This window comes from Ceratotherium simum, chromosome 34, assembly GCF_057802395.1.
Source record: "Ceratotherium simum simum isolate JZ-2026a chromosome 34, ASM5780239v1, whole genome shotgun sequence".
Lineage (NCBI taxonomy): Eukaryota > Metazoa > Chordata > Mammalia > Perissodactyla > Rhinocerotidae > Ceratotherium > Ceratotherium simum.
This window is the reverse complement of record NC_141933.1, coordinates 1,786,624-1,893,622: the sequence shown is the minus strand read 5'-3', so window position 1 is coordinate 1,893,622 and position 106,999 is coordinate 1,786,624. Positions and strand designations below refer to the sequence as shown.

General features: G+C 53.7%; 3 protein-coding genes, 1 long non-coding RNA gene and 1 other non-coding gene across 9 annotated transcripts; 1 reads left to right on the top strand and 4 right to left on the bottom strand.

Moving 5' to 3' along the window:
• The first annotated feature begins 1,996 nt into the window (after window positions 1–1,996).
• On the top strand, window positions 1,997–32,286 carry SLC67A1 (solute carrier family 67 member 1). 2 transcript variants are annotated; one of them, XM_087422471.1, is made up of 10 exons: window positions 1,997–2,300; window positions 11,903–12,000; window positions 12,945–13,105; window positions 13,759–13,891; window positions 22,184–22,302; window positions 23,927–24,034; window positions 25,167–25,267; window positions 29,625–29,726; window positions 29,941–30,061; window positions 32,052–32,286. In XM_087422471.1, exons 1-10 carry the CDS (start codon window positions 2,157–2,159, stop codon window positions 32,237–32,239), a joined length of 1,275 nt encoding a protein of 424 aa, XP_087278597.1. In that variant the 5' UTR covers window positions 1,997–2,156; the 3' UTR covers window positions 32,240–32,286. The 2 variants fall into 2 exon arrangements, with proteins under 2 accessions (XP_087278597.1, XP_087278596.1); XM_087422470.1 differs by lacking the exon at window positions 29,625–29,726 and having other exon boundaries at window positions 2,093–2,300.
• LOC147912516 (uncharacterized) lies at window positions 3,449–14,083 on the bottom strand. 2 transcript variants are annotated; one of them, XR_015549689.1, is made up of 5 exons: window positions 13,782–14,083; window positions 11,906–12,005; window positions 8,501–8,720; window positions 5,644–5,735; window positions 3,449–5,474 (listed from the first exon to the last, which is right to left on the bottom strand). It is a non-coding gene; the product is annotated as an uncharacterized LOC147912516 (long non-coding RNA). The 2 variants fall into 2 exon arrangements; XR_015549690.1 differs by lacking the exon at window positions 13,782–14,083 and adding an exon at window positions 12,981–13,384.
• Window positions 32,287–34,489: 2,203 nt separating the features above from the next.
• On the bottom strand, window positions 34,490–36,048 carry PHLDA2 (pleckstrin homology like domain family A member 2). The gene is made up of 2 exons (XM_087422472.1): window positions 35,584–36,048; window positions 34,490–34,813 (listed from the first exon to the last, which is right to left on the bottom strand). The coding sequence occupies exon 1, from the start codon at window positions 35,987–35,989 to the stop codon at window positions 35,594–35,596; it is 396 nt and encodes a 131-aa protein (XP_087278598.1). The 5' UTR covers window positions 35,990–36,048; the 3' UTR covers window positions 34,490–34,813; window positions 35,584–35,593.
• Window positions 36,049–47,818: 11,770 nt separating this feature from the next.
• On the bottom strand, window positions 47,819–97,188 carry NAP1L4 (nucleosome assembly protein 1 like 4). Of its 3 annotated transcripts, XM_087422469.1 has the most exons (16): window positions 97,129–97,188; window positions 78,380–78,410; window positions 77,420–77,478; window positions 74,244–74,343; window positions 71,779–71,920; window positions 71,453–71,539; window positions 69,817–69,948; window positions 66,820–66,891; window positions 63,452–63,591; window positions 61,793–61,938; window positions 58,812–58,834; window positions 58,268–58,387; window positions 55,359–55,388; window positions 54,834–54,890; window positions 52,964–53,001; window positions 47,819–49,012 (listed from the first exon to the last, which is right to left on the bottom strand). In XM_087422469.1, exons 2-15 carry the CDS (start codon window positions 78,391–78,393, stop codon window positions 52,996–52,998), a joined length of 1,128 nt encoding a protein of 375 aa, XP_087278595.1. In that variant the 5' UTR covers window positions 78,394–78,410; window positions 97,129–97,188; the 3' UTR covers window positions 47,819–49,012; window positions 52,964–52,995. The 3 variants fall into 3 exon arrangements, with proteins under 3 accessions (XP_087278595.1, XP_087278593.1, XP_087278594.1); XM_087422467.1 differs by lacking the exon at window positions 52,964–53,001; XM_087422468.1 differs by lacking the exons at window positions 52,964–53,001; window positions 97,129–97,188 and adding an exon at window positions 81,167–81,361.
• On the bottom strand, window positions 65,998–66,120 carry LOC147912514 (small nucleolar RNA SNORA54). The gene has a single exon (XR_015549814.1). It is a non-coding gene; the product is annotated as a small nucleolar RNA SNORA54 (small nucleolar RNA).
• Window positions 97,189–106,999: the final 9,811 nt, after the last annotated feature.

Here is a 106,999-nt window from a genome sequence, read left to right as displayed (position 1 = left end):
GCGGGCCCGGGCTCCCTGGCTCTGCCCTTAACTGCTGGGCTTTGTCCCCCGCCCCTAGCCCTCCCTGGGCACCGCAGGAGGGATGGGCTCCACCGCTGTCTGCCCACTGTCTCGGGCTCCTCATCTCGGGCAGCTTTCTGCTCCGCTGAGCTATAGTCAACACAGGGCAGAGGAGCCTTTGGGTCTGTGGCCTGACTCCGGGCAGCTGGGCAGGGGGTGAGGCAGTGGAGTCCTGAATGAGCATCTGTTTCCTTATCTGGGGAATTGTGCTTGGCCTCAAGGGGGACTGGCTGTAAGCAGGGCCAGGCCAGCCCCGCGGAGGGACAGCTTGAAGCCATGTGTACTTGCACACCTGGCGAAGGGGGTCGGGGGAGGCAGCAATGTGAAATGGGGAAAACTGGCACTTTAGCAATTGCCAGCAGCCTCTTGGTCTGTGGGGGGAGGCGGGGAGGGGGCCCAGGAGCTGTTCCCAGAGATTTTCCTGTCTCCCTGCCCCTCCTCTGGGTCTCTGTGCAGACCCTAGGCCAGGGACCAGCCAGCCAATGCCCCCTCGTCTCCCCTTCTCTTCTTCTTCTCCCTCCCCAACACCCCTCTCCCCTCTATCCTTCTTCCCAGCCCCTGTCCCCCATCCCTCCGCCTCTTCCCCTCTCCATCCTGGACACCTAGTGCTGCGCCACACGTCAGAGTTCCTGCCTCCCCCGCCGACCTAGGAGAAAAGCAGGAGGCTGCCAGTCGGGGCAAAGCCGGGCAAGGCAGGGAGGAGGCGGCTGGGGTCCGGAGGTCGGGGGGGGGGGGGGGGCGGGGCCGCGGGGGGCGTGTCGGCTCAGCCAATGAGAACGCGGAGGCCGCCCAGACGGGGCGGGGCTTCCCGAGTCAGCCCGGGGGCGGGGCTGGAACTCACCCCGGACGGTGGGTGTCTCGGGTCCCCTGGGAGAGCTGGAGTCCCAGGTCACCCCGGGAGGCCGGTGTCCCAGATCAGCCCAGGAAGGCGGGAGTCCCAGGTCACCCTGAGAGGCAGGGTGCCGAGCCCAGGCAGGGCCAGGCGGGAGATCACCCTGGGAGGGCTCCCCCAACCTGGACCGGCGCCATGGCTGCCCCGGTGAAGGCAGGTGCAGGAGCTCACTCCAGGAGCGCAGCCCCTGGCCCGCTCCTCACTCAGTGTGCACCCCCGCCCAGCCAGGGGTCCCTGAACTGCTGCTCTCAGCCTCTGCCCTACTTCCCCCAATTTCCCCTCACACCCCTGGGGGGGGGGGCAGCTTGGCACAGCCCTGGGTACCCTCCTTGCTGTCACCTCACCCGCCTCCTGGGCCCAGGACGCTGAAGGCGACCTTTGGGCTCAACTGTACAGTCAGATGTTAGTTTGGCAAAACTTTGTGGAGGCCTTGGTGGAGCTGAGAAACCTGGTTCCTGCCAGGTGGGGCGTGGGGAGCACACAGGGCCCAGCTGCAGCAGACTAGGTAGAGAGCCCTGCCCAGAGGGCCTGGAAGGCTGAGCTGTGGCCCCCACCCCACCCCCAGACCACTCCAGACGCCCCCTCGGGCTCTGGCTGGAGGACTAGGGGAAAGTAGGCCTTCCCCTGAGAGCTTCTCCGTAATGGTGGGGGGAGGATTCACTGTGGGCCCACAGAGCCCACCCCTCCGCCCACCTTCCCCCCCCAGCCCCCCACCCCCGGCACAGAGACCCAAACCAGCCCCACACCCCAAGAGGTGCCTACCTAGCTTCAGTCAATAACCACCCTGGGCCTGTTTCCCTCTAAAAACGGGGTGCTGGTGCCTTCCCATGCAAGGCACATGGGGCACTGAGCCTGGCCCCTGCACGCTCGGGGGAGGGTCCCTGTCTCCCGGTCCATGAGGGCTCTGTGCCCAGAGCCCCAGACTTGTCCGTCATGGAGGGGGAGGGCCACCTGCCGTGTCCTCCAAGGGTGAAACTGGCCCAAGGTCACACAGCAGGTGGCTGGAGAGCCGGGTTGGGGTCCTGCGGTGAGCGATGTCCTCTCCTGCAGGCCTTCTCCTCAGGGTGAGGCCAGGCGGGGCGCCGTCCGCCTCCTGCCCCGTGACTCAGCACCCTCGCCCAGCACAACAGGACTTTTGCCCCCTGCCTGCTCCACCAGCCTCCTGCTCAGATCCCTCCAGGGTGTCCCACAGCGCCTGTCCAGGATGCAGGAAGCCGGGGACCCCAGGGGTCGGGGCCAGTCTTCAGGTGGGATGCGCGCTCTGGGCCGGCCCTGGGTCATCCTACTCACCTACGTTCTGACTGCCATGGAGCTCACCTGCCTCTTCATGCAGTTCTCCATCATCCCAGTGAGTACCTCCCCTGGGCAGCCCGGCCGCCAGCATGTCCTCACTGTCCCTGTCGTCTTGCATCTGTGCAATGGCAGGGGCTGGGGGTGGGGGCGTGATGCTGCCCAGGCCCCTCTCACTGCGGCCCCTGCCATGCTGAACCCAAGTTAAGGGACCCGGGGACTGTGCCTCTTGACCCCTCATCAGCATGCCCTGTGCCCTGGCTGTACCGCCAGCCCTGGAGAGGGGCCGTGGGGAGCCATCCCCACTGCCACACAGCCCTGCTTGTGGCAGTGCCCCTCCTGGTGGCTGTCCTAGCTCTGTTCCTCCCCCCACCCAAGGGCCTTTGCCCTATGGATCCCTGGCCCCAGCGCCTGCTTGGCTCACGTCGTCACTGCACTCAGGGCTCTGCTCGGGTCTCCTCTGTGAAGGGCCCTCCTCCAACACCTGCCTGGTACCTAGAACCACTTCCCCTCCATCCCCGGTCCTGGTTGGTCAGTGCTTTGGCAGATGCCCATACCCTATATCCCATTCCATGATGTCAGACTACTTCTGTCTCCCTCACCAGGACGTGAGGGTGGGGCTCCATCCATCTCACTCTCTGCTGACTCAACTCCCCCAGTCTGGAATTCTACCTGGCATAGTAGGCAGTTGATTAAGTGACTATTGTTGGCTGCCCAGTTCCCACACACCCACCATCCATTCATTCCCCCTGTGCACTCTAGCTCATTCATTCAACAGACCCCTATGGAGCTGGCCCACAGGTCCCACCCTACTGGTTCCACAGCACCCGGGAGCTTTGGAAGCACCCAGAGCCCCAAAGGTCCTTTTCTATCTGATCTGGGTGGGGCTGTGACACCAGCCACTGGGCACTTTAAAAGCTCCCCAGGAGAGTCTCATGAGCGGCCAGGACTGGGGATCAGGGGGGAGGGGGTATCACCCTTGTGACCATTCTAGGCACGGCAGGGGGCACGGTTGAGCCCAACCCCCTCCCCCCTGCCTCCCAAGCCTAGCTCACTTTCACAGAATGACCTGGCCCAAGCCCAGATGTCCCTCCCTGGCACCAGGTGGCCTGGGCAGGCACCTTGGTGTTGTAGGGGAGGAAGACTGTCCTCTACCCTCTGGGTCCTTTCTGGCTGGGCTACAAATTAAAGTGACAGGAGACAGAATAACAGAAGAAAATCAGAAAAAGCTTTACAATATGTATACATGGGAGAGACCCGGAAAAACTGGGTAACTCTACAAAATGGCAGAGGTTCTCCTCTTAAATACTATCTTCAGCTAAAGACAAAGGAGGATGTTGGGGCTGGGGGGACTCAGTTATGGGAGATTACCAGAAAAGCACAGTAAACAAGAGTAAGGTTATTATGCAGATTTAAGGCCTTGCCTTCTGCATTGATAAGTTTCTAGAGATGAGGTCATCTCCCCTTCTTCCCAGTACAGAAAAAGAGATACCTTTACAAATGGAGATTTCCCTTACAAATGTAAATGTTTGGTAACCAGAACTTTGATAAGAATGGGCTTAGCAAGGACCCTCCCAGTCTATCCATATCCAGAGTTATCTATGGTGATGGCCTGTCCTGGGGATAGGCCTTATATCTTAAATCCTTTTAGGCAGTTAGTGGTGGGGGAGGGTGGTCAAAGTTTCTTTCAGAGTCTTCTGAGGCTTTAGTGTCTTCAGCTGTAAATAATCCACATATCAGAGTAGCACATCTTGGGGCGGCCTGCCCTGAACCCCATCAGTGTCCTCCTCTGAAACTTCCCTGGAAGTTTCAAAGCCCTTTTGAAACTTAAAGAAGTTTCATAATCCAGAAGCTGAATGGTAGATTGTTCCATCTCACTGAAGGCATTTCTTAGTCCTGATAATAGATCAGTCCAATTAAGTTCATTTTAGAAGGCAGTGATGCAGGTGGGCTCCCAAAGTTAGGCTTATATTGTGGAAGCTGGCAATCAGGTATTTAATAAGAAGTATTTCTACGGAAACAAAAGAAAAACAAGGTTAATGGTTGTAGCAAATTATAAACCAGTTTCTGAGTTCAGAGGACAGCCAGTTAAGAAGATTTCTAGACGTCAGCATCAAAGAAGTATCTTTTGTCGCTTAAAATGTCTCTGATGATGTCATTGAGTGTTCAGGTACCCTTTCGAGTGGCTTACACAGCAACAGGCCTGCTATCGTGCTGATCTCTCTTCAGTTTATATCAAGTTGTCCCACTTCAGTTTGCAGAGCTTCAGGAAAAATGTGGGTTCAGTTCTCAATGATTCCAAATGAAAAGGATGGGAAAATTAAAAACATTAGTTCAGAGATTTGTAGCCAGATATTTCAGGAGATCAGAAGAATTCAGGATATAGTCCAGTTTACAGGTAGAAAACAAAAACCTCAAAGACAATCAACAAAACTGGGATTTAATATCCACAAATGTGTACTAGAGTTTTTACTGAAATAATTTGTCTCTCTAAAAGTACCCTCATTTTTACCAAAGATAGCCAAACTAAGACTAACTAGTTTGTAAAATAAGTCTAGTTTCAATAAATTTGGCCCAATTATTTACATAAGTACAGCAAGAATAGCAACTGATCATATAGGCTCTTTTAAATCTGCTTTGCTGGAACTTTTTATAAGGAACCTTAGATTGAACTTCAAAGGCCTCTCGAGACCAGGAAAGCCAAGCCAAGGATTTGTCATCAGATTTTGCCTGCAATACTTACAGATTTGGGTGGATTCCTCTCTTCTCGAAGTCCCCCAAAATATTTCGAGGTTCTTTGCACCTGCCAGATAAGTGACCTTCCTTACTTAACCAGGTAAGATTGCTTGGAACTTCTGTAAACAAGGTATCAGGCCAATATTTCCAAGTGGCTTTATTCCAGAAAGGCAATCTTTATTCCTCAAAAGCTGTCTTGTCATATCTGAGTCTGTATGTTTCTCTCAAAATATGACATTCCAGTCAAAGCCTTCGTAATATAACCAAAGTTTCCAATTGTGTCCTGTTATAAGGAGAACAGATTCTTACTGAACTTATGCAAATAACTATATTGCCATGAAATAAGAATGTTCACTTACTAAGAGTTTCCAAATCTGGAGGGATCAGGTAGAGAGAAAAAGATAAATGTTTCAATTCTGCTCACGAAGGTATAATTTACCAAATTGCTATAAGTCATAGTTAGCTTGAAAGAGAAGAGAAAAAGTTTTCCTTAAATCTGAAAAAACAAAACATTTTTTTAAATCAACAATATTTCAAGCAAAAGTTATAAAAATTATAATCATCCTCGATCAGTTCATTCAGTCCTATGTAATTGATTCTTGATCTTAATCTTGTTAGCAGTTTCGTGAATTCAGTTTCTCCATTAGAGTTCTGTAATTTCTTACCCAGTTCAGTTTTGCCATCTGAAAGTTTGTCGGAAACCTATATTCCAGAGCACATATCCAGAGTACATACAGAGTCCTTTTCATGAATCTCTCTGAAGATGAAAACATTTGCAAAAACATCAGAGTAAAGCAAGAGCTGTCTCTAAACGCCAAAAGACTTAAAAATGACAATTGACAAAGAAACTTGGTTAATTTTGTGACATACAAACCTTTAAAATAACAACCAGAATTATGACTGATAACCAGGACAGATCATAATTCTTGGAATGTTATATAATTTTTAAAACACTTATATCAATAACATTTACCCACCTAATGCCACCCAAGAAGGTATATCATCACTTATTTGACAATGCTTCCCATGTAATTTAACATACTAAATAAACCTAATAAGTCTAGCATCTTCCTGCTTATAGGAAGAGAGCAAATTTCTTTGAGAAGTCCCAGGGGCTCTCTGAAAATTCTCAAAGGAAAAAAAATTTTTTTTCCTTCTTTTTCCAGGTCAAAAGAAAGACTTCATTCAAGATTTGAATAATTTTGGGGGGGAGGGGACTTGTCAAAAATATCAAAAGAGGGGCCGGCCTGGTGGTGCAGCAGTTAAGTGCACACACTCCGCTTTGGCAGCCCGGGGTTTACAGGTTCAGATCCCGGCTCAACGCACTGCTTGTCGAGCCATGTTGTGGCAGCATCCCATATAAAGTAGAGGAAGATGGGCACAGCTGTTATCCCAGGGCCAGTCTTCCTCAGCAAAAAGAGGAGAATTGGCATCGGGTGTTAGCTCAGGGCTGATCTTCCTCACAAAAAAAAATATATATGTATCAAAATGTTTTAAAACACTTGATCGAGTAGGAAACAATGCTCACTGTGAAACAATGCTCAGTTATCCCTTCAATCAAAGTGACAACAGAAACAGTCAAGGGCAAAAAGAGAGTTAAAACAGTCTAAAAAATCTTAATAGAGAGACCTCAGTCTTTTTTAACATGGGAAATTATTTTTAAAAAATACAGTTTTTCTGTCTTTTAGGTAGACTTACTCAAAGGTAAGGAAAAACCTTTTGTCTCTTTACCAAGAGCAAATGAAAAGTTCAAGAAAATTATCCTTTTAAGAGAAAGAAGACCAAATTTTAATTTTGCACCAGCTTACTTCTGACATTAAAACTCATTCACTTAATTGGATTTAATTTAATCTTAGCCAACTTGATCATGCATAAAACTCCTCAGGGTTTTACTTTCACAAACTTTCTGTCACTTATTTTTTTATGTTCAGAATTTGTCCGTTTTTTTCCCTTCTAGTACTTTAGGACAAATGTATCTTTCTTAACAAAACAAACAAAAATATTTCCATTATTTATACCGTCTTTACTGAAAGCATATATCTTACTTTCCTTGAATACAAAGATGTTTTCCTCATTAATTTTTTAGTATCTTTAATCACAAATTAGAATTTTTAACTCTTAGAAACCTTAATTGTTTTAAGTAAAATCTAAGTAAGCAAGCAATTATGAACTGTCTTTTACATCAGCATTCTAAACACTTTTCATAATTTTTAGAAACATGTTACTTTATAGTACAATCTTTTAACAAAACACAAGACATGTTTACCAATAGACCCAAAACACCTTTTAGTTTTTCTGTCATAAGAAGCCAAAAGTAGATAATCTTATATTTAGTAATTAATATCTAATATCTTATCTCATTTGAAAGTGATCTAAATACTCAATGAATTTTTATCATTAACCTAGCAAAACTTCAAAGTTTCAAGTTACCAAACAGATTTCGGAAGTTACTTTAAGTACACATGTCACAAACACTTTTACGTTTTCTCAATTTAATTGTAACCTGAGTCAGGGTCTTAAGGCTAGTCATTTTTTTCCCCTTTTTTTTAATTTGGCCTTTTCATAGGTAACAATAAAACAATTATGATGACAGCTCTCACAAAAAATTTTTTCCCCAATTTAGAAGTTTTCCCAATTTAAATGATCCATCATCTGACCACATTGACGAATAGGATCTTAACAGCGACTCATACCAAAGCTTTAACTGTGGATGCAAGAGGCATCCCCAAAAGAGATCCAGAGAATTCACTCCCAACAATAAGAAAGCACAACAAGCAACAAAGGTTGAGATGACAAAGGCCCTTATGAAAGCAAATGGGCCCCTTTATGACAAACCCCTAAGAGCAGACACAGCCAGACAAAGAGAGTGTCCCGGAACCCCAGTCTACTCAACTGGCCACCAAGATGCACACTGGGTACGTACATCCTCTGGATGGCAGAGACCAGAAAGGTCACAAAGCCAAGCTCTCAAGACACAGAACAAGACAAAAGCCCCAGAACCCCAAACTACTGGACTGGCAACCAAGATGCATGCTGGTACATGTATCCTGCAGATGGCAGAGACCAACGGGGTCACAAAGCCAAGCCTCAGTCAACAGGCTTATAGAGATGCCTGTGTCTTATCACAAACAACAAAAAAAAGACAGAGACAAGGAAAAATACTATCTCTGGGAGGAAAAGGATCTACTTAACCAACGAGCACTCAACCAAATCCTAGAGTCGCTGAGTCCAAGAAGCTAGCTTCACCAATATTTTCTCCTGCTAATCTAAATTTAGAAAAGAAAGGGCCGGCCCTGTGGCTTGGTGGTTAAGTGCGCGCGCTGCGATGCTGGCGGCCCGGGTTTGGATCCTGGGTGCGCATCGAGGCACCACTTCTCTGTCCATCCTGAGGCCGAGTCTCACATGCAGCAACTAGAAGGGTGTGCAGCTGTGACATACAACTATCTACTGGGGCTTTGGGGGCAAAAAAAATAAAAAAAATAAAAAAATAAAAAAAAAAGAAAAGAAAAGAAAAAAACTCACCACTCTCGCTTCCAGTGGACCCTGCAGGCATAGATCTGGGAGACTGACGTGGTAAGACCTCTTACCTCCTGCCAGCTCTTGTCAGGGGTCCAGGACCTCTCAGCTGCTGTAGTCCAGGAGCGAAGAATGTCCAGCCAGTGAATTTTTTATCCCGTCCAAGTTGCCAAACTGTAGGGGAGGAAGAGTATCCTCTACCCACTCTGGGTCCTTTCTGGCTGGGCTACAAATTAAATTGACAGGAGACAGAATAACAGGAGAAAATCAGAAAAAGCTTTACAATATGTATACATGGGAGAGACCCGGAAAAACTGGGTAACTCTACAAAATGGCAGAGGTTCTCCTCTTAAATACTACCTTCAGCTAAAGACAAAGGAGGATGTTGGGGCTGGGGGGACTCAGTTATGGGAGATTACCAGAAAAGCACAGTAAACAAGAGTAAGGTTATTATGCAGATTTAAGGCTTTGCCTTCTGCATTGACAAGTTTCTAGAGATGAGGTCATTTCCCCTTCTTCCCGGTACAGAAAAAGAGATACCTTTACAAATGGAGATTTCCCTTACAAACGTAAATGTTTGGTAACCAGAACTTTGATAAGAATGGGCTTAGCAAGGACCGTCCTAGTCTATCTATCGATACCCAAAATTATCTATGGTGATGGCCTGTCCTGGGGATAGGCCTTCTATCTTAAATCTTTTTAGGCAGTTGCAGGGGGGCGGGGGTGGTTTGGTCAAAGTTTCTTTCAGAGTCTTCTGAGGCTTTATTGTCTTCAGCTCTAAATAATCCACATATCAGAGCGGCACATCTTGGGATGGCCTGCCCTGAACCCCATCAGTGTCCTCATCACAAAATGGGTCCCAGCCGTCCCTCCCTTGGAGGGTTGGTGTGGGAGAGATGAGGGGGCGGTTAACACCCTTGGAATGCCAGGCACAGAGCAGGGAGGACCCTCCTCGGGAGGGGCATGTGTTTGTTCAATGGATGTGTGCTGAGCACCTACTCTGTGTACCCTGTTCTCAGAACTCGGGGTGCAGCAGAGCAATCATGGGCTGAACCGTCCGTCCTTCGCAGCTGGCGGTTGACTCCACTGGTGTGAGTGGCAGGGATGGTGACAACTGCCACACTGCCAACAGTAAACAGTGTGCAGTCAGGGTGTGCTGTGTGTTAGAAGAAAGCTGGCTGAGGAGAGGGTTTGTGGTGAGGAAGGCCTCCTTAAGAAGGTGACATTGAGCAAAGGCTTAAAGGAGACAAAGGAGTGAGCCCAGCCTGTGCAAAGGCCCTGGGGCAGTCATGAGACCAGGGCACTGGAGAGGGGTAGCAGAGGGCAGGAGCTGAGGCCAGAGAGGGGCTGCAAGGACTCCAGGAGGGTGGTGGCAGTGGGAGGCAAGAGGCGGCTAGAATCGGTGTCTGTGGTGAAGGCTGAGCCCAAGAGTTGCTGACAGATTGGATGCACATGTGCCAGGAAGAGGAGGTCAGGGATAACACTGAGGATTTGGACCTGAACCTTTGAAGAGTGGAGGCATCAGCGATGGAGCAGGGGAGCTGGGCTTGGGGGAGACCAGGAGCCAGTTCTGGACATGCTGAGTTCAGGATGGTTTTGGACGGGCGTGGAGAGCCAGGGGCAGTTCAGGAGCATCCTGGGAGACAGTGACCTCCTCAGGGCTCCCGGGGCGAGCAGAGGTGGAGGTCAGGGAGCAGGAGCTTCCAGGATGGTCCGGAGCAGGAGGAGGGAGGAACAGCTGGCGCAGGAGTGCTGCAGGGGGCAGGGGAGGCGGGTGGCCTCCAGGAAGGCGGATGGGGGCACCCGTTGGGGGTGGGGTGAGAGAGGGACGAGGGACGGGAAGGCAGGCAGCAACGGCTTTTGCTGCAAAGGGAGTGAAGCTTTGGGGCAGTTGCTGGAGGGGAGGGATGAGGAGACAGTAGGAGACATAACAGCAGGTGTGCGTCCTCTAATGAGAGACGGAGCAGGGGGAGGAGAGCTCGGAGCCCTGCCCTTGAGGAGGCGAGAGGCCGGATGTGATGCCCAGGGGGACGCTGACTCAGGTAGGTGAGGACAGTGGACAGGTGGGCAGGATTCTGCTTCCTCACAGCAGCAGGGAGGGGGAGGGGAGGGGCGGAGGAGGCAGGGTTTGAGGGGGAGGAGAAGGGGGATCTAGTGGGATGGGGGAGAATGGATTCACTGGGCAGTGTGCAGTGACTGTCCAGTCAAGTCCACAACAGAGGAGAGACCCACAGACAGCGGGCTCCGGCTTCCAGCCCGCTCAGCTGCCCTGTGCAGGGAGGGGGAGAGGCAGTCTTGCCCATCGCCCTGGGACTTCGGCTGCACGGGGGAGGGGTGGTGCCCAGAAGGCAGAGGGATGCCCAAGACTGAGCTTAGGGACAGTACACGGTGTGGGGTTGGGGGGCACGGTGTATTCGTGTCCTGGAGCTGTCACGACAGAGCACCAAAAACTGGATGGCTTAGAGCTACAGAGGTTTGTCGTCTCCCAGCTCTGGAGGTCAGAAGTCCAAATCCAGGTGTCGCAGGGCCGCCCTCCCTCTGAAGCCTGGAGGGGAGGATCCTTCCTGCCTCTCCTAGCGTCTGGGGGCTGCAGACATTCCCTGGCCAGTGGCCACACATCCCTGTCTCTGCCTCTGTCTCTTCACATCGCCCTCCCTCTGTACGCGTCCGTGTCCAAAACTCCCCTCACACACGGCCATCAGCCACACAGGATCAGGGCCACCCTCAGGACCTCACTGTAACTGGATCACCTCCGTAAAGACTATTTCCAAATGAGGTCACATTCTGAGGTCCTGAGGGTTAGGACTTCAACATATTTTGGGGAGGGGACACAATTCAATCCATAATACCTGGGGTCACTGGAGGGAGGGGTCAGGAACTCAGGGGTCAGGGTCAGGAGTACTGAGGTCACGGACAGGAGACCAGGGGTCCCCAAGACTCCTCGGGTTCTCTGGAGGGACACTGGTCACTGCCCTTTACCTCTGCAGGTGGGCGTCCTCACAGAGGGCACTGGGAGGGGCTGGGAAATGGGCCACTTGCTCAAGGTCATCAGAGCACTTTGGGACAATGTCTCTCTGGCCCAGAGACACTGGTATTCACCACCTAGCTTTGAGAGAATGAAGCCAAAATGGTGGGGGTGGGCGCCCCCGCTCGCCCGTTTGAGGCCTGCCTTGCAGGGGGGCAGGAGGGCCAGCAGCCGCCTTCACTGAGCACTGCGTCCCTGGAGCCTGGACCCAGAGGCCCCGACAAAAGAAGCCAGGTCCCAGGGCGAAGGGGCCCTCCCAGGCCCACTGCGGGGCGGTCAGAACCAGACCCTCAGCTCCCTCCCACCCCTGCCCACCGAGGACCCTGGATTCGGGATCCTGGGGTCCTTCCAGACCTCTGCCATGGACCCCTCCTGTCTTTCAGTACCTGTCCCGGAGCCTGGGCCTGGACTCCGTGGCCTTCGGCTACCAGCAGACCATCTTCGGTGTGCTCCAGCTGCTGGGCGGGCCCCTGTTCGGCAGGTACCCTGGGGAGCGGAAGTTTGAGGGGCCCTCAACCCATGAGGACCCGGGCCCGCCCCTTGGAGGTCGTGGGTCACCCCTCGGAGGTCATGGCTGGGTCATGCCGGGTTCCCAGACCTTACACTGGGCCCCATGGGGGTGATGGCTGCCCCGGTTTCCCAGGTGGGCAGACTGAGGCACAGAAGAGCTTTGGGCCCCTTGGGGGCTGGGTGGAGCCCCTGCTCGCAGGGTGTCCCGCGCCCATGACTGCCACTAATTGCAGTTTGTGGCCAGAGAGAGGATTTAACTGGTGAGACTCTCATGGCCATAAACACCCAGCCCCGCTGAGCTGGGGGCCCACCGGCAACTTTGATGGAAAAGGCAGTTCTGGAGATTGGGGCCTTCCCGGACCCAGGCGGGAGCTCTGGGGACTGTGGGGCCCCCAGGCCCCACTGATCTCAGTGCTGCAGGGGTGCTGAGCTCAGGGACATGACGCAGACATCCTCCTGCAAACCCACAGTGGCAGGAGTCAGATCTCTAGAGTAATGTCCGCAGAAAAGAAGGACCCCAGACGTGAAATGGGACACAGCAGGGGCTCAGGGGGTCAGCTGCCTAGAGACAGCGGAGGACAGCTGGGGCTGGGAAACGTTCTGTGAACCGCGCACACCCTCTCGGTCAATTTGGGTCCCACAAATTATTTTCACAGGGAGTAGGAATGCCACCCCGAGGTCACAGAAAGCTGCCCTATTGGAGGGATGGGGAAACTGAGGCCCTGAGAGGAGGGAGGCCTGCCCCAGGAGGCGGGGCAGCCCAGCAGGGGCCCAGGACAGGACCCCAGCCTCCCCGGTCAGCCCTGTGGGGAGAGTTGTGGCCTGGCTCCCCGGGAGCCCAGGGGGTGAGCGCGGGGGGCAGAGGAGGGGGTGCCCCGCCTGATACCCGGAGGGTCACAAGTGTGGGGCCCCCAGGTTCGCAGACCAGCGCGGGGCGCGGGCTGCGCTCACTCTCTCCTTCGTGGCGGCCTCGGCCCTCTTCCTGCTCCTGGCGGCCGCCTGCAGCCCGGCCCTGCCCGGCGTGGCCTTGCTCTTCGCCTCCCGCCTGCCCGCCGTGCTCATGCACACGCTGCCAGGTAAGGCCAGCCAGGGCCAGCTAGGGCCCGGTGGGAACAGGGAGGACCAAGTAGGGGCCTTCCGGCCTGCGGGAGGCCTGGGGGTGGGGATGGGAGCAAGCCCCGGTAGGCGGGACCCGAGGGAGGTGGGAGGTAGATGTGGGGCGTGGCCTGGGCCAGAGGGCGGGGCGCAGGTCACCTCCAGGGCGCTAGTCTAGGCCGGAGAGCAGGACAGGGGTGGGGGGAGGATGTGAGGGCGTGGCCTGGGGGCAGGGAGTAAGGTAGGGGCGTGGCCTGGTGGGGGGCAGGTGTGCAGCGGGTGATGTGGGAGCGTGGCCCCAGGGAGGGGGCAGGTCAGAGGGGAGAAGTGGTGGGGCCTGGCCTGTGTGGGGGGGGGCAGGGTGGAGGGGTCATGTGGGGGCGTGGCCCAGGGGAAGGAGCAGGTCAGAGGGGAGGAGTGAGGGGGCGTGGCCTGTGCCGGGTTGAGGCAGGGGTGCAGGGGTGGTGTGGGCCGTGGCACGTGCGGGTGGGGGGTGGTGTAGGGGGAGGGCAGGGGGGAGGGGCTGATGTGGGTCTGGGGTCCAGGGGGCGTGTGAGCAGGCGGGGCCTGGGCCCGCGGGCAGCACGGGGTCACCTAGGGTGGCCGCGCCGCTCAGCCCCGCCCCGCCCCCCAGCCGCCCAGATGGTCATCACCGACCTGTCTGCGCCCGAGGAGCGGTCCGCGGCCCTGAGCCAGCTCGGCCTGTGCTTCGGCATCGGCAGCATCGTCGGCTCGCTGCTCGGCGGGACCCTGAGCGCCGCGTACGGGTGAGTGGCCGGGGCGCCGACGCGGTGGGGGACGGGCCGGCGGGTCGGAGTGGGGGGCAACCTGGTTAGGACGACCGAGGCTGGGTCGGTCCGGCGCTTCGGACGCTCGGCCCAGCCCCACCACCTCCTGGGCCTCGGTTTCCCCATCTGCACGCTGAGCAGGTTGGGTCGGGCGGAGGGGTGACCCGCTGGACCTACCCGGTGCGCGTGGCCGGATGGTGGGCGTGGTCGGAGGGAGGAGCCTTGATGGGCGGGGCCCTTGGGCGGGGGCGCGGTCGCCCCGGGCTTCACCGGCTCAGGGCCGCCTCCGGTTGCTGTCCCTGGGCGGTCCCATGCTAAGGAGATCAGGCTGGCCCTAAAGGAAACCGAACGGCAGCCCCTGGGGCGGGGTCCCGGGATGATGCGGTCCTGCGATGGGGACCCTGCGGGCCGCCGGACCCCAAGCCTCTGGAGGGGGCGAGGGCGGCTTGCGGGGGTTTAACAACTAGTGTGTGTGAAGTAAAGGCCTCTGTGGCCCCTGCCCCAGCTTGGCACACCCAGAGGTCCAGGGTCTTCCCAGCCCCCAGTCCTGCAGGACTCAGCTCCTGCCCAGCGCGGTGAAACCCCCCGGGCCAGCAGCTCCCACACGTGGTCTGCAGGGTGGACCCCATTCCAGGGCTCCTGATCCTGAGTGGGGCTGGACAGAGTGTCTGTACCAGCGGTCCTGGCGTGCCTCCTGGGAGAAGAGCTTACCCTTGGACCCAGGACACCCAGCCCTGGAGAGACACACACACACACACACACACACACACACACACTCACCCCCCCCCCGCCGTGCCACCCCACTCGCATCCCTCCCTGTCCAGAAGCTCCCCAACACCCACTCGAAATTGGCTCCTTCGTAGGAGTGGCCTCTGCCCATCTCCAGCCAGGCTCAAGCCTTTGGTCTTGGTCTGGGGGGAGAGTGGCCTGCCCAGCTATGGGTGGAGGCCCCTTTCTGCTCCCTGACCGGAAGCCCTATGCCAGCTGGTGACCCACTGGCCCCTTGTAGGCCTGGGGGAACTGCCCTGGGACTCCATTCAGAGGAAGGGCCTTCCTGGTGACATTATGCTAGCCCCTGGGCCTCTGGGGCCCCTGAGTGCTCACAGACCAGCCCCAACAGTGATGGAGGAAGCTGGGTGATGGCTGAGCCCTAGGGGCTGGGGGACAGGAGGCCACAGTGGCCTTGTCACAGCACCTTCCTCTCTGGAGGGAGGTCTCTGCTGAAGGACCCCCCCCCAACCCCTCCCCAGCATTTTCATCAAAGCCTGGGTGGGGACAGCCGTCTCTGCTGAGCGCCGCCATGAGCAGGAGGCTTGGAGGGCAGGGCAGGACTCCCTCATCCGTTTGTTTCCTCCCCGACTTTATTGAACGCCTGCTAAGTGCCCCTGGGATTCCAGGTTTTGGGATACAGTGGGGAACAAGACAGGCCGAGCCCTCGGATGAAAAGGGTGTGATACATATTCCTGTAACTTCGTGGTGTAAAAAGTAACACAGCAGGCCCGGGGGCCAGATAGACAGGTGGTCACAGGGCCTCCCCTGAAAGAGGTGAGGGGGAGGCGGGGAGACATCTGGGGAGACAGAGGCAGCAAGTGCAAAGGCCCTGAGTGGGGGGAAGTGAGGAGGCCCGTGTGGCTGGAGTGGAGAGCAGGGAGGAGATGGAGGAGGGATTTGCAAGGGGCCGGGCCATGGAGCCCCGGGCCAGTGTGAGCAGGGGTGAGGTGTGACCCTACTGCTGTGTTGAGAATGTGGGGGCTAGGGCCACCACGGGGAGACCAGTGAGGTGGCTACTGCACCAGTCCTGGCGGGAGAGGACGGCGGCTGGACCAGGGGTGGCCGTGGGGGGCAAGAGCAGAGGCCAAGTTCTGGCTTGGTTTTGCTGATGGGTGGGATGTGGGTGTGAACTCAAGCCTGTGCCCTGACTCTGGGGCTGGCCTTGGGGGAGCCGTGGGCCTTGCTGAGATCTGAGCAGCCGGGGGCTCCTGCAGGAGTTGGGTGTCCGTCGGGTTGAGTCTGGGGCCCATCAGGAGCACGAGGGGGCTCTGGAGCGGGCAGCTGGGTAAGGGAGTCTGAGCTGAGTGGGAGAGCAGGACTGATCCTCACAGGGGTGGTGTCTGAGCCCTGAGAACTGGTTCGGATGGAGGCTAGAGCTGAGCACTTCATGTGAGGGGCCGGAGGTCCAGGAGGAGGCACAGTAAGAAGAGAAGGAGGTGCCAAGGATGGGAGGGACCCGCCGCGCCGTGACTGGATTCCGCCTGGATGACAGCTGCCTCCGTTTGTGTGCAGCGGGGCGGGAGCCTGACTCAGTGGATGGATCAGGGTCAAGAGAAAGAGGGCCTCTGTCTCCCCAGGGAGAGAGAAAGAGAGTCAGGGGCCATGGTGAGGAGGAGGTGTCAGGGCGTGAGGAGGGTGCAGGCAGGCAGAAAGGAGTCCCCCCCCCCCGCCACTCTGCCCCGCACTGGGACCCTCAGCCTCCCAAGCAGGTGGTTCACCTCCCAGCCCAGCACCCGCTACCGTGGGCCACCGGGCACTTTTCTCCACCTTGCCAGGTACTCTCACTTGTGAAATGGGCCCTCAGCCCTCACTCACTCCCAGGGGTGCTGTGGGGTGAGTGAGGGTGTGAGGACCGGGCCCTGCCTCCAGGACACACACACACACACACACACGCACACAAGTATACACACACACACACACACACACACACTGGCCTCCCCTCACCAGCCCTGCCCCATGTCACCTCTTCGCACCATTTGCCTTTTTCTCCATCCCAGCTGCTGACCCAGAAGACACCACTCACTTCCCTCTGCCTCCCAGCAGCCCCCAAGATCGCCTGCACCCCTGCCCTCACCTTCCAGAACATTCCATTAGCTTCCCTGTCTTCTTTCATCCCAAGATCTAAGGCACTTTATAACCTTGACACTTCCTTTGATGAGTGGGGACACTGAGGCCCCAGAGAGGGTGAGGCTTCCCAGTGGAGCTCCGGGTCCCCGTGCAAGGCCCAGGCTGCCGGGCCCAGGGGAGGCGGGCTCCAGGACCCCGAGGCCCCATGCCAAGGCCCTGCACCCTCTCTCCCTTGTCCCGCCTCCCTGCTGACCTGCGGCCTGCTCAGCCTCCTGGCACAGCCTGTGACAAGAGCCGGCAAGGTGTGAAGGCCACATTCCCACCTTCCTTCCCTTCCTTGATGGAAACCGAGGCACCATGTGAGGTCTGCCTGGCTGCACCTTCCCTGCCCATCCCCCCGCCCCTGTGTCCAGTCCCCCCTCCAAGGCCCAGCCATGCCCCACCCCCACTGCCAGGAGCAGGTGAAGGGAGGAAGTGGCCTTGGCAGCCAGGCTGTGGGCCTGCCAGTGGAATAACTGGTTTGGGCCCATCCCGGAGCTCAGGGCTGGGAGGCGGGCTCCCGCGGAGGGCCAGACCTGTGCCCTGAGTCCCTTAGCAGGTGGAGAATGGCTCTCTGACTCACGGCCCTGAGCCCAGCACCTCACCGCCTGGGGAGGCCTCCATCACACCTCCCCCGAGTGAGCCCTGTGCCTCGAGCGTGGGCAGCACCAGCCTGCTGAGCCCACCAGAGTCGGGTCCCAGGGATGAGGTCCCAAGGAGCGGGGTCCGGGAGTCGAGGAAAGACAAAGTGGGCCACCTGTCAAAGGCTGCTGATGGTGGAATCAGGCGAGACCCCAGGCCTGCTGGTCGGACTTCACGTGGGGGTCTTTGGCAGGACCGCTGCTCCTCTGAGCACTGAGGGGCTGCCCCACACCATGAGTTGCAGGTACAGCTGGGCCCACAGTCCAGGACCTGCGGGCTCAGTGCCCCCGGAAGTGGCCCAGCAAGGTGGCCACTCATTTAGGCCTGGGAGAATCTGAGAGCACTGAGCTGGGGGAGCGTCCAGCCACAGAACCTGGAGGTCAGGCAGAGCTGGGTCCCAGTGTCACCTGTCGGCCTCCTGGGCATTAACTGCAGCGAGTGGCCGCACTCTGCCCCCAGCACCGAGCTGCGCCCAGTGGGCCCTCGGTGACTCAGCAGGCACTTACTGGGCTCCGTAACCCAAGGCCTGGGCGCGCCGGCCTCCTTGAGGACCCTTATCTCGGCCCTGCGGTCGGGGCGGGGGAACGGGGAGCCCTTATCCTGAGGTTCCGCACCAGTGGCACTCCAGCTTCCCCTGGAAGTTAATGAGTAGACATTCGAGGCCGCCCTGAACGGCTCTGGGACGGGAGTGACTCACGGGTCAGCCAGGCCGCCTGCCCCACTTGTGCTCACCAGGGCTCACCGAGACTGTGCAGGGCCAGCCAGGTCACCCCAGGGATGGGACAGACCCTTCAGAGAGGATCAGGGGGTTCCGGGTGCTGGGGAGTACACAGACAGGGCACGTGGCCAGGAGGAACGGGCCCTGGAACAGCCAGGGATAGCCCCTGAGAGACGAGAAGTTGGCCGTTGAAGGAGGGGCTGGGACGGACAGTGTTCCGGGCAGAGGGACAGCCTGGGCAAAGGTCCTGGGGCAGGAAGGAGCTTGGGGTGTGCTTGGAGGCCTGTGTGGCTGGGAGTGGAGGGATCAGGTGCTTGGGGACACAGAGGGCTGGAAGAGTTAGGCTGGACATGGTTTTAGGGCCTTTTTCTGGGACCTGGAAGCCAGAGGGAGGCTGAGTCAGGAGTGTCCCATGGGACTTCCATTTTCAGACATCCTTCTAGCCGCAATGTCTCGAGGCATGGCTTGGGCAGAGCAGGGTGACTTCTCTGCCCCGAGCCCCAGGCTGGACATCCAGTGACTCTCGAGGGCATCCTCACGGCCAGGCATCGTGTGAAGCCGGGTCCCAGCTGACCCCAGCCTGTCCTGCAGGCTGGACAGAGAGGGGTGTGCAGCCCAGAAGGCCATGAGCCCCCACTGCAGCCAGGCCAGGGGCACCTTGGCCGGGTACGGTCCCCTCTCGGGGCCTTGGAGCGGGTGGGGAGGGCAGCTCCAGCTTCAGGTGGAATCCTCACCCTGGAGCCGGGCAGGAGCCTGGACGGGGTCGAGTGGAAAAGCCGACAAAAGGCAGAGTCCGCCCGGAGTGGGCAGACGGCCAGGCAGCCGCCCTCCTGATAATGTCGTGTGGCAAACTCCGCCCCTTGAGATGAGGATGAAAGGCAGCATCGCGGCCACTGCTGTTGGACCAGCACCGCCGACCAGCCTTGAGGAACCACGGTTCCAAAGGCCTCCCTGGGCGGGACACAGGGTGGGCTGGGCTCTAGGACAGCCAGGCAGCCCCCAGTGATTGGTGCAGCCTTGGAGGTGGGGACAGGGTGTCCCAGAAAGGTGGCACTTGTGAGTCCAGCCCTCATTTGCATCTGAGGAAAGGAGGTCACCCAGCAATGTAGCCACAGAGAAGGACAAGAGGGCAGAAGGACTCTGGTGCCCTGAGTCCCGCCTGGCGCCCTTTCACGGCATCCGTGAGTCCGTCCCTCCAGCCTCCTGTCCATCCATTCAACCAAAAATAAAAGGGAGAGTGGACAAAGCCGCACTAATGGGTGCCTGCCCTCAGCTTGTAAAACGGGTCCAATGAGCTGATGAAAACCGATGTGGCCCAGAGCCCTATCCTGCGGACCCGGCGTCACGAGGGTCCCCAGGGCTGACTCTGGCGGCACGTCGACCTGAAGGCCCTGGGGAGGGGCGCCCGAGCTGTGTCCTGGAGGACAGAGCAGCGCCGGGGTGGGGGGCCTAAGGCTGGAGGGCATTCCCAGCTGAGAGGACCCTCCGCGCAGAGGCCGGGGCTGAAGCCGCCCAGCTGTGTGCGTTTCCCTTTCACGTCTCTCTCCTTTCTGGCATTTTGTCCTGGGCGGGGGGTGGTCAAAGAGAGCTCTGAGTGGGGAAGGACACCCCGGCTTCCCCTAGGGGCCCCCCAGGGTCCCTGTGCTCCCTGCAGTTCACCAGCCACCATGAAAGGGATAGGCGAGATCCCAAGAGAAGGGGCCTGGCTCCCTGCCACCCACCCCTCACTTGTCACCAGCCTCCCAAAATAGCCATCTAAGTGGCTGCCTCTGCTCCCTCGCATTTCCGGGGCATCTGGCAAAGAAAGCAGGTTTTGTGCGTGCCCGGCCAGGCCCTGAGCAGTGACGCCCAGGCCCCTGGGGCCAGAGTCCTGAAGAAAGGGCCCTTCTCTCTGGGGTGTCCCTGCTCACGTCACAGATCATTCCTGATAGTCAGAGGAGGGGGCTGTGGGGCCTGCACCCAGCCTCGTCCCTCCCCTGGCGTCTGAGCGAGGCCTCACTCTGGGTCCAGCGCCCTCTGACCTTCCGACCTGTCAGTTAGTGGAAGTGCTTGTTTGTTTGGAGCCCCAGCGGTCAGAAAGCTGGACATCCAGCATCCTGGGCAGTGGGCGTTGACCGAGGGGCCGGAGATGGGCCAGTGGGGGCAGGGAGGGGTCAGTGGCACATGCAGGCTGGACAAGTGCTAGCTCCACCACTGACCGACTGCGTGAGCCTGGCCAGGTCCCAGCCCGAGAAACGGGAGCTGGCTGAGGCCCGACCTCTCCCATGCTGGGGTCCCCCCGGCTTCCCAGATCCCACGTGGACAGAGCCCTTCCACCCGGGGTTTCCGCAGGAGCTCTGACAGCAGTGTGTGTGTGCGTGTATGTACACATGTGTGCACCTGCGTGTGTGTGCGTGTGCACTCGTGTGCTGCGGCGGAGTGGGCAGGGAAAACCTCTCGGAACCCCGTGGAGGGCCGAGGGCAGCTTGTGGCTGGCCTGGTTTGGAGGAGCAGGGGACGTCTCCCAGGACGCTGATGAGGTCTGGGGTGGACTTTACTGTCCATGTGAACAGCTCATACGTTTGTTCCACCGTCTAATGCCCACTGGGTGCTCGGTGCAGAGTCCCACCCAGGGCCACCTGCCCTCAGGGCCCACTGGCCGTCTGATAGAGTGAGCCCTTCTCAGAAGACGGTGTGCCCACTGGGGAGGAGGGCCAGGGCCTCACGGAGAAGGGCCCTTGCAGGATGTATAGGAGTTTTCTCTGCTGCTGAGGGGCAGGATGTTCCAGCCATGCACCAGCCTGGGGGGCCAAGCAGCCTGGGTCGGTAAGAAGTTCCCGTTTTGCTCCTCAAAATCCCCTGGGGAGGGGACTGGGCCGGCCCTCAGGAGGAAACAGTGACGGGTCAGAAGGGCCAGCCCCCAGCGCCTGGTTCCCAGGTGACATCGCCTGCCCGCCCCTTCCCGAGGGGTCAAGGGCCGAGTTCCCATGTGGTGACTCACGGCGAGGAAACGCTTCCTCAGGAGTGAAAGCTGAGGAGAGAGCCTGAGTCACAGCCCTGGTGGTAGCAGGCTGTGGTGTGGTGCGTGCTGGGCCTTGTGGGGCCTCAAAGACCCCAGGCCAGTGTGCCCCCACCCCCAGGAAGGGCATAGGTTGGAAAGGGGGCTCCTGAGGCCCACTGTGTGCAGGCGGGTCCTTGCCCGCCAGGGGAAGGAGGCCTGAGGGTTCCCACAGGCTTCGCGGGGGTCCCATGGCTCTCATGCGGTGGAGCCCAGGTTCAAACCCGGGCCCTTGCCTACCCCAGCACCGCGGCCCAGCCGCAGTGGTGTGCCCTCCTGGTGTGGCCTGGTGTGTTGCCCACACGGCCGCCTCACCCCAGACCCGAGTCACCAAGGGGAAGGGCTGCCGTCCCAGCCGCTGTCTTCCACCCGGGAGGCCCCTCAGCTCCCCCAGGCGAGGACGACTGAGGGCCCTTTCCCCAGGGAGCCTCGGTCTCCTCCTCTGTACAGTGGGTGGGGCCCTTGGGGAGCTCCTCCCCGTTGGTTCTGGTTCCTCCGAACATATGGCCTGGCGCGAAAGCGCAGGCCCCCCAGGTCTCTGACACCCCTGCCCAGGCCGGGAGCAGTTGTGCATTCACACGAATGCACATGCACACAGCAGGCCGGTCCTTTGGGGCCCTTTTCTGCCCCTCAGTAGCCTGGGAGCCAACACTCCCCCCGGAGAATCTGCCCTGGCCCTTCCGGGGCTCCCCATCCTGGCTCCCCCCCCGCCCACCCTCAGAGGCCGCCAGGACCTACAAGCTGTGGACACTGAGGGCTGCAGCCACAGCGTGAGGGTCGGGATGGTGAGAGCCTCATCTGTTCCTTCATCTGTCATCTGGTAAATGTGCCCTGAGGGTCCTGGTCCCCGCCCTCCGGGTCGCGGGCTATGGGGATGTGGGTGGTGGGGTTTGAGCTGTTCTTAGCTGTTGAGGCCTAAGTGTGACTGAAGGAGCAGGTGGGGAGATGCTGCGACCCACACCCTGCAACCCTGTGTGACCACAACTGTCGTCCCCAGCCTTCAGTGTCCGGCCCTCGTGGCTCTTGTCATCAACCTCCTGGGAGCTGTTCTCAGCTTCACCTGCATCCCTGCCAGCACCAAAGGGGCCAGCGCTCATGCCCAGGCTGCCCCGCCAGGTAAGCCCCACCAGGTGCATCCCACCAGGTAGGCCTTGCCAGGTACGCCCCACCAGGGACACCCCATCAGCCACCCCCCACCAGGCACTCCCCACCAGGTACGCCCCACCAGGTACACCCCACCAGCCACCCCCCCACCAGGCACTCCCCACCAGGTACGCCCCACCAGGTACACCCCACCAGCCACCCCCCCACCAGGCACTCCCCACCAGGTACACCCCACCAGGCACACTGCACCAGGTACGCCCCACCAGGTACACCCCACCAGCCACCCCCCCACCAGGCACTCCCCACCAGGTGCGCCCCACCAGGTACATCCCGCCAGTCATGCCCCACCAGGCACACCCCACCAGGTACACCCCACCATGCACTCCCCACCAGGTTCACTGTGCCAGGATGCTCGGCCGGTACGAGGCATGAGCCCTCCCCTCCCACCAGCCTGCACCCGGACCTCGGGCCAGGCCTCCTCTGCCGGGGCCATCCCTTCAGGGTCAGTCTGCCGAGACCACGACATGCCAAAGTGTCCATGGTGGCTTCCCGTTCACTGAGGTGGACGTGTGTGCTCCAGGCAATGGGCGTGTGGGGCATGGGCCACTCACGCGCTCTCTCCTTCCTTGAGTCCCTCCGGGTGCCGGGCATCTCCCGGCTGCCAACACCATCGGAGCTGAGCTAGGTGTGGACCTGGAGGGGTCCTTGTCCGTGGAGGGCATGAGATAGGGGTCAGGCAGGCTGAGGGCTGAGGCAGGGGAGGCGTTAGGAGGGAACACCCGGGGGGGCCTGGGGTGGACAGGGAGGGACCATGGGGTGGGCAGGGGAGGGTAAGCCAGGTTCCTGAGGCCCAGAGCACCCAGGCACCATGGTGTGAGGGGAGCACCGAGGTGGGGACAGAGCACAGCCAGATTGGGGCCTGTGAGGCTCGACATGCCTCCTGGGGCTCCTCAGAGGGGCCCCCTCCAGGGTGTCCTGGCCCAGCCGCTGCATGCCTGGCACAGAATAGTGACCAAGGGACAGTGACGTTCCGGGATGGAGGGACCCATCTGGAGCCATCCTGGGACAGGGGACCCCTGAGCCGTGGCTGTGAGGGGCGACCCAGAGTCAGGACCTTGGGTGGAGACCGGGACACAGGAGGCCCCCAGGAAAGCCAGGCAGGGAGAGGGCAGGGGGCAGGGCAGAAAGTGGACCCTGCTCCCCAGCGGCCGCCGCGCTGGCCTGGTCCTGCTCTTGCCCTGTGCTGGGGAGCGAGGGCCCAGGTCCGGGCCAGGCTGCCTGAGAGCAGAGGTACAGTGTTTCCTGGGTGCCTCCCGGAATTTGGCCTGAGGGCCCAGGCCTGGGAGTGTGGTGAGCTGCCCGTGCCCACCCAGGGGGCTGCTGGAGAGGGGGCCCCGGGAGAGTCACCAGCTCCCCTTCCCGTGAGCAGGCGCCAAAGCCAGAGGGAGGAGAAGCTGCGGAGAGCTCCGCCGTGACAGGTGTGGGACTCTGCGCTCCAGAGGAGGGCTTCCCCCGAGCCAGCGGGCCAGGGGAGAGTGACACCTCCAGGCCCGGCCCCTGCAGCCAGGCTAGGCCGGGGTGGGGCGCTGGGACCGGGGCCGTGCGGGGATCTGACAGGCCTCGCCGCGTCCCCCAGGTGGATCCAAGGCCAGCGTGTTTGACCTGAAGGCCATCACTCGCCTGCTGCTGCAGCCGGGCGTCCTGCCCGTGTTTCTGGTCAAGGTGGTCTGCGGCTTCCCCTTCGGTGAGTCCCTGAGCGCCCCGCCGGGCGTCCAGAGCCTGGGGCAGCTGAGAATTCTGGGCAGGGGACAGAGGTCCGTGGTCAGGGCACCGCCCTCCCTCTGCCCTGCGTCCTGTGCCCCGGGCCTGCCCCGTCTCCAGCCTGCCCTGCGCTATATCCAGTCCTGTCTGTCCCAGAGAGGGAGACGCCCCTGGGTCACGCAGACGTAGATGCACAGCCCAGGAGGAAGGAGAGAAGCGCAGGTGTCTTCCTCGTCCCCTCCAGCCCCTCAGGGCCCGGCTCGGAGCCCTTCACTCCAACTTTACCGCTGGTTCTAACGGTCCCGCCTTGAGGTCTCCAAGTCCTCTGGGGACAATCTGAGGAGCAGAGAAGACAGTGAGTCTGACTGAGAACACACGTTCTGCAGACTCCTGTGTCCCGCCCTCTCAGTGGACCCTGAGGGCATCACCCATCACCGTTGTGTCCGTGGCAACCCCTCTGAGCACCTCTCCGGGGTCCTCAAACCCGGGGAGCAGCCCAGACAACAAACTAGTGAGGTCCCGTTCAAAAGTGCTCAGATGCTTTGTGTTGGCTAAAGGGTTGACCCCTGACCCGCACAGCAAGTTCTCTGCATGCCCCTGCAAACCTATTGAAGCTCTGGGGGTCTCGGGGTCCAAGGTTGAGGCAAGGGGCTTCCGGGCCAGGCCCTTGCCAGCTCCGTCTTGGATCCAGGCCAGCTCTTTGGGTGTGGTGACTGGAACTGTGTCACCGACATCAGTAAAAGGGCCTTTAAGGGCCACCAGTGGGTCTGGGGCCAAATCCTCCCACATCACCAGCCCCGGGTCCCCCGTCTCCCAACTGCCCTCATCTGCGATGCCTTGGGCTCCGGCTACTCTGTCCGTGGGGTAGTTTTCAGCACCTGCCTGCTCACAGCCAACAGCAGCCCCAAGGGGTGGCACTTCCCTTACCAGGGATCCGGAAAAATCTCAGGGAAGGCTCTTATCGGTCCAGCTGGTGTCACGTGCCCCTCTCTGAACCGGTCCCTGTGGCCAGGGCCCCTGGTATCCTGATGGGTCAGCCCTGGGCTGCCACCCCAGCCGACAGGAGGGAGGAGTGGGCAGGACCACAGCAGCCCTGACCTCCCCGCCCCACCCAGGGCTCTTCATGGTCATGTTCTCCATCATCTCCATGGACTTCTTCCAGTTGGAGGCCGCCCAGGCCGGCTACCTCACGTCCTTCTTCGGCATTCTCCAGATGGTGAGTGGGTGCCGGGGGCACAGGGCGTACCACGGGGTGGGCCGGGGTTCTCCAGACGTGACGGACTCCACGCCTGCCCGACTGGGTTTCTCACCCGCGCTCGTGCTGTCCTGTGCTCCCGCCTTCCCAGAATTCTGCACGGTCTCCCCTCCCGCCTCTCTGAGCAGCCTCGCCCTCCTCTCCCTGCTCGCGGATCTCACGCGTGGGTCTGCAAGCAGGCCACCGCCCGGCCCCAGGCCCACGTGCCCGCAGCCTGTCTGCCCACCCATCTGCCTAGGGGTCCCATCTGAGAGGGGAGGGGGGGCTCATCCCCAGTGGAGGCTGGGGGGCCCTTGGCTTCCTGTCTGGAAGCACGTCAGGGGTCCGTGGTGCACCAGGTGCATCTGGGCACCCGGCAGTGGACCAGACAGGGAGAGGAGCAGACCCAGGGGCGGGGGGGCCGTGTGTTACAGGAGAATGGCCGGGCTCTGCGTCCCGCCAGCCGTGTGACTTGGGAAGGTTTCCCAGGCTCTCTGGTCTCCGTTTCTGTCAAACCATAGTGCCCCTCGTGGGGCCGGCGGGCAGACTAGATGAGCTAAGGTGACAGAGCACCTCGGCGGGCCCCATGGAGTGATGCTATCACTCTGTCATTGTGGGAGGCCCAAGACTCGCAGCCCCCCGTCAGGAGGTGCCTAGAAGCAGGCAGGGTCCTGTCTGCCAGGCCCGGGGACCCCCAGCTCCAGGCCTGGGGCGAGACCTGCCCGAGCCCAGCCGCCCGCCAGCTCCTCCTGGACATCTGGACCAGGCCCTGGGGTGACGGGGACAGGTGGTGACGTGCCGCTGCCACCCGGGACATCTGCCTGACAGCCGGAGCGCGGGAGGGGCTATTCTGGGACCCGCCTGAGCGGGGGAGGGGCCCCCGGCTCTCCGGAAGTGGCCCACATTCCCGGCACCTCCGAGCCATCTGCTCCCGCGCCCCTGGACCCAGGACTGGTCCAGACCCTCCTGCTGAGATAGCTGCTCCTGGGAGGGGCCGGCCCCCACCCCACCAGAGGCAGACAGGGCCGGGAAGGGCCGCCTGGTCGGGGAGAACACAGATGAACGGGAAACAATAATCATAACACTCTAACACTGAGGGCCGCGGGAGCCTTGTTCTAAATGGCTGCCCTCAGCCTGCCTGGGGCCAGAGCACCAGTCTGAGCTGTGTCCTGGATACCCCGGGCCCAGGGGACCCAGGCTGACCCCAGCTGAACCAGAAGACCCCTCGAGACCCTCAGGGACAGACACTGGTAGCCTCTGGCCTGGTTGGGGGCAGGGGCTGGCCTGCCATGGCCACGATGGTGACCCTACCTGAGAGGGCCTGGGGCCGCAGCGTCCGTAAGGATGGTGACACCTCGGGGGAGCCAGGCCTTGGAGGGCAGCGGGGGGATAGGATTGGGGGAAGGAGCCCCAGGGGAGGTCTGGGGTGGGCAGGAGGACCTTCAGAGAAGGAGCAGGGAGCCTGCAGAGGAACGCAGTGTGCCAGACCCCAAGGTCCTAAGTCCAGCCCGGGTGGGGTAGGGTGCGGTGCAGCTGAGGCCCTGAGCTGTGTCTGGAACCTCTTCGGGTGGAACACGGGGCTTGGGACCTGGGTTTTGTTTGCACAGAGAGAGGCCTGAAGCCTCATCAGGTACCTCCCCGTCCCCATCCAGGGTTGGTCATCAAGTGTCCCAGAGAGGCAGCCCGCTGAAGGGGGAACCATGCCCCACCCCCGGCCCCCCACAGCTGGTCTCGCACTTGCTGCCTCCCTCCGCAAGGCATGCCCCTCCCTGAGGTGTGGCCGCTGCAGCCTGATCCCAAAGGGATCTCCCTGCCCCCCCGCTCCCTGTGTGCGGGGGGGCATTGGGGTTAGGGACTGGCAGGGAGTGGCAGCCCAAATGGTCCTAATGTGAGGGGACAGTGGTCACCCGGCGGGCTTGCAGACCTCTGTCCCTCACAGACCCTCCCGTGAAAGCCCCCACTGGGCCTTCATCTACGCCCAGGGCCTTGTGCCACCGCAGGGATGGGGGGCTTCCATCATACTGGGGGGAGACCACCACCTACACATCTGGTGTGTCAGGGGTGACTAGTACTCGAAGGAGGATGTCGTTGGAAGGGCAGAGGGGCAGAAGTGGGGGGCTCTCCGCTGGAGCAGAGACCCTGAGATGAGAGAACCGCAGGGTGTGGGAGAGGCGGCATGTGCAGAGGCCCTGAGGTGGGGACACACCTGTGGCCGTCGTGGCTGAGCCAGCCTGAGTGGGGAGGAGTGGGCTCTGAAGACCTGGACGGGGGTGGTCAGCGGGGCCAGAAGGATGGAGCAAGCCGGGGCGGCGGGGGCTGGACGTGGGCTTACCGGAGCCCTCTGGCCCTGGCTGCTGTCAGAGGGTGGGCGTGGAACCCACTGCTCAGGGGGCCGCTGGGACCGTGGAGGGGGCTGGGGAGGCTCCAGCGGGGCCAGGGTAGAGTGGGAGGGAGGGCTGGGAGAAAGTGGAACATCTGGCGAGTTCGTTAATTCTAGTTTCATGCAATAACCTGTAAGGCATGGAAGTTTAGGCTTTTTTTAAGTTAGTGGGAAACTCGAGAGACGATACTGGTACGTTAGGGTTTTGGTCTCGGTGTTTGAATGAAATGCTGAGGCCGATTGAAATCTATCATACTGTGGTTTCTCCCAGGTGTACTGCACTCAGGGAAACCTGCCGGGTAGACCTTCCTTTAAACAGACAAATGAACAAAACCGAGATAAGGCAGGTCTGAAAGCCGGATTTTTTGGAGGGAAGGACTTTGGTTCTGGTTTGAAACAGTTTTGTTACGCCAGGCAGGCAGTGAGCAGAGTGGTGGATCCTGTTCTACAGGGCTGGGCCCGCCCCAGGACTCACAGCCCAGCCCCACGGGCACTGCCCCCCAGCCTGCCCCCCAGACCCCTCAGCCCCAGTGGGCACTGATCCCGAGGCCCCCCCCCAGCCCAGGCAGGTACTGCCCCCAACCTGTCCCCCAGTCCCCACCCAGCCCAGGAGGGCACTGACAGCCAACCTGCCCCCCAGCCCAGGTGGGCACTGCGCCCCAGCCGGCTCCCCCAGCCCTGGTGGGCTCTGCCCCAAGCCTGCAGTGCCCCAAGCCTGCAGTGCCCCGAGCACTTCCCGCCTGCCTGGTGGAGGAGGTGAGAGGACCAGATAGGAAGCCTCACCCTGGCCTGGGAGCGGCCTGCGGGCTGGGCCTGCCCACTGAGTCACGTCCCTGGTGTCCCTGGGCATCCCTCCTCATGAAGAGGAGCTGGGGGCAGGAAGGGGAGTGGGCGCCTTAACCTACCCCAGCTCCTAGCTGGCTGCGCCCTGGGGAGGGCGAGGAGGACACAGCTGGGAGTGGAGGGCTGCGGGATAATGGAGGGAACAGCGGGCGGCCTTGGGGAGTCTGGCTGCCCCTGCCTCTGGGGACCCCTCCCGAGCAGGCTCAGGCCCGGGCACTGGGTGGTTGGTGCCGGGTCTCACCGTCCACCCCCCTGGGCTGCACCTCGGCTCCATCACTGGCCTGCTCTGGGACTCTAGGCAAGTGATGTCAGCCTTCTGGGCCTCAGTTTACCCGGTTGTAACTGGAGTCGTGTCCTCCTAGGGTGTGGCGAGGAGGTCCAGTCCTTGACACAGGGCTGGCCCCCATAGACAGCAGCTGATGTGCCTGCCAGGGCCAGGCCTCAGTCCGGCCAGCTGGGTGGAGGACGCCACTGGGCACCCAGACACTGGGCTCGGTTCCCAGTCCAACCACTGCTCTCTGCACCCTAGTCTCCCGATCTGGGAAATGGGCAGCTCCGACCTCCCAGGTGGGAGGAACACAGAGGGGGCTGAGGGAGAGCGGTGAGAGGTGAGGGGCACACGGGAGCGGGGGGACACTGGAAGGGGCTTCACAGGGCCACAGGGGTCCCCAGGCTTGGGGTCAGGGCCTCGCTGCAAGCATTTTCAAATGATCAAAGACCTTTGTTTGTACCATAAGCCATGGCCTCCCCCACCCCCCATCAGCAGTTAACTGGCCCTTCTTTGATTAAAATATGTTTATCATGCTTGAAACAAGAGACGAGATTAGTTTTGAATGTGATGATTGGACCTATGAGCGGCTGGCCGAGCATGTGTGTGTGTGTGCGTGTGTGCGTGTGTGCGTGTGTGTGTGTGTGTGCGCGCGCGCGCGCGCGCCGCCCAGGCTGCCCCTGTCTCCCCAGGGACCTTGGAGCCAACTTGCGGACCACGGGGCCCACACTTCTGCCCTGGACCTGGTGGCTGCTGGGCGTTGGGCAGGGACCCCCAAGGGCTGCAGGTGGGGAGGGAGGTTCCCCGCAGCACAGACCCCCTCCCACCCTCCCACTCTCCCTCCCTAGGTCATCCAGGGCCTGGTCATCAGGCGGCTGAGCAGCCGCTTCTCAGAGGAGGCGCTGCTTCGGGCCAGCGTGCTGGTCTTCATGATGGTGGGACTGGGGATGGTGAGAGCTCCCCCACGGGCTGCCGCCCGCAAACAGCGGGCTCCCGGGCTCGCTCCCCCCACCCTCTGCACATGCCCAGTTTGCACTTAGCCCCTAGGCCCCCTCGCCCCCTCCACCGCCACACAGGGCCACCTCTACGGGACCTCAGGCTGGCCCTCCCCCCCGGTCCTGTGCGGCCTGCAGTCACTGTGGCCCCCTGCCTTGCCCGCGCCAGGCGCTGATGTCCAACGTCTCCCACTTCTGCCTCCTGCTGCCCGGCCTGGTCTTCAGCCTGTGTGCCCTCAACGTGGTCACCGACAGCATGCTGACCAAGGCCGTCTCAGCCTCAGACACGGGTGAGTGTGGCCTCCCAGGCCCGGGGCAGGGCAGCCCCCCGGAGACCCCGGCCCTCCTCTCTGGGAAGCTTGCCGGGCAGTTTCAGGTGGAGCAGCTGCCCTGATTGCCGGCTGGGTCAGCACACACCCAGTGGGTGTTGAGTGAGGTGGGTGGCCTGGGGTCTGAGTGGGCAGGATGGGGGTGGTGGGCCACAGGGGCCCTCAGCTGAGCATTCTGCCCACCACGCAGCCCAGCTGGGCCCTGCCAGCCCTGCGCCAGACCCTGCTGACCAGTCCAGGGCCAGGCCTGGGGGATGGGAGGAGGGCTTCCTGGAGGTGGCATCTGACTCGCTCCCAAAGCGTGGGTAGGATTTCACTAGAAAGGGGGAGGGAAAGGTGACATTCTGGGCTGGGCCCAGCTGAGCAAAGGTGTGGAGGTGTGGACTGGACAGGCCCCTGCAGAAGCCAGTTGGGAAGACAGCCCGGTGGGTGGGGAATGGGAAGGAGCGCCAGAAGGGGGTGGTCAACACAGGGAGGGGCTTCCCTCCTGGCAGAGCACTGGCACTGGGGTCTCCTCGGTGAACAAGTGAGTGAATGAACCCAACAGCTAGTGAAATCTGGGAAGCCCCTAGGCCACCCAGTGGGACACAGGTGCCCCCAGACATGGACCCCCAGCCCTCACTCTGCACCCAGCTTCTTTCTTGAGGCCTAGGAGTCTCCCGTGCAGACTGGGGGGCCCTGGGCCTGAGGGTACCTCGGCTCCCACCACCACCCTATCCCAGGCACGGCACAGGTTGAGTTTGGGGGCTCCTGTGGGCTGTTGAGGTCAAAGGCCTCCCAGAAGGCCCAGGGGGCCTGGGCGACCCTTGGTCCATCCACCTGCCTGTCTGCGAGGAGCAGCCCGAGGTCTAGAGGCCGGGATGGGAACAGGGCAGCTGACGGGCAAGAGCTCTTCTCAGGGCTGCCTTGGGGGCCTCCAAGGCCTTCCGGACCTGTGGGAGGCCAGGCTGGTCCTGGAGGGCTTCCTGGAGGCGGTGGGCTGGCACTTTGGAGAGGCCAGGAGGGAGGATGCAGGGGAACAAGGCCTGGAGAGATGAGGGCAGGGCCTGGCGGGGAGGAGGGAGGAGCAGACCCAGACCACGAGGCCACACTGAGCCCCAGCACCACTCCTCAGCTAGAAGGAGCCAGGAGCTGGTTCCCAGCATCAGCCTGGGAACCGGAGACCACAGAGGGGGCGGTAATTGCTCCCCAGTGTCTGCAGGGTGTGTGGGCGATGGGAGAGGCTGCTCTTAAATTTCCCCCACCCCAGGCCCTGAGCCCAGGCGGGGCCTCACCAGGCTGCTCCCTGCTGACCCAGCCCGGGCTTTCCAACTCCCAGAAAGCCGGGATCTGAAGCCCCTGGAGCCGAGGACCCTCTGGGCAGAGTTGTCAGGGTAGACAGTAGCCACACGCATGCTCGCCCACCTGGGGCACAGCTGACAAGAGGGGTGTGGAGATGGGGGTGTCAGGGAACAGGGGGTGCAGGCAGCCGGGTGAGCCCGGGGAGTGGGTGCAGAGAGGCAGGTGGTGGTTTGCCCTGAAGCCCCTCCCAGCCCTGCGGGGAGTGTTCCCTCCAGTCTGTAGGAGGGCAGTGGAGACTGTGGGGGTGACACTGGGGTGCCCTGGCCCACCTTGCAGCCCAGTCCCCCCACCCCCAACACTGGCATGCCATCTCCCTGGCAGGCCTGGGAGGGTGGGCCTGGCCCCTGTGGGCCCGTTCCCACAGGTCAGACTCCTCTTGTGCTTGGGAACTTCTGGGGCAGGGTGGAGGCTCAGCCCCACGTCGGAGCAGCACCCAGTGTGGCCCCTGCATGGTCAGGTGGTCCGCAAGGAGACGACCCACAGGCCGGGGTGGAGGGAGCTGGGGGGGCACAGCGGGAGGACAGCGCAGACTGGGGAGGCCACAGCTCTGTCCAGGAAGTGTGAGGGACCCGCCCGGGCCTGACTCACCACCACCCCCTCTGCCCCGCAGGGACCATGCTGGGCCTCTGTGCCTCTGTGCAGCCGCTGACCCGAACCCTGGGGCCCACCCTGGGCGGCCTCCTCTACCGAAGCTTTGGCGTCTCCATCTTCGGCCACGTGCAGTTCGCCGTCAACTTCTTTGTCCTCCTTGTCCTCTGGAGGCAGCCTATGCTTCAGAAGACGGACAAAGTCTGGTGACCACAGCCCCGGGGGCACAGACTGGCAATAAACTCCTTTGGGACCTCTTCCGGCCTGATTTCTGCAGGATCCCGCCAGTGGGGCCTGCCTGCATCCGGTCAGGGGGTGGGGGGCACAGAGGCAGGACAGGCAGACTGGGGAGGCCATGGCTGGAGCCAGACTGGGGGTGAGGGAGGGAGCTTTGAATGCTGGAGGGCTTCCTGGAGGAGGGCGCCTGGAGCCGGACCCCAGAGCTCTGGGAAGGGCAGAATCACTCAAGTGCATCCTGATGTGAGGCAGGCCCTGCCTGAGTCTGCCACCACGGCCAGTGAGGAGTCCTCCCTGCTACATCGACAGCTCTGCTCACACTCCCAGAGACGGGGAACTCTCTGCCCGTCCCTGCCCAACACTGATCCCTGGCCCCGCCTGAGCACGCCACCCACACACCCTCAATAGTCCTGGCAGTAGCCCCCGCTCATGAACAGAAACGTGTTTGTTTGAGAAGATAAGGAACTGGAGGCTTGGGAGGAGATCTAGGAAAAGGGCCCTCACTCTGTGTCAGGGAGCCCAGCAGGCAGACCCAGGCAGCAGGTCCCGGGAACCGGGGAGACCGGCCCTCCCCCACTGCCCCCCAGCCCGGGCTCCACAGAAAAGGGGCACGGGGCACAGAGAGGCCAGTGGCTGCTGTGACCGACGACCAGTATGGAGAACACAACCTCCTGGGGGTCTGCAGATGTCCCTGAGACCCTGAAGGCCACCCCCCCACCCACACAGGCTGCCTGCCTTTAAAACTCAGAATCCCCGACCTCAGAATTCCATAGTTTCCACACGAAGGGGCCTCAGGGAACCGGGGTCCATCAACCCTCCTGCCCAAGAGCTCGGGCCAGACCCCACCTCCACTTGGACCCCACCAGGAACAGGGTCAGTCATCCAGAGGAGGCTCTGGTGGGAGAAGTCGCCAAGGTGGGGCAGGATAGGGGGTCCATCCCAGGGTCAGCACGTGTCCTGGGGCTGGTCTTCTCTCCTCTCTGGAGGAGCCCCCTCCCCATTTGCACAGGGGCTTCACAGATAGTGCTGTTCAGGAGAAAATTCTGGAGGTTTTTTTTTTTTTTTTTTTGGTGAGGAAGATTGTCCCTGAGCTAACATCTGTGCCAATCTTCCTCTATTTTGTATGCGGGACACCACCACAGCAGGGCTTGATGAGCGGTGTGTAGGTCCGTGCCCGGAATCCAAACCTGGGAACCCTGGGCCGCCGAAGCGGAGTGCAGGCACTTAACCGCTGCACCACCGGGCCGGCCCCCTTCAGGAGAAAATTCATTGCAGGGAACGATTTCCTCTCTGAACCCAGCGCCCAGATCTTCTGCAGGCCTCCTGGCAAAGGGACAGCCTCCTCCCCAGTCTGACCCCGGGGTTCCCAGCTAGGAGGCCTGTGATGGCCTCCCCAGGTCAAAGGTAAATGAGTGACCTTGGAGCCCAATTTTGATCCTTCACTCCCCTGGTCTCTGCCTCCCACACCGAGCATCCCTCCAGCCACAAAGTTCCCCAAAACGAAGGTCCCCTCATGGGGCAGCCCTGGACACACACTGTCTCGGGCCACCCCCCATTTTGCGGAGGAGGCAGTCAGGCAGGGAGAGTGCAAGCTGCTGCCTTGTCAGGTCCTTCAGGCCTCCCCACCCCAAAGTCAGGGTCCTGGGCCAGCCCCCGGACACTTGGAGTCTTCAGCCTCCTGCCACACCATCAGAAATGGCGCAGGCCTCCAGCCCACCCACTAGCAGCAACACTGCGGGTGCCAGCCAGCAGGGCCTGGCAGCTGGGCTGCCCGGAGTGGCCAGGGCTCAGCCCGGGTGGCGTCAAGAGGAGCGTGGCAGGGCAGCCAGCCAGAGGGCAGAGGGCTGGGCAGGAGCGTGTGGGTGGGAAGGGGCTGGGGTCCAGCCTCTGGAATGATTTCAGGAGCAGCTCAGAAGGAGGAGTGGGCTGACCTCAGTGGGGCAGCGCGTGAGTGACCTCCTCCAGCAAGCCCTGCCACTGGCCCCGTCCTCCTGCGGCCTCACCCAGGAGCGGAAGTCAGCCAGGGCCAAACCCAGGGCACTTCCCGGCCTTTGGACAGGCTGCTTGGCAAAGAGGGTGTGGACAGGGCCCAGCTGACGACACTGCGTTCATTCAAAGGGAGCTCCCTTCCCTTCCCACGCCGGGCGGTAGCTCCCCCTCCACACACACACTGAATGAGGGGTCCCCCACCCCCGGCAGAAACCTCACTGCATCACACGTGGCTGGTAGGAAGAACAGCTTAAGCAGTTTATTTGGAATGGACACAATGATGCAAAAACAAAATATTAAGACAGATGGTTTGACGACTACTAACCATCAAATAAATACATAGATAATCTAATAATTTAAGGCGCCCGCGCAGCGGGGCGAAGCTCCACTGCTCTGCACGAGAAGGTTCCCCTCTGCGGGGCAGGGACACGGCCTCCGGCCTTCGTCCTCGCCGTGATCAGCGGGTGGGAGCCCACCGGGCTCCCGCGGTTCAGGGTAGCCCCTGGGCTCCTGCCGGCGCAGCCTCGCGTCTGGCCCGACTCCTCCAGCATATGGCTCCTGTGGGAAAAGGAGGAGTCAGGGAGCTGTGCCCCAGCCCGGGGCCGACCGGGCCAGGGTCCAGCCTGCGGGTCCCCCAAGGTGCGATGCGAGAGGTGCAAGCGACGGCTCCTGCCGCGCGCCCCACAGACGCCGCGATTGCGCGGCACCCGCTCCAGTCGCGAAAGTATCCCCTAGACGGGGCAGGGCCTCTCCCGGACGTCTGCAGTAGAAACTGTTTTTCCCCAAGGACCGCGTCTCAGCTAGGGGTCGCGGCCCGGGCGCTCGGGGCGGGCAGGGGCGCGGAGGGCACTCGGGATTCGCAGGGGGCACGGAGGGCACTCGGAGTGCTCGGTGTTGGCAGGGGTCGCTCGGGGCGCCCGGGGCGGGCAAGGGGCCCTCGGGGCGCCCGGGGCGGGCAGGGTCGCTCGGGACGCGCAGAGCGGGCAGGAGACGCCCGGGGCGGGCAGGGGTCGCTCGGGGCGCCCGGGGCGGGCAGGGGCGCGGAGGGCACTCGGAGTGCTCGGTGTTGGCAGGGGTCGCTCGGGGCGCCCGGGGCGGGCAGGGTCGCTCGGGACGCGCAGAGCGGGCAGGAGGCGCCCGGGGCGGGCAGGGGTGCGGAGGGCACTCGGAGTGCTCGGTGTTGGCAGGGGTCGCTCGGGACGCCCGGGGCAGGCAAGGGGTCCTCGGGGCGCCCGGGGCGGGCAGGGGCGCTCGGGACGCGCAGAGCGGGCAGGAGGCGCCCGGGGCGGGCAGGGGTGCGGAGGGCGCTCTCGGCGGCCCGCACTCACCGGGCGGCGCTCAGGGCGCGCGGGCCGTCTGGGCCTCGGGCTGCTCGGCGGCCGCGTCGCGCTGCTGGCGGCTGTGGAAGTCCTGCAGGGCGCGGCGGTTCTGGAAGTCGATGAGCGCCAGCGTGATGGCCGCGTTCCAGCAGCTCTCACCCGCGCAGCGGAAGTCGATCTCCCTGCGGTCGGTGGTGACGATGGTGAAGTAGACGTACTTGCCCGTGCGCTCCACGCAGTCCACCTTGAGGATGGAGTGGAAGCGCAGCTCCTTGGGGCGCGTGCCGGGACCGGCGGGGAACAGGCGCAGGCGGTCGGGGGTGAGCACGCCCCGCTTCTTCTTCCACAGCTGGAAGAGGCTGTCGCTGCGCTTCTCCAGCTCGCCCTCGCGCAGCACCTCGCCGGGGGTCTTCATGGCAGCAGGCGGCAGGCACGCACACGGGAGCAAACCCAGTGGCGACGCCGGCAATGCGCTCCGGCCGCCCCGGAGTGGGCTTTATAGCGGCCCCGCCCTCGCCACGCCCCCTGGAGACCCCGCCCCACCTGGGGCACGCCCCTTCCAGACCCCGCCCCTGCCCTTCCGCCCGCGCCCGGACTCCTGCGGCCCCTCCGGCCCGGCCGGCCTCCACTGCCCGCCGCTGCCCGCCGGCGCCCTCCGGAGGTCGCCCTTCCCTGGGGGGCTGCAGCCCGCCCGCCCCTGCTCCCCCGGCGCCCCGGCTCTCCGGCCCCGTGGGGTGACTCGTGGTCCCCACCCCGCCCCGGACGCCGGCCCTGCGCAGGAATGCGCTGCGGCCGCCCTGCCCGCCGTGACTCACCGCCCGGCAGCCCCGGCACAGCCCGCGGCCCGGCCGGCCCAGGGCGGGGAGCCGGCGGGGCCCAGACCCGCACCCTCTGGGCGCCGCGACAGCAGCCCTGCCGCTCCAGGCTCGTGGGCAGAGCAGGTCGCGGGCCCCTGGTCCCTCTACGCCCCGGGCCCTTCCCCGGGAGACCCTCGGTGGCCCTGCCCTAGCCGGCCTGATCTCCCTCTTGCCACCCGCCGGCCGTGCCTGGAAGCACCTTCCTGCCAGCCAGAGAGCAGGTGTTCTGAGCCTCAGTTTTCTGTAAAATGGGAACAGTAACACTTCCGTTAGGTTAGGTAACCCATAGAAAGTGCTAGAACAGCACCCCGCGGTGCTCAGTGATATGTGGGGAGGAGGCCGCTCCAGCCTCCCTTCCTGGGGTCCTGTCCTCCCTGGGCCCTCGTGACGTCCGACGGGGGCGCGGGGGGGGGGCGACTCCGACTGCGACTGCACAGCCGGACCTGACCGGCGAGAGGCCCCAGGAGCTGAGGGGGCGCGGGGCGCGGGAGGGTCGGCGGGGGCGGGTGAGTCATCTCCCCGCAGCACAGGCGGGCGCTCTTACTTGCCCTCTTCCTTTAAAGGGTTTAATAGGAGCAGGAAGTCATCGCGGCTGCTCTGGGTTCCCAGGGGTGGGGGACGGGGGAGCCGGCCAGGGGATGTCTGAGGGCCACAGCAGCCCTAGGGTCCCCACCTTCCAACACGTCCCCCGAGCTGTGACCCTATCAGGTGCTGCGGAAAGAGCAGGGAAGGGCCAGAGTCTCACCAGAAAGGTGAGAACCAAGCCCTGCGACATAACCTGCAGGGCTGGCGCAAGATGGAAACGAAGGCTGCCTGGTTCGGAAAGTATTACGAAGTTCAAGACAGTGAGAGCAGCGCCTGACACCCCGTGCAGGACCTCTGGGTGCGGCCTGTGGAGCAGGCCCTGACTGTGCGGCCTTGGGCAAGTCCCCTAACCTCTCAGAGAGCAGCCAGAACGCTGGCCCCTCAAGGTCACTGTGAGGAATAAGGGGCACCACCGGCTCAGAGGAGGGGCCTGGGCCAGGCCTGCGCAAGTGGCATCTGGGTGGCAGCTGCCCGGTGGTCCCCGAAAATGTAGCCAGGGGACCTGTTGGGGTGTGGAAGGGCAGGGCGGGTGAGAGGGTGGAGAGGGTGCCCTGGGCTCTGGCTGCGCGAGGGAGGACTGGACAAATCTAGGGACTGCTGGTCAGTGTTCTTGTCAGGGAGCCAGATCTGCAGGCCTGTGGGCTGATGGGGGAGCAGGCTCAGGATGGCTGGGGGGAAACATCTCCCCTCAAGACAACACAGGGCAGACTTGGAAGGGGGTGAGTTCCCCGTCACTACTGGCATCCCAGCAGAGTTGGCCAGCCCTTGAGAGGTCGAGGGGACTCCAGCACACAGGCCGGGGAGACTGCCGCCCTTCCCTCCCCCAGGCGCTCCGCCACCGCGGGCCTGCGCTGTCCTCAGGGGGTCCAGGACAGCAGGCAATGAGACCTGGGGTAGAGGCTCCTCTGGGCAGTGGGACACTGGAGACACAGGGGCCGGGGCTCACTTCTCCCTCATGGTCACCCCACGAGGTGGGAGCTGTTGGGGTTGCTTTCTTGGATTTGCAGGGAACAGGATGGGAGATCTCAGAGAAGTTAAGTGACTCATCAGAGGTCACACAGCCGGCCGGTAGGATTCTAATTCACCTCCTACACCCCGAGGCCTGGGGCAGGAAGCGACCCCGCCCGAGTGGCTGAGCGGGCTCTGGGTTGGGGACTGTCTGCTGGCCGATTCTCAGAACGGGAGGGGGCCGCGATGGGCTCTGCTCAGCGCCAGGCTGCGTCCGTCTGAGCCCAGCTTATTAATATTTATCCGAGGGCAACGTCCGGGATCCCCATGGAGCCCGACTGAGGGGACAGCCCTGCAGGCAGACGAGACTGTCCCCAAACATCCGGCTGAGGACACTGGCCAGCCGTCCCATCCAGCTGGGCGAGGATGTCGGGGGCTGGGGCAGAATGAAGGAGCCTATTCCAAAGTCCCTGTGTGAGGTCATCGCCACTGCGGTGACGGTGACGAGCCCGAGCCAGGGCCCCCGAGCCTCTTGCCCAACCAGCCGGGCAAACGGCAGGCTGTGTGGAAGCCGTGCGTCACGGCCTCCGGGTGCCTGGGGCGCCACACCATCCTCCTTCTGTGGGCAGCGGTGTTTAGGGACAGCCCCAAACACGGTGCACTCCTCTCTCCTTTTCCAGGAAGCTCTCTCGGATTGCCGGGGCCTGCCTTAAGGCTGGCTGCCACCAGCTGCCTAACTGCTGGGGCCTTGGGGCCCCCGAGCCTGGGGAGCGGGGGAGGCCCAGGCTACCTAGGGTCATAGCACCTGAGAGGGGGTCTCATGCCACCTGACTTGAGCCTGACACGGCCCATTGGCCACATCTTGTGACTCAGGTCTGCCCTCCATCCCTGTCCTTGCAGTGGCAGCCTGGGAAAAGTGAGAGGCCCAAGGGTGGGAGGCAGGAGACCCATCCCCACCTGGTTTCAGGCTCTGTCAGCCTGGCCGTGGCCCCTCAGGGCTGTGTCCCTTGTCCCTCTGTCTGGCTCCCTGAGCCCCTGGGCTGGAATCGGACAGCAGGCCCCGCACACAAGGCGCTGGGGATCAAACGAGAAAGTGACGCTACCCAGAACACCCTTCCCCTCCTTGGCTCCCTGGCAAGATCCTATTCATCCCTCAGTACCCGGCTCAGAAGTCACTGTGGGCTCCTAGGACGCAGTGACAGTGTCTTATTCTTTGGGGCCCCCAGGGCCCAGCCCAGGCACTGAGGAAATGTTTTTGGAAACAAGTGGACCTTTCTACCTCACGGTCTAAGACCCAGCTCTCTGGTCAGAGCACCTGAAGTTGGGGGAGACTGCTTGTCTGTGAAACCAGAACATGGGAGGGGGCCTGGGGCGGACAGGGCCAGACAGGTCCAGTCCTGGGGGAACCGAGAGCAGGGCCCTCTCCATCGGTCACAGAATGGGGGGGGAGGGGGGAGTCAGCTGGCATTCCTGTCACTCAGCAGAAACTGCCCAGGGCCTGGTTCACAAGGACATGGGGCCTCTGGAAACTTGAATGAATGGATTAATGAATAAATGAATTACAGAGAGGGGGAGAGGGACGGGGCCTGAGTGGACAAGGCATTGCTGCCACCCTCTGGACGGTCGTCAGCCCTCAGTGCTGCCCAGGGAGTGTCACCACGGGGCACAAAGGACGTCTGGCTCCTGCCCACTTGGACCCCCAGCTTCTGGTTCAGCAGGCCTGGGGCAGGGCCCTGGCGTGGGCGTTGCAAGTTCTTTCCCACTTAATTACCACTTTAAAAAATTAATTAATTAACCAAAAACTTTAAAATAAATATACAAATAAAAATTAATATACTAAGAATTAAAATAAATTAATAAACTAAGAGCTTTAAAAAATGAATAAAATAAAAAATTACCAAAATAGTAACCAATTGTTGACATAAAAAGTGAGAACTGCTGAAATGATTTCAAAGTTATGAATCTTTCATGTCCCCACCCCAGGCTCACTCTCACTGTGGTGAGTGACCTCTGATCCTTTTTTAAAAAATGCATTTGCATTTCCTCCCCAAATTAAACAGAATCACCATATGATCCAGCAATCCTACTTCTGGGTCCATCCCCAAAAGAAGTGAAAGCAGGTCTCAAAAAGATACTTGCACACCCATGTTCACAGCAGCCTTATTCACAACGGCGAAGAGGTGAAAACCACCCAAGTGTCCACTGATGAATGCATGGGTACATATGTACAACGGAATATTAGCCGTAAAAAGAAGGGAACTCTGCAACCTGCTACCACATGGATGACCCTTGAGGACATTATGCTGAGTGAAGTAAGCCAGTCACAAAAGGACAAATACTGTGTGATTCCACTTATATGAGGACCTAGAGGAGTCAAATTCAGAGAGACAGAAAGTAGAATGATGGGCGCCAGGCGCTGGGGGAGGGGATGGGAGTCAGTGTTTAATGGCTACAGAGTTTCAGTTTTGCAAGATGAAAAAGTTCTGGAGATGGGTGGAGGTGATGGTTGTACATTGTGAATGTGCTGCATGCCACTGAACTGTGCACTTAAAAATGGTTAAGATGGCAAATTTTATGTAACATGTATTTTACCACAATTTAAAAAATGTATTTACACGTGAACACCCATGCATGACAGATGGGAGCTTGCCTTGTTAATCTGTCTGATAAAACGGGAGCCACGCTGCACGTACTGTTTTCTTCTGTGTTTTGGGCATTCCCCCACGAGCCCACCCCGCTTCACGGTCACACGCCATCATTCCTGTGACGGACCTCAGGCTGTGCCTGCCGCCCGGTTGGCACTCCCACCTGGAGGTGAGGGACGCCCACTTCCCCACGGCTAGCCCAATAACGGACGCTCCGTGTGTATTCTTTTTACCAATCTGGTGGCCAAAACCTGGAGTCTTGTCTCCACGGGCATCTCTCTGCCCATCTCTCCGGGTATTTATGGGGCTTTCCCATGTCCCTCGTCTTTCCTCTTCACGTGATTGTCTGTTTGGAAAGCCTCTGTAGTGGGCTGACAGGGGTCCCCAACACGATGTGTCTGTGTCCTAATCCCCAGAACCTGTGAATGTGACCCTATATAGTAGAGTGAACGTTACCTTCTATGGCAGAGGATGTGATGAAGTTAAGGACCTTGAGGGAGGAGGGGACCATCCCCGATTTCCCAGGTGGGCCCTGAATGCCATCACAAGCATCCTCGTAGGAGGGACACACAGAGGAGAGGAAAGGCCATGTGACCATAGAGGCAGAGACAGGAGGGATGCGGCCACAAGCCCAGGAACGCCTCGGGTCGCCAGAAGCTGGAAAAAAGGAAGGATCCTCCCCTGGAGCCTCTGGAGGGAGCGCGGCCCTGCGACACCTCGATTTTGAAGTTCAGGCTCCAAAGCTGGGAAAGTGTAAATTTCTGTTGTTTTAAGCCACCTGGTTTGTGGTCATTAGTTATGGCTGCCCCAGGACACGGATACAGCCCCAGGGAGTCTGGTGCTGACCCTCCCCTGGGCCTGGCGCGCACAGTCTGGCGGCAGACGAGGACCAGACAGAGTGACGGGGCATTAGCCAGCTTTGGCTGGTGAGGTTAAGGCTTCCCAGGTACCACCAGTGACTTCTGAGCTGGGTTTTCAAAGATGAGTAGGAGGTCCCCACGTCACCTGGCCTTCCCTAGGCACCAGGGACACAGACATTCAGTATGCTCCACAGACATCTGGAAATGCAGATGGAAATGCTGCCTGGCGCGGGTGGGGAGCCGGAGGCTGGGTCCTCCTGGGCTCCGAGGCTGCCCCTAGACTGAGTCTGACTGGCGTGGACTTGTGGGAGACGGAGGGTCCCCGACAACCTCTGAGTCCAGCTCACGTGCCTGAGGGCAAGTGGCCTCCGATTCAGTGGCGAGGAGAGGTTTGGGACACGTTCAGAGGTGCCCCCAAGGAAGCAGCGGACAGGGGAGCAGTAGTAGGGGGCCTGGCCAGTGGGGTCCCATGGGCCCCACCTCTGGGTGGGGACTCCACACTGCTTCCTTTGGACTGTCAGCCTCTCAGTGGGCACTGCGGTCTCAGGCTGGTCTCTGCATGTGGTCCCTGCCACCCCCCAGCTCCACCTTGGCTCCCACCCACGAGCTGCTGAGAGGCTGGGTGTCTGGGCCCAGGCTCCTCGGGTCCCCCCACAGACTACCCCAGACACCTCATGCTCAAAAGTGTCTCCTCAGTGTCCCCCCTTTGAAGTCCTCGGCACCCCCTTGCCTGGCTTCCTCTTCCACGCCCCATCCCTTCCACCTCTCCTCTAGTACCACCCGGCCACCCCCCACGGAGCCTCTTCCCTAGACCCCTGTGGCCATGTGCATGGGTGTCCTGGTGCTGCTGTGGCAAATGACCACACACTTGGTGGCTCAGAACAGCACAGACCTATTACCTCCCAGTTCTGGAGGCCAATGGGTCTCAGGCTGAAAGCCGGGAGGGTGGACCCCAGCCCAGCCCCTTCCTGAGCTATTTCGAGCACTCCCATCCTCCTCCCCAGGCCCTTTGCTGAATGAGCTGGAGAGGCCGCTGAGCTGGCCAGAACTCTCAGGGTCCCCTGCCCCCAGCCAGGACCCCGTCTCCTCCCATCCTTCTCAGAGCTCCCCCAGCCTGCCCTCTGAGGGGACCCCAAGGACTGGGCCTGGGGTTCTGGGCCTCCGAGAGGGCAGCTCTAGGAACTCTGCTGGGAACTTCCAGCTCCTGCCAGAAATGGAGGCAGGTTGAGACCTAGGGCCCTCCTCGGCGTCCTGAGGCCAGGGGCAGAAGTCTGGCCAGTGCCCACAGCCCAGAGGCCTCCCTGTCCCCCAGCTCCCCAGCGCCCTGGCCTCCCAGAGTGCACATTCACGTGCTCCCCAGACCAGCTCCAAGCTGGCGGGCACTGGGGAGGGCCGGCGTGGGCAGCGCCACCTATGCCCAGGTCTGGGCAGGGGGGCAGCTCGGCCGCGCGCACCAGGGCTCGCCCTCCCGGATGCCCTGGCCTGCACCAGGAGGTGATGGTTCTCCCGTCTCAGAGGCAGAAACCGAGACCCAGGGAGGTTCAGACACTAGGTCGACGCTCCCAGACTGCTGGAGGTGCCCCGGGGGGAGCCCCCAGCCCAGTGGGAGGAAGGAGCCCACAGAGGGTGTGTCAGTGGGGTCCGCCCTATTTGTTTCTCCTGGGCCACAGACCCCACGAGGCCTGGAGCCCAGCTGGGCCAGGCCAGGCCTGTTCGATCGTCACGGAAAGTAACATCCGGCCACCGCCCTCGGTGAGCTGAGTCAGCGCAGCCAGGCTGGCCCAATGACTGGCCCAGTGGTGACATCTCGGGGGCGGGCAGGGCCCCGCCCAGGTGTACTAAGGTGACTTAGACTGGGGGGTGGTCCGGGCCTCACCCACCCGGCAGCTGAGGAGGCAGGGCTGACAGGGGTCTCCAGGGTCAGTGCCTGGCCGGAGTCCAGGCTTTCACCGGAGCCAGCCTACAACCTGAGACAGTGGCTCCCAGGCTGACAAGGTGCTGGAGAATCACACCATTTCAGGAGTCCAAAGCTCAGCCAGGGCCAGCCTGAGGGGTCCTGGAGCCCCTGCTGTTGGGGGCCACTGCCTGCCAGCATCTCCTGACGGGCGGGGTCCACATGGCTGGGTTTGAGGTCCCTCGGGCTCCCACCCCCCACGTGGCTATGCTCCCTGAGGCTGGGGTGAGGAGGAGGTGTCTGCCTCTACAGGAGGAAGCTGGGAAGTCATTCTACTCAGAAGGGCTTTGAGGCAGGGGCCAAAGTCCAGGTGTGGCCGTGCTGAATGGCTGGGCGGGCGGGCGGGCTGGCTGACGGGAGCCAAGGGCAGCCCATGCTGGAGGACTCAGTAGCGCCTCAGCCTCCAGGGCAGCCCCTTCTTCAACCAGGAGCGTGGTTGGCAGTCAGCTTCCTCAGGGCACGCAGCTGGAGGTGGCCAGGTCAGAGGGCGCTTCTCCCACCGCCTGTCCCCAGGTCTCCTCTGCAGCCCACCCAGTGTTCCTGTTGCCCTCTGGGGGGCGGACCGGGGCGGGGGGGGGATGGAGAGGGGACAACGACACATATTCCGAGGGCAGGTCAGAGGTCAGTTAACACCACCAGGACAGTCCCTGCTGAGGCCAAGGGCACCCCCCCCACCTCAGCGTGGTCTCCCACCCCCAGGCCAAGGCCTGGTGGGCCTCCCCCAGGCAAAAGCACCCTCTAACTCAGCTGGGCCCTGTGATGGCCTGAGACTTGAGAGGGAGCCCTGATGCCTGGGAGCAGACCGCTGGGCCCCTGCCCTATAAAATGGGAGCCACGAACCAACACAGCAGACTGGCCACCGGAGCAGGGTGGCGCTGCAGACTGAGCAGGGCGACACTGCAGACTGGGGAACGCATGGACATGCCACCTGCTGAGCCGTTCGCCCACCACCTGCTGCAGGTGAAGACAGGGGCCCAGAAGACCTCAGCCCACGCCAGGCCCTGGGTGGCCACAACCCCCGACCCTTAAAAGGGAAAACCAGAGTTTTAAGTGGAACCACCCCAACTTGGGGGGCTTTTGAAAAATCAGCTTCATTGAGGTATAACTTACAGACATACAACCAAACGCACCCACGTGAGGGAGTTCCACGAGCCTGACCAATGCACCCACTCCTGTAACTACTACTCCTAGATGGTGTCCTGGTCAGCCCGGCTCCCCCAGGTAGTGGCTGTTGCTGTCACCGGGCAGGTTCTAGAAGTCACAAAAACAGGTCTGCTGGTGTCCTCCCTTGTGCCTGCTTCTTCAGTCAATGCCTTCGAGATCCCGTGTTGTCAGGTTCCTGTTGCTGTGGGGGTGCACAGCCACTGCGATGCCCACACCTCTGTTGGCAACGGGCGGGAGCATCTGAACCACCTCGGGCGCTCCTGCCCCCCAGATTCCCCCAGGCCTTGGGGTCGGACCGAGTGCCTCCGACGAGTCGGGGTGCTGAGGCTGGCATAGGAGGGAACTCAGAAATGGCAGCCGGGCCCAGTCACTCGCTTTGTTTTGAGTGAGTCTCTCAGCCGGCATGGTCGTGTGTGTCAGATGACACCTGGGCCCTGAGAGAGGCACCGAACCAGACCCTGCAGCTCAAACAACAGTCGCCCAGGGAGTTAACTAAGGAGCCAGGGGGCAGCGGAGGCCACATGGATGGGACGTGGCCCTGGACACCCACCCTGACCCTCGGAAAGGAGCACTGTGATGACCGGACCCAGAGGAGGGCCCCAAAGTGGGGCTGGGGCCGAGGCGGGGAGGCCTGGCCATCAACCCTCTGCCCAGTGGGCAGTGTTGGGGTCTTGTGGCAGCAGTAGCCTGGGCCAAGAAGCTACAGCTCCCACACATAGCCGGCCCAGGCGACCACTCAGAGCTGCTGCGAGGGCCACCTTCCCTGCTGGTGGCTCTGGACAAACCTCCTGGCCGCCCGTGACTTGCCAGCACAAGTGGCAAGGACTAAATGAGCCCCTGGAGCCTCTGCAGTTTCCTTGAGGTCCTGTGAGCAGGCAAGTGCAAAGGGGCGGGTCCAAGCTCCTTGGCCACTGGAGGACCACCTTCCCTTTCCTGTGACCGCTCAGGGGTGAGAGATGCAGGGGCCTCAAAGGTGCTGGGGCTCAAGCAGGAGGGAACATGGCTGTGGGGAGGTCAGAGGACCCCCTGACAGCCAGGCCTTGGTGCCAGCCGAGGCCAGAGGCAGCGCCACAGTGGATGGTCAGGGAAGACACAGCCTCAGGGCCTCGAGCTGGGGTCTTACTATCCACGTGTACCTGGGACAACCAAGTGGCAGCCTGAGGTCCTGGAGCCCCCAGGTGAGTGTGGCATCCTTGCACACTCTTCTTATCCCACAGGGGCAAGAAAACCCAATGCCTCTAAAGAGGCACAATCGAAACATCCCTCCCTTTGCCACGTTTGTGTTGGTTTGACGTAAACACGTTTTGTCTAGTCGCTACATCAGAGTTCATCAGGAGACCACAGAGAGGGGTCCAATCAAAGTCTAACTTTCCTTCCCACCCAACCCCCCGGGGCCCCAGCTGCTCTCCCCAACTTCCTGTTTAGCCTGTAGCCTCCAAATGTAATCACCATGTGCACACGCATGCACACGTATGCACATGCATTCACAGCAGGGCACCTACACAAGTCCTGCCTTCAATAACACACCCCAGAGCATGTTCCCCATTGGCACGAGCACCCTGGTTCTTAGTGGCTACAAGTCCACCGTGGGTGCACAGGAATTAATCCAATCAGTCTCCTGGGGAAGCGAGGGGGCTCCCGCCCCCTTCGGCCATTTCAAACTGCTTTAGCACATGCTGTCCAGACGCTGTGCACACACACGAGGGCGTGGATTCATGTCACAGGTAACACGTGCCTCCTTTTCTGAAGCCTTACAAGCTGCCCAGAGAGAGGCTTCAACAGTTCACACTCCTCCGTCTCCCGTTTTCTCAGGCTCTCATCACACTGAGGTGCCAAACTCCTCACTGCCGCCAATCGAGAGAAGAAAAACAGCCTCTCTTTTGACTTGCACTTCTTCAGCGAGGCCCAGCATCTTTCACGCGCCTAAGAGGGGTGCCACTGCTTTGTAACTGACGGCTGTCAGGACCAGACCAGCGGCCAGCAGGAGGGAGGCTTCCCCTGGAACGTCACTCTCAGAGCGGCCCTTGAACCAGCCCAAATCAGATGCTCCCAGCACTAAAACCGCGCCTGTGAACACCCTGCACATTACCCAAACACATCACTTTGTGCAATCATTTCAGATCCTTCAGTTACCTGTAAACGACGTTGTTATCAACAGGTTCATGACTGTTATCAACAGGTTCATGAACGCGACACTTAAGAGACCTTGTGGAGCCCTGACTAGTCAGGGTCCGCAGTGATGGGCAGCTCCCTGGACCATCCTCAAGAGATGCTCCCGGCTCCCAGGGAACAGGGGGCAGTGTGCGGGGCCATCGTCACTGCAGCATGCCCCTTGAGTCACACAGAACAAGGCGCCCTTGGCATCCTAAGCTCCTCACCCCATCTCAGTAGCCCAGGGCTGCATCAGGCCCGGGCGAGGCTCACCCACGGGCCAGCTCGCCTGGGGACTTTAGGGACAGAGAATGTCTGGCTCTACGCTTGTCTTGGGCACAACGAAAGCGTGCTTATTCCTAAGCCTTGTCCGGCCCTTCTTGCATCTTCTCGTGGCCACAAGTGCTCTCTCCCCTCTGGCCACCACAGGGAGAAGCCAGCTCCACAGGCAGGCAACAGGCAAACTGGATACAGGCTCCTGGGCCACGTGAGGAGCGGGCCAGCCACATGCCTGCCTTCTGTGCTCGTTTCCTCTCGGCGAGGCGGCCCTCCAAGGGAGGAGGCCCACGGGCAGGAGCTGGAGCTGAAGCCTGTGCAGCAGGACTTTCTGGGAGCAGTTCTCCCTCCCGTGAAAGAAGGAGGCACCAGAGAAGCACCAGCGAGAAGACAGATCAAACTCGGGAAGTTCCCCTCCTGGGACCTTCTGGACCTAAAAGGCACAGCCTCACGAACTCTGAGAAACAACTGTCTCCTGGGGGCAGGAGCAAACGCTTTCCCCAGCTAGCAAACTGCCCATCCGGGGACCCCAGACCACCCCACCAGTGAAGTGGGCGTGCAGGCCTAATGGGCAAACTAAACATAGCCTCTTTCTAAAAAACTGGATGTAAAAGCCTCAAAAACAAGTCAGAAAACCAGAAGACGGGAAGCTCTGGATCTGCCCACACCCAGGGCTCTGCGGAAACCGTCCAAGAGGGTGTGCAACCACGTCCATGCGCCGGCAGGAGAGGAGCAGACGCCAGCGGCCCCGCCCGCTCCTCCCACCAGGTTCTCCTACAAAGAAAGACCGTGCATAGTGCTGGATTCATGTTTCACAACTTTAATAGAATATTCTAACTATTCTGTACAAATTGAAAACACTGTATTCAGTTACAAAGGTATCATAAGTAAGGCTGAGCACTCTACAGGCCTGGTCACAGTGTGGACACACCGTCCCCCAGCTGCCAGAGACCACGGTCACACACTCGGAAACCCAGCCAAGAACAGGTCGCTCCAAACCCAGGGCTTTTAAGACAAGATGAATGTGGGGCCAAGAAATGGGAGCTACTGAGAAAGGAAGACTCGACATTTAACACTAATGGAAAAGCCATACTTCCCCACCTGAGCCCCTCACCACCAGGTAAATCCTGGGCTCTGCCCACCACCCCCGGTCCTCAGAGCTAAGTGTGGTCTGTATGTCATGAAAACAAGCTCCTGCCTCGGCAGCTGGAGGCAGGAAGGAGCATGGTTTCTTCTACACAGGCCTGGCTCCTGTAGGGGCCACCACCACCTCTTCCTGGTGAAGTCACCAGGTTTCTAGTCACAAACATGGTTTCAGAAACTCTAAGGACGAGCAATAGCAGGTGTCCCAAGCCCTCACAAGTATGAAAGAATAAATAAATACGAGGATGAACCACAAAGCTCATGCCTCAGGGTCGGTGTGCACCCCCCCCCCCCCCCGAGGACAATAAAACCAAAGAAAGACACTCTCAGGGGCACAGGACCTACTCTACCAGCCCCTGGAGGCGATGAGAGTGCAGAACATCAAGTGGCTGGAGACAAAGCATGTGGGTTTCTTCAAATGAAAGGAGAATCAGTCCGATGCGGGAGTGGTGTCAATGGATTCAAGGTGCCCTGGAACCACAGCCCCAGGCATCTGTCCTTGGCGTCGGTGACCTTCTACCCCCCACCCCCACGTGGTCTGCAAGGCCCTCCCCAAGGCAGGACCTGGGAAAGTCCACTGAGCTGCACCCAAGACCATAGAGGGTGCTGGCATTAAACCTCCTATTTCTGAAATGCATTTAAGTTGCCACTGTATAGGTTAAGCAAAATAATAAAGAAAAAGGAAAAGTGAAAGTGAAAATCATGCACTTGAAAACGAGTTAGACATAAGCGCTGCCAATCCAACCGCGTGCAGCCGTGCCGAGTCCCGCCAGGCATCTGCAGGCAGCAGCCACGCCGGAGAGGTGCGCTTGCTCCTCACTGCTGTTTGCACTCTGAGGGCTGGCTGGGCTCCTTCTGTCACGAGAGAAGACAAGACTTGTAGAGAATCAATCAATTTCATCACCAAATACCTCCAACCAAATGAAAACCAAGACTTATTTCATTCATTCTTACTGAAAAAAGTTACTGCAAATGTACTTTTAAAATAGTAACAAAAAATATGCTAACTTTCCAGGAAAAAAGTCATAGTAGGGCTGCTTTTTTGTTTAAATGACATTGTAATTCACAGCATATTCAGCAGGAGGGTCTCAGGGGCAAGGGGAGGGGTTCCCCGGTCGCAGAGATGAATGAAATACACAAGAGAGCCCGTGTTCCAAAGCTGGAACGCAGCCTCAGGAGCTTCGGGGCACACACACCCCTGCCCACATCAAACAGCTGCACGCTCCCCTTTTGACTCCCCGCCACCTCTAAGACAGGCTCAACACTGGAATCGTCCAAGGCTCCTGTTCCGGTGCAGACCAGAGGCAGCCGGGAGGCCCTGCCTGATCCCGGAGCGCACCTGTCCCCAGAGAGGCCAGCCTGGATGCTCAGGAGGAGCCGCTCTCTCTGCTGACGGGAGCACGCCACTGGATCCACACCCGAGCAGCCTACACTGCAACAACAAGTGACGAGAGCCACTACAAGAGCTCCACAGGAAGCCCCCGATCCTCCCAGGAGTCTCCAGCAGAGCTGGAATTCTACCCTTCTAGAAAAGGTATCAGAGACCGTCCCCCATGGAAGGGCAGGTTCGCTTCAACACAATCTAATGTGTACGTCTCACATCACTCACGCCGCATTCACCAACTCCAGGAATTTTGCATGGAGGCCAGCAATGGCCTGAGAAATAATGATTTCACTAAGACTCTCGAGCAAATAAATGTAGTCCTCAGTAACCTGTGACTTTTGGCTGCTAAGACGACAAATGACTGAAGACAACGTGGCGTCTACAGAGTCTAAGAAAATCTGCACCAGCTGGTTCAGAGAAGCACCTGGGACACATAACTGACACCTCCCGTGGTACAAACCGTGGCTACAGTTCCCTCTTTAGGAAATGATTTAAGGGATGAAAAAATGATGTGTAAAGGTTACATAAAGATAAAATGATAAGCCTGGGCCCTGGTCTAAGCTGGCTATTTGTACGTGGAGCAGGAGGAGCACAGGGACAAGCGGAACCCTTGGGCGTGGCCCCGGGTCTCCACCCAGCAGTGGGCCGATGGCAGGTCATTCTGGGAGGGGGCCCTGCCCTAGCACCTGCCCGCCACACGATCATCTGAAACCCTGCCAAAGAGCCAGGCACCAAAATAACCACCCCGTCCAGAAATCCTAGCCGAAAAAGAGCACAATCCAGCTCCGCCATTTCAAGGGTAGACCTGGAGGCGGCCCCAACTGTGGCCAAGGGGATCAGGCACTGGCTCAGACTCACTGGGGACGAGCAGAGACGCCCCAGGCTCGGTGCAGCAACGGCAGCAGACATGGGAAAGCGGTGTGCCACCTTTTGTGTACAAGGCGGAGAAGTGTGTTTCCATAATTGCATTTGCAAAAGAAGTGGGTCAGAGGTGAAGCGAGGGTCTGTAGGGTGATGTGTGGGAGCTGGGGCAGGTGGTACAGGATGGGAGGGACTTTCCACGCTACATCTTTCTATATATGTAAATTAGACATATATAATGTATTATACAATTTACAGTGTGCTGTTTCAATGGTATCATATATATATATATATATATATTTTTTTTTAAAGATTTTATTTATTCAGTTTTTTCCCCTCAAAGCCCCAGTAGATAGTTGTATGTCATAGGTTCACATCCTTCTAGTTGCTGTACGTGGGACTCGGCCTCGCGTTGGACGGAGAAGTGGTGCCTCGGGGCGCTCCCGGGATCCAAACCCGGGCCGCCAGCATCAGAGCGTGCGCACTTAACCGCTAAGCCACGGAGCCGGCCCATCATATATATTTTTAATGAGGAGAATGTATTATCTACTTGTTTAAAATAAAATCAATAACTTGGGTGAAGACCGCTGGAGGGAAGGGGTCCTCACTAAAACCAAGACCAGGAGAGGGGCTGTCACAAGCACGAGAAGCCAGACAGGGACCTTGTGCTCAGAGGGAGAGGGAGGAAGGGAAATCTCACCAGGAGGGGAGAGGGCTGGGCAGCCCACTGGCACACCTGCCTTCTGAGGACCGTGTGCAGACCCACCTCTGGGGAGCGTCCACACGGACACAACTCCCGGGCTGTAACGCTAACGGCGAACCCTGGGGCCTCTGAGGTGAACTTGATCAATGAGACATCAATGGTCTTCGCCCTGTGCCAAGGGCCATGACAAAACTGCAATAAACCCCAGCATCCTGTTCCATGTCACCAAGTTTAATGACAGCCTGGTCACTCCACGCTACCGATCATCAAGGGAGAGGAGTCGGTGCTTCAAAGGCACAAACTAATAGCCAAAACCTCACCCATCATGGGACTACTTAAAAGAAGTGTTTCAAGAGGTGACAACTGCCCTGAGAAGGGGTGAAGACAAGCCACCAAGCACACGCTGAAGGACCACAGCTTCACAGGGACACGCAGCCCCAGTCCCAAGAGCCCGCCCGACTGCAGAGGGAACAGCCTCCTCCACTGGAGAAGCTTGAACCCCGATGAGAAGCTGATGACACTAAAGAGATGCCGAGAACACTGCTCGGGTGTGATGGTACCATTGTGGTTATGCCCGAGGAGAGTCCTCCTCTCCTGGAGATACAGGCTGGACCGTTTATGCATGATGCTTCAAAGTGACTGGCAGGGTAGGGGAGGAGTGCGGCTTCAGGTGTAACAAGCCTGGCTGATAAGTCCTTAGACATGCGGAGCAGCAGGAATTTGAGCAATTAGACAATGTTAAATATGCAAGCAAATGATCTGACCTGCCCCTCTAAAGCACACAAGATCCCAGGCGCTGGTTCATTTCCTCTAATTAACACATTTCCTTTAGCCCAAGTCTGCCCCCCTGCCTGTTAGATCTCTGTGAAAGTGGGTGCACTCGAGGAAGAGAGGAAGGCAATGCAGACAGACGCTCAGAGCCTGGGGCCCTAACTGACCATCTGCGACGGTGAGATAAAGCTCTGACTCTCACAAGCCCTGCTCTTATGAACCGGTTGCCTCCTTAGCGCCACATGTGGAACCCCCGCTATTTCCCAGGTATTACTATTACTACAGTGGTTTCTCACAGTATCTCCTGTTCCCACCTTTCTCCCGGCCCCACGATGCCCTCACATCCTGCAAAGGTGGGCAGTGTCCCTGGAGGGAGGGACCTCACAACTGGAGCCGAGTCACGCTGACCCACACGGTGGGGAGGGCGGCCCCTCAGCTTGCTGACGCTCACGTACATCTACAGCTGGTTCTTTTCTTATTCAGTCAGAACATCTTCAGGAACCTCAGCACAGCACGTGTTCATGCTTACACAAAACAGATGCCAGCAGCTTTTTAGATGAAAACTTTTGACACATTAAAAGTTCAGTTACCCATTTTTTACCTATTGGTCTGCCCAACACCAGAATTTAAAAAGTACAAACAGTCAACAGATACACGTCAAGAAAACTCACAGGGGGCCGATTCCTACTGCCACAGTGAGTGGCTGATCCCGGCACTGCATCACTGGCTGACATGTGCCACCCTGCAGGCTGTCCACCTCCCCGGGCCCTCTCATTCTGTCCCCTTCCAGGAGGACAATCCTGCTACCAGTAAAAATGCCACACCAGTGACATCTTTGCTGCTTGGTTAGCAGAAACACTGGGCTCGGCAAGAGGAGCCAAACGTAGTTCCTATCAGTTGGTTTTAAAAGTACACTCAGCAGACACCTGCACAGAGACACTGCTCCTCAGAAAGCCTGGGGCCAGCCCAGCACACACCAAGTGCGCATGGATGGCAACACCCTCCGCATCCACAAAGGCACGGCAAGGCATCGTATACAGCACAGGCAGAAGTTTGGAAGTTAGGAATAAATGGAATTCCACCTTACCTAGAAACGTATGAATGATTAACAGACAAAAATTACACCTAAACGGGGAAAAAAATGGAAAGGAACTGTCAGCATGAAAGAAAATGAAATACACAAAATTATACAGGAGGAAAGAGCCACAATTTCTCATGATACCAAAGGCTGCAAAATATCGACCCTGAGATAAGCAATGTCCACCACCAGCTCTGTACCTGTAATACCAAAACATTCTTTCTTCCTTATTTTCCTTTGCTTGTACAGACTCGAACGTGACAAATCCCTCTGAGGAGGTGCATATGAACGAACAGAAATGTCACAGCCCGACCCCAAGGACAAGACTCGGGTCCTTCCAACTGTGTGACCACAGCACGTCACACCGCTGACCCTGCTCACTTGCCGTCACTTCTCACCCACTCCCACCAACTGACCAATGGCAGATGCCGTGAAGGGTTAGTACTGATGATTCTCTACTTCCTCTCCAGCTATTTGTGATCATTTGGTGAGAATGCTCTTCTAGAAAACTGACACGTGAGAGGAGAGAGAGGGTTGGCAAGGACAGAGAAGAGGACAGACAGAAGGAAACGACAAGAAACGGAGGGAGGGACCACCCGCTGCCAGTAACGCAAGACAGACAGTGCATCTGAGTGTGGAAGTAGACACCACAAACCATCCTCAGCCTCTGTTCTAGAATCCAAACCAGGAATGTGTGCATCAGCGCCCAGAAGAGCAGAACAACAGCCAGATATGACAGCTGGGACTTAGGCATGGCAGTGTAAGGGGTCATCATTGCCCAGCTCTGTCAACTGACGGACACCCCTCAATCCCCTGCCCACCAACGTGCGATCCACTCACGCAGGGCCCCAGGTCTCTCGCCCCTCACCACTCATCACCGAGCACAGGTATGCTTTCAATACAGTTATCCCGTGATGGACAGGCAGACCTTGTCAAAATGAACATTTCCATGAGCCAATTCCCAGAGTGGGATTTATATGGCACACTGAATTAAGTTTTAAACCATCTCCTATCTTTCCCCAGAAGGAAGTAAAACTGTGAGCATGCATTTATAGAAACATCTGGTGTTAATACACGGATCACAGAATCAGTTATTACACTGACAGCTTAGTGCACATTCCACTTTGGGCAAAAATGGGGGAAAAACAAACAACGAGAAGTTAAATTGAGATACACATTATAAAACGTCAGGAGTGTTAGTTCTCTGACAGCCATGGTGTATCTAACTCTAGGATGCAGTGAACTGTCCATTAAATTACGTGTCAAATGGCAAAGTGCCTTGATGTAAGCTAATCGAGATGATAAGTACAAATCCAGACACAGGTAAAATTCATGAAGTTGCCCACTCATTTTTCTCAGTTTTTTTTTTAAGCAAAGCTTCCTAGTTTATTTTAAATTATCTGAGATATCTAGACATTATCTTCTGAGTATTCTCAGCCCACGTACAACTGTAAAATTATGCCTACAATTCCATTATTCTACATTAAAAAAGAATAACCTCCCAAAAGTTCCTTCTTTGCATCTTTTCCAAAAATAAACACACAAAATAAAAATGTTTCCTCATGTTGTCAGTTATATCATTATCTGAGAAGAATTAAAGATCTGGAAAATAATGTGGCTCGACTGAACAAATTTATATAAATAAGATACAGCTTGAGAAAGAGTGGGAAAAACATTTTACTGCATATTTATACTTAATACTCAAATCATATACAAGATGTCTGAATAGTTCCTCATCCAAGTTTTTTCTGACACGTTTTAAGCTTTCGAACTAGAGAACGACAAGAACATATTCCTAACACTCCTGTCTCGGAGCAGGAAACACACCTGAAAAGCTCAACAGTGCAGCACAGATTTGGGAAGCCCCCAAATAACTAACCTTAGGGTTAATTTCGGCATCATCCTCATCTTCTCCCTCCTCGTCACCTTCTAATTCCTGTGTTAAAAGAAGTGAGAATTAGCTGAACAGACAAGATGTATATTCTTGTGGATCCACCAGCCACAAACAAATTAAAGTAATACTTCGATTTAGAAGGAAATCAATTACTACTATCCATAATTGATTAAATCACTTCCTTTGGACACATAATTATTTCTGGGTATCTTTTTGCTCTCACAGATCACCGTGAAATAAACATATTGCTGAAAAAGTAGATTTTGTCTGTTAAATGGCCATTTTGTAAGATGCATTTTCAGAAGCCAATAGCAGGGTCAAAAACTGGATGCTGGACAGCATCCACCATGCCTTTCCTTAGTGCTCAATGGGGCTGAAAGCCTCAAAGGCAGCATCACAGAAAATGGGTATAACACGGTCCCGTGGTGTCATAACCTCTGTCCACTCAAGCAGAGATGGCCTGACGCAACCTCGCGGAAATGATGATGCTTCACAGAAGCCATGTCTTACCTCCTCTTCTCCTTCCTCCCCTTCTTCAAACTGAAAAAAAAGGAAACACATTTTTAGGTTTATAAAGCATTACAGCAACCTAACCCAGACAGTCCCTGTCAAATGCCCACCGGTCAGGCTCAAGGGACGCAGGAAGTCCAGCTCGGCCTCTGAGCCAAGGGCAGCACCTGCTCCAGAGCCCAGTTCCCGGGGGTAGTCTGCTGCTGGGCACCTCTGGGCCCTGACACTGCGGATGGGGCTGGGAGCAGCAGTGTGGGGCTATTTGCTCCCAAGCCCTGCTGTCGTGATAGAGTGCCAGGTACCTGAAAACCACCCAAAACAAGGACTGAGGACAGGGAGGGGTGCAGAAAGGAGACGGTTGGCTTGCTTGTGCACTGGGTCCAACTGGAAATGGGCTGATCTCAGCAAACCAGTAGCATAACTTTATTACAAATAGGAATTGAGATATCACTTTATATCTCATACAAGGGGAAATCTTTATTTTGGCATAAGAAATATAATAAAATTGTGGTGTTCAACTTTAAAATAAGTCAGAACTAAAGTGTGCAAGGGAGAAATTCCAAAGCTATCGCTGATTGGTCTTAGTGAATTTCTCCTGCATCCACAGACATCATTGGTCAGGTTCCCATTCAAGTTCCAAACATCAGACCGGTGTCAAAACGAAAAACAAAACAAAATAAACCTCATCACTATTGATGCATGACACAAGGTACGTGAAGAGTCAGCAGGCTTTTTCTCATAAACCCTTCTCTTTTGGAGCCCATGCACGCATTCCTGAGACAACTCAAGGGGACCTGGAAAAGTCCTGGTGCTGGTGCACCGTCTCGGACACCAGGTCCAGCCTGCAGCCCTCCCACCACTGGGCATAGCCTCAGTGGATCTGACTACTCCCGGCACCCTTTCCTTCGCTTCCTAACAGCCTGACGGGAAAAGACCTTTCCGTGTCTCGTGGTCAATAAGACTCTCTCAGCATTTCAGGTCAGACTGCAACTAGCCCCAAACACGCTCAAGGGCCAACCTCGGAGGCTTGGTCCAAGTACATCACTTCACCCTGCACCCGTCTTTTAAGAGAGCTCTGTGGGCGCTGCAGGCTCCTGTTTCAAATGCATCCCTCTCATGTACAGCAGGGGTTCCAAGGTGGGGTGCACAGCCCACAGGCTGAGCAAGGTGACCCAGGGGAGTGTGAGAGACAAAACCAGACCCCTAAACCCACGTATCTTGCAACAACCCCCAGTGTTTGCATGTGCTTTCTAACGTACCTACCGTCAGTAAATTAATCCTTATACCAACACTTTCTGAGTAACTACGCTGCCAGGCACTGTTCCAAGAGCCTGACAAATCCCTCGAGTTGTTACAATTAACTCCATTTCAGAGCTGAGGAAACTGAAGCACAGAGGTAACACAGCTGCTAAGTGGGAGAGCGGGGACTCCAGTCCGCCGTGAGCTCCCACCACTGTCCCCTAACTACACTGCTCACCAGCAGTGCGAGCACAGGAGGTATCGTGAGTGAACCTGTCTACACACATTAGCAGCAAATACACTGTACTGCTCACTAGCAGTACCTACGTGCACATAAGTAAATAAACATGCATAGGCTGCGTATTCAAGTTTTTAAATTGATAGGTGTATGATGAAAAAAATTTGGAGGCCACTGGTCTAGAAATGAGTTTCTAATGTGTGCAGCCACTAGATCTCTTTTGGCTAAATTAAACTAAACACTCAGTTCCTCAGTTGCCAACAGCCTCATTTTAAATCTTCATGCGGCGTGTGGGGACGGCCCTACTGCACTGGACAGAACAGGCAGAGGACGGTTCCATTGTCACAGAGAGTTCTACCAGACAGTGCTGGTCTAGAATTTGCAGTGTAACCAGCACTTGTTAAAACTTTAGTCTTACAACCACTTGAGTCCTTAAATGACACCCTGCCCCCGACCATGCTGAGTGGTGTATGCACGGTTCCTGACGCCCACGACCACCTCCCAACCTAGGGAGGACAAACAGCACTTTAGAGATTAAGCAGTCTCAGACTCCACGGCTCACACACACTGGACCGGCCCGCCCCAGCTCGGGACCTCCAGCACGATGGAGAGGTGTGCAGAGAAGCATGCCCTCCTGGCCTTGGGGTGCTGAGCAACCCACACCTGGCCAGCTCCTGCCACCCTGTCCCCAGCCCCAACAGACCTGATGAGAAAGGAAACCTAGAAGCATCCAGGAAACCTAAGAGCTCTAAAAGCAAGGGAATAAATATCATCTAAACCATGCTTTCAGTAACATGCTACAAAACTTTACTTCCACAAATCATGGAGACTCGTGGCAACCCAAGCCTTGGTTATGATGGAGAGTTGTCCCAAGTGACAGTCAGAGGACAGTGGCTAGGCTGTGCACAGGGGCTGTGCTCCCAGTGCTGACTGGAAGGGCTCGTTTCCTTCAAGCAGAGAGAGAAGTGGCCAGCACAGTGTCATCATTTTCCTGTGGAGCATGGGTTTCTACTTCTCTGGGGCTGATACACTAAGGCAAGCACAAGTTGGCTCTGCTGATAATCGTCTGGTGTGTCCAGACCTCTGTGAATGAGATTCTCCTCATGCTTAGGAGTCACCCAAAGCTTAGAGACCTGAAGCAGGACACAGTGAGCCCCTGGGGTCTTTAGAGGATACTATGAAGCGAGTCACTGGACAGGGCTGACACAGATGACTGGTACTCTGCTCTGAGACTGCCTCAGAGAGACCTGCTTCTCCCACTTGTGCCATTTTTCCTCTTCCCAGTCTACATCCCCCCAAACACCAGTTGCGCACCACATATCTGGTGGAGGACGTAATAAAAATCTCAGCCTCGGGTTTCCCAGCCACCACTCAGGACTTCTCTGCACCAGCAGAGGTAAGCACCCAGGGGCAGCTGCCCCAAGCCACATACATTGTCGTCATCCTCTATGGCCTCCCCCGTGAAGTAGAGCACAGCCCGAGGGACTATCCGCTCACGGAAGAAGTGTCCAATTTCAAAGTCGGAGGCTAATGTGAATTCGGAATCTTCATCCTGAAAGGGAAAACCTACATGTTAACTCGTTTCAATGGGATAGACATCACATTCTCTTACCCACACCTTGCCCCCTACTTCTGGTAACTTGACTTGAAGCACCAATGCTGGCATTGCTGGGCGACAGCCGTTTACGAGGCTAAGCAGCTTTAGAGGAACCACCAGCACGAGAAGGCAGGGAAAGCAGGAAAGTGTGGGGCCCATGGCTCCATGGAGAGCCACTTGCACAAGGTGGGCGGGACTAACAGCTGCCCTGCCCTGAACCCCAGTGGGATCCACCCCTTTGCCCACCCACAGTGTAGTGACACAAACTAATCCCAGGTTTTTAGGGAGCAGGAACGAATTAAAAACAAAGCAGGCAACTACTCAGGAAATAAAGACTTAACAGCAGAACAAGAGACTGTGATGACAACACAGATCTTACCAGTGACTCTCCGTCCCCAGATGCTAGAAGAAAAGACAAACACATCTACGTTACTCCGATGTCCAGACCGTTTAAAGCCCACACAGGAAGCTCCACTGACAGACAAAACGGGGCACTTCACAACTCGAGGTTTCAACAGAAATTGCCTAAGCCTGGCCGCCTCCTGGATGTCCCCAGCTCCACCGCTGCATGCTGACGCCAGCCCCCTCCCTCAGAGCTGCGGGCTGGGACCTGAGCTCACTCACAGATCCAGCTGGCGAATGCCAGTGTCCAGAAGAGCACTGACAGAAGTCGAGGGTATTAACAAGGGAAAGTGGATGGAGTGGCCCCAGACTGCGGGCTTTCAGGGCATCTGCTTTTTTTTTTTTTTTTTTTTTTGTGAGGAAGATCAGCCCTGAGCTAACATCCACGCCAATCCTGCTCTTTTGGCTGAGGAAGATTGGCCCTAGGCTAACATCTGTGACCATCTTCCTCCACTTTGTATGGGACGCCACCACAGCATGGCCTGATAAGTGGTGCATCAGTGTGCGCCTGGGATCCGAACCCCGGCCACCAGCAGCAGAGCGCATGCAGTTAACCACTATGCCACGGGGCCAGCCCCAGGGCATCTGTGCTCTATGTGGAGATTTAACTTGTGTCCTGCAGAACTATGTGTGATGATTTGGGAGAGAAAGAGGAAAATCTTTAAGCCTTGTACGTCCTGAGTGTTCCTGAGGCATTGCATCTCAGCTAGGTCAAAAGTGCATTTCTGTCTGGGTAGAAAGGAGGAAGGAGAAGAGTGCTGAAACGTCCTTCCAGCAAAATGAAAACACTCCCTGTGGGCAGGATGGTGTTACTTATCCAGGCTCCGCAAGTCCACACACACGACCACACACTCTGGCGCTAGGCTAGAGCCCGACACTCAACTGTGACGGGAAAGACAGGGACTTAAAACCAGGCTCAACAAAGCACAGCAACATTCTAACGATCAAATGACTCAAATCCCATCAGCTGCCCCCACCGTCACCCTCTGCTAGTTTTCATAAAGCTTATCACTCGGTATTATGTTTATCTGATTACTTTAAAAATAGCTCTACTCAGGTATAATTTATAGACCCTAACATGCACCTACTTAAGTGTACAATCCAGTGACTTATGGTACATCCCTGGAGCTGTGCAACCATCACAATGCAGTTTTAAAAGCCCCGAATCATCCCCCAAATTCTCTTGAGTCCACTTAATCCCATTCTAATGTTATTAATTATTTAAAATCCAGTTTTAAGAAAACTTCCCACAAACCCACTGTATTTAGGAATCAAAGACCCCTGCTTCATGGTGAATTCACACAGGGAACCTATAACATGCCCATGCAAGGCTCCAACAGGGGTCTTCCCAAAAAAGGAAAGTGAAGAACTAAATTTATGGCTGTTCTTATCCCCCAAACTAATACACATTTGCATCTTCTAGGTTCAAAGACAAACTTCAGAAAATAGCCACTACGATAAAAATAGTAAAGGACTGCAATAAACCAACGCACGGACAGAGAACTGTCTGGTGGTTGCCAGGGGCAAGGGGGGTGGGGGTGGGCACAAGGGCTGGAGGGATGCATTTATATGGTGACTGACAAACAATAATGTACGACAAAAATTTCACAAAAAAAAAAAAAAAGAAAAACAAACAAAAGTAAAGGACTGAATGGCGCAGGTAAATGAGGGTGCTGGGCTCAGGGACAGGTCAAGAGACCAAAGGTCAGAATGAGAATGGAGCTGCCCTGTGGCCCACGGGCGAACGACCCCACATCCACGATTCCCCAGAGCAGGGGCCCGCGTTTCTGTATTTCAAACTGTTTTTGTTCATTACAATAAAGAGCAAATGGTCTTGGGGCCGGCCCCATGGCTTAGCGGTAAAGTGCGTGCGCTCTGCTGCTGGCGGCCCGAGTTCGGATCCTGGGCGCGCACCGACGCACCGCTTCTCCGGCCATGCTGAGGCCGCGTCCCACGTACAGCAACTAGAAGGATGTGCAACTATGACACACAACTATCTACTGGGGCTTTGTGGGGGGGGGATTAATTAATTAATTAAAAAAAAAAGAGAGCAAATGGTCTTTCCTCATATCTGTATTTTAACACTGAAAACTGGTCTGACCTTCACATTCTCTCAGGATTAGAAAACTGCGTTACGACTTTCAAGTAATTTACTCTCAAAACCAGTTGCTCGGTCTTTACTAGCTCAAAGGTTCCATCTTTACGGCTTACGGAAGGGGAAAAAAAAAAAAAAAATCAAAGCATCCAAGCTACAATTCTGGCCTAAGTCTTTCAAAAATGGAAATCCAACTACAGTCGTGTGTGGCTCAACGACAGGGACATGTTCATCGTGGTCTGAACATCACAGAGTGTACTCACACAAACCTAGAAGGTATAGCTGACTACACACCTAGGCTATGTGGTACTTAACTTATGGGACCACTGTCATCTATGCAGTCCCTCACTGACGAAAACGTCATGATGCGGCACACGACTGTACTTGCATTTGTCACAACATACGTATTCCAAAATCCCTACGCTCTACCAAGTCATGCAGAAAAACAAAATAAAACAATTTACGAGGAAGAGGGGGGATGATTCAAAAGCTGGTGAAGTGTAACCAGAGCACAACCAGGGACAGATGCCTTGAGAGCTAAGTCTACAGCCCAACAGGCTGGGGGCGCCCAGGGGCGCCCGAGAGCAACAGAGCAGAGGCGTGGAAGTGCTGCCGGGGGTGTCCAGGCAGCCGCGCGCGGAAGGGCCCGGGTGTGGGCGCTCACTTCCGCGTTCTCAGACGGAGCCCACAGTGCCCACCTGGGCTTCCCTTCCTGCGGCCCCTGTGCCCCAGAGAGCACCACTGCCTCTGGCACAGTAACCGTCCCCTTACCTCCCACACTCACCAGGACTAGAACTGGACTCTGAGGCTAACAAAGTTACCTTATGTAAGTACATAATCAGTATCACAGCCCCACTGCTCACCTTTGAGTGGACTGAAGAAGTTAAAAAAGGAATCGTTGGGGACTTGTTTGGTGATTGTTCGAACGGTGCCTCGACCCTTGTGTTTCTGCTTCTTCTTGATTGTTTTGACCGTGACATTTTTCCCTTTCTTCCAGTCAATAGTACACCTACAGGGACAGGACAGCAATCACGGATACACACTCCATGAGAAAAACCAATTACAGATGTACACAGTAAGCAAACCCCAGCTCCATGCTTAACCTGGAAAATTCAATAAACCCAACCTGCAAGCAAGCACTACACACACCCATGAAGTTCATCTGAAGGCCAGTTAAAGAGAAACGCTTGGCCTGCCATCATCCTGGGTAGAAACACTGTCTCAAGCTTCAGACTTGTCTAACTGCAATGGCATTATTTCACAAGGACTCGGCAACGTGTTTTCTGTGAGCAAGCCCAGTCAAGGCTGAACAAAGGTGCCTATGTGATGCTCAAGACCTTGTCACCTGCTGGCCCCGTTCAGACTCCACCGCACAATTGAAGTCACCCACTCATGCACCCAAATTCTCAAGGCAACTAAGTGAGCAGGACAAGGTGGAGAAAGTTGCAGTGACCACTGCAAACAGTGATGACGAGTGCAGAACACACCAACTCTAGGTCCTTGGCAGAGGTTGAGCAGGGCATGCTTCTGAGCTCTTTGAATCACCTCGGACCAACAGATAACACGTGGCAGCATCTGACTAGCATCTGCTCAAGAGCATGCCTGGAAAGCCAGGCCTTCTTCTCCCACGATGGCCTGTCCCTGGGAAATGACCTTTCTAAATTACTCTAGCTATTCAAGTCTAGCAGGATTTTAATAAAGGTCTGCATTACTCATACAGGGAGATTCATAAGGATAAGTACTTGGTTCCAGCGAATAGGGACAACTGTTTCAATTCAAGGATAAAACAACTTCCCAAATCGCCTCAAACAAACCAGGAGGAGTGAACTCCAAACTACATTCTCTCTTTGGTGACCTACAGACTGACGTTGCTAAGGTGCCCCATCACGATTCAAACAACAGTTGAACTGTCCCACCAATTTCCAAAGCAAGTGACCGACCAGCACTGCCCTGCACTGACTCATTCACGCACTCACTCAACAAATACCTGCTGAGGGTAATTTATTTATTTATTATTATTTTTTTGGTGAGGGACATTGGCCATGAGCTAACATCCGCTGCCTGAGCTAACAGCTGTGCCTATCTTCCTCTATTTTGTATTTGGGACACTGCCACAGCATGGCTTGATGAGCACTGCATAGGTCCATGCCTAGGATGCGAACCTGCAAATCCCGGGCCGCCAAAGTGGAGTGCACGAACTTAACCACTACACCACCAGGCCAGCTGCTCGCTGAGGGTAATTTATCAGTCAATGATCACAGCTTCATTTAAGGGGACCAGAGAACCCAATCCCCTCATTAGAATGATGAAATTGGGCCATTATCCCAAACCTCGGCACATGTAACCATGTGATACACTTCCCAGCGCTGGCCATCATACCCCCAAATGGAAAAATTATTTAGTTTAAATCTTTGTCTACTGGGTTTTTGAGCAGATTAAAGACTTTTTGCTTCTCTTACTTGTAAAGTTCTAAAATCATCTCCTGCTTTTGTTTCGAAGAAGTTGAAATGGCATTTCCTTACCCGTCACAGTCAACTATTTCAGGACCTTCAAAGGAAAAGGGATCGGCCTTATCTGGCTCTGACTTCATCTTGTACGTTTTCGTCAGGACTGAATTGGTAAAGTAGTCGTTGGGTTCAAAGTGGAACTCTAATACAAAAGACTAAAAACAAAAACTCAGGGTAAGCACCACTTAACAGTGACAGGTGACCAGTGACAGAGCTGATGAGCTACACAGCACTCCCTGGAAAACAGCCCCTCTCCAAGCATGACACCACAAGCAGAAAGCGCCACTGAAAAGCTCCACAGGTATGGGCGACAACAAAGTCGTCTTTACTGCAAAGAGCGCCGGCACAAAGTGAAAACACAGACGACAGGCTGAGGGAAGCCCCTGTCACCCTCCAGTCCTGGAGTGGGGGCACATGCCCGCCGACAGCTCCTCCCAGGGGAGCTCAAGCTCTCCTGAGAAATCCTTGCTTCTGTCTGCTGCCCCAGCCCCCTGCCCTAAGGTGATGGCAGGGGAGCCTGGGGGAGAAACCAGGCACCAGGAGCCCTGCCCTCCTCTCCTTTTTCTCTTGGACTCAGGTACAACACTGCTTTCCCTGCCATGCAGAGACCCCATGGGGCATGGGGGCAGTACTGACTGTGCCTCCTCAAAACACATCAAGGACAAGTCCACCCTTCACTCACAATGGTGCAGTTTTGGGCCTCTGCCACTCCCCACTCTTGTACAGACAGATCGTGTATTTTCTTCTTTCTCTCCCCACCTCCTCCCCCCACCATTTCCCCAAACCAAGCATGCTATTTCCCTTCTTCATACTGTTCTATTTTTTTCTTCCCCTAGGCCTCTGTTTAGTCAAGAGAAACCCTAACACACTGGAGGATGAATTAAAGAAAGTGCTTAATGTTCCAAGAGAAAAGGGTCCAAGGATGAAGCAACCTCACTCACAGGCCCACAGCCAGCCAGCCAGCAACACCCGACAAATGCCCGCTCGCCTCGCACTCAAGTGTAAAACCAGACCTCTTGTGCCCAGCACAGTCAACATGGTGCTGCTGTCTTTGCCAATCCTCCTGCCAAGCACACTAGGAGGTGGTCCCCACCCAGCACGCCCACGTGGACCAGGCGGACCAGCCAAGTGCAGGAGAACGACACACGGGTACTGTCATTTGGTACTGCTGCTGCAGCTCTGCTCTAAGTGTAAAACCACTTCAGAATAGAAAGAGTCAGGAAAAGACTATTATTACAAGAAAGAAAGAGTGGAAAAAAATACTGCTAGCAGGAATGCAAACTGAACCACCTCTGGGCCTTATAAATGTTCCTCTCCTCCAACCCAGTAACTACACTAAAAGGAATCTAAACTAGGAAGTCCTCAGAAACTTAAACAACAGACTTGGGTTCAAGTGTGCTGATCATAATGCAACGATTTAGGACTGAGTAGTGGTGGCCTATCCGGCGAACGCCAGCAGAGCCTGTGCGACATGGGAAGAGCCAGCATCTCCCTGTCCAAGCACTGTCATCTCACTGGGCCCCAAGGCCAGCGTGTGGGCCTGGAGAAGGAAAAGGGGTGACACTGACATGAGGAGGGGCACACACCCACATGCTCTGTCTGACGCTCAGTGGTGTTTTCTTTATTAACTTTAATGCCTTAATGTTTCATAATAATTTTGAAAAGGACAAAGACTGTGGAGAAACTCCCTAAGCTGCTGACAGTCACTTCTAGAAGATGGAGATTTGTATAGTGTTCTTCACACTTCTCTGTGTCTTCTAAGTTTCCTACCGCACATACGACTTTTATAACGGGAGAAGTAACAAGAAAGAGAAAAATGCCTGGCTCACGGTCTACCACAACCAGGGCTGCAGCCCGTCTCTGAGCCACTGTAAGAGACAGGGGAAAACACCAGACAGACAGGCTGAGAAAGACAACAGACCCAGGAACCATCAAACACATGTCCAATAAGCAAAGAAAGAAAAAAAAGGAATTGATCCAAAGGGGAAAACTTAGTAAATTGAGTCTGGACGAATCGTAAGTGAGAAAGAAGAGGAAAAAACTCACACAGAATCTTAAAACAGCACTCACACATCCATGTGCACACACAACCCCATGGGGAGAGAGAATCCACACAAAACACAGCAAGCGCCTGCACACTGCCACAGGAGGCCTCTAGGGGCGCCATGGTAAAGCCTCCGCACAGGGAAGAAGGCAGCAGGAGGAAGGCCCTGTGATGACCCGGTGCGGTAGGGAAGAAGGGTTCCCCTCGGCCACAGTGTGGCTCCTCAGCCTGTGAGCAGGCCTCAGGCCACCTCGTGCCTGCGCCCCCACCTGCAGAGGGACAGCTGAATGTACCTCCCAGAGTGGAGCAGACAGGAAAAGTGGAAGGGACAATACAGGTGTGCCCGCGCGCCCAGCCTGCAGCAAGCGTCCCCTGCAGGACTAGGAAGGGAGAAAGCCCACTCACACTGGCCTCCTCAGCTACCTGGCGCCTGTGCTCTGCGATGGGGAGGAGACCAATTCTAGGTCCCAGCTCCTATGCCCAGCCCCCAGATCCCTAACCCACAGTCCTCCAGGCACTTTGTCTCCAAGACCTGAAGCTGAGAGCCACCAGTCAGTCAGTCACATGTCGTTGGAACTCCTGTAGCACCGGAATGGAACCCGTTAGCCACAGCCAGACTAACAGGTCACGAACAGTGCTCTCGCGAGGACCCCAGCTCAGGCACGATGCGTGCCCACCTCCAGATTTCCTCAGAGAACAGGAAGGGCTGGCTTGGGGCGGACTCCTCTCACTCACTGCCAGGCAGACCTGCCCACGAACACCAACATGACACACTACAGCAAGGATTTTGGAAAGATGTGTTTGTGACAAATCAAAGACTGGGATAACATTTTTCAGTCTTATCTACCTGCAGTTATTTTTTTAAGGTAAAATCTCATAGGTTTCTTTTCTTAGTATCCTGGATTTCTGTTAAAGTGCTGCTCATATCTGAGTATATACCTACCATCCTTTTAAACCTATTTTATAGACATTAGATCCTCATAAACCTGGGAGACACGAGGAAAAGGATGATACCGTCCCATCTGACAGAGGAAACAAATCAGCTCAGAAACCACAGCATGGCAGTGGGCACTGTGGCCAAGGAGCCCAATCCTGTGTCTGACTCCCATACCTGCCACCAAGCAGCTTGTGGCCTGAGTGACTGGTCAGGCTTACACACGCTGGGAGAGCCCAGAAAGGCAATGTGAGAGCTGTTCTAATTCTCAGTGAGTGCCCCGCTCAAGTCTACTCTGCAAGTGAGTAGCCAGGTGTGGATTTCTTGCCCTGGCTCCAAGCCCCTTACCCTCAGTGGCCTGATCCTTTCCGATGCCAACCAAGAGCTCAAACAACCAGTACTCACCATGGGTTGTCCAGGGTCTGAAAATTTCACTTTAATATCCTGCAGGTGTTTTAAGATTGGCTCATCATATTCCTAATCACAAAGAGAAAAAAGAAATTTCTAGTGGGCTTTTTAAAAACAACACACATCCCCCCCTGAGTCACTGCTGTATATACTCCTAGCTGCTGGATAATTAGCCCTGTTGGAATTCTGTCCTTGTCAGGTAATAACTCCCAGGAAGCCACCCAAATTTGTTCACCAACTACCAGCCTTCGAGTGGCAGCAATGAGATGCCATCTTTCTCTGGCAGGGAGCACTGGTAACCACCAACGCCACGCAGGAAGGGCAGGCCTTCAATGCCAGGGGCAAGAGCCCTGACTGCTTTCACACCACCAGTTGCCACTGCACACGGGATCAGAAATGCCATCAACTAAGACTGCTGGACCTCAGCATCTCTCAAGAGACAGAATCAGAAGAAACGTCTAGATCAGCTACCGGCCTTGGCAGCCAGGCCTCCTGCCCCTTCGTTATGGCATGTGGCAATAAATATCCCAAATCCACAACACACAGTCAGTCACAGCCAAGGACACTGACAAAGCATGTCTGAGACCTAACCTGCAGGCACTATTCAAGAGCTTCTAACAGTGCAGTACGCTTTTACAGGTGACCATTATTTAAACTCAGAAGTTCACCAATGCCTGTCACTTAAGAAAGTCCACAGGACAAAAAAATCTGAGAAGGAATTATAAGACTTGAGACCCAGTGAGTGCATACTAAAGCAGACGCTTCATTCATAAGAAAGTTACTTCTTCACCCTCGAGGTCAGGGGGCTGAGCCTAAGGATTTCTCAAGGTTCCATTAAGTTTTAAGATTAATTAAGTCTGATAACTACCCACTTCCCAATTTTAAATTCTTTTAACATTATATAACAAAACAAAAAATAGCAATAACAAAAGCATCTAGCAAGTCTCTAGACAAAAATAACCCAAAACAGTTATTAAAGTCAGCCACATCAGTATGGGCTCTAAGACCATATGCATTACTGACTGGGTGCACACACCTAGGTCTGAACTGCCAAGATGAATGTTATCACTAGGATGTTTTCCAAATACACGGAGCACGATCCTCACACTCATCCCACTCAAACTAGCAGTACCCACTGGTATTTCCCCCAAATTCATGAAATAACCATTATGTTCGTAATTCCTCAAACAGCCATGTACCTTGAGGGCCAAGAACTTCACATGGTCCAGAGCATAATGCAATGCCCCAAATTAACAGACTCTCAAAAAGCACTGACCCTAATATAGAGGTGTTGGGGAGAATGAAAGAGATACCTCGTTAAAACATGGCTAACTGTACTACCACCCTCAAAACTGAAGGAAACGCTATGGGGGATGCAGCCACGGCCATCCCTGGATTACTAACTCGCTGGCCAGGCAACACAAGGAGCCAGGTTACTCAACCCAGTCACCTAACTGGTACCGAAAAGCCCACATTCATAATAACCCTGCCCCCACTCACAGTGTGCCCCACCCAGCAGCCTCAGCACCGCCTGGGAGTGTACTAGAAATGCAGGCCGTCAGCCCCACCCAGACCCACAGCATCAGAATCTGCGTCTCCATGGGACGCCTAAGTGACGGGCAGACTAGGAGTCTTTCCACTGCTCTACAGGCACGGGGATTTTCAACCCTTGAGGCACATTAAAACCATAAGAGCTCCTCCAAACACCCCAAATTCTGACTGACTTGGGGGTGGGGAAGGCACTCATGTTGCTATTGAGTTTTAAAAGTTGCCCAGGTGATTCTAACATACAGTTAGGGTTAGAATCTTGTCCTGGCATAAATTATTCCATTTTTCCAGGGAATTTCTGGCTCACGGCATTCTTTTAAAAGTATGGTCTAATTTTCCTAAACCCCATCTTTTCATATGAAAAGGAACCTCGGACAGGAAAACAGAGGCTATTCTGAGTCACGTATTTTAGATGCTCCCCCAGTTTGGAAGGAGACTAAGAAACGCATTCCTTCCATCCTTTCCTAAGTTTTGGTTACGGGTAAGCATCAAAGGAGACAGGTGGCAGAGGCAGCAGTGAGGCAAGTCTCTGAAAGCCCTTATCAACACATCTGTGCAATCTCATGCAAAGTGCAGGAGAGTTATTCGCACGTCACAGCGGCTGTGCTCTCTGATATGAGAAGCACTGTGCTGACCTGTCTGGATCAAGTCCGAGAGCAGAGATGACCATCTCTGTGGACCTGAGACAACAAGTCAGGCAATGAGACTTTGGGTACGACTTGTTTCTGTATCCTAGAAACTTCTACCATAATTCAGTTTGGGGAAAGTCAAATTTGTTAGCTTTTAATTGGTTCACCATTTCACTACAGAAAGCCTGACAAGGTAAGACAAACAGAACGATTTCCTATTTCAGTTTTTTTTAAAAATGGAGACTTCTGCAAGGGAAATGATGAGAAAATATTAGCAACTTGTGACATATTTACACAATTAGCAACGGTGCACAACGGCAGACCCATTTCAAATTTCCAAAACCCATCAATGGAAAGGTCTAAGGATGCGCCAGTGCGAGCATGTATGCATGTACACCTGCACACATGCACGCGCACACACACCCCCTCCTCCATTGCTCAAAGTCCATCCCTCCACTCTGGGCTCTTGTCCTCACTTTCCTGCTTGTTCACATCATAGTAAGATGGAGATGCGTCTTGAATCTGTTACCAGGCTTTCTGGGGGTGAGGCAACAGACCTTTTACAGGAGGTAAACCAACTACAAGTTTTGACTCACGTTCAGAGGTGCAGGTCTCTCCACTAGACCTACAATTTAAGGTCGTATAGAGGGTTCCAACAGTAACAAACCCTCCCAGTGAGATCAAGACTGCACATCTGAGTGGGTGGTCACAAGAAGTGCCTTTCCACCCACAATAAAGAAACACTAAACACCCAGTTAAGTAGTTCACAAATCAAGTCTAAGACCAAAATCTCTCTGCAAGGTGGAAATGTGCTCACCTGGACTAATTCACTTAGCATATCTACATTTCTAAAGATGGTAAACCAGAACTCCGGAATTCCTTTGGGGTTTGGCTCTTCTGCTGTTGCTGCTTCTTTTTCTGCTATGACTACTTTATTTTTCATGTCTCCCTAAAAAAATAAAGGTGCAAAATAAAATATTTATCACAAAGCAACAAATTTACAAATAATTCAATGGCTTAGTGCAGAATATAATTTCAGAATCCTGCACCAACTTCTATCAAAACCCTTGCTCTTTCAATCTGCATCTCCAAGACCAGTGTGCACATCACAATTTCAAATGTTTCTGAGGGACAAAGCATTCTAGGCATTCCATCCAGATGAAAGTCCATGACATAATTTTATATCAAGGGGGAAAAAAAGCTAAAGAGATGGCACACTGCCACCAAACTTGGGAAAGGCTATCCGGGCTGTCTCTGAGACGTCCATCCTGGGACAATCACCCACCATCAGATGCAGAATCCAATATCTTCAGCAACAAGACAATGCCAAGGAACTCGGATGTCCCGCTGTAAGGAGACAGCTATAACAGGAGAGTGGTGGCACGTGGCGGGAAGTCTCTTCTAACATCATGGCCCCAGGGAAAAGGCAGGCCAAGTGTGTTAACACAACACTCAGTGGAGCCACAGGAAAGTGTGGATGCTTCCTTACATGCGAGTCTTGTGAGGAGATTATCGTGAGGGCTTCTTAAATTAACAGAGGCAGATTTTTCTTGAGCAATAAGGAACTGATCCACAGCCATGGCTTCAACTAGGTCAGGTTCCACATATTTTTAAAAGATCAAAAACATATGGTTACCCAACCTGACATACACTTAAAAAAAACCCTAAAAGTTAATAGTATAGGATAAAAGCTACGTGTCTCCCAAACATAAAATCAGGCCGACAAAGGTAACTCTGTGGCACGTTGGGACTTTCTGTGGCACTGGAATGGGACCCGTCCCCAGAAAACGGTTGTGAGCAGGTAATGGACAGGGCACATCACCAAAGGACCCGTAATCTACCAATCTGAAGTGGCTCGATGCACTCTGGCTACTTCATGGCCACCGCTGGTCCTTGGGCAGGGTCTCTATACTGCAGAGAGTGGCTACAGGTGATTGAGAAGGGAGACTGTGTCTGGTTCATCATGTTAACTGACAGTACATCAAGGCAGATGCCAGGCCCACAGGCTGCTCAGCAGTCACCGGGGGGAAGAAATCTCAACACCCAAGCTGACGGTGAAGGAGCACCTACTGTTAGGAGCCCTCTTCTCTGTAAAGTTACATCAGTGATTAAAAACCATCAAAAGAGGTTTCTTGGGGCCGGCCTGGTGGCACAAGCGGTTAAGTGAGCACCCTCCGCCGCGGCAGCCCGGGGTTTGCCAGTTCGGATCCCAGGTGTGCACCAGCACACCGCTTGGCAAGCCATGCTGTGGCGGCATCCCATATAAAGTGGAGGAAGATGGGCACGGATGTGAGCCCAGGGCCAGTCTTCCTCAGCAAAAAAAGAGGAGGATTGGCAGATGTTAGCACAGAGCTGATCTTCCTCACCACCAAAAAAAAAAAAAAAAAAAGAGGTTTCTTATTCCTAACAGTATTAAAACAGAACACAAGTTGCACTCATTAAAAAAAACTTACAGCCAATTTATCCTCCTCTTCATTTTCACTGTGCCATTCTGACTCCTCATCTGTCGGCTCAACGTCACCAGTAATGAATTCCCTTCTCTAAGTAAAAACAAGACCTTCTTAGCATTATATTAAGTTATTCGGAAACTTATCAGTTAAGATGAGTTTGTAAATAACGCCTATGAAAAGACTGTGAAAACTGATGCTTTCATAACTTATTTTACAATTCTAAGTTTTAGGGCTTAAAGAATAATGCTCAATGATTCACTGGGTAAATCTGGATGTTTTATCTAAAGAAAGATTTGAAACATACTAACTACATTAATAGAGTTCCCTACCTTGTCAAAGAGAGGCTGGTATAATGCTGCATACTTTCTTTCCAAGTCATGAACTTCTTCATAGAACTTGGCTTCTATATGAGCACACTTCACTTGAAGCTGTTTCAAGGCATTGATTCTTCTTTTGACTGCTTTTGGTAAACTAAAAGAGGGAATAAAAAATACAACATCCATACATCTGCCAAATGAGGCAGTACGGTTTTCAATTTTATTGGAATGAATTTAGGTCAACACAGAATTAACATCCTTACCATGAAGAAACACTAAAAATCATTAAGAAAAGGACAAACATCCCAATAGAAAAAAAGAAAAGGAAGCTAAAAAGATAATTCATAAAAGTAAAAATACAAGTAATCGAACAGAGAAGAAAGGTCCAATCTCACAAAATATCCAAAAGAATGCCAATTCAAAAGAACTGTTGTCTTTTCTTTACCAAAAAAAAAATTCCCAGGTTTGATGAGGCTGAAGGCAAAGAAGCCCTCCCACTGACTCGTCTTTCTTAAGGGCAAACAAGAACCTTGAAAATCTTCTTTGGATCCAGTAATTCTACTTCTAAGAATCTATCGTAAGGAATAACCAAGTATTTATGTACTGAAAGGTCCACTGATGTATTATTTGTAAAAGTAAAAAAGTGGAAACGACAAGTTGAACAGGATTAAAACACGGCCTGTCCACAATCACGTTTTCAAAGAATGTTCAGTGCCGTGTGAAGTGGTCAAACAGACACGCTAAGGGGAAACCAGAGACAACCAGACAAGGGGGGGTCGTTCTCTTCTAGTCAGATAACTATGAGCTTCTTTGCCTTTTGATATTTTTCTATATTCTAAAAAATATTTTAGTCTGTATGCATTACTTTTTTTTATAAATCAGAAGAAAAAACCTGTTTTTAACCCATCACAATTATTTAACTTGAAGCCCTTGGTCACAATCTGGAAAGAAGAGCAGACTCCTGGGCCTCGAGACAGACCCGCACCATCTCCTGGGCGGGCCTGGGTGCTGCCCTCTGCGTTCTCCTCCACCTGAGCGGAGGTCTCGGGGGGAGCCGGCACCAGTCCACGCACTGTACTGACCCTCCAGCAAGGCACAGCACAGAGCACCAGGCAGCTCCGCGCAGGGCGGTTTACAAAGTACTGAAACAGCCTTGAATCACAAAGGACCCCTGGCCTGGGGTGATCACATCCATGGGCACTGAGGGTAAGGTCCTTCACCAGACTCCCAACTGCAGTTACCTCTGTAGGACTACTGCTGGCAGAAGAGAACAAGGAAGCAGCAGAGCAGCATAAATAAAATGGTAGAGACTAACATCTCTACTTCTTTTCTTTGTTAACTACACGATTTAAAATTTAACTTTTCAAATCTTCCTAATGTAGTAAAAACAACACAGCAAACTGGACCCTAATAACCTCCCCAGCCATCCTCCAACCACTTAAAGTAGCTACACATTGTTCTTCTCCACACAACAGGCACTCCACGTGCAGTCTGTCCAATGAGGAGCTAATTCTCTCCCTAGGAAACCTTCTTCCCACTCCCTCGTTTCCTCTCAGGGAATGCCACCCACTCACCCAGTTTCTGAAGCCAGAAGACTGGAAACCATTACTCATCCTCACCAATTCTACTGCCACCCAGTCTCACTACATCCCAGGGATTCAGTCTACAAAAATCTCACGAAACCTGCCCACCAAGTCATGCCTGGAGAACCCTCCATAAGGCAAAGCAGACCCCAAAGGTCCCCTCTCCATCAGAACAGCCTCGAGGAACACCACCAGGCCCTGAGAAGGGCTGTGCTAGGATTCCAAGGTGGGTGTCCTTATTTTCCCCATGCAATAAAACCAGGACACAGACCCCTTCTAGGATGGCAGTTTCCAGTGCTGCAGGCTCTTGGAGTGAGCCAGGGAGGCGTGGCTCTCCTAGCTAACTAGAGCCACGATGAGGAGCAAGCACTCTGCCCTCTGCGGGCTCGTCCTTGCCCTACTAACTCCTCCTTGTCCCACATGACTCACATAAGCTGCCAAGTCCTCTAAAATCGCCACAGGATGGCACTATGCACGCACCTATTAGATGACTCAACACTGCCTACTCTTTCTACAGATCCGGACCCCTCCTCGAGACTCTGAACCCAAGCACTCATCTTTGGAACCCAGTCCCTGGCTCTCAGCAGGCAATGTCTGCCAAAAAAAATAAACTTATTCCTATTCTAAGGAACCGGAAAATAGGTAATAGGTTTTTCTTTGTTGATTTATTTTTTTCTGAGGAAGGTCAGCCCTGAGCTAACATCTGTGCCTATCTTCCTCCACTTTATGTGGGACACCACCACAGCATGGCCTGACAAGCGGTGCGTCGGTGCGCACCTGGGATCGGAACCCCGGCTGCCTGCAGTGGAGCTCGCGCACTTAACCGCTTCGCTATGGGCCGGCCCCTTCTTTGTTTCTTAAAGTTGTATCGAGTCTCAATCATAGCAAACTTACGTCTCGATGTAGCTTGAAGGAGTGTGGGAGACACTGTCAAGTCGTTCCTGTAGAGCTGCCAAAACTTGAGGATTCTGCATCACCTGATCTGTGAGCTTTTCTATCAAGAGTAAAAAACAAGGCCAAAATATTTAAAATAAGTCCACCACAGACCAGCCAAGAGTCAAAATTCACCAACACATAATCTACTTAGCTTCGCTTATCTACTTTAATTTCTAAATAGAGTAAGTGGCTTCTTAAAAACATCTGTTTCGGAAATATTTAAAATTTACTTTAAAGGCATTTGATACTCTATGTTAATGGCCTGAGGAAGTGGTTATAAATCTAGTGAAGAGTACCTAGAGGTTACTGGTTCTTTTTTTTTTTTTTCCCCTAAAGCCCCAGTAGATAGTTACATGTCATAGCTGCACATCCTTCTAGTTGCTGTATGTGGGATGCGGCCCCAGCATGGCCAGAGAAGCGGTGCGTCGCTGCGGGCCTGGCATCCGAACCTGGGCTGCCAGCAGTAGAGCGCGAGCACTTAACCGCTAAGCCACGGGGTCGGCCCGAGGTTACTGGTTCTCACTTTAGCCATTTAAGCCCCAAATCTCCCAACTGAGGACATTGTTAATTCCTAAATTCACGTGGTCAATCTCCCACCACCTCACCTTCTCTTCCCAAGTCCAAAGGCGGGGCCCAGAAGCCAAGGCCAGGGACGAGGCGACTGTTCCCCAGAGGAAATCAGCACCCACTTGCACCCCAGCTCACAACCCGGGAAAGCCAACTCTCACCAGTTCACCAGGTGCCAGACTTTCACCTACAATGCCTTTCTGCCCAAACCCACCTCCTCCACAAGGCAACCCCTGAGCAGCCCCTACTAAAAGTCACTTGCCTTGGCCACAGTGCCTCTAGAGCTCACACACATCGTACTATTTCAATGGACGAGACACTGAGAGGGAAGTGAGCGTCCTTTCACTCAGCTGTAACCACTGACTGGCACGACACCTGGCTCCCGGGACAGACTCAGTGTCTGAGGAACCAATTCCCTCTTACTGACACCGTCCAGAAACCAAAATCAGTACCTCCTGACTCAAAAGGCAGACAGTGTGTGGAAGTTCTCCCCAACTTCTGTAAGCAAGGGATGTGGGCTGCAGAATACACCCAGTAGACACTCAACTTTACCGACAAACATAGCCGCTAAACAAAGCACTGTGTATGTATATTTAGTGTATATAATCGTGTATACATAAAACTGTACACACATACAAAATGTAAATACTAAATGTGTACCAAATACACATCTCTTCTAGCTCTGGCCACTGAAAGGCCTAGAAATAGAGACACCTACCACCTACATTTTGGTTTTTAAATCTTTCTCCCCACCAAAAGGAACAGGGTCCCTTGGATAAACGGTAGGTTCCAGGTCTGGGGCAAGGAAAGTTCAAGGGAAATGGAATATCACTTGTGCCACAAAGCTAGAAAGTACTCAAAACTGATGGGGACATAGCAAAAAGACATAGAAGCCAGTTTGAAGGGACCCCCACTGGCCGAATTTGCATACCAAGAAGAATAAGATGGCACTGATAAAATACTGAGTAAAAAATGAATCCATGAGGTACTGGTAACACTAAAATGGGAAGGAGCTGTTCTTCTAATAGATGTAATATGTAGTAGGATTGACAGAATTAGAAAAACACCCTTTTGCAACCACCAATGTCATTAGTGACTCAGCAAGGATCATCAATGGGTGCTATGGAGAAGTCTCATGGATACCCACAGAGCACCCAACAGATTACTTACTAAAAGGACCCTTCCAATGGAGAAATCTGGCAAACATTGTCTTAACCAAGTTAGCAACCTCAGCACTGCCCGTCTCAGGCCTACTCGCACTTGTCATTGCACCAGGTCACCTGTGATAGTCTTGCCAAAATGTTTACCCTGAACCTAATGAGGTGGAAACAACCAGACCAATCCAGAGTGTGGGCCTTCTAAAGACAGCTGGGGCCCACGGCCTGCTGCCGTGTCACTGCAATGAAGGACACAAAAGGTGTAGGGTGACTCTAGAACAAAGGAGACAGAACACATGCAGTGCACAGTCCTTGGCTGGTCCTGGATTTGGGTATGGGGTACAGCTGTAAAAGATCTGCTGAGAAAACCAGGGAAATAGGAACACGACTGTACATTAGCCAACAGTCTTGTATCAATGTTAAATTTCTTGGTTGTGGCAATGATATTGTGGTTATAAGAATTCATCCTACTGGGCCGGCCCTGTGGCTTGGCGGTTAAGTGCGTGCGCTCCGATGCTGGTGGCCTCGGTTCGATCCTGGGCGCGCACCGACTCACCGCTTCTCCAGCCATGCTGAGGCCGTGTCCCACATGCAGCAACTAGAAGGATGTGCAGCTATGACATGCAACTATCTACTGGGGCTTTGGGGGAAAAAAATAAATAAATAAAATTATGAAAAAAAAAAAAGAATTCATCCTAGTTTTTAGGAAATTTATACTAAATTGTTTTAGGGGCAAAGAGCCAGGATCCACAACTTGCTTTCAAACAGTTCAGGGAGGAAAAAAAAAGTATGGATACATAGATTTGAAAATGGAGGGCCGGCCCCGTGGCTTAGCAGTTAAGTGTGCGTGCTCCGCTGCTGGCAGCCCGGGTTCGGATCCCGGGCACGCACCGATGCACCACTTGTCTGGCCATGCTGAGGCCGCGTCCCACATACAGCAACTAAAAGGATGTGCAGATATGACATACAACTATCTACTGGGGCTTTGCGGGAAAAAAAATAAAAGAAAAAGAAAAAAAGAAAATGGAGGGAAAAAATAACACATCTACGAATTTATGGACAAAATGACACGGTATCTGGGATCTGCTTCAGAATAATCGGGAAGAGGAGGAAGGGCCGAGATGAAGACAGCCAGGTCACTGTGAATGCTGATGCTGAGTGACGGCAGACACAGAGGTGCACTGTGCTATTCACTTCACTTCTGCAGAGTCTCAATTCCTATAATAAAAATTTTTTAAAACAAACTACTGATTTTCATTTTAATTACTCTAACTTTCTTAAAATCTTTGAAGTACAGTAATCCTTTACTTGCATTATTTGTATTCTTATAATAAACGGTTCAAGAGTAGGAGGCGCTCTGCTCTGCATGCAAACTCTCCACTGTTAAACTTCCATGCGCAGTGAACTGACCTGTATTACTTGCATTTTTAGCAGCTTCCAAGGAATCTGAAGGAACCCCATCTGAAAAACTAAAACAATGTGTTTAAGAAGTATTAAATGTAAAGGAAGTTCCAAAGATAAGTAGCACAAGGGCATTTTTCTTATTTAACATATTAAGGTATCTCTACAGTGACTTCAGATTTGCGTGGAAGAGAACTATGGACACACGTGTGTTATCTACAAGATATTTCCTCCCTGTTATTAAAGAAAATTCTACCAGCTAGCACCCCTAGATGCCATCCCCCACAATTCTTATTTCCAATGCTGGCTGAAGCTTCTTTCATTTCTACAATTTCTTTCCTCAAAAGATCTGCTCCTGCCCTCAAACCAAACCCACTAAACCCACCAACAAGCATGCTACGGTTCAGGTGGCTGCTAAAGTGACCCAAGGAAAGCCGCCTGACCAAGCTGTTAGGACACAACGCCTACGGCGGCTCTGTAAGCTGGCCACACAAAGTCTCCAAAAACAATTAAACTTCATGAGAATAGGTCTAACAGTTTTCAAAGATGCCTGGACACACCTCCCTCACCAAAAATAAACCACATCAAACACTATACACAACCAAACGTGACCTTCAGAACAACCCACCAAACAAAATCTTTCACTTGACCACCGGAAGCTACAGAATGTCAGGATGGTGTAGACTCCATCACATAACCTCACCCAGGAAGTGTTAAAGCCCGGAGGGCAAGATGATCGCTTCCCACAAAAGGCTCTAGGAATCAGTATTTGGGACACTTTTCATGTCTGAAGCAATTTCTTTATGAACTCTCTCTCACTCTCACTCACACACACACACACACACACACACACACACAAACACATGAGCCATCAGTTAGAGCTTCTAATGATGTTTACTGAAATATGGCTTGGCTCTTGTTCATCAACTAAAATTTAAACTCCAATAAACAAAATCCATTTTGGCTTACCTGTTATCTGCCATCTGAATGTTTTTATCTCCTACAAATTAAAAAAGAGTTGTTAACAATTAACATTACCAATATTCACAAACAAAGAGTTTTTCAAATGTGCTCCCTGGTTGTTCATGGGGGATGAGGATCTACTAGGAGGTGAGCGAGGGAACTTTCAGGGTGGACGGAAATGTTCTAGATCTTGAATGGGCTATTGGTTACCTGGATATACACACTTGTCAAAACGCATCAAATCATACACTCGGGATCTGTGCAGTTCAGTGCGTGCACTTTACTCATACAAAACTTCTCGTGCGGGCAGTAAAACGACCAGACTTCAGAAGAACAACAATTAATCAGTGCTAATTTACCTTATCTCTATAATAAGTTTTAGCAACAGGAACATATTACGTCTGTATGTTCTATGACTTCTACACTGAAGCTGTAGCGCTGGTATAAAAACATTATGTAATACACTCAGGATGATTCTGCTTTCACATGACACACATACAAAAAGACTATCTCCAGATTAGGCGACTTTCTGTCTATAAATATTAAAGGTGGGTTCTAGGACGTTTAACTCTTAACAAGAAGAATTTCATATTAATAAAATTTCAAGGGCCGGCCCCGTGGCTTAGCGGGTAAGTGCGTGCACTCCGCTGCTGGCGGCCCGGGGTTCGGATCCCAGGCACGCACCGACGCACCGCTTCTCTGGCCATGCTGAGGCCGCGTCCCACATATAGCAACTAGAAGGATGTGCAGCTATGACATACAACTATCTACTGGGGCTTTGGGGGGATAAATAAATAAATAAATAAAATTATAAAAAAATAAAATAAAATTTCAAAACCCTATCTAAATGCCTAGCTAAGAAGAGTCTCTAAATGTAAAATAAAATAGAGGTTTGGTGATGAAGTTTCTCAACCTTAGATGTAGTAAACACACTCCAGAGCCTCTCTGAAGGGTTGTTCCAGGCCGACAATTGGTTGTTTCATTTTTAGGTATTTGAGCAAAGCCCAAATCCCTCAATTACATTGCTTTAGGGTAAAACAAAACAATAACATACTACACAAATATTACATTGTCTTTTTCAAAAAGCTAAATGATTTAAGGAAGCAGATGAAAACCAGAAAGAAAAAAAATAATGCAACAAATACTACGATGGCAGGCCATACCCACACCACCACCTTGCCAGTTACCCACACCCAGCCCCAAGTTTGGGAAGGGTTTTAAAAACTCTTCAGTGGGGGCCGGCTCCGTGGCTTAGTGGTTAAGTGCGCGCGCTCCACTACTGGTGACCTGGGTTTGGATCCCGGGTGCGCACCGACGCACTGCTTCTCTGGCCATGCTGAGGCCGCGTCCCACATACAGCAACTAGAAGGATGTGCAACTATGACATACAACTATCTAATGGGGCTTTGGGGGGCGGGGGGAAGGAGGAGGATTGGCAACAGATGTTAGCTCAGAGCCAGTCTTCCTCAGCAAAAAGAGGAGGATTAGCAGGGATGTTAGCTCAGGGCTGATCTTCCTCACAAAAAAAAAAAAACAAAAAACCACCCTTCACCTATCACCTTCTGCTGATTCCAAAGTCACTCCACACAGAAATCCGAATTCCTGCACTGTCTAGCTCTGTCTACCTCACCACTCTTATTCCCAGCTCATGGTCCTTTGCAGTTGGCTACATGCATATAGCTGCAATCATAGTATTCCCAAGCTCATATTCTGCTTTCCCACATATTATAAATACAAAATGCAGAAGTCTTCAAAATAACATTTGATGACAACATTCTAAGAGCTAACACACTTACCATTTACCAGTCATTAAATACTGAAGGGTTTTTCCCTGATATACTTTTGATAATGTCTATAGGAACATATACTTTACCATATATTTATATGTTATATAAACATATATTTTTATAGCTTCCCATCCCCGAGTTATTATTTACATGGCAATAGGAGGATCACGATAGTAGGACTTCTGTGTCAAACTATGAATGGATACTGATACCTATTGCCAAACTAGTTACACACTGACTCCAACTATAATTTGGCTACACAATTAAAGCTCTCCATTGTCTAACAAACACACCCAGTAGTACCTTTGGTAGACCACATACACACTAATTACCAGAAGGAGCCTGCTCTCTCCCGAAGCAGCTGTCACTGCTTAGTTTAACAGACTTAGTTTAATTAAATTGTCCAGAACAATGGACAAACTCCTGTTTTCACTGCCCAATCAATAACACCTCATCAAGCCACACACCTAATTCCAGCTCCTCCTACACTAGAGCAAGGGACCCATGTGACAAAAATCCAGTTAGGGACCATGCAATGAGTTCACTAGCTCAAAGATGGAGAGAGATTTTTGGTGGATGCTCACTGATTGGAGGATAATTTTTTTTTTTTTTTAAAGATTTTATTTATTTATTTTTTCCCCCCAAAGGCCCAGTAGATAGTTGTGTGTCGTAGCTGCACATCCTTCTAGTTGCTGTATGTGGGACGCGGCCTCAGCATGGCCGGAGAAGCAGCGCGTCGGTGCGAGCCCAGGATCCGAACCCGGGTCGCCAGCAGTGGAGCGCGCTCACTTAACCACCAAGCCACGGGGCCGGCCCAAGGAGGATAATTTTTGATCTTCTATAAATCAAGCATTTACGGGAAATCTCACAGTCTTTAAGTTTCATTTTTCTGAGGGAACATTCATGAGATTCTCCATTCATATCCCTTGGTTCTGTTTTAGATTAAAATCCTTTCACATTCCCCCATTTTGATCAAAATCTTTCACAGAGAGCATGGCTGATCAACCTTATTGTATGGGTATATTCCTTAATCAGAGACGTCGATAGTGGTAAGCTAACTGTGTGTCCCGTGGAGCTGAGGAGGACCACCCTCAGATGTCTTGTCCCACGGAGGAGGAAAATGGCGAGCGGATATGTGGCCTCATTTGAACAAAAGGATAGAAGTGGGGAATCCCAGTCATGTTCCTCCAAGGTGGCCAGTTTGGTGTCCATGGTCAGTTGAGCCTCAGGATAAGCCTTGGAAAGGAAAAGAACCTTATTGTGTACATACATCTGGGAGAAAGGGATTTGCCTGCTAATACAAGACAGTAGAAATTTAATTAGGAGGATTATACCCAGGGCCCTAAGTCCAATTATAGCTATTGACTGGAATAAACTTCTCAACCAGTTTCCCCAGCTACCTATATTTAATAGGTTGAAAACATCCTGGGTCCCTGGGGCTTGACTATTTCAGTTAAGTTTGATATTATCTTTCATTCTTCTTAATTATTGCGTTCTCTTCCCCGATTTAACATAAAAACAGCATTCTTCCCCAAGCAGGACACAGGTTCCTCCCTGCTGTGCAGTGAGGAGGTTCAGGGCACTGCGGTTTTGTAAAACTACTTCCTAGGGTATTTGGTTTGTTGATATTCAAAAGCTCTAACAGAAACATTAAAGGTAGTAGCCATGACTATGGAGAGATTCCAAACTGCCTTTTCAAGTTCTGCTACTCCATCCCAAGGGAAAAAGACTCAAGCAAAGGAACGCCCAAATCCCTTTCTATCTACTATGGCAGTATTTGTGGGCACCCACCCAAAATTGTACCGATCTCAACTACAATGTGCTCTTATAAGTCGGGAGGAGAAAGAACCCAAATTGGGCACGTGGGCAGTGGAAGGAAAGGTCTTCCTGACTTCGGCATCAGGAGTGAGAGCAACAACTCTACGGCGTCCTTTCCATTTAAGGGGCAGTGTGGAATATAAGTTTCTTCCACATAGAAAGAAATAACCAGTGTTTTCTAAAGAGAGGGCGTAAGTAGGCCCTCTGGCCCTGATTTTTTTTCCTGGAATAGAGATCTCATGATCAAAAACACAGTCATTTACACACAACATGTTAACTGGCATTGTTAGTGCAGTGGGAATGGTTATAGGAACATCTCAAATTTTGATATATTTGGAGTATTAGGTGAGTCTGATAGTTGTCGGTGAGGTTCTGATGAAGGTCTGGGGACTTTCCAGGGAGAAGGGAGGTTGAATTAAGTTCCTACCATTCACCGAATTTTTTATCAATTCCCCATGAGGTACCACTGATGTTATAATTTTCATTACCACACCAGAGATACATTAATGGAGGAGACGTTACAGTCTCCTAGACCCCGGTGGTGAATGAACTCACGATCATCTGAGTTATAGACAATTTTATAGTTACAAGTGTTTAGCCAGAGGTAACCTAGAGTTTTGCCAGTCCCGTTAATGTTTTTGAAACACAGAGAAAAGTTTTGGGTAGTCTGGACTTGGGTGTATTCCTTTACGGCTGAGGGGCACCCAATGGAATGCTGTAATGTCTGGTGCCAATTTACCGAAGAACATGTACGGCTTCAAAGGTAACAGAGGAAAATCCTACATCTCTGCCAGACAGACTTCACCATCCTTCTAAGGATAAGAGCCAGGCCACCAGTTCAGGTTCATCACGAGTGTTATTAACTCTAGCGCAAATCCAACAATCAGCAAGAGTTTTTGTAAGGTGGGAACAAAGAGGAACATTACAGTCAAACTAGAGGGCAGCAAGGAGGCCAGAAAAGGACAATCACAGCCTTAGGCAGCATGACTCGGTTGAGCAATACAGAATGGGGCTAAGGCCTGGTGCAGATATTTCAAGAAAGCTGTCCACTTCTGATGTCGTCTGCTTCAGTCCTTCGCAATTTTTAGCTTTTAGTCACCAGTTGGGGTACAGGTCCACTCAGGTTTTGGGGCCTTTTTTAGACGGGACACGTGAATCCAGCAGTCTGCCTCTTGGAGCTTGGCAGCACAGGGGTTAGTCAGTAACAACTGGTAGAGGCCCTTCCAACGAGAGGCAGGAGGGAGTCTCTATGGAGACGTCTATTCCAGTAGGTGAAGTCTCCAGGCTGTAAAGCGTGATGTTTGACGTCTTTACCTCCCGGGAGCACACTGTGAAAAGACTGTTCTACCACAGCTTGATCATTCCCAATGGATTTAATTAGACCCTTGCAGAACTGAACTATGTGCCCTTTCACCAGCTGTGGGTCAAAGGAAGCAGGGGCTAAAAGCAATGACCATCCTGTGATTATTTCAAACGGTGAAAGTTTATGAATCCTGAATGGAGTAGATCTAAGATTTAGGAAAACCAGTGACAGTACTTTTGGCCAAGGTATCTGGAGGGTTTCAACTAATTTAGCCAACTGGATCTTTATAATTCCACTTGCACACTGGACCAGTCCTGGAGACCGAGAATAAACATGCTGGAAATGCTGCAGAACTGGCCAGACAGGACAAACTTGTCCAGGTACCTGTCCAGTGAAGTCAGTCACTATGGAGTTCCAGGCAGGTTCCCCAAGTGGGAACAATCTTTTCTAAAAGAATGTTAGCTACGGAAGAGGCACCTGCCTTTCTATGTGGACATGCTTCAGTCCAAAGTGAAAATATGCAAACCATTACTAGAACATATCTACATCCACGAGATGGGGGCAACTGTATGAAATCCACCTGCCAGGCCTCAAATGGTCCACTGGGTAAATAAAAATGTCCTGGGGTGGTGCAAACAGGTTTCCCTGCATTGAATTCAGGACAGTCAGGTGGAACAAGCAAGAAAAGCACTTTTTGTGGCCATGCTGATGTTTCCCCACCAATACTGATTCACAGATGTTAACATTTTCTCAGTGGACCAATGGTTTAATTCATGTACATGAATTAATTCACGTACCATGGTCAGTAAGGGAAGATTTTTAGATTTTCCTGGCAGGAGGGGCTTATTAATGGGTCCAAACCAGGGTCCCTTTTCTTCTTTGTACCAACAGCCTTTAGATTTCCAATTCTGCTTTTCTCCTTCAGGGGCCAGCTGTTGCACTTTCCTGGTTAGTTGCCTTAGGTCCTTGCCAGGGAGAGTAGTCTTTTGGACAATGACAGAGGTCTACGAATCTCATAAGGACAGCGTTTTTCCAGAGGTATCACCAAGATGATTTCCTCTGGCTTCCAGTGAGTCAGACTTGCAATGCCCAGGGATGCGAAGGATAGCTAGAGCCCCTGACAGTAGTATGGCATCCAAGAGATTTTGTACATAAGGTTCATTCTTAATTTTATCTCCACTGGAAGTGAGGAAACCTCACTGTTTCCATAACATTCCAAAGTCATGGGCCACTCCAAAGGCATATCGGCTATCACTACAGATGTTTGCTGTCTTGCCTTCAACTAAAATTCATGCTCAAGTGAGGGCATGTAATTCAGCTTTTTGATCTGAAGCAGCCAAAGGTAAGGATGCAGTCTTAAAACCATGAAAGGAGTTGATATCACATATCCAGCACAAAATTTACCATTTTCATTTTTTAGTAAGAGCCATCAGTAAACCAGGAGAGATCAGTGTTCATCAAGGGGGTTTCTTGTAAGTCGTCATGAGGGGTCAACAGGTGATCCATCAAAGGCAGTCATGGGGAATTTCATCAACGGAGGAGGGAAAAAGGGTAGCAGAGTTGAGACTGTTACAGTGAACAAGAGTGACACGAGAGGCAGTCAGTAAGAGGATTTCTTAGGAGGTAAGATAGCTTGCTGAAGGGAATGAATTCAAGGGAGTCTCGACAGCGTGAGGTATAAAGATGGTCAAGGAGGATCCCCTGACTATCTCTTCTGCAGCCTTTACTAAAAGAGCAGTAGCAGGTATGGCTCTAGGGCATGGGGGGTAGCATCGGGCCACTGGATTTGTCGGCTGTAGTAACCTAGGGGCTGGTGATAGCCCCCATGTTTTTGGGTAAGTACTCCAAAGGCATTCCCTCCCTTCTCATACACAAAAAGGAAAAAGGGTAGCTGATCATTTAAGTGCACAAGGGTAGGTGGATTTATTAAACTTTCCTTCAAGGGCTTAGAGGTCAAGTTATTTTCGTCAGGGCCGGCCCCGTGGCTTAGCGGTTAAGTGCGCGCGCTCCGCTTGCTGGCGGCCCGGGTTCGATCCCGGGCGCGCACCGACGCACCGCTTCTCCGGCCATGCTGAGGCTGCATCCCACATACAGCAACTAAAAGGATGTGCAGCTATGACCTACAACTATCTGCTGGGGCTTTGGGGGAAAAAATAAATAAATAAAATTACAAAAATTAAAAAAAAAAAAGTTATCTTGGTCATCCCAAGCAACAGGGTCAGGTTTGGTGTTCTTCAGTAAGGTATATAGGGGCTAAGCCATTAATAAGTCCGGAAGCCAACTATGACAATAACCAGCTAGCCCAAGAAAACTCCATAACTGACATTTGGTTTTGGGGTTTGGAAAACTTAAAATGCCTTGAAGTCTACTGGGATCTAGACATAGTCCCTGTTATGCAATTAAACGCCTTAAATAACAAATCTGAGTTTAGACAAATTGCGACTCTTCCTCCAAAACCTCATGTCCCTTAATGCCTAAGATTTTAAACAGGTGAACAATGTCTTTTTGTGAGGAGTCGAGGGAGGGTAAGCAAATCATCTACATATTGTAGTAATGTGAAGCCTCCAAAGAATTCTACATCATTTAAGTCAGCCTTTAAATTTTGTGAGAAGGATTCTCAGTAAAGCCCAGAGGCATGACTGTCCAGGTGTATTGCTATCCTTCCCAGGTAAAGGCAAAGAGATACTGACAATCTCTATCAACAGGAATACTAAAATATGCACTGCAAAGTCAACCACAGCGAAAAAGCTGCTTCCAATAGGGATGGATGCCAACAGCATGTGGGGATTAGGGATGACAGGGCAGCGAAGAATTACAACGGTGTTTGTTGCCCTAAGGTCCTGGACAAATCTCCACCTTCGACCATTGATTTTTTTTTTTAGGGGGATTACAAGGGATAACGAGTCCAATGGCCTTATAATCTCCTATGATTGGCCTTATATCCTATAAGGCTTCTTTGTTTATAGGGCATTGGTTTATTTTTGGGAGAGGTTTTGAGGAGTCAATCCAGATTTTAATGGGAGGGGCACTATGAATTCTGCCTATGTCTGTTGAGGATTTTGCCCAAAGAGTTGGGGGGGGGAGGGTACCTGGTTTAAGAGGGTGGATGAGTCCAAAGTTTGGTGTTCTTTGGTTTGTAAAGTGCAATAAAGGCGAAGGAGGTTGACTTATCCCGAGTGCTGGATGTGAACTCAAGGGATATTTCCCCCTTTTTGAGAGGAAAACGTGGCAACATGTTTCTCCAGGAAATCCCATCCTAATAAACATAGGAGAGCCGAATTGCTGAGGAGAAATGGGTGTCTGCCTTGCAAAGGTCCCAGACAAAAAGATACGGGCTGAGAAATAGGGATACCTTGTGGTTTGAGACCCGCACTACTTGAACACAAGCATTACCCCAACGAACAGACCATTTAAGTGTAGTGGGGTTGAGCACTGACATGGTAGCCCCGTGTCAATTAACACTGTAAGGAATTTGCCCTGGATCTGGAGAGTAGTCTCCTCCAGCCTATTTAATGGCAGGATGGGGAACAGTCCCTGTATGCCCCTACAGTCCCAACACAGGGGTGAGTTTGGCAGGTGGTTCTTGGAGAGCGGCAACTGTTTGGATTTCAATCACAGCGATTCTTCTTCCAGCGGCCAGATTTTCTGCAGTAATGACATGCTCCTGTAGGACAGATCTGCTTTGGAGTCTACATCTGATTGTGCTGGAGGTTCAAAATCTCAGCTGTCTTTCTTCTGATATCATCTTCTGGAGTTATGAGCCAACTGACTGGCCAGACTGACAAGGTCAAGGTGGACACTGTCTCCCATTCTATATGGGTTCTTCTTTTTTTTTTTTTGCTGAGAAAGATTCGCCCTGAGCTAAGATCTGTGCCAATCTTCCCCTATCTTATATGTGGGTCGCTGCTACAGCACGGCTGACGAGTGGTGCAGGTCCGTGCCCAGGATGACAACCTGCAAACCTGGGCCTCCGAAGCGGAGAGCACGTACTTAACCACTAGGCCATGGGGCCGGCCCCTCTATCCGGGTTCTTTTGACTAACAAAGGTAATTCTTCGTTTAGGCCATTTACAAACATGGAAATAAAAGCCACCTGGGTGGATTCAATACCTATTAGAAGCCCAGAATTTTCCGTGACAACAACTGGAGTCTACTGTAACAGCCATGGACAGATTCCACAGGCTTTTGAGTGAGTGCCTGAATCTTATTGCAGGCCCCGGGCTCGGGGAAAGCTCTAGGGATGGCTTCACATAGCATTTCGGCTATGCCGCAAGCTTGGTCATATAAAACAGCTGATGGTTGGTGTAGTTTAAACCCTACAGATTGTCTGGGGTTTTCACAGAAGGCAGTTTTAAACTAGTTCTGGGCTTGACCTTCTCCAACAAACATGTGGACTGACCGATAGAGATCAGAGAGACCAAGCTGGTAAGTCTGGGTTACAATATTGAATTCCTCGGCAAATCTATAGGGATCTTCAGTTACTTTGGGAAAGTCCTTAATTATAGCCCAAACCTCGGCTTTTGTCCACTGGGTAGGAAATTTGGGGTGGTTTAGCAGGATCCTCAAAAGGTCTAATTTTGAAAGCGAAGGTTTTAATGGGTTCAGTTGGTTCAGTGACAGGAAAGAAGTTCAGATGGAGAGGAGGGATAAGGAGGCAGTACAGAGGAAGTGGAACAGTGTGGGCAGGACGGACCTCGGCTAACACCAAGGAAGAGGTCTCTGACATTTTTTTATTCATCTTTAGCTGTTTATTTGCTTCAGTCAATTAGGAAACACTATCTTGTAAGGAGGCAATTTAAGAATCCTAAACACATTTAGAAACCGCCAGATACCAATTAAAATAACTGCCCCATTTGGATTGTTTAATTTTGTAGCCGTAGTCTTCTAACTTAGTTCAAAGAAAAACAAATTTGGGGAGATGAAAAGGTTCCCCATAACGGCCCTTGGAATTCTAAGTTATCCTTAGGAAGACTGGTCCATTTAGTCAAAAATGTGCATGAGGAAGGACTGTAATTTTTAAACATAAAACTGGCTGGGGTTCCTGAAGAGGGGCCACCCTTAGAATACTTAAATGACTGGGATCCCATTATCAGATTCAGAGCAAAAGAATACTCACCAGAAGAACAATCTGTCCCCATCCAGATCCCGAATAAAGTCAGAGAGCTCGACCAAAAGGAGGGAGCTTGAGATCTGAGAGGAGACTTACCAAACTGAAAGTTATGGCAACCTTTGGAGGTGAAGAGTGCAAAGGGCTCAAGTATGGAGACCGTGCTTGATTCCAAGGGTTGTCTGTCGTTCCTTGGTGGTTGTCTCCTTTGGATCCCACTTCTGACACCACATAATGTTAACTGAAAAGGAGGTAAACTGAGGCAATTTCGAGTTACCAGAAATCAAGTTTATTCGAGAATAGCAGAAGAATTGCAATTCAAGACACATGAACTGCAGCAAGGTAGAGGCAAATCCACTGAAGGTTTAGGGCAGGTGGCCTTTACGGGCAGAGAGCAAAGGGGGAAAAATCCAGTTAGGGGCCATGCAGCAAGTTCATTGGCTCGAAGATGGGGAGAGATTCTTGGCAGATGCTCATTGGTGAGAGGATAAGTTTCAACCTTCTGTAAATCAAGCATTTATGGGAAATCAGTCTCACAGTCTTTAAGTTTCATTTTCCTGAGGGTGCATGCGTGAGATTCTCCACTTCATATCCTTTGGTTCCATTTTAGATTGAAATCCTTTCACACTTCAAATCCAGACCTTCCTGCCTTTCCCTATCATCACCAACCACTTCACCTCCTGCTGCCACTTCCATCTGCTCAATTCAAGATTACTGCTGCTGTTGTTAGAACAAATGACAATCAATGGCTCAGTCAGGGTCAGGATTCCTGCAGCTCAGCGCCATTCCCAAGAAATCCACTGTCTAAAAATAGAGTCAGAAAATAGGCCTTCTATCCTGTTCACTGTGTAGTCCCAGGGCCCAAAACAGCATTTGGGACAATAAATACCTGTTGAATGAATAACACCCTATTGCAGGACACAGGCCAAAGAAGTTCACCTCCCCAAGCAATGACACCACTCCAACTTAATAGACTGGATTGATAACAACGATCCATTTAATTTTCATCTATGGGAAGGCAAATCCTATTTAATACTATTTTTGATGACATGATGACAAAGAAGTTAAGTTAAACCCGACAAGACATTCTCAAAAAAAAGAGGTGCTAAATCAAGAATAGAAAGAGAAAAACAAACAAAACAATGAGCTTAAACAACGGGGAAAAAAATAATCTTGAAGATTAAACCACCACCACCCACCCAGAACTCAACATCCAGAACAAAGCAGACACGCGATAAATAATCTGGTTCTGATCTGGGTTTGAATCCTACCCTATGATTTCTTAGCTGTGTAACCTTGGTTTCAACATCCATAAACTAGAAAGTACCTATCTGAGAGGCTGCTGTGAAGACAGAATTACACACATAAAGTATCTAGTATATGACCCACTCCAGGTCTCTTTCTGCTTTTGTAACTGTAATACGCTTACAGATCCTTCTATCTATTGCTTGATATGAAACCAACAGAGTTACCTTAAACATTGCTCCCTTTATCTAAGGGAAAATAATGTAGAGTGTGACACATTATAAACAAGCTAGGGTTCAATTAGTCAAGTTTCATCACATAAATTATTTGCTTTCGTTTAGCAATCCCTACTATAGTTAAAATACAAAGTTACAAGAACTACCAAATTTGCAGGTTTGAGAAATATAACCATCCATTTGTTTTAAAAGTTGGTATGCTGAATTTAATGAAACCACAGTCCCAAGCCTCATCGGAAGGTTCTTCTACTTCTAAAAGGCAATCAAGTTTAAATATGAAAGGAATGCCAGGCAAAAGAATATTCTAAAATTTCAAAAGTATGCAGCAGTTCAGGTTCCTTTCCAGGGTCAAAAACTTTGAGTCTACAATTCTAAATTTGAATTGGCATGCAAATTTCCATGATTATACAAATGAGTGTTTTGCTTTTATTTATATAGGAGACTGCACAATCCTATTTATAAATCATTTTTACTCCAAACAAAAAAATTCTCAGGGGGAAAAATTTTTTCATTTTTGTAGCAAATTATCCAATATAACTTTAAATTCCTAATTTTTTAAAAAAATTTTATTTATTTATTTTTTCCCCCAAAGCCCCAGTAGATAGTTGTACATCATAGTTGCACATCCTTCTAGTTGCTGTATGTGGGACGCAGCCTCAGCATGGCCAGAGAAACGGTGCGTCGGTGCGTGCCCCGGATCCGAACCCGGGCCGCCAGCAGCGGAGCGCGCGCACTTAACCGCTAAGCCACGGGGCCGGCCTGAAATTCCTAATTTTTAACTGAAAACTTGATCTATAGCTAGAGTAATCATATAATTTCAAATCAGGCCACTTTTGAGAGGCAAAGAAGGTATAAGCTGGGGAATATAGTCACCCTTCACACAACCAAAATTTTTATAGATTTATCATCTGTCTTAAGTCAAAGACCCACAGGATAACTGAGTGATTAAAATTAACTTAAATGAAATCAATATGTTCTCTAAGACTTCAGGATTTCATGATCGTCTATAATCCTTATTAAATTAGGGGGTAGTTAAATGAACCCTATAGCACAATCACTTGGTTTACATCAAGTCTGAGGGACGGCGATCCCACCCTATCAACCTAAGATGGAGTCTGATCAGTCCTGGGATCTATATCCAAATTCCTCCAGGAGTACTGGATCGTGTTTTGGCTTAGGATCACATCAAAAGGAACAAAAGAACCATCTATTCATCTATTATAAGAAGGAATCAGGATACCCCCATAGGACATCCCAACATTTCCACCCACAAAATCTGGCCGATATAATGAAGCCTTAGGACAGTCCAGATCTAATTTATATTGCCCTGATCAGCAGATTCTTTATCCAGTCTATCACTGCATTCCTTAGTATTAGAAGGTAATTGTGTTGGATTCAATATACCGGCAAGTAAGGGAAAACATACCTAAAGTAAACAACAAAATAACTGATGCAAGTTTCTGAACTAATAAAAGATATTCTTGTTAACCAATACACCTTTCATTTACACTTGTAATCTCTTAGCAATTAAAAAAGAGAAAAAGAGGTCTCCAGGTCCTAAACTCATACAGGTAGTCTTGAAACTATGTTCAAACTGATTTCAATCATACGTAATGATTGATAATCTAATGTACATGCACTTCCTTTTTCTTTTGGCATTTATCAAAAAATTGATTCAAAAAATCACATATATATTATATGTGTACAGATGAACTCAGATTGGCAAATAGTTAATTACTGCAGCTAGGTGTTAGGTATAGGAGATCATTACTTTTATACATGTTGAAACTTTTTATTATCATGTTTAAAAAAAAAAGATGAATAAACAACACGTTTGTCTTCCCACTGAAGAACAAGTTCCACTGGGCAGGGACCTGTCGACTCACTCAATGCAGCAATCCCTGGGCCCAGCATAGGACTTGGCAGGAGACAGTGGCCAAGCAACCTCTGCTGCATTCATTCGTTCACTGCTGTTGGTGACAGTCTACTTGTGTGTTGCCTGTATACAGCATGGCGTCAGGGACCCCACGAACACCTCAGCCTCTCCCAAGTAGTTTCTGAAGACACACAGGAAGTCATGCCTGCTTACAAGATCTAAATGCCACCAGATAACAATGGGACCATCTCTTCAGAAACTCGCTAGAGACCAAGCCTTCAGTTTTCAGGAAGAAAGTAAAGAAACTACTTCCTTTCCTTAACCAAAACATTCTATTTTTACTCAAGACACATCAGTTCTTCATTGCTATAGCTCCAATTTCCTCCTCCACTCTCTTTTCTCTGCAATTCATTAGTACATGACTGGATAAGGCAAACATTTGAACGTTTTCTTAATCCAGTATTTAAAGATCTTGTCACCTTGTCAGAAAGGCTTTTGCCTCTCCCCCTATTTCACATCGAGACTACTCAAGTCCCTATTCTCTCTCTCTAAGTCTCTTCTCAAAAGCATCCACCACCACCTACCTTGTCTGTCTATCTCCCACTGTGGAAACAAATGAGGCCAAGGCCTTTTGTCTCCTCTGTCCAGTGCGATCCCAGTACCTAGAACTGTGCCTGGCCCATAGATGTTGCTCACAAATGAATGACGAGATGCAGAGCATTGAAAGCTACTTTGCGATAACTGGGTAAACAAGAAATGTTTCAAATTATAACACTTAAAACTGCACGCTTAGGGCCGGCCCCGTGGCTTAGCGGTTAAGCCCCGTGGCTTAGCGGTTAAGTGCGCGCGCTCTGCTGCTGGGGGCCTGGGTTCGGATCCCGGGCACGCACTGACGCACCGCTTCTCCAGCCATGCTGAGGCCGCGTCCCACATGCAGCAACTAGAGGGATGTGCAGATATGACATACACCTATCTACTGGGGCTTTGGGGGGGAAAATAAATAAATAAATAACATTAAAACTGCACGCTTATAACTGCTGCACGTAAATATTTAAAGTGTACAGTTAATCTCTCTCCTACAAAACTACTGAGCACAAATCATCTCATCTTGTTTTTGAATGGGATTTTTTGGATAATAATAAAACGCACAGTACACTTAAAAAATAAAGGCCCACAGACCTAGAATGGAAGCACATTTCATTACAACAGCTGACAGCAGGAAATGTAAGGCTACACAATGAGTGGTCAAGATCAACAGGTAAAGGTCACAAAGGGGTCTTTTGTAGTTTTCTTGCTATAAAAATACACCACCTCTCCTGTTACTAAATACTCATGAAATTTAAAATTCAATGGCAAACTCAGTAGAGCTGCCCTGCCTTCTCCAGGGAGGGCAGAGCAGAAAACCAGCAGCTGTCAAGTGAAAACAAACCTACATCAACACAAACCAGTTCTTGACAATTTCCTACCAAACACAAAATCCTTCACTACCTATTTCCCAGTTACTCCGTGCTCCAGGACCAATCGCACAACCGCAGTTTGGGGAGGCAAGTATGTGCTCAACTAGGAGATACCATGCCAAGTCAGCTAAGGCCGGGCAAGAGCAAGTTCCAGCAACGATTCTGCACCAGCTATTTCCTCTTTCTACAGTCCTCCCAGTGGCAGAAGAGTCAAAATGGGTACTATCAGCCTTTTACTTTGGATGCCTAAACACGGTTCCCTTTCAGACCAAATAAGACAGCAATCCCAGACCAAACGTTCAACGCGGCCCTCACTGCTGCCTGATCATTCAAGTAGAAACATCACTGGGAGTACTGGTTCCAGGCAGCACCGGGCTTTGCCTGTCTATTTCATACAGTTGATGGTTCTTTGGGAATTTAAATCACCCCCCTGCCCACAGATATCATTCTTCCCAAGCAAAAAAATTTAGGTTCTCTGGCAAAATTTTTCAAAGTACAACGTGAGCTTATCAGAACAGTCTTAAACCATTTTACAACTGCGGACAAGGAACGGAAAGGAAGGAAAGCAACTCTAAAAATAAGTAATTCTTGGGCCGGCCCCGTGGCTTAGTGGTTAAGTGCGCGCGCTCTGCTACTGGCGGCCCAGGTTCGGATCCCGGGCGCACACCGACGCACCACTTCTCCGGCCATGCTGAGGCCGCATCCCACATACAGCAACTAGAAGGATGTGCAACTATGACATACAACTATCTACTGGGGCTTTGGGGAAAAAAAGGAGGAGGATTGGCAATAGATGTTAGCTCAGAGCCAGTCTTCCTCAGCAAAAAGAGGAGGATTAGCATGAATGTTAGCTCAGGGCTGATCTTCCTCACAAAAAAAAAATAAATAAAAATAAGTAAGTCCTAACTTATTATGCCATTTATACAGTTAGGTTTAAGGTCACCTCCTCCTGATGCTAAAAGACTATCCACTGTTCAAAAGAAGAAAAATGGAAAAGATTTCAATCCCAACCCCAGCTGGTCAGAGAACTGCAGATACAGGGAATTAATATGCTCTCAATATCAAGAGGCTCCTCGGGCCGGCCCCATGGCTTAGTGGTTAAGTGCGCTCGCTCTGCTGCTGGCGGCCCGGGTTCGGATCCCGGGTGCGCACTGAGGAACCGCTTCTCCGGCCATGCTGAGGCCGTGTCCCACATACAGCAACTAGAAGGATGTGCAGCTATGACATACAACTATTTACTGGGGCTTTGGTGGGGAAATAAATAAACAAAATTAAAAAAAAAAAAAAAAAGAGGCTGCTAAAAACCCTGAAAGGTTAACAGAAATATTTTAATTTTTAAAGATTCAAGTACAAATTCAGACTGTCATGTGTTGATGAACACATCCCAACTCTAAGTACTTCATAAAATTATGAACCGCCCCATACAGATAAAAATCTCAAAACTCAAAATACCACAGAAGACTCTGATAATCTAAATAGTAAATTCACAAAACTGCAATGCCTGTACATTTTTGGAGGACAACAATCCTAAAACATATGTACCCTTTTCAGAATTCAGCTTACTGAGATTATCAAATCAAAAATGATAAAATCAGCTTTGCAAAGAATTCAATCAATTTCTCCAATCACTATTCTGTCTCTGTTTCGAAAAATAACACAAAATTCACAAAAGTGATCAGACATTATTTTATGATAGAGAGGCACAGATAGCTGCAGACATTCTCAATCAGTAACACTGGTCAACCAGGAAACAAAAAGACTGTAAGTGTACGCGTAATGACAGGTATTTAAGACAGCACTGGCGCTGGCCCGGTGGCCTAGCGGTTAAGTGCTCGAGCTCCACTTCAGTGGCCGGGGGTTTGCAGGTTCGGATCCTGGGCACAGACTGATGTACCACTTATCAAGCCATGCTGTGGCGGCATCCCATATAAAGTAGAGGAAGACGGGCATGGATGTTAGCCAGGGCCAATCTTCCTCAGCAAAAAAAGAGAAGGACTGGCATCAGATATCAGCTCAGGGCTAGTCTTCCTCACAAAAAAAAATTAAAAAAAAAAAAAACAATAAGACAGCACTATAGTGTTGAGATAATTACTATTTTATATAATTAAAAATAATTATTTTGAGACTAATTATTCTTATCATACCATGAGAACAGGCCTTAAAATTCTAGTGAAAACGTCCCTAAGTAAACTGGGGAAGGTTACAATTCTTAAGCCTATTTTACCTATAAAATGAATCCCTTTTGTCACTATAATTTTGTAAGAAATTAAGTTTTCCAATAATATTTTTATTGACCAAAAAGGTCTTATTTTGAATTGATCCTTTAACATCAGCAGAAATAGGATCATTTACCCTCAAAATATGAAACACAAAAATGTCCTTATCCCCAAAGAAGTTAAAAAAGCAGCTAACAAATTGAGAAAATTCGTTTTCTGGGGTTTCTTTTTCCTCCAATTTTACCTTAGTAAGCGAAGCACTACTAGATACTTCTAATTTTTAAACCATCTCCCTCTTTAGTCACACGTTTACTCTCTGGAATATATCCCTATTCTATCCCCACCTTCCTTTCTCTGAAGTTCATTTTACACTGCCAGGTTATTTATTCCACCAGCAACTGCTAGTCGCAGTCTGAAATAATTCTAGCCTTCTGTGCAATCACAGAATTTTGAGCTGGAAACGATCAACCTGTTCCAATTCTCATCAACTAGACTTCGGTTCGTCTCAGGGGAATCATGAAAACATAATTCCTCACTCAAACTTCTTCCATTCCCTCTACAGAAGCAGGAAAGCTGGGCAAACTCAGAACTGCCTGCATTTTCACCCAAGCTCTGTCACCTTGGACAAGCCACTCAACTGAACCTCCCAGGGCCTCAAGTTTCCTGAGGAGCAGTTAACTGGGAAAACAACAGTCTCTATCTCACAAGCTATCAGCTTATCATGAGATGGGTTAAACCCTGCAAAGAGCTCAGAGGCGTCCCCGGTGTGCAGTAGCACCCTTAGTCATGGGGAGGTACAGTATTACTGCAGAAGCGCGGTAACTTACGGAGACTTCGAGCCTCCAGCCCCGACGACTAACGGGACACACCCCACATCCCCGCACAAGAGCCGTCCCAGGCCTCCGTCTACACCGTCTGCCTCCATGTGGAAAGACGGAGCCGGGAGTCCCAGAGAAAGGAGAGCAGAGCGGGCACGGGAGCCGAGGCCCGCACGCACGCGCCCCCAGGGCTCCCGAGAGCGCGAAGACAGCCCTGCGCCCCCAACCGCGCCCCTGGGGTCTAAGGGCCCACACCGGGGAGCCCGCGCACGGGGAGTCTCATCGCGACCACGAACAAAGGGCACGCCGGACGGAGGGGCAGGGAGACAGCGGCCCGGCGAGGAAGGCAGTGACCGCGGCACCCCTCTCCGAGCGCCAGGGGCGCGCGGGGCCTGCCGTCCCGCGCACGCTTATCAGGCTCCTCCTCGGGAGGCTCTAGTTCTCTCTCCGGAAGGCGAGGGCGAGTGGGCCAGCAGCTCTGACCCCCCCGCCCGGGACACCCGGTCCGCCGGGTCCCGGGGCGCTCGGCCGCCCGCGGTCACGCTCCCGCCCGGGAAGCCCGGTTCCGGACACAAAGGCCCCGGGCGGCCCCCTCCGGCTCACGGCCCCGTCACCTTCCGGGCCGGGCGGGCCGCGCGCGAACAAAGCGCCTCCTGACCTTCAGGCCGCCGGGCGGGGCGGGGACGGACACCTGCCGCTGCCCGCCGCCGCCGCCCGGCCTCCTCGCGGGCCCGCCGCCGCTCCGGGCTCCGCGCGGGCCCCGCCCTGCCGCCGCCGCGGCCTCCGCGAGGGCGCCGGCTCCTCCCGCCGCCCCTGCTCCGCCGCCCCGGCCGCGGCCCCCGCCCCGCAGGCCCCCGCGCGCCGTTACCCGGCCGAGCGCCGCGCGTCCTCACCTCACGCCTCCTGCGGCAGTGGCGGCGGCGGTGGCTGCGCTCGGTCCGGAGACTGCGCCGCCGTGGCCGCCAACAACACCGTCTCCCATTGGCCGAGTCCCCAGGCCCCGCCCACTGCGAGCAAGGCGGGCTGCGACTGGGCGGGCTTGGCGCAAGTCAGCTGTGCTTGGGCGCCGCCGCGACGACCAATCAGGGGCCGCCGAGGGGCGCCGCGCTCAGACCCGCGGGCCGTATGCAAACAGGGGAGTGTGTCGTCTGCGGCGGCGCGCGCCCGCCCTCCGTCTGCCTCCTTAAGGGGCGGGGGCGCGCTGGCCACGTGGAGGGCGTTTGCCGCAGCCCCCCAGCCCTCGGCTTGGGCGCAGCCCGCCGCCCACCCCGCATCCGGGTGGCCCCCTTCCCCGTGACCCACCTCCCAGTCCCCGTAGGAATGGGCACCATCCCCGGCCCCCCAGCCTCCCGCGCCGGCCTGTTCCATCTCCCGCTACTCCCCACGCCTGGTCACGCGCGCTGACCTCGCCGACCTCCGCCACTCCAGCGCCCAGGCCTCTCCCCGCCTCAGATCCCCGGGCTCTTCCTGTCTCCAGGGCTTCGCACGTGGGACCCCACTGGTTCTCGCCCACCCCGTCCCGCACACACAAGGGCTCCCCCTGGCAGCGCCCAGGCCCGCGCCCTTGGGCGTCTCAGCCTGGCCCCAGCTGGGCAGACCCCACCGGGCAGGAGGAAGAGCCCTCCACGGGGCCGCGGTGCAGCCTGGATCTGGGCGAGGGTGCAGGCCCGGCCGCCACATCACAGTTGGTAGAAAAGCACGGACCTAGAGACGACTTGAATACGATGACTGGGTTGAAAACCGTGCCCCCAGGCCTGGACTCTGGAGCTCTTCATTTCCGTGTCTACCCGCGGTTGGGCAGTGGGGGGTGTCTCATTATTTTTGCCCATTTTTTCAGAAACTTTCTTTGGGTGTGGTTGTTTTTGAAACAGTGTTTAATTTTTAGCAAGTTGTTCCTGTTCTAGGGCATTTGGGGGCGGGGGAAGTTTGAAACCAGCAGGAGGCTCGTGGTTCAGGGACTTGTTAAGGACATGGGTCACTTACAAACCGCGGGGTCGCCGGTGGGTGCCCAGGCACGACGGCACAGCCGAGGTCGGCCGGTGCGTCTGTTGGGAGGGTGTGTGTGCGCGATTCCTATTTACCTTACTTGGATTTTCTGACTTTTCTGTAGTGACCTTGCTTTGCTGTTGGGGAGGGTGCGGCAGAGCTGAGGGAAGGAAGCATAAACTGCAAAAGAAGAGAACCCGAGCATTTTCAAGTTTGGAGGTCTTTCTTTCTTTTGTTTAATGAAGTCTCAAATCCACTGAAGCCACTGGATCTGGCCTTGCCCAGACGTTGGGGATTGGCGGAGGTGGCATCAAGCTGGCAGAACCCCCACAGGAGCTGGCCCTCAGACCTGTGCTGGTCGGGTAAGCAGCCGGTGGGCAGGTAGCTGGGCCTGGTTCTTGGGAGATCTAATGAAGGTGGAACAGCTGTGGTGGTGCAGCCTTCCCCAGGGGACACTTCAGTGAGTCAGTGGGAAGGTGGGCACTTTTCTATTTGTAACGGTGTTGAGAATGCCGTTTTAATTTCTTGTGGCTGCCATGGCAAAGTACACAAACTAAGGGGCTTAGAAAACACAACAGAAATGTATTCTCTCATGGTTCTGGAGGGTAAGAGGCAGAAATCAAGGTGTCAGCAGGGCTGTGCTCCCTCTGAAGGCTCCAGGGGAGGATCCTTCCTGCCTCTTCCAGCTTCTGGGGCTCCAGGCCATCTTCGGGTTTTGGCCACATCACCCCAGTCTCGGCCTCCGTCTTCACATGGCCTTCTCTCTGTGTCTCCATGTGTCCTCTTCTTATAAGGACTCTCCAGTCACTGCATTAGGGCCCACCCTAATGGCCTCACCTTAAGTTGATTACATCTGCCAAGACCCTATTTCCCAATGTCAAGTGCGCAGGTACCAGGAGTCAGGGTTGAGCCTACCTCTTGGGGACCGCCATTCGGCCCACCACACACACTAAGGCGGTGCCCTGGCTGGCATCATGGCCAGCGGGCTGTGCAGCTGAGAGCAGAGGCAGAAGGGCAGAGATTCCTGGGTAGGACACCTGGGGCCAAATCCCTGCCCTCCCCAGTTCTACCTGGGTGGCGCTGGCCAAGAGCCTATGCCTCCCTTTCCCCATCTGTAAGTCGGGGACACTTGTAGTAGCTGCTTCGCAGGGCTGGGGGAGAGTCGGAACAACTCGGGACGAATGGTCTGCTTGGTGCAGGGGTCCGCTGTTTTGATTACCCCACCGCCCTGGTGAGCGGGGGGCACCGGGTGCCTGAGGACGTGAAGGGGAAGGGGGAGGTCTTAGAGCTGGAGCCCGGGCCTGTCCTCTAGACGCTGCTCCCTGAGGCTCTCAGAAGTCTGTCCCATGAGCAGCTCAGCCTGCATGGTGCTCCAGGTGACATCTGGTCCCCCACAGGCCCTGGTGCTCAGGATGACCGGGAGTAGCCACCTCAGGGCCGCTCCGGCCTGCCCTTTGAGGGGTCAGAAGGACAAACTCCTGGTTCCACCACCTGGAAAAAGCAGGCCCGGCCTGGGACAGTACAGCCCACCTGTCCACACCTGGTGTTGTCCACACCCATGGGCTGCCTCTTCGGGGCTCTTATGGATTTGGAAGAAGGCCCCTTTTGGGGAGTTGTGAATGATATCAAAGTCCTCCCTGTCCACATTTTCCTTCGTTGGCTCCCACCTGTCATTTGGGTCCAGCTGGATGCTCACCTCCTCTGAGAAGCCTTCCTCGAACACCCTCCTGGCTGGGGCCGCCTCCCCTGCTTTATTTCCATCAAGGCACCCATTGCTGGCTTTCTTGAAGCATGTTCCCTTGATTATGTGCACATCTCTCCCTGCCTCCCACCTCCTGTCCCCACCTCTACAGGGAAGAGCGTCAGGCAGGCCTCTGGGAGGAGGAGGTTCTCCAGCTGATATCCGAGAACCAGGAGGCATGGGTGCTACGTTTTGGGTCGAGAGCACAGTGCATTCCAGGGGCTGCACTGGGTGTCCTCACCTGCAAGTGGGAGTGAGGGGCAGGGCGCCAGGCTCGGAGTGACACCACATTGCCATCCCAGGCACTCCGCCTGGGTCTGACATTTTCTCTGATCTGGGGCACTGGGTCTCGGATTCCCCAACAGAAACTCATGTGGAGGCTAACTTCGGAACCTTACAGGATGTCGTCTTGGAGTCTACTGTGATATCAGGCAACATTCCTCGTCTGCCTGCACTGTGACTATATTTTCTGTCCCATTATAGCCATGAATGGATTTATTTAAATGAAGCATTAAGTCAGATCAAATGTGCTTTTCTGGTAAAGAGAAGAAAGGGACGAGAATGGATGTCTCTGTTGGTTTCCTGTGGCTGCCACAGCAAAGCACCATCAACTGGGCGGCTTAAACAACAGAATGTATTCTCTCACAGTTCTGGACGGTACATGTCTGAAATCAAGGTGTTGTAGGGCCATGCTCCCTCCAGAGGCTCTAAGGGAAGATCCCTCCTGCCTCTTCCAGCTTCTAGGGGCTCCAGACGGTCCTTGGCTTGTGGCTGCATCCCTCCAGCCTCTGCCTCTGTCACGTGGCCTTCTCTCTGTGTCTGTGTCCCTCCTCCTCTTGTAAAGATACCACTCATATTGGATTTAGGGCCCACCCAGCTCCAGTGTGACCTCATCTTAACCTAAGTGATGACATCTGCAAAGACCTTATTTCCAAATAAGGTCACACCGTGGAGTTCCGGGTGGATGTGAGTTTTAGGGGGACGCTATTCAACCCAGTACAGTGTCTGTCCTGGAAAAGCCCACACTTCCCTTGTGCCAGTTGTCCATCCTCTCGGGAAGTGGGCCCTGCAGGGCGGTCTCCCTCTGCTTCCCAGCAGGGCAGCTGCTCCAGGCACCTTTGAGTTTCTCCAGCCTCTACACTGCGTTAGGGCTGAGGGGCTGAGGCCTGGCCCAGCGCTGGGGGTCGGGGGTGGCCTCCCACTGCCATCTCCCACTCAGGGATCTGCTGTCACCCTCCCAGGCGCTGGCACAGTCCCCAGGGACGTGGGGTGAGACGCCCACCCCTAGCAGCGGTCCCACTGGTGGCCCAGGGACTGTGGGCTCCCTATCTTGCCACATCAGCTTTAAAAACCGGCTCTCAGCATCTGGGACCCTGTGTCTGAAGGCGCCACCCCACCCTGGACCACAGGCTTGGGGGATCCACCGAGAGGCTCCCCAAAAGCCCCAAACAAAAGTGGTTTCCATTCACACTGGCACCCAGAAGGCAGGATCAGGCTCCCATCTCTGCCCTCAAGACGCTTTTGTTCTGAACAGCCTCCCTGCCTCTGTCCTAGGCCGTCAGACAAACATACAAGCTTTGCAGCCACCAGAGCCTTGTCCTGGTGTCTCTTACCTTGTGGACACAATCCTTTCTGAATATCCCCCTGACAGCAGAAGCGCCAGCAAATGAATCTCTGCTGAGCTAGGTCCTTCTTAGCCAGGAGGGTCCCTGTTCTTCATGAGCTAAGGCTGCTCTCATGCCCTGGGTTTGAGGTCACAGCCAGTCCTCCTAGTCCCCATGGCGCCCTGCCACCCTCATTCTCCACGCTGTCCACCAGCACAATGGCGAGCTCTGACCATGCCACTCTGCTACATCCTGTAGCTCCCTCCTGCCCACCAGTGAACTTAGAATGGGGGCAGGCAGGGCGGACATCGATTTGTTTAAAATCCACGGGTGATGCTAAGTGCAGCCAGGGCTGAGAAGCGCTGGGGTGAGAACTCCCGGGGGTGGGTCTCCAAGGCCCCCGGCCACCTCGCGGGTTTCGTCCTCCCATGGTCCTAACTCTGCTTCCACCCACTCTTGGGTTCGTGTACACCTGTAAACAGCCCCTCTGCACAGGTCCTCCGCCTGGCTCAGCCTCTGGCCACGAGGAGCTCAGGGGTTACCCTCCAGGGGCCACCCTGCCCTTGGTCTCTGCTCCTTGGCTGGACTCAGCCTCGTCGGCCACTCCCCCCAAACTGAGCTGGGGAGGACAGGCGCCCTGTCCTTCTCCTTCCCACCTACAGAGCTGTGCCTCATCTTGGCGTCACTGAAGAATGGCAACTCCTTGGCCTAGCAGTGTCGTGGACAGACATCACCATCCCCATCCTCAGAGGAGGAAACAGGACACGGGCTGGATAACTCCCCTTGGCCCCACAGCTCAGAAAGGCGGGACCACAACCAACCTGGCCCAAGGGACCAGGCTGCTTGATGAATAACCCCTGGAGCTGGGAGAAGAGACAGCACACAGGGCCGCAGGTGCACCCCAATGTCCCTCCACAGGGCGGTGGCACCCAGGTTATGATGCACTAATAAAACGGACATGTGGAGACACGAAGGATGAAGCAGATCTCGAGGCATACTCATATCAGAAAATATCCACGGTATGGGGCCGGCCCCATGGCTTAGCGGTTAAGGGCGCGCGCTCTGCTACTGGGGGCGCGCACCGACGCACTGCTTGTCCGGCCATGCTGAGGCAGCGTCCCACATACAGCAATTAGAAGGATGTGCAACTATGACATACAACTATCTACTGGGGCTTTGGGGAGAAAAAGGGGAAAAAAGGAGGAGGATTGGCAATAGATGTTAGCTTAGGGCCAGTCTTCCTCAGCAAAAAGAGGAGGATTGGCATGGATGTTAAAAAAAAAAACAAATAAATAAAGCAGAAAAGTTTAAAAAAGAAAATATCCACGGTATATTCCATGCAAAGAGAGGGACGCACCACACGGAGTGTATCTGTAAACCTCACACCCTCGGAAGAAAGGAGTCTGGGAGACTATTCCCCAACTGCTACAGGCTCTCTTAGGTGGCCTTACAGGGACGCTCAGTCCCTATACTGGTAATTTTCTGTGTGATTTTTTTTTTTTGTGAGGGAGACCAGCCCTGAGCTAACACCCGTTGCCAATCCTCCTCTTTTTGCTGAGGAAGATTGGCCCTGGGCTAACATCCATGCCCATCTTCCTCCACTTTATATGGGACGCCGCCACAGCATGGCTTGACGAGCAACGCATTGGTCTGCACCCGGGATCCAAACCTGTGAACCCCGGGCTGCCGAAACGGAGCCCACGAACTTAACTGCTATGCCACCAGGCTGGCCCCTGCATGATTTGATTTTCAAATAGTGAATCTGTGATATTTTTATAATGAAAACACATAAGATTTCTCTTTGGGGAGAGTAGGAAGACAAATCTGGCTCTTAAAGCTGGAAACAGGCTTCATGCACACAACACAAACACTTTTCACAGGCGAATTAATATTATACAAGTTACAAAAATTTTCCACCCCATCTTGTTCCAGAAGGATCTGCTGCAGCTTGTGAGGGTGCAAAGGCCAAGAGCAGAGTGGGACAGTGAGGATGCTCCTCACCAGGCTGCCCGAGCGGACCTCCTGGGGGCATGAAGCCAGAGGCCGCAGCCTGGCCCCCGGCCCACCTCCTCCAGGCACCCTGGCTTTCCAAGTGTCCAGGGGGAGGCCAAACTCCCGCTCCCCGGTCCTCTGCAGCAGCGGGGCAGGGCTCACGTCCTTCACCAAAGACGAGAGGATTTCCTGGCAGCATGTTTTAAAGAACATTTGATCACGAAGTTTCAAACACAGAAGAGCAGAGAGGATAAGCTGTGGAACAGACGCCCCCCACTTAGATGTGACCAGGAGCATTGTGCATGATTTGCTTCCTCAGTTTTCTTGGCTGAAGAATACTGAGTTATAGGCCTCAGGCAACTGCGTCCCTAATTGAGGACATTTGTAGACACAACTGCCATAATCATATTAACAAAATTAACAAAAATTCCTAGTATCCTGCCATACTCCGTCCATAGGCAAACCTCCCCAAATGACTTTGTGGTGGGTTTGTTCAAACCAGTCAAGGTGGGGCCGGCCCCGTGGCTTGGTGGTTAAGTGAGCGCGCTCCGCTGCTGGCGACCCGGGTTCGGATCCCGGGCTCGCACCGACGCGCTGCTTCTCCGGCCATGCTGAGGCCGCGTCCCACACACAGCAACTAGAAGGATGTGCAGCTATGACACACAGCTATCTACTGGGGCTTTGGGGGGAAAAAATAAATAAATAAAATCTTTAAAAAAAAAAAAAAAAAAAACCAGTCAAGGTTCATAAAAGGGTTGTGGCGGTTTTGTGTGAGTCTCTCCCAGTCAGGTCTGTGTCCTCTACCCCATCCTCCCCCCGTTTACAGGGACTCCTTGAAGATGCCAGCTCAGGCTCTTCTGGATGAGTCCCTGCCCATGCCTCCATCCCCAGTACTTTCTGTCAACAGGAAGTGAGATGGACAGCCTCGCCCCTCCAGGTGGGGCCCCTGGGCCAGCGGCATGTGTGTCACACCTGGGAGGTAGGAGGAAATGCAGAATCTGCAGCCCCACCCAAATCAGAGAGACCAGAGTCTGCGTTTCAACAAGGCCCCGGGCAGGCAGCGGCTTCATTCTATACCGCCTGTATGTTTCTAGCAGAAAGACTTCTCTGTGCAGGTGAGGCTAGGCTCTCGCCAGCAGGGGACACCTCAGCTCGGCTTGTCCCTCTCCAGACTATGCTGACCTGGGGAAGGAAGGGGGTGACGGGCAGAGCCCGGCATTGTGACGTGACATGCACACCTCCCCAGGCCCCCCGTGACCTACAAGCCACCTGCAAGGTGACACTTTGGCACCATGAAAATAGCCAGGTCCCACCCACATTCACCAGGGGACTCAGCATCTGCTGACAGTCCTGGCCCGATTCAGTGTTTCACTCGGGGCTGCAGAACGGAGGCTGTCTCATCCGGCCACCGTCCACTGCTATTAGCCGGCACTGTTGGCTGAGGAGCAGCCCTCCCCCACAGCGGGGGCCATTTGGTGGCCCTGAAATACAGTTCCTATGGAAGGAGGAGAAATGCTTAATTCTGCGACTTATAACTAAGTTTGTAGAGTACAGAGCTGCCCCCACCAGTGGTGACAGATGATTATTTCTTGGCTTTCTTTGATGCCTGCATTTCAATTACTCCTTCTTTCCAAAGCTTGAGTTGTCCCAGACTTGGCCACTGGAAGCTCCTGACGCTTTTTATTTTGAAATAAGTAGAAATCCCCGGAAGTTGTGGTAGAGCGTGGTCCCGTGTGCCCTCCATGCAGTCCCCAGATGGCCACCTCTTGGCAACTAGAGCACAAGATCAGCCCAGGGGACCAGCACTGGGCAGCGTGTGCGTGCGGCTCTGCGGCACGTCATCACAGGCGTCAATTCCTGCAGCACCGCAGCATCGAGGCCCAGAACTGTTGCACCACAAGACGCCCTCCCAGCGCCCTTCCTACTCAACCCCACCCTGACCCCTGGCACCCACGACTCTGCTCTCTATCCCTAGAGTTTGGCATCTCGAGAATGTCATCTAAATGGACTCATACAACACGTGACCCTTGGAGGTTGGCTTTTCCACTCTGCCCGATGCCCGAGGTCCATCCAGCTGCTGTGTCACTAGTTTGTGCTGTGACCTTTGGACATGACTCCACTGGTCTTTGAAAGCTTCCCTTTCGGCCCCAGATGGCCCAGGGTCTCCCTGTGCTTCTGCTCCAGACCTAGGGTGGGCCATTTCTCCAAGGACGGGGATGGCACTCAGAGCCTCGAATCTGGCTCTGGGGTGCTCATGGTGACCGGGCTTGGCCCTCTCAGTCTCCACAGCCAGGAAATACCTATTGTTCAAAAATCAAGTGTAGTCACATTGTTTTTTCCAATTCATATTCAACAGTGTAGTGATTTTCCTTAACTTCTTTGATTTTATACTTATATTTTTTTCTTACATTAAAACCTGGGTTATTGCCATCAATACACTTATTTGCTTTGTCCCACAACATTGAGCTTAAGGATAACAATGCCAATATTATCACTAACAACAAAACAACTGGATTAAGTTTGACTTCTCTGCACCGTTTTGGCCTCGAATACACCCCACTAAAGATGCACAGCAAGGCGGTGAGTCCTCTAATCAGTTGAAGGAGCCCTTTCCTCACTGATTTGATTGACAGCTTTGTGGCAGATGGTACCTTCCGAAATTGCTGCAATGACATCCCCAGCCCCTCACACTCTTCCGGAACCAACAGGGAGGTGTCTGTGCCCCCTCCCCTCGAGTGTGGGTGGGCCTCTGGGACGGCCTCCACTTGAGGACAATGGGTCACACTGTGACTTCTGAGTTTAGATCCCAAAGGGACACACAGCTTCTATCTCCCTTGGGACACACACCTTCGGAGCTATGGGCTGCCAGGCTGAAGCTGCCAAGCTGGAGAGACCACACCCGAGCAGCCCCAGCTGCGAGTCTCCCAGCCCAGGACCCAGGCGCGGGCGGGCCAACCTTCACCATCTGACTGCGCCCAGGGGGCAGACCCTGACCGAGAACAGGCCAGCCGAGCCCAGTCAACCCAGAACCACCAGAGTCAATAATAAGATGACCACTGTCATTTGCAGCTACTAAGTTGTGGGGTGATTTGCACATAACAATAGCTAAATGGAACGAGTTTGTTTCACTTTGTTTTAGGGCTTTTCTTACTGGTTTAATTTTTTTTGGCTGTAAAACATTTGAAGGTCCAAAAGTCAGACATACCAATACCAGAGCCTGTCCTCATGGTCTCAGAGCCCTGTGCCCCACGTGTGACTGGGGGTGCTCCCGGGTGGCACCACGTGCCGGGCTGACAGACAGCGGGCTGGCTCCCGCGGGCCTCGCGAAGCGGTGCTGCAGTAGCAGCGTGTGCACCTCCTTGCACACCTGTGCAGGTGTGTCTCTCAGACAGTCTCCCACAAGTGGGATTGCAGGGGCCAAGGGTGAGCGCGTCTACAATG

Coding starts and splice junctions, on each gene's coding strand:
- SLC67A1 (XM_087422471.1), top strand. CDS start 2,157: ATGCAGGAAGCCGGGGACCCCAGGGGTCGGGGCCAGTCTTCAGGTGGG. Junction 22,303..23,926: donor TGCCCAGGCTGCCCCGCCAG/GTAAGCCCCACC, acceptor CGCGTCCCCCAG/GTGGATCCAAGGCCAGCGTG. Junction 30,062..32,051: donor CGTCTCAGCCTCAGACACGG/GTGAGTGTGGCC, acceptor TCTGCCCCGCAG/GGACCATGCTGGGCCTCTGT.
- PHLDA2 (XM_087422472.1), bottom strand. CDS start 35,989: ATGAAGACCCCCGGCGAGGTGCTGCGCGAGGGCGAGCTGGAGAAGCGC.
- NAP1L4 (XM_087422467.1), bottom strand. Junction 61,939..63,451: donor GAAATAGTTGACTGTGACGG/GTAAGGAAATGC, acceptor CTGTCCCTGTAG/GTGTACTATTGACTGGAAGA. Junction 55,389..58,267: donor CCATAGAGGATGACGACAAT/GTATGTGGCTTG, acceptor CTTTTTTTTCAG/TTTGAAGAAGGGGAGGAAGG.